At 40.6% G+C, this 140,695-nt stretch overlaps 4 protein-coding genes, 1 long non-coding RNA gene, 47 other non-coding genes and 1 pseudogene across 52 annotated transcripts; 23 read left to right on the plus strand and 30 right to left on the minus strand.

Annotated features, from left to right (window-relative positions):
• The first annotated feature begins 9,944 nt into the window (after positions 1-9,944).
• On the plus strand, positions 9,945-10,962 carry LOC131348888 (uncharacterized). Its single transcript, XM_058384113.1, has one exon. It carries the CDS (start codon positions 9,958-9,960, stop codon positions 10,960-10,962), a length of 1,005 nt encoding a protein of 334 aa, XP_058240096.1. The 5' UTR covers positions 9,945-9,957.
• A 16,796-nt stretch (positions 10,963-27,758) lies between these two features.
• On the plus strand, positions 27,759-28,651 carry LOC131349042 (uncharacterized). The gene is made up of 3 exons (XR_009204029.1): positions 27,759-27,889; positions 28,284-28,388; positions 28,472-28,651. It is a non-coding gene; the product is annotated as an uncharacterized LOC131349042 (long non-coding RNA).
• Positions 28,652-37,854: 9,203 nt separating this feature from the next.
• On the minus strand, positions 37,855-37,928 carry trnai-aau (transfer RNA isoleucine (anticodon AAU)). The gene has a single exon. It is a non-coding gene; the product is annotated as a tRNA-Ile (tRNA).
• Positions 37,929-39,105: 1,177 nt separating this feature from the next.
• trnai-aau (transfer RNA isoleucine (anticodon AAU)) lies at positions 39,106-39,179 on the minus strand. The gene has a single exon. It is a non-coding gene; the product is annotated as a tRNA-Ile (tRNA).
• Positions 39,180-39,966: 787 nt separating this feature from the next.
• Positions 39,967-40,038, plus strand: trnam-cau (transfer RNA methionine (anticodon CAU)). Its single transcript has one exon. It is a non-coding gene; the product is annotated as a tRNA-Met (tRNA).
• A 324-nt stretch (positions 40,039-40,362) lies between these two features.
• trnai-aau (transfer RNA isoleucine (anticodon AAU)) lies at positions 40,363-40,436 on the minus strand. Its single transcript has one exon. It is a non-coding gene; the product is annotated as a tRNA-Ile (tRNA).
• Positions 40,437-41,614: 1,178 nt separating this feature from the next.
• Positions 41,615-41,688, minus strand: trnai-aau (transfer RNA isoleucine (anticodon AAU)). Its single transcript has one exon. It is a non-coding gene; the product is annotated as a tRNA-Ile (tRNA).
• Positions 41,689-42,470: 782 nt separating this feature from the next.
• Positions 42,471-42,542, plus strand: trnam-cau (transfer RNA methionine (anticodon CAU)). The gene has a single exon. It is a non-coding gene; the product is annotated as a tRNA-Met (tRNA).
• A 324-nt stretch (positions 42,543-42,866) lies between these two features.
• trnai-aau (transfer RNA isoleucine (anticodon AAU)) lies at positions 42,867-42,940 on the minus strand. The gene has a single exon. It is a non-coding gene; the product is annotated as a tRNA-Ile (tRNA).
• Positions 42,941-43,723: 783 nt separating this feature from the next.
• Positions 43,724-43,795, plus strand: trnam-cau (transfer RNA methionine (anticodon CAU)). The gene has a single exon. It is a non-coding gene; the product is annotated as a tRNA-Met (tRNA).
• Positions 43,796-44,119: 324 nt separating this feature from the next.
• On the minus strand, positions 44,120-44,193 carry trnai-aau (transfer RNA isoleucine (anticodon AAU)). Its single transcript has one exon. It is a non-coding gene; the product is annotated as a tRNA-Ile (tRNA).
• A 787-nt stretch (positions 44,194-44,980) lies between these two features.
• On the plus strand, positions 44,981-45,052 carry trnam-cau (transfer RNA methionine (anticodon CAU)). Its single transcript has one exon. It is a non-coding gene; the product is annotated as a tRNA-Met (tRNA).
• A 324-nt stretch (positions 45,053-45,376) lies between these two features.
• On the minus strand, positions 45,377-45,450 carry trnai-aau (transfer RNA isoleucine (anticodon AAU)). Its single transcript has one exon. It is a non-coding gene; the product is annotated as a tRNA-Ile (tRNA).
• Positions 45,451-46,232: 782 nt separating this feature from the next.
• trnam-cau (transfer RNA methionine (anticodon CAU)) lies at positions 46,233-46,304 on the plus strand. Its single transcript has one exon. It is a non-coding gene; the product is annotated as a tRNA-Met (tRNA).
• Positions 46,305-46,628: 324 nt separating this feature from the next.
• trnai-aau (transfer RNA isoleucine (anticodon AAU)) lies at positions 46,629-46,702 on the minus strand. The gene has a single exon. It is a non-coding gene; the product is annotated as a tRNA-Ile (tRNA).
• Positions 46,703-47,484: 782 nt separating this feature from the next.
• Positions 47,485-47,556, plus strand: trnam-cau (transfer RNA methionine (anticodon CAU)). The gene has a single exon. It is a non-coding gene; the product is annotated as a tRNA-Met (tRNA).
• A 324-nt stretch (positions 47,557-47,880) lies between these two features.
• Positions 47,881-47,954, minus strand: trnai-aau (transfer RNA isoleucine (anticodon AAU)). The gene has a single exon. It is a non-coding gene; the product is annotated as a tRNA-Ile (tRNA).
• Positions 47,955-48,736: 782 nt separating this feature from the next.
• trnam-cau (transfer RNA methionine (anticodon CAU)) lies at positions 48,737-48,808 on the plus strand. Its single transcript has one exon. It is a non-coding gene; the product is annotated as a tRNA-Met (tRNA).
• Positions 48,809-49,132: 324 nt separating this feature from the next.
• trnai-aau (transfer RNA isoleucine (anticodon AAU)) lies at positions 49,133-49,206 on the minus strand. The gene has a single exon. It is a non-coding gene; the product is annotated as a tRNA-Ile (tRNA).
• A 786-nt stretch (positions 49,207-49,992) lies between these two features.
• Positions 49,993-50,064, plus strand: trnam-cau (transfer RNA methionine (anticodon CAU)). The gene has a single exon. It is a non-coding gene; the product is annotated as a tRNA-Met (tRNA).
• A 324-nt stretch (positions 50,065-50,388) lies between these two features.
• trnai-aau (transfer RNA isoleucine (anticodon AAU)) lies at positions 50,389-50,462 on the minus strand. The gene has a single exon. It is a non-coding gene; the product is annotated as a tRNA-Ile (tRNA).
• A 761-nt stretch (positions 50,463-51,223) lies between these two features.
• Positions 51,224-51,295, plus strand: trnam-cau (transfer RNA methionine (anticodon CAU)). The gene has a single exon. It is a non-coding gene; the product is annotated as a tRNA-Met (tRNA).
• A 324-nt stretch (positions 51,296-51,619) lies between these two features.
• Positions 51,620-51,693, minus strand: trnai-aau (transfer RNA isoleucine (anticodon AAU)). The gene has a single exon. It is a non-coding gene; the product is annotated as a tRNA-Ile (tRNA).
• A 782-nt stretch (positions 51,694-52,475) lies between these two features.
• trnam-cau (transfer RNA methionine (anticodon CAU)) lies at positions 52,476-52,547 on the plus strand. Its single transcript has one exon. It is a non-coding gene; the product is annotated as a tRNA-Met (tRNA).
• A 324-nt stretch (positions 52,548-52,871) lies between these two features.
• trnai-aau (transfer RNA isoleucine (anticodon AAU)) lies at positions 52,872-52,945 on the minus strand. The gene has a single exon. It is a non-coding gene; the product is annotated as a tRNA-Ile (tRNA).
• A 782-nt stretch (positions 52,946-53,727) lies between these two features.
• trnam-cau (transfer RNA methionine (anticodon CAU)) lies at positions 53,728-53,799 on the plus strand. Its single transcript has one exon. It is a non-coding gene; the product is annotated as a tRNA-Met (tRNA).
• A 324-nt stretch (positions 53,800-54,123) lies between these two features.
• On the minus strand, positions 54,124-54,197 carry trnai-aau (transfer RNA isoleucine (anticodon AAU)). Its single transcript has one exon. It is a non-coding gene; the product is annotated as a tRNA-Ile (tRNA).
• Positions 54,198-54,983: 786 nt separating this feature from the next.
• Positions 54,984-55,055, plus strand: trnam-cau (transfer RNA methionine (anticodon CAU)). Its single transcript has one exon. It is a non-coding gene; the product is annotated as a tRNA-Met (tRNA).
• Positions 55,056-55,379: 324 nt separating this feature from the next.
• trnai-aau (transfer RNA isoleucine (anticodon AAU)) lies at positions 55,380-55,453 on the minus strand. Its single transcript has one exon. It is a non-coding gene; the product is annotated as a tRNA-Ile (tRNA).
• Positions 55,454-56,215: 762 nt separating this feature from the next.
• On the plus strand, positions 56,216-56,287 carry trnam-cau (transfer RNA methionine (anticodon CAU)). Its single transcript has one exon. It is a non-coding gene; the product is annotated as a tRNA-Met (tRNA).
• Positions 56,288-56,611: 324 nt separating this feature from the next.
• On the minus strand, positions 56,612-56,685 carry trnai-aau (transfer RNA isoleucine (anticodon AAU)). Its single transcript has one exon. It is a non-coding gene; the product is annotated as a tRNA-Ile (tRNA).
• Positions 56,686-57,471: 786 nt separating this feature from the next.
• trnam-cau (transfer RNA methionine (anticodon CAU)) lies at positions 57,472-57,543 on the plus strand. Its single transcript has one exon. It is a non-coding gene; the product is annotated as a tRNA-Met (tRNA).
• A 324-nt stretch (positions 57,544-57,867) lies between these two features.
• On the minus strand, positions 57,868-57,941 carry trnai-aau (transfer RNA isoleucine (anticodon AAU)). Its single transcript has one exon. It is a non-coding gene; the product is annotated as a tRNA-Ile (tRNA).
• A 762-nt stretch (positions 57,942-58,703) lies between these two features.
• Positions 58,704-58,775, plus strand: trnam-cau (transfer RNA methionine (anticodon CAU)). Its single transcript has one exon. It is a non-coding gene; the product is annotated as a tRNA-Met (tRNA).
• A 324-nt stretch (positions 58,776-59,099) lies between these two features.
• Positions 59,100-59,173, minus strand: trnai-aau (transfer RNA isoleucine (anticodon AAU)). The gene has a single exon. It is a non-coding gene; the product is annotated as a tRNA-Ile (tRNA).
• A 782-nt stretch (positions 59,174-59,955) lies between these two features.
• On the plus strand, positions 59,956-60,027 carry trnam-cau (transfer RNA methionine (anticodon CAU)). The gene has a single exon. It is a non-coding gene; the product is annotated as a tRNA-Met (tRNA).
• A 324-nt stretch (positions 60,028-60,351) lies between these two features.
• Positions 60,352-60,425, minus strand: trnai-aau (transfer RNA isoleucine (anticodon AAU)). Its single transcript has one exon. It is a non-coding gene; the product is annotated as a tRNA-Ile (tRNA).
• Positions 60,426-61,211: 786 nt separating this feature from the next.
• trnam-cau (transfer RNA methionine (anticodon CAU)) lies at positions 61,212-61,283 on the plus strand. The gene has a single exon. It is a non-coding gene; the product is annotated as a tRNA-Met (tRNA).
• Positions 61,284-61,607: 324 nt separating this feature from the next.
• Positions 61,608-61,681, minus strand: trnai-aau (transfer RNA isoleucine (anticodon AAU)). The gene has a single exon. It is a non-coding gene; the product is annotated as a tRNA-Ile (tRNA).
• A 786-nt stretch (positions 61,682-62,467) lies between these two features.
• Positions 62,468-62,539, plus strand: trnam-cau (transfer RNA methionine (anticodon CAU)). Its single transcript has one exon. It is a non-coding gene; the product is annotated as a tRNA-Met (tRNA).
• Positions 62,540-62,863: 324 nt separating this feature from the next.
• trnai-aau (transfer RNA isoleucine (anticodon AAU)) lies at positions 62,864-62,937 on the minus strand. The gene has a single exon. It is a non-coding gene; the product is annotated as a tRNA-Ile (tRNA).
• A 1,178-nt stretch (positions 62,938-64,115) lies between these two features.
• trnai-aau (transfer RNA isoleucine (anticodon AAU)) lies at positions 64,116-64,189 on the minus strand. The gene has a single exon. It is a non-coding gene; the product is annotated as a tRNA-Ile (tRNA).
• A 1,178-nt stretch (positions 64,190-65,367) lies between these two features.
• trnai-aau (transfer RNA isoleucine (anticodon AAU)) lies at positions 65,368-65,441 on the minus strand. The gene has a single exon. It is a non-coding gene; the product is annotated as a tRNA-Ile (tRNA).
• Positions 65,442-66,227: 786 nt separating this feature from the next.
• Positions 66,228-66,299, plus strand: trnam-cau (transfer RNA methionine (anticodon CAU)). Its single transcript has one exon. It is a non-coding gene; the product is annotated as a tRNA-Met (tRNA).
• Positions 66,300-66,623: 324 nt separating this feature from the next.
• trnai-aau (transfer RNA isoleucine (anticodon AAU)) lies at positions 66,624-66,697 on the minus strand. The gene has a single exon. It is a non-coding gene; the product is annotated as a tRNA-Ile (tRNA).
• Positions 66,698-67,483: 786 nt separating this feature from the next.
• trnam-cau (transfer RNA methionine (anticodon CAU)) lies at positions 67,484-67,555 on the plus strand. Its single transcript has one exon. It is a non-coding gene; the product is annotated as a tRNA-Met (tRNA).
• Positions 67,556-67,879: 324 nt separating this feature from the next.
• trnai-aau (transfer RNA isoleucine (anticodon AAU)) lies at positions 67,880-67,953 on the minus strand. Its single transcript has one exon. It is a non-coding gene; the product is annotated as a tRNA-Ile (tRNA).
• A 786-nt stretch (positions 67,954-68,739) lies between these two features.
• trnam-cau (transfer RNA methionine (anticodon CAU)) lies at positions 68,740-68,811 on the plus strand. The gene has a single exon. It is a non-coding gene; the product is annotated as a tRNA-Met (tRNA).
• Positions 68,812-69,135: 324 nt separating this feature from the next.
• Positions 69,136-69,209, minus strand: trnai-aau (transfer RNA isoleucine (anticodon AAU)). The gene has a single exon. It is a non-coding gene; the product is annotated as a tRNA-Ile (tRNA).
• Positions 69,210-70,241: 1,032 nt separating this feature from the next.
• Positions 70,242-70,360, minus strand: LOC131349531 (5S ribosomal RNA; annotated as a pseudogene).
• A 19,423-nt stretch (positions 70,361-89,783) lies between these two features.
• Positions 89,784-94,214, minus strand: LOC131349386 (CD209 antigen-like protein C). Its single transcript, XM_058385020.1, has 5 exons — positions 94,011-94,214; positions 91,918-92,130; positions 91,520-91,644; positions 91,266-91,372; positions 89,784-91,062 (listed from the first exon to the last, which is right to left on the minus strand). Exons 1-5 carry the CDS (start codon positions 94,156-94,158, stop codon positions 90,915-90,917), a joined length of 741 nt encoding a protein of 246 aa, XP_058241003.1. The 5' UTR covers positions 94,159-94,214; the 3' UTR covers positions 89,784-90,914.
• Positions 94,215-100,848: 6,634 nt separating this feature from the next.
• On the minus strand, positions 100,849-104,796 carry LOC131349390 (CD209 antigen-like protein C). The gene is made up of 5 exons (XM_058385029.1): positions 104,597-104,796; positions 102,875-103,093; positions 102,471-102,595; positions 102,227-102,333; positions 100,849-101,946 (listed from the first exon to the last, which is right to left on the minus strand). Exons 1-5 carry the CDS (start codon positions 104,742-104,744, stop codon positions 101,799-101,801), a joined length of 747 nt encoding a protein of 248 aa, XP_058241012.1. The 5' UTR covers positions 104,745-104,796; the 3' UTR covers positions 100,849-101,798.
• A 14,458-nt stretch (positions 104,797-119,254) lies between these two features.
• On the minus strand, positions 119,255-123,334 carry LOC131349396 (CD209 antigen-like protein C). The gene is made up of 5 exons (XM_058385032.1): positions 123,135-123,334; positions 121,413-121,631; positions 121,009-121,133; positions 120,765-120,871; positions 119,255-120,484 (listed from the first exon to the last, which is right to left on the minus strand). The coding sequence occupies exons 1-5, from the start codon at positions 123,280-123,282 to the stop codon at positions 120,337-120,339; spliced, it is 747 nt and encodes a 248-aa protein (XP_058241015.1). The 5' UTR covers positions 123,283-123,334; the 3' UTR covers positions 119,255-120,336.
• Positions 123,335-140,695: the final 17,361 nt, after the last annotated feature.

Raw genomic sequence — 140,695 nt, forward strand, 5'->3', positions numbered from 1 at the left:
TAGTAGAAGATGGAATTTTAATCAATGGAACGCATTGTGAAACCAGACTGCTTGAAAATAATGACATTGTCGTGTCATTTCTGTATCTGCCTGTTTATTTATCAGACAGCGTTATAACAGGAAAAACTCAGACTGTGGGGTGTCACACCCCTACATTCAATTAGAAGGAGATATTACCCAGGAACAGATATAACGGATGGGACAAGATGTGTAAAGGTGCGATTTCCAAAAGAAATTGTGTCCTTGCCATACAGCACTAAATTCATCACAGCAGAGGATCCACAATATGTCAGAATCATACATGATCGGCAGGTGAAGACTTGCTGATTATGTATGAACACTGGACATATAATGATGGACTGCCCAAAGTTTGTATGCAGAGAGTGCTGTGAACAGGGGCACTACGCGAGGGACTGCACTGTGGCTAAGTGTCCAGACTGCAGGAGAGCACTCATCAGCTGTGAATGCCAGGATGAGGGGGAATCAGCCAAACCTGTGGAGGAAACACCGGCAGAATTAGAAGATACTGAGTCGGAACATCAGCAAAGCCGGGTGACGGACACAGGGAAAGGCAATGACCGAGTGGAAAAGCAACAGATCAGAGCAGCGAGAAAGACAGTATCTACAGAAACGAAAGATGACGACATAGAAAAGGAATCGACAATGGATGAGGACACAGATCTGGAATTAAAAATGGTAAAAGTAAGAGGGACACTGGATAACAATGGACGGACGATGAGTACAGAACAACTTGAAGTGAACGACGTGGAACAAATTGGGGAAGAAGACTTGGAGATGGACGTGCAACAAGTAAGACTGGAGAGTAGAAGGAGAAAAAGAATAACGACACTCAATATATAAAAAGTTATAGAAAAACAGAGAGATAGAAGGGAACTAATGAAAGGACTAAAAAAGAATCTAAGTACTGGCACATTTGATGGGCCAAAGAAAGAAATGTTGGAATAATGACTACTGCAAGGTAAGTTAAAGACTACTGATGGAATGCCTTTTTTTTGTATACCATAATACAAATAATGACATTGTAGCGTGCTGAGCGGGGACAGAGAACAACACACAGATCCAGGTAGCACGTCAATGCCAGCTTTGACCAACAACAAAAAAGGCAAGGAAGGAAGAAATGGAGGATTGCTGGGCTTGAAGAGAAGGGGAAAAAAGGAGCACAAAAGAGGAGAGTCAGTTAAGGCAATTCCTTCCCTGAAATGAGTGAAGAAGCAGGGGGCAGCAGCGGGGTCCTGACCAGGCAAGAGGACGTCAGGAGGTGGCTGGTGCAGATTCAGGAGGGAGGCTGGGTGTCAGCTTCTCTCAGTCTGAACTGCCTGGAAACAACACATAGGGTACCTGTTAGTCCAGTAGGGGGCTCCCCTCACCTTGTGTGGCCGGCAGAGCCAACCTCTCTGCTGTGTTGCTCTGCTGGAGGGTGAAGGTTTTAAGGGCGCTTCTGTTTGGCCCAGAGCATTTTGGCACACTTTCTCCCACTCTGCCCTGCACTCTAATTTAGCTGCGCTGGCCGTGGTGCTGATCTGCTTCTGTGCGGCAGTGGGCACAGCGCTGTCACAGGCCCCCCCCCTTAGCTCCGAGCCCCTTTTCCGTGGCAATCTTTGGGCCCAAAGGGAGTGGGCTTGAGACAGGTCATCTCCGTTTCCATGTTGGCTCCTGGCTCTGTGCTTGACCTGGAACAAGAAGTCCTGCAATGAGAGGAACCACCTAGTCACCAGCACATTGGCGTTTTTGGCTTTGGCCATCCACTGCAGGGGCGCGTGGTTGGTGACCAGGGTGAAGTGGCGGCCTGCCAGATAGTAGCGCAGTTCCTCAACGGTCCATTTGATTGCCAGGGCTTCTTGTTCGACTGTGGCGTAGTTTTTCTCAGCCGGGGTCAGCTTCCTTGAGGGGTAGAGGACCAGGTGCTCCTCCCCTTCAAATACCTGGGACAGAACCGCGCCGAGCCCTGTCTCAGAGGTGTCGGTGTGGAGGGTGAAGGGGAGCTGGAAATCAGGGTTTCGGAGCACCGGGCTTTGTGAGATCTGAAAGGGGGGAAGCTACAGAGGAAAAGTTAGGGATGAACCGCTGATAGTATCCCACCAGCCCCAAGAATGCTTGTACCTGTTTCTTGGTGGTGGGTTGGGGATACTCCCTGATGGCCTCTACCTTCTTTTCCTGGGGTCGTAGCAACCCCTGCCCAATGCAGTAGCCCAAGTACTGTGCCTCAGTCAGCCCCAGGTGGCACTTACAGGGGTTGGTTATTAGCCCTGCCTTCCAGAGGCCACCCAGCACCTCCCTCAGCTGGAAGAGGTGGTCTGACCAAGTGGAGGAGTGGATGAGGATGTCGTTCAGGTAGGCAGCAGCGAAGGCTTTGTAGGGCCGCAGGACGATGTCCATAAGGTGCTGGAACATCGCCGGGGCCCCATGAAGACCAAAGGGTAGGACCTGATACTGCCAGTGGCTGCCGGAGGTGGTGAAGACGGTCTTGGGCCGAGCATCTGGGGCCAGGGTTACCTGCCAGTAACCCTTGGTGAGGTCCAGGGTGGATACAAACTGGGCTCTTCCCAGTCTCTCCACGAGGTTGTCCACCCAGGGCAGGGGGTAGGAGTCAAACTCTGAGATCCGGTTGAGCCTCCGGAAGTCATTGCACAGATGAAGGGACCCATCAGGCTTGGGCACCACCACAATGGGGCTGGACCAGAGGCTGGTGGATTCTTCGATGACCCTGCCTCTCAGCATCCGCTCCACTTCCTCCTCTATAGCCTGGCGGTGGGCCTCGGGGACCCGGTAAGGCTGCTGATGGACCACTACCCCGGGAGGGGTCTTCACATCGTGCTGTACCCCAGCTGTGTGAGCCCCGGGGTGGTTGAAAACACGTCAGTGAACTGGTTGACAAGCTCCGTGAGGTCTTGCTGTTGGGCTGGCGAAAGCTGCTCTCCCCTCCCGACTAGGGGGCTCTCCTGGGGGTCTGTGGTGGCAGAAGCAAACGCAGACACAACCGGCTGGGCCGGCAACCATCTTTTTAGGATGTTGATGTGGTACAGCTGTGTGTCTGCGTGCTTACCTGGTTGTTGGAGGTGGTAATTCACAGGCCCAACCCGCTTGAGGACTGTGTAGGGGCCTTGCCACTTGGCCAGGAACTTGCAGGCAGTGTTGGGGACTAGGAGCATCACCTGATCCCCGGGGTGGAACTCCCGGGGCTGGGCCGGTCGGTTGTAGACCCGCTGCTGGTCTCTTTGGGCTGTCTCAAGCATATGCAGTACAAGGAAGGGACATAGCTGACACACTTTGCAGTATAATAGCTACAACATATATGAAAGAAAAAAAAAAGGGAGTGGGGGATACCTAATAAGCCTTGATCTGGAAAAGGCCTTTGATAGGGTTGAACATACATATGCGCATAACATACTGAGAGAATTTGGTTTTGGAAATAATTTTAGAAGATGGATAAAAATCTTTTATTTTGATGTTTTAACATGTGTGAAATGTAATGGATTTTTAACAGAGTATTTTAAACCCACAAGATCAGTTAGACAAGGATGTCCACTGTCAGCTCTATTGTACACTTTGGTAGCAGAAACACTTGGTCTAGCAATGAAAGCTGATGAGGAGATTAAAGGTATATCAATAGAACAAAGTGAAAGAACTGAATCAATATACCAGTATGCTGATGATACCACGATTATGGTCGAAGACCTAAAAAGCATTGAAAGGGCAATGGTATTATTAAATATGTACTGTAGAGGATCAGGAGCAAAAATAAATTTTGAAAAAAGCATATGCTTGACAATTGGAATAGCAGATTCCCTACCAGAACAAATCGATTTTAAGCAGGAAGAAGAGATAAAAATCCTAGGGATAGTAATTGGACCAGATGCAAACAGGGCAAATGAAATAACCTGGGAGAGCAGTGTAGGAGGAATAGAAAAATGACAAAAATTCTGGGAGAGTCGAAATTTAACAATAAATGGTAAAGTTCTAGTAACAAATGTTTTAATGTCATCCAAAATCTGGTATGTATTGAATGTGACACCATTGCCCTTGAAAGTTTACACAAGAATTAAACAGATTGTTTTAAATTTTTTATGGGGCAAAGGAAGAGTCAAAATAGTGTATGACACGCTTATTGGAAGGAGAGAAGAGGGGGGGATTAGGGCTTTTAGATCCTTTTATCAGAAAAGTTTGAGAGTGAAAACGGTGAAGAGGTTTTTAGACAAGGAAAACACAGCAATGTGGATGGAAGTGATGAGGTTTTATCTAAGAAAGAGTGAGGATTTTAATATGGGAGAAAGCCAAAAGCCACATGGTAAACGTTACCCTGTTTTTATAGGGAGGTATTAAATGCTTGGGGAGAGTTCCAGAGTAACATTAAAATAGAGCCCATAGGTGTCACGAAACACCAGAGATGAGCAGATAAGGGCAGGTTTAAACCCCGGAAGGGGTACGTTTTTTGATGTTTGAATACGGGTGGAGAAAGGAGAGAGAGGAATACTCAGCTGAGTGAGATGGAACCTGGAAGCTGGAGCAGGATGGGGATGGAAACACTGTACACGGAGATGAGTGGAGTTAGAGAGAGCAGCAACCGAGGTGAGAAGGGGAAGATAGCAGTTGGGGCTCAATCATAGAAATAAGGGTAGCTCGGAGGCTAAAGCTAACGTATGGAAATGAAGCATATAGTCGGTTTCTCAAACAAGACCAGATGGGGAGGAAGTGGAGAGAGTGCTCTTAAATAGAGGAGTGGAGGTAAGAAATTAATGAGGTGCAGGTGAACTCAATCAGTATTCGGGTGAGTGAGTGCGCTGGTGAGGGGTTGGGTCCGGCGTGCCTGTGACAATAGGGAGGAAACAATTGTTAAACCAACCACTATTTTTAAATCAGAATATACAGAATGAAAACAGCACGATATATTACAAGAAATGGTGGGATGGAGGATTAAGGCAAGTGAAAGATGTTCTACACGAAATAGAGGGGTTTTTACCGGTACAGATGGTAGGGGATGCCATGGTAGAAATCGGTGAAATTTTTAAAAAAGACACAATAAAAAAGCAATATGTACAATTGTTGAATGCTATACCGAAAGACTGGATTAAAAGAATAAATGAACAAGGGCAGATAGAAGGGAAAATAGAATATCCAAAGGTTTTCTTAAAGAAAGAAAAGGGAGAAATGGTGTGCTTTAATGAAGGGAAACTTATTGAATTTTATGGATATTTTAGAGAAATTGCTTTTGTAAAGCCAATTGCTAATAGCTACTGGAAACAAAGATACCAAGCTTTGAATGAGAAGAATATATGGAGAAATGTAAGACTAAAATATATGGAACTTGTTTTAGAGAATTTTAATTACATGCAAAGACATAACTGCTTACTAACAGAAATGAGATTGTGTAAAATTGGATTAGAGGTTGATGCAATATGCAGTGTGTGCACTGTAAAAAATGTCTGTAGTTTTAACGGTGAAATACTGTAAATTAGCAACGGTAAAAAACTGTAAATTATAAAACATGAAATTACCATGTAATTAACAGTTAAATACTGTTAATGTAAATACAAGAAAGTTTGATACTTTTGCATGACTGCTTTTTAAAAACTTTAACTTTTTTACCCTTCTGTTTTTGTTTTTTACAGTAAATCACAATGATATGGTCAACAAGAATGTGTGTGTACCTCTATGAAAAACCATTTTAGGCCTGCCCTCGTCTCTCCCATTAATTATATTACATGATCATTTAGATTTTAATGACTCCTTTACATTCAGAGAGGACTATATATATCATTTAAAAATATAATTTAATATAGGCCTATATTATGACCTATATGTTGAAAAACATTTTGTTTGGAAGTTCAGACTTAATATTTTTCGGCTTTTCAGTTGTCCAGTATGTACCATTACGCTGCATAATATGAAGAAACAGTATTTTTAACAATCATTTTGTGTTTCTAAATTATTGCCTATTGACATGTCCAATCAGCGCCCAAGACGTTACCTCACATGCGCCGGCGCCTTGGTGCCTTTTGCCCTTTCAACTGGCGGTTTTTCTCAGGAACAGCAAACAACGGACCAGCCTCAGCGAGCTGCTAATTTTTTCCTCACAAAGTCTGTCTGGTGAGTACAAATAAACTCATACTGTAAAATTAAAGTTGAATAATTGTTTTAGTTATTTGAATACAGCTTTTGTGAGGTAAAACGTTTATTTAATTTTCTTATCTTTAACACCATTATAACTCACATGACATGGAACTGTTGGCTGTCTAGATGGTAATGTTTTACCATTTTTTAAGATATATCCTAACACATTGGAAATTAAAGAATTTGCACCGTTTTCTTTGAACTGAAATGTTTGTAATGCAGTTTAGTAATCTGGCGAGCCAAACTTCATGTTTAAACGATATCTCACATTGTTTATTAGTTGAGTTCATTATGAGGAAGTTTTAAATATGCATTAAAATGTACACTTGCTGCTTTTATAGTTTAACAGTGCAAAGTCTGAGGGAATATGTTCTGCACTGCAGACTGCATTGTAACGAACCTCGTGCCATTTTCAATTGTGTCGCAGTTGATTGCAAACAGTTGTTTTCCAAATACGGAGTATTTAAGAGTCATTTTCATCGGCGCCATAACAGCTCTACGAGTGCTGTGACTGCATATGCAATGGTTAATATGGCCTTAACATGCAGTATGTCACTATGTAGTCATCAGTGCCAGGATGTGCCCAGTATTGTTGCTCACTTAAAGAACCATATAAAGGAAGGTCGTGCAGTTTACTGTCCAGTGAGAGGGTGCAAAAGTGCTTTTCAAATCAAGTCCTCTTTTACCTCTCATATGTCTAGGAAGCACAGGAACTGTTCAGTTAACAGCATTAGTGATTCGCATCGGCCTTCTGCATCAGAGATACCGGCTGTTTCAACTGAGCAATTTCCTGCTGTCCTGGATCCAAATACAGGCGAGTCAGAAGTAAGTGAAATGAGCTCAATTCCAAATTTTGACGATTTGTATTTGAGAAATGTTAGCCTTTTTTATCTGAAATTACAAAGACAGTTTCTTCTTCCAGCTTCTACAATACAAAATATTGTAGATGAGATGCAAAATATTCATGAATTGGGACAGACATTTACTATTAGTAAGCTACATTCACTTTTGCAGAATTTGTCGTTACCCAATGAGACAATTTCTCAAATCTTTGCTACTGTGAGGGAATCAGACTTGTTTTCTGTGCGTCATAAAGGACCTATGCGAACAGAGTATTCAAGAAGTCAGACCTTTAAAAAAGTATTCAAATATGTTGAACCAAAAAGAATACTTTTAGGTAGAAATGAGAATCGGACAGAGCAATTTGCATACTATGTACCTATGAAAGACACATTGAAGTGTCTGTTAAATTCAGATTTTGGGAGGAATTGCATTTCAATGCACTTGCCTGAAAAAAACTCTAGTGATGTCCTTTCTGATTGCACAGATGGCCAAATACAGAAGTGCAGGGATTTCTCTCAAGACAATCCAAACCTCCAGCTACTGCTCTATCAGGATGCTTTTGAGGTGGTTAACCCTTTAGGGTCTGCATGAAAAAAAACACAAAATTTTGGCTGTATACCTCTCTCTTGTTAATTTGCCAACTCATCTCAGCTCAAACACAGAACATATGCAGCTGGTTATGTTGTGCAGAGAGAAAGACTTTAAAGACTTCGGCCATGAAGGTGTTTTCTCTTAACACTTTCGTAGTTAGTAGCAGACCTGAAAAACCTTGAGGAAAATGGAATTACTTTGTCAGATCAGTCTGTTATAAAAGGCATTCTTTACTGCATTGCTGGAGACAATTTAGGATCGCACTGCATTGGTGGATTCACCGAAAATTTTAGTCAGTCTAGCTATTTTTGCAGGTACTGTTTAATTACTAAAGAAGAATTCCAGAGTGTTGACCCAAATTTATGTGGTCTGCTACACACTGTTGAGGGCTACAGTGCTGTTGTTAACCAATTACAGACCGAAAATGAAACAGTTCAAGGCATAAAGTTTGATTCAGTTTTCAACTCTTTGAAGAACTTTAAAGTGTGCCAACCTGGCTTGCCACCTTGCCTAGGTCATGACATTTTCGAAGGTGTGTTTTCTTATGATGTTGCTCTTTACGTCAAGTACTTTGTTAAGAAGTAGTTTACTTACCCAATTCTTAACCGTCGAATCAGGCAATTTAAATATAATGGCTCTGATGCTTTCACAAAACCTTGTGAAGTCACTTCACTAAGCTGGCAGGTCAGGCCATTCAAAATTGGAATTTTTTACGCCTTCTTCCTGTTATACTTGGTGATAGAGTGTTGGATCCTTCAGATGAGGTTTGGCAATTAACTCTACAGCTAAAGGACATTGTTGAATTGATTTGTGCTCAGAAAAGTTCAGTGTCACAGGTAGCTTATTTGGAGGTTCTTATCCAAGAATACTTGGAGTCTAGAAAAGCAGCCTTTCTGGAAGTAAATTTTAAACCAAAACATCATTACCTGCGACACTATCCAGGTCTGATACTCAAATTTGGCCCATTGATCAGATTATGGACAATGAGATTCGAAAGTAAGCATTGTTACTTCAAAAGATGTACCAGACATTTGAAGAATTTTAAAAATTTGTGTCGCACCCTTTCTGAAAGGCACCAGTTGTTTTAGGCCTATTTGACAGCTGGGTCTTGTCCCCCATTCTTGCATATGAAAGATAGTTCTCCTTTTTATTCTGAGCTTTACAGTGAAACTGTCAAAGATGCAGTCAGTCAGTTCAGCTTTAGTGAAACAGAAACAAGGGTTTCTGTGGAAATACAGTATAAAGGAACTGTATACAAAAAGGGCCAACTGTTTGTCATTACAAATGAGGAGACAGTGGAGTTTGGTGAACTTTTGCTCATGTTTATCACAGAGCAGCGTGTGGATTTGCTGACCAGGGTGTTTATAGCAGATTTTCTTCCTGAGTATCATTTGTACTCGCTGAGAAACACCAGCAAAAGGTTTCAGTGTCTGAACATTGACAGCTTGCCTGACTATTACCCATTGACATCTTACATGTTGCAAGGATGTAGGTTAGTTCTACTAAAGCACAGCATAGTGTCTGATTAGGTCAGTACAAGCCTTTCATTGTTATCACATTGGATTATATTGGTAATTGATGCTAAAAATAAAATACAAACCAAACTGATATTTTTTGCATCATAATATTTCACTGCCTGTTTGCACAGCTGAATAGACCTGAAAAAGACTGAATCACCCCACATGTTGAAGGTATAGTTGACCAAATAATGACATTTTTGTCATCATTTACACACCTGCATGAGTTTCTTTCTTCTATTGAACATAAAAGAAGATATTTTGAAGAATGTGTATAATCAAATGTGCTAAGAAAACAATACTTTGAAAGTCACTGGGCACCAGTAACATTCTGCTTTTTTGGAAAATACCTTTTATGTTCAAAATAAGAAAGAACTGTTTCTGTAACCGTTTCATGGTGTGTAAATGATAACAGAAATTTCATTTTTGGGCCAACTATATCTAATAAATTTTAGAGACACCAAATTGATTATTTTCTCTGTTTCAGTCATGGATGAATCAGAGCAAAGCAATGTAATCAGAGCAATTGCTGAGTTACTCAAAGATATTTCATCCTCAGTGCTGCAATCAGTTGTGGAGACACTGAACTCACTTGGAGTAACCTCACCTGAAGATTTTCAATATGTTCAGGAAGCAGATCTCTTGCCAGTACTACGACCCATTCAGGCCAGAAACCTTGTATCTGCCTGGAGCCAGATCAGCAAGTACATTTCATCTTATGATTTCATAATGTATAAAAATGTAAAAGTGTTCTTAAAACCTGGTTTCATAAGTGATCAAATAAATGTCATTTTACCTTTGTCTTTTTAGAACAAAGTGCTGATAACTTGTCAAGTTCTAGAGAGAGCAGCAGTGGCACTCGTTCATCTTCATCTTCATGTTCATCATCCCATCATGTGGCAAGTCTTCCACAGTTGCTTCAGACTGGGCTGACAATTTTAAAATACCATGGCAGAAGTTTCCAGAAGCATTGATTCAATGTTTAGAAAGGAAGAAAAGACCAAGCCCAAGATTACGACGAGATATGGTAAGAATTGTCGTGTCTGAAATGATGAAGGTATGTGACTGTCCCAGTAAACAAAGCTCTACGGCTGTTGCCAAAAAGATGGTGGCCAAATACCCTGCATCCTTGCAGGATGTTATCGAAGGTGATATAGCTGGATCAGGGTATCATTCGCTGGTCAAGCAGATTCAGAATCGCATAGAAAATGTGAAGAGACCCAATGTACTGAAAATCAGAAAACGCAGCAGAACAGAAGACTCTGACACAGAGGAGATTCCTGCTGAAAGAAAGGCAGCGGTTCAAGACACTTACGGCTGTGTGAATTGGGATTTAAAATTCATGCCACTCAATGAGACTAAAGAGAGCCAGCTGGATGAACAAGAAAGGATGAAGACCAAGTCTAAACCACTAAATGTTGACCCAGAAGAAGTTAGCAACCTTCTGAAAGCAACATACTTCTCTCAACGCAAAGACATAAACAATGGAGCAAGCATACAACAGCTTTGTGAGAACTGGCCTTTTCTATTTCAAGAGATTGGTATGTGTGTACACTTCAAGCAGCTAACGGGAATTGATCTGAAGGAGATGTTCCTTAAAAGCTTGGATAAAAAGGGACAGCGGCTTCTGAACTTTCTTAAAACAGTTGGTGCAAAGAAGATAAAAGTACTGCAAACTGCTGCAAAACTAGATGTTATGAGGTGTCAAACTGAGGGATGCAGTGAAGATTTGAAAGATGTGATGCTGCTTCTGCTTGCCTACTTTGATGAAAAGGAAGAGGTGATGTTTCATTATGTGGAAGACTCTTGCCTTGTTAAAGATGTGGAGGTAGACAAGTTACCAGCAACACCCTGCATCATTGTCTGTGGTAAGTTTGAATGAATAAAATTTAATGTCATATTTTAACATTTAAAGAATAGTTCACTCAAACATGAAAATTCTATTATTTACTCACACTTAATTTGTTCCAAACCTGTGTAAATTTCTTTCTTCTGCTGTACACAAAGATATTTTGAAGAATAATAGCAACCAAACAGTTGTGGGGCAACATTGACAAGTAAGGAAAAAAAAATCTGGAAATCAATGGTGTCCCCAAACTGTTTGGTTACAAACATTCTTCAAAATATCTTCCTTTGTGTTCAGCAGAACAAAGAAATTTATACAGATTTGAAATTACGTGAGGGTGAGTAAATGATGACAGAATTGATGAGGGAAACTATACCTTAGACACTAACTTAGCAAGATAAGAGAAAATGAAAATTCTGTCATGAATCACTCACCCTCGTGTCGTTCCAAACCTGTAAGACCTTTGTTCATCTTCTGAACACAATTTATGAAATTTTTAATAAAATCCGAGTGCTTTCTGAACCTCTATTCATCCATCCATCCATCGACAGCAAGGGTCCTACAGGCCCAGAAAGCTAGTTAGAACATCGACAAAATACTCCATGTGACATCAGTGGTCCAACTGTAATTTATGAGAAAACAAAAATAACGACTATTTATTCAACAATTCTTCTCCTCCGCATCACCTTAGTGTAATTTTGGAGAGTGCCACAAAACGCGTGCATGTTCTCCTCTGCAAGTAAACAAGGCGCAGGCAAGACATCGGCCGCACCACATGTATGTGTGATACTCTCTCAGTAATGGTGCTAGGGTGACGTGGAGGAGAAGAATTGTTGAATAAAGTCGTTATTTTTGCTTTCTTTGCTCACAAACAGTAGTCTCTTAGCTTCGTAAAATTACAGTTGAACCACTGAAGTGTCTTGGACTGTTTCACCTCTGCCTTGACCATGATAGTACCCTTTCTGCCTATGCAGGGTCAGAGAGCTCTCAGATTTCATCATAAGCATCTTTATTTTAAGGTCTTGCGGGATTGAAATGACATGAGGGTGAGTAATTGAAGACAATTTTCATCTTTGGGTAAATAAAGTTATTCATTTTGAGGTGAATTATCTCTTTAATTAAGTTATTTAGGAAGGTTACTGTTACAGTTCATTCACAGTTACATTGTCAGAATGGCTTGTTGCAAAAGTCAGCAGAGAGATTAAAGATCCAAAATATATTAAGACTAAAGGCATTTAATTGTTTTTGTCTGTAGGCTCATCCTGCTACACATCAAAACTATTCATGCTGAGCATCGACCAAAAGATTACAACTCAGCACATTTCTACATTCATCGCAGCAATGTGGATGATGTTTGGCAGTTACTACTGTTTTAACATCCATTACCCTTTGGAACTGGGTTCTACTCTTGTTCATGCAAAGGTAGGCATTAAACCAGTTCTTTTACACAAAATTGTCATAGCACTTAACAGTAAAGTCTCATTTGTTAACATTAGGTAATGTATTTACTAAACTGAACTAACAATGGGAATTATATTTGTAACAGTTTAATCTTTGTTTTTGTTAGAAAAATACAGTTGTTCATTGTTTATTCATGTTAGATCACAGTACATTAACTGATATTGAAAGTAAGTAAGATTAATAAGTTCTGTAGAAGTATTGTTCAATCTTAGTTCATGTTAAAGGGTTAGTTCACCCAAAAATTGTAATTAAAGGATTAGTTCACCTCCAGAATAAAAATTTACTTATAATTTACTCATCCCCATGCAATAAGGTGTTCATGTCTTTCTTTCTTCAGTTGCAAAAACATTAAGATTATTGAGGAAAACATTCCAGGATTTGTCCAAATTGCCATTTTGTTGCAGCTTCAAAGATCCCAGCTGAGGAATAAGGGTCTTATCTAGCGAAACAATTGGTTGTTTTCTAAAAAAAAAATAAAATTTATATATTTTTTAATCACAAATACTTGTCTTGCATTATGACATGAGTGTCACACGTTACATAATCCCAATGAAATTCACTATATGGAGAAAATCCTGGAATGTTTTCCTCAAAATCCTTAATTTTTTTGCAACTGAAGAAATAAAGACTTGAACATCTTTGATGACATGGGGGTGAGTACATTTTCAGTAAATTATTATTTAGTAAAATACTCATTTAATTACTCACCCTTATGTCATTCCAAACCTGTAAGACTTTTGCTCATCTTCGGAACACAAGTAAAGATATTTTTAATGAAATTTGAGAGATTTCTGTACCTCTATTGACAGTCTCTGCAACTAGCACTTTCAAAGTCCGGAAAGGTAGTAAAGACATCATTAAAGTAAACCATGTGACTCCAGTGGATTCACCTCAAATTATGAAGTGTCGTGGTAGCTTTGTTTGTGCAAAAGAGCATAATTTACTACTTTTCATCTTTGGGTGTACTAACCCTTTCACTGAAGTTGCTAACTTAAGTTAACAAATGATACCTTATTGTAAAGTGTTACAGAAATGTTCACCCCAACATTACATGGTGAAAAAATGACATTCTAAATCCATTCTGACTTCTGCTGGTCACAAAGGATATATATACAAGAATGTTGCAATGCAGATTTCCATAAGATTTAATTAATAAATGACTTTGTTTACAGTAATACTCTCTACAAATGTTGTGGTTAAAGGTATATTTCACCCAAAAATTAAAATTCTGTCATTTACTCACCCTCAAGTGGTCCCAAAATGATGAATTTCTTCTGCTAAACACAAAATATAATTTGAAAAACCAGGCAGTTTCAAGTCCCCATTGAATTCCATAGTATTTTTTGCTCATACTATGGAAGTCAATGGGCTCTAGTAACTGTTTGGTTACCCACATTCTTTGAAATGTCTTTTATGTTCAACTGAAGAAGGAAACTGTTACAGGTTTCGAACAACTTGAGGGGGAGTAAATGATGACAGAATTTATTTTTTGGTGAACTAACCCTTTAGTCTATATTTGAGGGCAACATTCAGTTATTACCTTCTCTTTTTCAGGTGCTTTTTCGGCATAAACCCAGAGAAGGGCACCAAATTTGAATCAAGGAAAAACAAAAAACAACTCCCAGTGAACCCCCGAGTCCTTACACTTAGAGCAGACCTTGCTGATCACGAATGGAGAGCAGATTAAGGTTGGACAGAACCTTTTTTGACAGATGTCTGAAGATTCCATTGACAGTGATATTGCTTTTCAAATTTGAGTTATCTGGATTTACACTGGAAGATGCTTGAACTTTTAAGGTTGAAAATGACTTAAATGTGAGTGCTTTACTCTAAAAAACCTTTTTATTTTTGCCAAAATACTGTTTTGTACTATACCAGTAATGATTGGAGCAGCTAACAAAACACTGTGAGTACCTAAAATAAAGTGTCACCTGTTCATTAATATTTAGTAAGAGTATCTATACATATATTTTTTTTTCTTAGATTTCCTTATTTGACCTGTTTGAAAAAGGAATTTCTAGAGTGTGTTAAGAGTAGTTCAATTATATTTACATTACTAATGATTTACTTACCCATAGGCCATCCAGGATGTACATCAGAACAAAAAATATTTTTTTAGGAAAGTTAAGATTGATGATTAAGGTTGATTAAGATTCATTTTAATTTCTCTTCTGATGAAGACAGTAAGTTTAATACAATTTGAATGGATTAAAACAATTTCTACAAGTTTTCCTACAGGATGTATTGTTTTGTACATCTTAGATTGTACAAAAGCTGTATGTTTATGCTTTCGAAGCATTTGGTTCATGATTAATATAATCTGTTAATAGAATGGTGTGTGGTCTTGTTTAGGTCATTGAATGTGTTTCTTTCTGGTAAAGATTGTAATCATTTTAAATGTTGAAATACATTGTTTTACTGCTGTTTTAAGGAGATGATGGTTGTTCGAAGTATGTATTTATTTCAAATGTTTACTTTTTATGTTTGTGGCATTAAAATAAAAAGTATATTTGCTTTTTATACCAGTTCTATATGTTCTTGTTAAAATTTACAAAATTTCTTTTACTAAGGTACTTTTTTCTGGCAACCACTGCTGCCAGTTTTTTACCGTAAATTTTACGGTTCACTTCTAAATATACCATAAACAGAAGAACATTGTGACCGTATTTTTTACGGTAGATTTCTCGCAACCACAGCTGCCAGTTTTTTACCGTAAATTTTACGGGATTTTTTTTACAGTGTGTAACATAACAGATGAAGGGTTGTTGCATTTATTTTTTACTGTGAAAAATTTTATGAGTAAAATACAATGGTAAAGGATATTTTAAAAGAGAAATGGAATGAACAAATGACAAATGACACTGAAAGATTGGGAAATGTTGTTTCTATTTGGATCATGCACCAGAAGCTGTACCACATACTTTTTAAACCTTATAATAGCTGTGGCTAAGTATTCAATGTGGATTAGAAGAAATGTTGTAAAACACAAAAGGGTAGAAGTAAATGTCTGGACAATTTTTATGGCAAAGATGCAACAAACAATTGATGCAATGTATCAATATTTTAAATTGAATGACAAATTGTTTTTAAGAAAATGGTTGTGAAAGACAATCCTTTTATAAAATGTACATCAAAAGGTTATTCAATATTTATGTAAGTTGTAATCAAGCTATGTACTGTAAATGTATAATATGAAAAGTTTTTAATTAATAAATAAAAGAACGCCCGATCTCGGAAAAAAACAAACAAAAAAACGCCCGCTCTCGTCTGATCTCGGAAGCTTAGCAGAGTCGGGCCTGGTTAGTACTTGGATGAGAGACCACCTGGGAATACCAGGTGCTGTAAGCTTTTGATATTAGTCCTTTTACTTTTGTCTTTGAATTCTCTTAGGACAACATCCTGTGATGGCAAACCTCTAGCTAAAGTTTTGAAAAACAAACTAACAAAGAAGAACATGCAAACAAATAAAAACAGAAATAAATGGGATTTTTTAACCCTTGTATGGTGTTCATATTTTTGTTACTCAGCCAGTGTTCGTGGGTCTGGTTGACCCTCTGAATTTTTTGGGTCTTTAATTCAACACAATCAAACTACTTTATGTTAAAATACTCAACAGATGTTCATTTTATCCCAATTATAAGCAATATAAACAAGATATATGGTTAATATTTGCCCTTTCCCTTTGTTACACCACATTAATGAAATACATTGCTGCTTGTTATTATTTTCATTTTTTAATAAAATGTAATAAATAAAGGAATATCAATTATAATTAAGATATGACAAAACAATTCAACAAATCTACAAATGATGCAAGGTTTTTCATAACTATTGATTCTTTTTAAGTTCATTAGAAATTTAACCCATTCAGGCCAGTTAACACTACATTAGCTGAACATATACAGTAACCATGTCAGTCTAGACAACACATCAGCCCCACTGAACACATTGCCTTTTCATACCAGCCTATACAACACATGAGGGGCAGAATTTTACTGTGTGTGTTGCATATACACTTTTTGCACTTGATGCATGCATATTGTTTTTCTGTCCATCTTGGGTCCACACACTTTAACAATGATTAATGTTAAAAGTGCTATATAAATAAATAAATATAAATGAAAAAAATGAAATTAAAAATAAATGAAAATATGTCTCCTTTGATTTTTATTTAATTTTTTACTTTAAAAATTCACAATATATTCCAGGTCATGTGACCATGTGCTCCGATGCCTTTGTTCCTGTCTTCACCCATCAGAGGACATCACATCCCCATCTACACTTTCAAACACATCTGCACCCCAGCCATTGTCTTCAAATATCAGAGATTAGGTCAAACACCCATTCACAAAATAGCTGGGTAAAATCAGTTGAAGGAAGGCTGCTGGTCCTGATGGTAGGGTTCTAAAACGAATGTGCTGAGCAGATGTGTGGTGTATTAAAGCGGATCTTTAATCTGAGCCTGAAGCTGGAAAGGGTCCATGTTATATCCAAAACATCATGCCTAGTTCCAGTTACTAAGAAAGGACAACCAAAAGTCTTGAATGACTTTAGACCAGTAGCTCAGACATCACTGGCCTACCTCCATCCCCTGGTTAAAACAGTTCTGTACCCTTTTCAGTTTCCATATCAGGACCATATAGGGGTGTATGATGCAGGTGATTTACCTGTTACAAAGTACTCTAGTGAGACGCCACACCATTTACCCAAGACTGCTGGGGATAAGCTCCGTGGTTTGCAAATTGAGCCATCTATCATATCCAGTTTGTGCAGTTAAAGGATTGTGTATCAAGCATGCTCATGATCAGCACGCAAGGGACTGTATTAGCTCCTTTTTTTTCACTCTATACACTTCTGACTGTAAATACAACAGTGAACTGTGCCATCTGCAAATATAGAGACCTGGTCAGGTCCTTTGTTGAACGGTGTAAGTTGAATCATCTGCAACTGAACATTATCAAAAAAAGGAGATGGTTATCAACTTCAGAACAATCAACTCCTGGTCTCCTGTTGCCAATAAGGGTAGGTGTGTGTAGGTAGTCAACAACTACAAATACTTGTGTGTGTATTTGGATGACAAACTGGACTGGAGCACAGACATGGATGGAGGCTCTTTACAAGAAGGGACAGAGTCACATCTATTTCCTGAGAAGACTCAGGTTCATTGGTGCTTGCAGGGCACTTTTGAATGTGTTTTATCAGTTTGTTGTGGCCAGTGTGATCTTTTATGCTGTGGTGTGCTGGGGCAATGGTGAGAGTGTGGGTGATGCCAATAGGCTTAATAACCTGCTCAGGAAAGCAGTCTCAGTCACAGGAACCAGACAGGAATCACTACAGACTGTGGTCAAACAAAGGACACTTAAAAAATAGAGACAATGTTGAACAATGAATTTCACCTAGTCTGTCCTTTCTTAACAAAACAAAAGATCCCTTTCAGTAATATACTTAGCCAGGTTCCCTGCTATAAAGAACATTATGGGAGGTCATTTTTTACCTGTAGCCATTAGGCTCTTTAATGAGCTCCTGCAGGGCCAGGCTATTGTCAACCTCCTTGTTGCTGATGAGGAGAATTGCCACTGTATATACATGTTTATTCTCACAGCTGCTGGACAATCTTACACACAGTATGCCCAATAATTGCACAAAAGACATACTACCTCCCTGTACATGTGTATATATAAATAGTACTTGTGTGCACTTGGCTTATTTTATTTTATTGTATCCTTTAGCTGTCTGTGGCTGTTGCAGAACTGCAATTTCCCTCAGGATCAATAAACCTTCCAGGTTTGTCTCTGATTGCAAGATGTTGAGGTGGATAGTGAGAACAGCTGAGTAGATTGTTGGAGTCTTTATTCCCTTCATCACAGACATTTATACCACAGAATGCATACATAAAGCATACACACACCCTCTTTACCTTCCTGCCATTTAAAAAAAGGTATCAAAGCATTCAGGCCCATACAACCAGACTGTGTAACACTTTATTTCCACAAGCCATTAGATTTCTCAATATCCAGGTACTAGACTGACAAACACAATTAAGCACCATTCCATTCTAAATTATGTTCAATTTGCATATTCTTCCTGTCTTCAGTTGGGTATACTATATACAGTTTACTGTATTGTATTGTCTGTAATATGGCTATAAAGCAGCATGTGATGTTTACAGTTATATTATATTGCAATGTCACTCTTTCAACACTATTTACTACAGAACTTTGCAATGGTCGGTGCAATTTTTAAAAAAAAGTTAAAAAAAAGTTTAAATAAAAAAAAGTTTAAAATAAAACCCAACCCTTATGTTAGGGAATGAAAACATCCACTAAAATAAACTGCTGTAAAAATATATCAGATAAATATTTTCAATATTCAACTTTTTTTTTTTTGCATCTGTTAATCAACCTCAGTTCTGATCGAAACTACTAAATGTTAGAAAAAAAAAATCCAGTGTTTAAAAAACACACAAACAAAACAAAATGACTCATTTTCAATATAAAAAGTGATTGTGAGCTGGATATTTTTTTTTTTTACCTTTTATCAGAGTCTTGGACATGTCAAAGATTAGTAACAACATTTTTGCAGCATCAGATTTAAAGTTTGTTCTCCCTCATTTACTGGTCGTGGCTGTTTTTGCCCCATAGACTTCCATTATAACCACATTTTTTGACTGCACAGCCATGACACTATATAATCACTATATAATAAGCTGATCTTACATCTTATGTTTAAATGTGTTTTTACTTATTTTAAATATATGCATTATGTTATTTTATATTATACTAGGCCCATTAATAACAATATATAATGGTATGTTTCCTAAATTTATTCAGTCTGACAGCATATGGCACTATATTTATGAAGACAACTGAACTTTATTATTACTTTTTAACATTAATCTTATTTCTGATATCAATGCATTTAGAAAGAACAAACATTGTACAGGGGAATACAGCAAATGAAATCCCATGTGAACATGGAAAAAATGGAGAAAGTAGTGTCAGACGTACACAATGAGTCAATGTCTATTGATGATGATTACAGTACCACACAGCTTTATCAAGCTAAGTCAGAGATGCAACAAAAAAATATTCTGACTGTACTGTTGCACCCAATGTGACTGGTGTCCTATATTGAGATTCACAGCCAGCTAAACTCTTTCCTGCATAATTTCCTCCAAGGAACAGGCACGTGTTGTATTTGGACAGGATTTATTGCAAAAAAGTGTGAAACTGAAATGATATACAAACACTGAAATATTCAGTAACTAAAAATAAATACAGTTTGCACCAAAACCAAGAAGATGGTTACTATCACTCAAAGTGCACTAAAGGGTTAACATCTCAAGCTCAGCCATAATGTCCGCTTATGCATCTCAAATTAAATTGCTTAATATGTCCAGAGCATCACACTACTCACAAATTTAAAGTCTAAAAATGATACAAAACAAATAAACTTACTCATATTGCCACTCAAAGGGCTATTAACAAGCTGATGGCATTGGATAGAGAAGGAATCACACCATACACCATTCTCTTTGCTGACAAGAGGACAAGACTTCCTCTTTTCCTCTGAAAAGAGGAAGTTCCTGATACATCACTTCCTTTAGACAATTACAGGTAAAAACTGTGAAACACATAGAACTGACTAACCCTAGGGGCCTGAAGGATCAACATCATATAAACAGCTTCAATACGCTGACAATGGGGAAACACACACAGCTGAGGGAAAAAGACACCAGCAAACATTATCAAGCACAGGAGAAGAAATTTACAAGAACATTGGAAAAGGCTATATTCCTGGTAAAATGATGCATGTAGATGCCAAAGATGGTGATGACAAATGTGATGAAGCACAGATCATGCTATGTGTTGATCTGGAAATGCAAGAACTGCAAAGTGACAAATACAGTGAATTAAAGAATGAAGACAAACATAAAAATTGTGAATAACAGACAAATGCTACACTAACATACCGAAAAGATGAAGATGACACTGAAACTGAAAATGACTTAGCAAATGTTCTTTCTGAAATCACGGATGTTGATGAAGATGTTGATGGACAGATCAGCTCATGTGTAGATCTTAAAAAAACAGAACAACTAAAAGACTCAGGCAGAGTTTAAAGGAAAAAAAGGAAACAGTGGTGTGCAACCCAGAGCCAAAGGTTTTTTCCATTTCCATCTCAGCAAAAAAGTGGAAAAAAATCAAACCTAAATATGGAAGTAACTGCCTGTGTGTACCATAGACATTTTTTATAAAGAATTTGTTAAAAAAAAAATCCATGTTGTACACTGGCCTTTAAATATCAACGTGTAAAGATGCCCAATAGCTGCAAAAGAAGTTGTCATTATTTCCATACCCAAGCGCATTGTACATTCTCAGGTTGCAAGGCAGTGTATAGTTCTATAAACAAGACCAGCCAAATTCTGATGACAAAAAAGTATTCTTTAAAGTCTTTCCAATTGGTGAAGTCCAACACCTTAAACAGGAAAGTACCAACTACCACAGAAGAGGAAAAATTGCAAAAGCTATATCCACTGGTGTGAGTAATTATTATTACTCTATGTTGCAAAGCACACCACCACAACAAATGTTGGCTGGCAATATTACAAGGAGCTTGACCAAGGACATCCTGAAAACAATCTCTTATGAATTAAGGAAAAGCTCAAGAATACACAATGAGATCATGCTAGAGCTGATGCTCATACAACAAATTGATTGAAAAGATTGCCAGCCATCCTTCATCAAAAGGATATGTCCAGCATCTTCAAATTGATCCATTTGCTGTGCATTTCTACACATACACAGGGATAAGGATTGTAGCTGAACATATAAAAAAGTCTCCACACATCACTCTTCACCTTGATGCAACAGGTGGAGTGGTTAAAAAAATAACATAAAAAAAAGGGTGCTGTACTCTTGTCTTACCTGGAATGGGTAAGGATAAACCCCCTTTACCTATGACAGAACTTGTGTGTAATACGCACTCAGTTCCAACAATAAGCTTTTGGCTGATGGAATTCACAAGAAAACTTTCATTTACAGCTAAGAGGAGAATAGCATTTGTTGAAACAGACTACAGCTGGGCGCTCATCAACAGTGTTCTCTTAGCCTTCAACAAAGAGCATATCACAGCATACCTGAACAGAGCACATGACCTTATCACTTCAAGTGATACACCCAAAAAATCACTCAAGTTCACAGTGCTGCACCTCTGCTCAGCCCATATTATTAAGGCTGTGTCCCAAGTTTTCAGCAGAAGAGTGACAGACACAAATGTACAAGAATATGCTACTTTCATTTTTGCACAACTTCTCAATTCAACAAACATGCAGGATGCTTTGCCTGTGTTTTACCATATGTGTGTCCTCTTCAGTGTGGAGGAGAAGACAGACTTTAAGAATGAAGGATGTGGCACTGGGGGACAGTGTACAAGGAACATAGAATGTACATGAGAACGGAGATGGCAGTGCGAGGAAAATAGTTGCCAAAGTCACCATTTACACACATATTTAACATAAGGCGTGAGCAAGCAGTGTGATGTCCTATCAGAGGGTAAAGTAGGAAAAGAAAATCCATACCACTGGCCTGGAATCATTCAAGCCTTAACAGAGAATTACGAGCTATGGTTTCGGCTGGTGAAGGACTACATCCTGTCAAGAAAAAGGTACCTCAGACCCGCAGATTTTATTTCGAAAATGTTTGCCTCAATTCAAGGAAGATACAAAGAACACATTACAGAACATAACATGAAAAAGGACTCAGTATTAAACACAACCTGGTCAAGTTCCAAGACATGAAGATGAAGAACAGTGGGTGAAAAGGGAGAGCTCTGCTGGTCAAGAAAAGTGTAAATCCAAGTATTTTAGACCACCCAAAAAACTGCCAACCCCCATACAAACTGATGACACAACAGTTTAAGATCCTGTTGTACAAAGTAAGGACAAAGATGCACAGGTAAATATTTTTAATCTCTTTATTATTATCTGAAAACAACTTTCTTAATGACTCAACTTCCAATGAACATTGATTTGTTTGGTAAAAAACTATCGAGTATCAGTTGAACACACTGCTCTGAAGAGCTCTAACAGATACTGTATATACAGTGGATGTATATAGTGAATGAATCCTCTGTCTAACAGCGCTCCCGTTACAGGTGAAAGTAAGAAACATGGTTATCCACCACAGTGAGCTCTGTTCACTTCGACCTCATGAGTGGTTGACAGGCGAGGTAAGGCATTTTCACACAACATTTCTATATTGTATGTATAAAAACGTCAGCATATGTAGATTTTTCTGTTCTTTTCAATTTTTCCATGATTTATTTACACTTTTCTATTATGCTGTTATCAGTACAGTAATCCAGGTAAAATCTTGTGTAATGCAAATTGCCAACTGATTATCACTGATAGCTGTATCAACATACTGTGTACAGCATTCAACCATGGAACTTTCTGTTGCAGTCTACTGATTAATTCCCTCTGTGAATAGAAAACATTACACTGCCTGGCCAAAAAAAGTTGCCATTTCAGAAACGTCAAATAATTGGGTTGCATCAAACAAAGAAAACAATTAGGGAGCTTTGAAATTGCTGGAACTGCATTAAGAACCCTTCAACACAAAATCAAAACCTGAAAGAATAGTGCTGAACCATAAACTTTGTGTAAAAAATGTGGTTGGAAAAAATGAATGGACATCACCTCAACACTTGGTGAAGTTGCATGTTAAAAAAATCAACAGTAAAAACCATTGCTATGTTTAATAATTATGGTAAGAACATTTCCATATACACACAATGTGACGAGAACTCACAGGATTGGGACTATTTTATTAGGATTCTTTTCATAAGAAAAGAACTTGTTAGTGAGACTCATCAGAAAAAAAGGCTTCAGTTTGCTAGGGAGCATAAAGATTGCACTTTGGTGCAATGGAAAAAGGTCATGTGGTGCGATGAGTCCAGACTAACCCTATTCCGGAGTGATGGACATCAAATGAAATCTCAAGAGTGTGTGACTTTTTTTGGCCAGGCAGGGTAATTTTTGTACTGGCATCTCACCATTCCAGAAAACATATGAAGGGTTCATTTTTGAAAAACAGATAAATGCCATTATGCTAAAAATACACTGCCTGCCATTGTTATAAGGGGCATACTTAGTAGTCGCTGCATAAGATGTTGTGGTTCATGTAAGAGCCTTCTTTTTCTTTCTCTTTTCACTTCAGTTTTCTTTTCTTGGTCTTTGTCTCTGTTACTGGAGCTACTCACTCTCATACCTGGTGCTACCTAATGTTTGCACTCCATGTGCCGATTCTTGGGTGTTAAAATATATGTGCAGCCAGGTGTCGTGCGTTTCTCTTGAATGCTATGATAGACCGCTGATTTACCTGTCTGGAAATCTGTGGCGTAGTTGTACATGGATTTGCCTGTCACGCCAGGCCACCGTGTTACACATACAATTCTTTATACGTGCTACATTCTGAATCCTAAAGGAATTATTTTTACTTAATTAAAACAACCCCACACAAATTTGATTGATTTTCCTGGGGTCCATGAAAAAATTATGATTTGTGATAATTTATAAAAATGGAGATATCTGTTTTTGCAAATGAATCCTTTATATTTACAGGAGTTCCCAAAGTCCCTATTACCCAAATATTTGTGTTTTTTTGTCTCAAAACACATTCAGACATTTACATTCCATGCTGAATATTCATATTCATATGATGATGATAAATAAAGAGGAGTCTGCAGACCAGTCTGCAACCTACATACACCTGTTTCATGTGTCACGAATGGTAATGTATGGAACAATTGTGTTCTAGGTAATTGAGGGTTTACTGCATGTTGGTGTCCAGAAAAATAACATGGAGAACACTATTTACATATTAAACCATTACACAATGGGCATGATTTTGTTTGGAGAACAGAACCAGTTATGTCACCACAGTTTGCCAAAGGTAGGTCAAATGTTTGTGTGTATTCAAAAAAAGTATTAGTGTTAAAAGAAGGTGGTAGCAGGCATATGCTAAATAGACCCAACAAGTCAAGTCAAATCAAGTCAAGTGGCTTTTATTATAATTTCAGCCATGTACAGTGAATACAGTATATAGTGAAACAAAACAACTAGGCCAATGGTGCTACATAAAAACAAAAAATTACCTACTTAAATTCTTGAATTATATTGAAGAGCCCTAAACTACATAAATTGCATGAGACTTTGTTACCACAGCAGTTGATGAAGAAAAAGCAAGTTATCAGGAAAAAAATAGAAACGCTTTCAGGTAAATCAAAAACATCGGTAAGAGATGGTTCATTTATATACACTAAAAGTGATGGGGATAGTTACAGGAACAGTAGTGACAGGCATGACTGAGACTGTTGACCTGTGACTACATTTCAAAACCTACAAAAGGGTGAGGGTCAATACTGAAGGGATGAACTTATAGATAGAACATAATAAACAAAATAGTTGTTTGCCTATTCATTGCATAGAAGTTTATACATGGTACAACAAATAGTTGAAGAAAATCTATTTTCAAAAAATTACAATTTCAGAAAAGTATGAAATCTGTCAAATGATGTTATAGGATATCAAATATATTATTTCGATAATAGTTATAGGATATCAAATATATGATTTCTCTATTCTGTATTCCATGTGGTATTTCAATGTGGTATTTGTGCCCATTAGTAGTTTTTGCAGTATTTCCACATATTTTGTAGGTTAAATTGAACAAATACCAGGCACTTTGGTAATTTTTCCTTGTAAACAACAATCACTGGAAGTTTATGTTTACCACTTTATGGTAAGTGATAATTATTTAAATAAATAATTATTTAAATAAATAATTATCCCTAAAATCCTTACCTTTAACTAGTTTATTATTTGTGAATTTAACAATTCTTTACAGTATGCAAATGCAGTCAACAGCACTGTGTTTGTCTTGGACCCAGCATGCACTTCATCAGAATTGAAAGACTCAGAATATGTGGCTAAAAATCTGCAGTATGATACGAAAACTACATTTTATCATATTTAAAAAAGGATTACTTTATCTTGCTTTACTTTATTTTCTTTACTGTGTAGACTTAATTACAAATTTTTAAGGTGTAGTAACTACTGTACATCTACAAATATAAGCATTCCAACAGTAAATTTAGTCAGGGTAGCACTTATTAATAATTGAATAATAAATGTATAGATGCACATCTGAATTATTTGATTGTAAGATGACAACAACTGATTTTTTCATGTATTTATTTGTGAATTGGTTAAATATTTAATAATAAAATGTAATTTCAGAGAGTATTTAAAGATGCAGAGATTATTTTGGTACTAGTTGGGTCAGAGGGTCACATGACCTAGAAGCTATTGAAGAAATAGTGTTTTTTTTTTTTTTAAATAAAAATTAAAAGAAAAATAAAAGAGATTTTTTGGGATACAAAGAGGTGTACCTTGTGGAGTTGTCCAAGTAGATTTTCATACTAGTTTGGCATCATAGGGTCACATGACCTAGAAGCTATTGAAGGAATAGTTATTTTTTTTATTAAAAAATAAATAAACAACAAATTAATTCACACGATACATAATTAATACTATCTATTAATTACATTTTTATTCATAAATAAACAAAAGCTGTTTGCAATGATGCATGCCATATGTATATTTAAGAAGAAATTAGAATAACTGGGGAACGTGGTCAGTTAAGTAACAAGTACCACATTTAAGTCGTACAGAAATTTGTCGACAGTCCCTAAACTACCGCTTCTGAATGTCTGTGTAATGTCTGAATATCAAGCTAACTTCACCGCGGTCTCCAACACTGTGTTGATAACATCCATTTCTTTCACCTCACTCAATTTATCCACCTCCACAATCACCATCGCCTCCTTCAGATCAGTTCTGCAAACTCTGCCTCATTTCACCATCCGTTCTGTTTCCAGCTTATTGTCGGTAGTCTAATCCATTGTCGTTGTCAATTCGTGTCTCTCCAACCATTTGCAAGTCCATAACCACAGGTCCATCCATCTCAAAAATACGCCCAGACAAAAGGCACAAAAACAAAAAAAAGACAAGCAAAACCACCTTCCAGACAGCGTTAAGCTAGTGAGGTGGTTTAAACATGAAATCAAACAAAAAACAAAGAAAATACTCCAAATACAAAAACACAAAACTCCAAAACAAAGTCAAACAAACGAGTCGTGGGAGAGCCTTCCTCTCCCTACTGCAGTCAACACTTCCTGTGAACACTAGAGAGCGTTCTCAGAGTGGTATGGCCGTAAGCAATAGCTGTTTTGAAAAGAATTCTTTTCATTTATGAATGTATTTTTGTTTCTTGGTTTGTGTTTCTTCCATTAGTTTGTTTGTTAGCCATAAGCAAGAGTTTTTATTTAAAGAATCCAATTTATTTCTGTTTTTATTTGTTTGCATGTTCTTCTTTGTTAGTTCATTTTTTAAAACTTTACCTAGAGTTTTTTTGATAATGGGATGTTATCCTAAGAGAATTCAAAGGGAAGAAGAAGTAAAATGTGGAAAAAGCTAAAAGAGGAAAAAGCTAAAAGACTTTTCTTCAGACACCCATCAACAGCAAACCTTATCAGACTTAAGATGAAGAGAGCACAAGCAAGAAGAACCATAAACAAAGTTAAAAAGGAAAGCTGGAGAAGATTCGTCTCCAACATGTCAGCAAATACCCCATCAAGCAAAATATGGAATCTAATACAAAAATGAAAGGGGAAAACAATGGTCCACAAATACATCACATCAAAAAGAATGATTCTGTTACAGGGGGAACTTCGGTAACGCTAAGAGGGGGAAGGTACTGGGTCGGCCCTGTCCTCTACGAGGATGCTGAGGGGAGAGCGGACTGGTGTCCGGGGCAGATAGAAGGAGTGTACAACTGAACAGGGGGTGATGAAGCAATGTATGGTGGAATTGTTGGGTGTACAAGTTATGAAGGATGGGAAAATAATAAAATGGGATAATGGGGGAGAAAAAGGGTTTAATGGAGTGCAGATGAAAAGTAGAGTAGAGTGCTTGGTGTGTGGAAGGCACGTCCGGAGCGGGGTTCGAACCACGAAGCTTGAGATCTCTGGACACGTGACCTGGACACCTGAAGAACGATAGTCTGGGTCAGCCGGCCAATCACAGCTCACCCGGGAAATCTTTCTCGGCCAATCACATCGGCCGTTACATCTTTCTACATCTTTCTTCCCCAATCCCTGCGCTGAAAAGATGAACCAATCGAATCTCTCACAATTTTATCGTTCTCCGCTAATCGCGTTTGTTCGCGGCGATGGGCCCGCCCACGGAAACGGATGAATTCGCCAATCAAATCGCGCGCGCCCAGTGTCGTATCATTCAAGTTAAGTGTGTTCGCTTGCAGTGTGTGTTTTCGTATATCGCGTATTTACCTGTTTATTTTAATAACCTTTGGACTGTTATAATCATGTGCTGTGATTAACCTTTATCTTTAGGAGGTTTTGGAACATTATACCGCCCCAGGTAAGAGCTGTTTTTTGTTTAAATCCATGCCTCAATGTTTAACATTGATATGATAGTATTGATATGCGTTATAAATACATTATAGTGTACTGTTATTATACATTAGTGTACTGTTATTATTCATTATAGTGTACTGTTAGTATACATCATAGTGTACTGTTATTATAAATTATAGTGTACTGTTCTTATTCATCATAGTGTACTGTTCTTATTTATCATAGTGTACTGTTCTTATTCATTATAGTGTGTTATTAATATAGTGTGCATTATTATATTTACAATATAATATGGCTGGAAATTGTATGGAATTGCATGTTTGTTTTTATTCATTTAATTATTGTATATTATGATTTAATTATTATTCAATTCAACATGCTGAATTTAACTTTCACAGATTTTCGACTACTAAAGCCTCAAAAATCTCGTAAGGCCATGGCAGTTTTCCAGCACAGGTGTGTGTCCCTCTGCAGCTGGGGACAGACCTGCTCCTCACCAGAGGGTATGTATAGAAAAGACATAAAGTCATACCATGTTATCTATAGGTTGCGTGCCAACTGACAGTGTTTTTTTTTAATGTTACAGACCAGTAAATGTCCAGTGCAGGCCTGTGGACACATCACTTTTTTTTCAGATTCTCCCACTCAAGTTATTGAGGAGAATTTGAAATGTAAATATCCCAGTATATTATATCTGAAATCTCACCTAAACTCTTTACCCACTGCTTAAATTTTACTGCCATATACACTATATTGCCAAAAGTATTCGCTCACCCATCCAAATAATCAGAATCAGGTGTTCCAATCACTTCCATGGCCACAGGTGTATAAAATCAAGCACCTAGGCATGCAGACTGTTTTTACAAACATTTGTGAAAGAATGGGTCGCTCTGTGATAGGATGCCACTGTGATAGGATGCCACCTGTGCAACAAATCCAGTCGTGAAATTTCCTCGCTCCTAAATATTCCACAGTCAACTGTCAGCTGTATTATAAGAACGTGGAAATGTTTGGGAACAACAGCAACTCAGCCACGAAGTGGTAGGCCACGTAAACTGACGGAGCGGGGTCAGCGGATGCTGAGGCGCATAGTGCGAAGAGGTCGCCAACTTTCTGCAGAGTCAATCGCTACAGACCTCCAAACTTCATGTGGCCTTCAGATTAGCTCAAGAACAGTGCGCAGAGAGCTTCATGGAATGGGTTTCCATGGCCGAGCAGCTGCATCCAAGCCATACATCACCAAGTGTAATGCAAAGCGTCGGATGCAGTGGAGTAAAGCATGCTGCCACTGGACTCTAGAGCAGTGGAGACGCATTCTCTGGAGTGAAGAAACGTGCTTCTCCATCTGGCAATCTGATGGACGAGTCTGGGTTTGGCGGTTGCCAGGAGAACGGTACTTGTCTGACTGCATTGTGCCAAGTGTAAAGTTTGGTGGAGGGGGGATTATGGTGTGGGGTTGTTTTTCAGGAGCTGGGCTTGGCCCCTTAGTTCAAGTGAAAGGAATTCTGAATGCTTCAGCATACCAAGACATTTTGGACAATTCCATGCTCCCAACTTTGTGGGAACAGTTTGGAGCTGGCCCCTTCCTCTTCCAACATGACTGTGCACCAGTGCACAAAGCAAAGTCCATAAAGACATGGATGACAGAGTCTAGTGTGGAGGAACTTGACTGGCCTGCACAGAGTCCTGACCTCAACCCGATAGAACACCTTTGGGATGAATTAGAGCGGAGACTGAGAGCCAGGCCTTCTCGTCCAACATCCGTGTGTGACCTCACAAATGCGCTTCTGGAAGAATGGTCAAAAATTCCCATAAACACACTCCTAAACCTTGTGGACAGCCTTCCCAGAAGAGTTGAAGCTGTTATAGCTGCAAAGGGTGGACCGACGTCATATTGAACCCTATGGATTAGGAATGGGATGTCACTTAAGTTCATATGCGAGACAAGGCAGGTGAGCGAATACTTTTGGCAATATAGTGTAAGTGATAAATTATTATAAAATACTAACAAAGTACATAAATCTATAAACAAAAAACTACCAATATTTATATTATTAAATATATATGTTGAAGCACACACCTAAGTAAACTTATAAATAATGATAAAACAAAGAAAACATTCAAGTCAAGTCAAGAAGCATTTATTGTCCTTTTGACCACATATAGCTGACGCAGTACACAGTGAGATGGAGAAGCGCGATTCGTCACTCCAGAGAACGCGTCTCCACTGCTCTAGAGTCCAGTGGCGGCGTGCTTTACACCACTGCATCCGACGCTTTGCATTGCACTTGGTGATGTATGGCTTGGATGCAGCTGCTCGGCCATGGAAACCCATTCCATGAAGCTCTCTGTGCACTGTTCTTGAGCTAATCTGAAGGCCACATGAAGTTTGGAGGTCTGTAGCGATTGACTCTGCAGAAAGTTGGCGACCTCTTCGCACTATGCGCCTCAGCATCCGCTGACCCCGCTCCGTCAGTTTACGTGGCCTACCACTTTGTGGCTGAGTTGCTGTCATTCCCAAACACTTCCATGTTCTTATAATACAGCTGACAGTTGACTGTGGAATATAGGAGTGAGGAAATTTCACGACTGGATTTGTTGCACAGGTGGCATCCTATCACAGTTCCACGCTGGAATTCACTGAGCTCCTGAGAGCGACCCATTCTTTCACAACTGTTTGTAAAAACAGTCTGCATGCCTAAGTGCTTGATTTTATACACCTGTGGCCATGGAAGTGATTGGAACACCTGATTCTGATTATTTGGATGGGTGAGCGAATACTTTTGGCAATATAGTGTATGTATATTGTTATGGTGTGTGTCTTGTGCTGTATTATTCTTATCTATGTAAAAAAAGACAAAATTTCTAACAATAGGTTGTACTGAGAAGCCTTATTCTGCAGATAATTAAATAATCAAAGTCAACTCACTACACAGGAGTTAGAACTTGACTCATATTGACAGCAGGAAGGTTTCTGTAGACTAACAGTGGCCATTTCTAAAGTGAATTAAATTATATTAATTAATTTAGCAGAATGCGCAGAAGAGGATCAGGAAGCTTTCACTGTCGCGCTGCTGAAACTCTCGTGCACAGCACAATTTCGCTGTGTGCTCCGATACGAATTACCGTGCTGTGAGTTTAGTGAAAGCTTTCTTAAATTGCTTTCGAGAAATTACCTCTCAGAGCGCCTAGCGCTCTGATGCAAATACTGAGAAGAGAATTCAAGGGATGCCTTTAGTAATCCTAGAGTGGATGGTTAATGACTGCCTGGTTTGGATACTGGAATCTGAACATCACATAAATAATGCCAAGTGTGGATTCAGGAAAGGTCGAAGCACTACAGACCACCTTGTGTGTCTTGAAAGCAATATTCGTGATGCTTTTATTAAGAAGGAGCATGCTGTGGCAGTATTTTTTGATCTAGAGAAGGCCTATGATACAACATGGAAACAAGGAATCTTAAACGATTTGTATCAGTTGAATTTTAGAGGACGTCTGTCTATTTTTATTTCAACTTTCTTATCTAATAATTTTTTAGTCAAAATTGCAAACACATTATCAGAACGGCATAAACAAGAACTTGGAGTACCTCAAGGAAGTATTTTATCTGTAACTCTTTTTAGTATTAAAATAAATAACATCATAAAACCATTGGATCTGACGTTCTTTGCAGTTTATATGTAGATGATATCTGCATTTGCTACAGAGCAAGAATATGATGACCATTGAGCGGACAATCCAACAGAAGATAAACAAGATGGAATCTCACAAAAAGTTTGTTTGTTTCTTCCATTGGTTTGTTTGGTGGCCATAAGCAAGAGTTTTTATTTAAAGAATCCTATATATTTGTTTTTATTTGTTTGCATGTTCTTTTTGTTAGCTTGTTTTTCAAAACTTCAGCTAGAGTTTTTTCGATAATGGGATGTTGTCCTAAGAGAATTCAAAGACAAAAGTAAATGAAGGACTAATATCAAAAGCATACAGCACCTGGTATTCCCAGGCAGTCTCCCATCCAAGTACTCACCAGGCCTGACTCTGCTACGCTTCCAAGATCAGACGAGAGCTTGCGTTCTTAGAGTGGTATGGCAGTAAGCATGAGCTGGTTTGTAAAGAATTATTTTATTCATGTCTTGTATCTATTTTTTTGTTGGTTTGTATGTTTCTTCCATTGGTTTGTTTGGTGGCCATAAGCAAGAGTTTTTATTTAAAGAAACCAATTTATTTCTGTTTTTATTTGTTTGCATGTTCTTCTTTGTTAGTTTGTTTTTCAAAACTTTAGCTAGAGTTTTTTTGATAATGGGATGTTGTAACCACCTAGAACTTGGTTACTGAGCCTTTTTAAATGCTGTGTCACTACCACGCTCTAGGGGGCTCTGTATTCCCCCTCTTGTATATAGCCAGGTAAAGGGAGTGAAAAAGATGAATATGGTTTGGGTGAAGAGGGAAATATTGTCTTCTCGAGTGCTTAACCAGATGCTGGGAGTCCTGACTGGAAAACTTTTCAGGTTTCAAATCTAGTCAAATGGACTCTATGCACTTTCTTCCTTCAGTGGCTGTTTATTTTTACTTTGAGAAGGTCCAGTTATGTTTGCTCTAAAGACTTAAAGGTTTTTCAGTCTACCGAAAAGGAGCAGGCCAGGGTGGCAGTGGATAGGCCTCTGCTTCAGCCCATGCTAGCTGCAACGCACATTGATCTGCTGGACATTCGGATTACTGGATGAACAATATAACAATGGACAGATAAGGCTTTCTTTATTTCCACTCATTTTCAACAGCAGTGACTGAAATGCATGGGTATGCCTTTGGGTTTTTGTGTTGCAATGGTTATGTTTTGGGGAATTTGTTTATGATAATGTTTTGTGTATGCCCTCATATAAAATTTTGCTGCTTTTGCTGTATGTGGTTTTCTGTCAGTTTTTTTTTTTGAGTAACACAATCATCATCTGCAATGGATGGCGATGAGGTCTTTCACTACTAGAAGGGATCCAGTAAGAGAGATGATAAACACCTTCAGTGATCTGTATAATGATTTGGATGAAGAGAATGGAAGGGCCGTGGATAATGTTTCTGAGAATGATTCTTCTTTTCCTCCTCCACCTCCACCACTGGAGATGAATGAGGGGTTAAACCATAATCCTTGCTCACTAGTTCCATCCCTGAATGACTGAATCACAGCATTAGAAAATCAAATTGTAGCCATCAATCAGATGATGAGTGAGTCAGTTTTCTGTGATGAATTTATCAAGCAATGTAAAAAGATAGATGATAGGATGTCATACCATGTTCAGCGTGAGTGTGAGAGGGTGAAACAACAGTTGGAAATGTTAGTCAAGGACTTGGGTCAATCAATGGTAGATTGTCTGAAAAGAAGAGATGAGCAACTGAAGCAACAATTTCAAGAGCTACCACCATCTTCATCAACCCCAATAGTTTCAAAACCTAACCCTCTAGTTAATGTTCCACCAAGCAATATGACATATAGCCTGCAGTTTATCCCTGTTTAAAACCTGAGCAGTCAGTCTTCAGTGCAGTATAACCCTCCTGTAAAACTTGATTTCCCTAGTTTCAGCACCACTCTTGATGATGACCCAGTTGTGTTCATTGAGCACTGTGAGGAATATTTTGCTGTTCGACCTCAGTGAAGGAGAAATCCTTGCCTCACTCACAGCTGTACTTAATGTAAAGGAAGCGTCAAAGATTGGTGGATGGCAGAGAGAGAAAGCGTGGTCAACTGGGAGCAGTTCAAGGAGAGATTCCTGCACTCGTTCTTAAGTTAGGACTATTAGGATGTAGTGGCCAGGAAGCTGCTCGAGAGGAAACAAGGTGCCAAGGAAAGTTTCAGAGACTTTGCATTTCAGTATCGGGCTTTGTGTCTGTGATGGAAAAAAGATATGTCTGAAAAGGAAGTGGTTCAGGAAATCTTGAGGAACTGCAATCCGTGACTTGCTAGTTTGCTACATGGAACTGTTAAAGATGTGAGAGAGTTAGTCAGGATTGGAACCCAAATTGAAAGAGACTTTGAGTCCAAAAGATATTGGAATCAGGTTAATGGGGAAGAGCAGAAGAAGAAAACATTTGCTGTTGAAGAACCTCAGCGCAAATTACCCCAGGGTGGGAACCGAGTTGTGCTCGGTTTAAGAACATTGCCCTTGCCATTATTCTTGGAGACAGCTATGTCACTGCCATTGTTGACACTGCACCTTCTCACTAATCCAAAAATCTTTATGGAAACGACATAGTCATCATGAAGGATGTCAACCTAGTGGAGGCCAGTCCTTCTTGTTGGCCAATGGACAGAGACAAAACTCTCTAGGCAAGGTGAATTGGATATGTGAAGTCCAAGGACAGATGTTTAGCGTAACTTTCTTCATCATGCAAGATACTGATCTAACTGTGCCAATCATTCTGGGAATCGACTTTCTATTAGTCCAAAATGGTTTTGGATTTTCAAAGAGCTCAGTACTGTATGCCTGCAACACCAGAACCAAAGACTATTCCCTTTTTACATCATGATGTTTATCCGTCTACATATTTTTACTTTGCTATACCTGAATCCATTTGTAATGAGGAAACTCGCCTGCAAATACAGTCATTAACACAAGCATCAGATGTGGATCCTTCCATACAAAAGGAGTTAGAGGGCCTGATGTTAAGTTGGCCTACTGTGTGCTCTCAGCAGGTTGGTCAAACCAACTGTGTGAAACATTGCATCATAACTGTAGATGAGATTCCAGTAAGGAAGTGTGCTTACAAGGTCTCACTAGAAAAACAGCAATTCATTGAATCTCAGGTGCAAGAACTCTTGGACAAAGGAATCATCCGGCTGTCTACTTCACTTTGAGCATCCCCCGTTGTTGTAGTACAAAAGAAGGACAGAGGCTCCAGATTCTGCGTCGATTATCAAGGGCTTAATGCCAAGACTCATCTAGATCCTTATCCTATGCCTCAAATTCAGGATATTCTAGAGTCCCTCCATGGAGCAACTGTTTTCAGTACCTTAGACCTGAAAAGTGGTTACTGGTAGTTGGAAATGGATGAAAATAGCATTCAAAAAACAGCATTTGTAACATCTACAGGGCTTTATGAATTTCTTTGTTTACCATTTGGCCTGAAGAATGCTGCAGCATCCTTCCAAAGACTGATGGAACTGGTATTATGTGAGGTGAAAGGAAAGTGCTGTATGGTATACATTGATGACATTGTTGTTTACTCCAGGACCATTTTGGAACATCTCCAGCATCTTCAACAAGTTTTCACCTGTCTCCATCGAGCTGGTCTCACCCTCAATCTAAAAAAATGTAACTTCATCAAAAAATCGCTTTTGTTCCTTGAAGAAGTAAAAACTGATCCAGCCAAAGTTTCAGCAGTGGAATTATTTCCCATACCACAGTCCATCAAAGATGTTCAAAGGTTTCTAGGTTCATCAGGTTACTACCATCATTTCATACCCCAGTTCTCTGAAAAAGGAGCTCCACTGCATGCCTTCAGGCAAAAGAAAGCCACATGGGAATGGACTGAACAATATCAGCAAGCATTTGACTCCATTAAGCAAGACCTTGTGCAAGCTCCAGTTTTGAGTACTCCTAACTTCTGTAGACCGTTTAGAGTTCAGACCAATGCAAGCGAAATTGGATTGGGAGCTGTTCTCACCCAAGAATCAGATGGTGAAGAGCATGTTATTGCCTATATATCCCGGTTGTTGAGAGGAGCAGAGAAAGCCTATTCTGTGTCGGGAAAAGAATGTTTGGCGGCAGTTTGGGCCGTAGAAAAATGGAGGCATTATCTTGAAGGACAGGCCTTTGAAGTAGTAACAGATCATGCTGTTTTAACATGGGCATTCCAACATCCAAAACCTTCTTCACGTCTCATGCGTTGGACTATAAGATTGTAAGGTTTTCATTTTACAGTGAGATATCGGAAAGGTCAGTGTAATGTGGCTCCTGATGTGTTATGAAGGAGTCATAGAGCTCCTCAGGACACATTGCTCATTACTACTGTTACCAAAGTCATTCCTCCACCATGCAATCTACCAGTTGAGTTTTCACAAGTTGCTACAGCACAAAATAAGGATGCTGAAATTCAAGAACTAGCAACCAAGGCAGAAAAACAAACGACACCAGACTCCACTAGAGTTTATTATGTTGTTGAGAATGGTTGTCTATTTCGTAGTGTGCCTGATGGGCAAAAAGGGTGTTGGAAACTTTTTCCATGTCGAAGCAGAGACCAGGAGACGTTGGGATATCTTTCAAGCATAAGTTAATCTTTATTGAGAACTCGCTGTGCGTCGCTGTAGTCATCCAAGTCTTACTATAGTTTCAGCACTGTAGAATTTATACTTTTCCAGGGGGAGGGATACATAGAGGTGGAGACAATCTAAACAAAGCATGCAACTGCAGTACAGGAATCAGCCCGGTAATGGAATTTCCCCAGCCCTGATCTCATCAGCATAACAGTGTCATTCAAATGCATAGGTGCTAATCCAATCAGCCTGATAGTATCACCCAAACCTTCAGATTATCATAGAGACAAAGGCACAGCCTGGCCTTGAGATTAGCTTTCACATTTAACCTGGGACCCTGCGCGGTGGTCAGGAAGTACATACAGACAAAAGGTTAATGTCTCAGACACCTGGGCTGCCAGACTTGATCTTCTTAGAATGTCATCATCTTTACCTCAAAATGTAAAACCCAATGTACATAACTTTTTAGTTTATATACTATTACGTTGGAACCTAGATTTAACATTTTATAAATTTGTAATCCAACAAGGGCAAAAACTTCACAGAGCGACAAAGCGAGTTAACAGAAATTTAAAGTCAATGATTGCGTCCTATGTTGAAGAACAGCACCGACAGTGGGACAAGTGGTTGGCCGAGTTCAGGTTTTCCATTAATTCAGATTGGCATGAAAGCACTGGGTTCACTCCAGCAGAGGTAGCCCTTGGATGGAAATTGAAAGGTCTAATGGAAAGAGCCCTACAACCACTACCTAACCCTAACAGTCCTGTCTACTGTGCATTATAGAGGCAGGAAAAGCTAGCAATCTTGGTAAAGGAGAATGTGAAACGAGCTCAAAATAAGCAGAAAAAATACTATGACCAGCATCATAAGCCTATTCAGTTTCAGTTTGGAGATATAGTTTGGGTGCAAACTCATCCTTTGTCCAAAGCAGATGACGGTGTTTTGGTGAAATTATTGCCCTAATGGAAAGGTCCTGCCAAAATTGTAAAAAAAAAAAAACTGGGTCCAGTAAATTACCAAGTCTCTCATGTGTCTGATTCACATATTACTGATACCTACCATGTCCGGAACCTTAAGCTTTGTCATGGATGGAACAAACCTTCCAATGATGGGAGGGGTATGTAACCACCTAGAACTTGGTTACTGAGTCTTTTTAATTGCTGTGTCACTACCATGCTCTAGGGGGCTCTATGCTGTATTCCCCCTCTTGTATATAGCCAGGTAAAGGGAGAGAAGATGATCAGTATGGTTTGGGGGAAGAGGGAAATATTGTCTTCTTGAGGGCTTAACCAGAGGTTGGGAGTCCTGACTGGAAAACTTTTCAGGTTTCAAGTCTAGTCAAATGGACTCTATGCAGTTTCTTCCTTCAGTGGCTGTTTTTTTTACTTTGAGAGGGTCCGGTTATGTTTGCGGTTTCTTTAAAAGCATTTCGCTACATGCTGTACTGTGTATGATACTGTATGTGACAAATAAAATTTGAATTTGGCTCCTTTTACACAGTCTGTACTGGCATGCAGCATAGTAATTGCACTGACAAGAAAGTGTCACATGGCAGCGAAATTGAGAGAGAAACAGCAAGGTTAATACCTGTACTATTGGTTTCCAGCACATAGGCGCCTTAATCTTTTTGTCTTTTTACTTCTCATTATCCCGTGCAGAAATCTCTATTCTTTTGATATTAGCACGAGATTACAGAGGTGGACAACATGTTAGGATGAAAAACCCCTCGATGGCCCGTACGGGAATCGAACCCGCGACCTTGGCATTATTAGCACCACAGTCTAACCAACTGAGCTAACCAGCCAGCAAGAAATGAGTCCTGCGTGCGTGTGCGTGCATGCGTTCGCGTATCTTTTTATGATCTAGAATGCCCTTGCCTGCCGCAAATGAGCAGACATTGTTCCTACTCTCCATGAACTTCTATCTCATAAACAACTATTGAATAATCTTAAACAACATTCGTATGTAATGCCATCAACAAATTGGTAAATATAGGCTAATTATTTCTGGCATAGTTGCCAAAAGAATTAACGTAATTAGTCCACCAATGCTACATGACAACCATAGCCCAAATGCTGCAAAAGATTGGAAAATTGGATTTTGGAAGAAGCCATGCAAAAGTAGTCTCTCAGCAAACAAGTGGACCTAAGTTCTAAGGGTGAGTGGAAAAGAAAAACCCTACTCTTTTTCCCCCTTGTGCACAGCACTACATTTGGTGGAAATCGTCTAGAATGCTCACCATCTTGAGAACAGCATCCAAACATTGAAGCATGTTGGTAGGGGCATCATGTTGTGAGAATGCTTTTCATCAGCAGAGACTGGTAAAGAGGTCAGGTCTGAGGGCAAATTTAAGAAGAATATATTGTATAATGTTGTTTTTGCTGTTGTTTCCTTACCTGTGGTCAGGGTCATCATTGCACAGAGATAGTGGAACAGAGAAGACAGGGCTCATGAAGAGCTGTAGAGAGACTAAAGCTCTTTATGGGCCTTCGGCCGCTTGATGGAGCACCAGTGGCCTAATGGATAAGGCACTGGCCTCCTAAACTAGGGGTCGTGGTTTCCAGCCAAAAGTAGGGCTCGCTTCGAGCCGAGTGGCGCAGCGGAAGCGTGCTGGGCCCATAACCCAGAGGTCGATGGATCGAAGCCATCCTCTGCTAAGCGCGGTTTCTTTAAAGGCATTTCGCTACATGCCGTACTGTGTATGATATTGTATGTGACAAATAAAATTTGAATTGGGCTCCTTTTACACAGTCTGTACTGGCATGCAGCATAGTAATTGCACTGACAAGAAAGTGTCAGATGGCAGCGAAATTGAGAGAGAAACAGCAAGGTTAATACCTGTACTATTGGTTTCCAGCACATAGGCGCCTTAATTGTTTTTTCTTTTTACTTCTCATTATCCCGTGCAGAAATCTCTATTCTTTTGCTATTAGTACAAGACTACAGAGGTGGACAACACGTTCGGATGAAAAACCTCTCGATGGCCCGTACGGGGATCGAACCCGCGACCTTGGCGTTATTAGCACCACGCTCTAACCAACTGAGCTAACCGGCCAGCAAGAAAGGAGTCGTGCGTGCGTGTGTGCGCGCGCGCATGCGTTCGCGTATCTTTTTATGATCTAGAATGCCCTTGCCAGCCGCAAATGAGCAGACGTTGTTCCTACTCTCCATGAACTTCTATCTCATAAACAACTATTGAATAATCTTAAACAACATTCGTATGTAATGCCATCAACAAATTGGTAAATATAGGCTAATTATTTCTGGCATAGTTGCCAAAAGAATTAACGTAATTAGTCCACCAATGCTACATGACAACCATAGCCCAAATGCTGCAAAAGATTGGAAAATTGGATTTTGGAAGAAGCCATGCAAAAGTAGTCTCTCAGCAAACAAGTGGACCTAAGTTCTAAGGGTGAGTGGAAAAGAAAAACCCTACTCTTTTTCCCCCTTGTGCACAGCACTACATTTGGTGGAAATCGTCTAGAATGCTCACCATCTTGAGAACAGCATCCAAACATTGAAGCATGTTGGTAGGGGCATCATGTTGTGAGAATGCTTTTCATCAGCAGAGACTGGTAAGGAGGTCAGGTTTGAGGGCAAATTTAAGAAGAATATATTGTATAATGTTGTTTTTGCTGTTGTTTCCTTACCTGTGGTCAGGGTCATCATTGCACAGAGATAGTGGAACAGAGAAGACAGGGCTCATGAAGAGCTGTAGAGAGACTAAAGCTCTTTATGGGCCTTCGGCCGCTTGATGGAGCACCAGTGGCCTAATGGATAAGGCACTGGCCTCCTAAACTAGGGGTCGTGGTTTCCAGCCAAAAGTAGGGTGCGCTTTGAGCAGAGTGGCGCAGCGGAAGCGTGCTGGGCCCATAACCCAGAGGTCGATGGATCGAAGCCATCCTCTGCTAAGCGCGGTTTCTTTAAAGGCATTTCGCTACATGCCGTACTGTGTATGATATTGTATGTGACAAATAAAATTTGAATTGGGCTCCTTTTACACAGTCTGTACTGGCATGCAGCATAGTAATTGCACTGACAAGAAAGTGTCAGATGGCAGTGAAATTGAGAGAGAAACAGCAAGGTTAATACCTGTACTATTGGTTTCCAGCACATAGGCGCCTTAATTGTTTTTTCTTTTTACTTCTCATTATCCCGTGCAGAAATCTCTATTCTTTTGCTATTAGTACAAGACTACAGAGGTGGACAACACGTTCGGATGAAAAACCTCTCGATGGCCCGTACGGGGATCGAACCCGCGACCTTGGCGTTATTAGCACCACGCTCTAACCAACTGAGCTAACCGGCCAGCAAGAAAGGAGTCGTGCGTGCGTGTGTGCGCGCATGCGTTCGCGTATCTTTTTATGCTCTAGAATGCCCTTGCCAGCCGCAAATGAGCAGACATTGTTCCTACTCTCCATGAACTTCTATCTCATAAACAACTATTGAATAATCTTAAACAACATTCGTATGTAATGCCATCAACAAATTGGTAAATATAGGCTAATTATTTCTGGCATAGTTGCCAAAAGAATTAACGTAATTAGTCCACCAATGCTACATGACAACCATAGCCCAAATGCTGCAAAAGATTGGAAAATTGGATTTTGGAAGAAGCCATGCAAAAGTAGTCTCTCAGCAAACAAGTGGACCTAAGTTCTAAGGGTGAGTGGAAAAAAAAACCCTACTCTTTTTCCCCCTTGTGCACAGCACTACATTTGGTGGAAATCGTCTAGAATGCTCACCATCTTGAGAACAGCATCCAAACATTGAAGCATGTTGGTAGGGGCATCATGTTGTGAGAATGCTTTTCATCAGCAGAGACTGGTAAGGAGGTCAGGTTTGAGGGCAAATTTAAGAAGAATATATTGTATAATGTTGTTTTTGCTGTTGTTTCCTTACCTGTGGTCAGGGTCATCATTGCACAGAGATAGTGGAACAGAGAAGACAGGGCTCATGAAGAGCTGTAGAGAGACTAAAGCTCTTTATGGGCCTTCGGCCGCTTGATGGAGCACCAGTGGCCTAATGGATAAGGCACTGGCCTCCTAAACTAGGGGTCGTGGTTTCCAGCCAAAAGTAGGGCGCGCTTCGAGCCGAGTGGCGCAGCGGAAGCGTGCTGGGCCCATAACCCAGAGGTCGATGGATCGAAGCCATCCTCTGCTAAGCGCGGTTTCTTTAAAGGCATTTCGCTACATGCCGTACTGTGTATGATATTGTATGTGACAAATAAAATTTGATTTGGGCTCCTTTTACACAGTCTGTACTGGCATGCAGCATAGTAATTGCACTGACAAGAAAGTGTCAGATGGCAGCGAAATTGAGAGAGAAACAGCAAGGTTAATACCTGTACTATTGGTTTCCAGCACATAGGCGCCTTAATTGTTTTTTCTTTTTACTTCTCATTATCCCGTGCAGAAATCTCTATTCTTTTGCTATTAGTACAAGACTACAGAGGTGGACAACACGTTCGGATGAAAAACCTCTCGATGGCCCGTACGGGGATCGAACCCGCGACCTTGGCGTTATTAGCACCACGCTCTAACCAACTGAGCTAACCGGCCAGCAAGAAAGGAGTCGTGCGTGCGTGTGTGCGCGCATGCGTTCGCGTATCTTTTTATGCTCTAGAATGCCCTTGCCAGCCGCAAATGAGCAGACGTTGTTCCTACTCTCCATGAACTTCTATCTCATAAACAACTATTGAATAATCTTAAACAACATTCGTATGTAATGCCATCAACAAATTGGTAAATATAGGCTAATTATTTCTGGCATAGTTGCCAAAAGAATTAACGTAATTAGTCCACCAATGCTACATGACAACCATAGCCCAAATGCTGCAAAAGATTGGAAAATTGGATTTTGGAAGAAGCCATGCAAAAGTAGTCTCTCAGCAAACAAGTGGACCTAAGTTCTAAGGGTGAGTGGAAAAAAAAACCCTACTCTTTTTCCCCCTTGTGCACAGCACTACATTTGGTGGAAATCGTCTAGAATGCTCACCATCTTGAGAACAGCATCCAAACATTGAAGCATGTTGGTAGGGGCATCATGTTGTGAGAATGCTTTTCATCAGCAGAGACTGGTAAGGAGGTCAGGTTTGAGGGCAAATTTAAGAAGAATATATTGTATAATGTTGTTTTTGCTGTTGTTTCCTTACCTGTGGTCAGGGTCATCATTGCACAGAGATAGTGGAACAGAGAAGACAGGGCTCATGAAGAGCTGTAGAGAGACTAAAGCTCTTTATGGGCCTTCGGCCGCTTGATGGAGCACCAGTGGCCTAATGGATAAGGCACTGGCCTCCTAAACTAGGGGTCGTGGTTTCCAGCCAAAAGTAGGGCTCGCTTCGAGCAGAGTGGCGCAGCGGAAGCGTGCTGGGCCCATAACCCAGAGGTCGATGGATCGAAGCCATCCTCTGCTAAGCGCGGTTTCTTTAAAGGCATTTCGCTACATGCCGTACTGTGTATGATATTGTATGTGACAAATAAAATTTGAATTGGGCTCCTTTTACACAGTCTGTACTGGCATGCAGCATAGTAATTGCACTGACAAGAAAGTGTCAGATGGCAGCGAAATTGAGAGAGAAACAGCAAGGTTAATACCTGTACTATTGGTTTCCAGCACATAGGCGCCTTAATTGTTTTTTCTTTTTACTTCTCATTATCCCGTGCAGAAATCTCTATTCTTTTGCTATTAGTACAAGACTACAGAGGTGGACAACACGTTCGGATGAAAAACCTCTCGATGGCCCGTACGGGGATCGAACCCGCGACCTTGGCGTTATTAGCACCACGCTCTAACCAACTGAGCTAACCGGCCAGCAAGAAAGGAGTCGTGCGTGCGTGTGTGCGCGCATGCGTTCGCGTATCTTTTTATGCTCTAGAATGCCCTTGCCAGCCGCAAATGAGCAGACATTGTTCCTACTCTCCATGAACTTCTATCTCATAAACAACTATTGAATAATCTTAAACAACATTCGTATGTAATGCCATCAACAAATTGGTAAATATAGGCTAATTATTTCTGGCATAGTTGCCAAAAGAATTAACGTAATTAGTCCACCAATGCTACATGACAACCATAGCCCAAATGCTGCAAAAGATTGGAAAATTGGATTTTGGAAGAAGCCATGCAAAAGTAGTCTCTCAGCAAACAAGTGGACCTAAGTTCTAAGGGTGAGTGGAAAAAAAAAACCCTACTCTTTTTCCCCCTTGTGCACAGCACTACATTTGGTGGAAATCGTCTAGAATGCTCACCATCTTGAGAACAGCATCCAAACATTGAAGCATGTTGGTAGGGGCATCATGTTGTGAGAATGCTTTTCATCAGCAGAGACTGGTAAGGAGGTCAGGTTTGAGGGCAAATTTAAGAAGAATATATTGTATAATGTTGTTTTTGCTGTTGTTTCCTTACCTGTGGTCAGGGTCATCATTGCACAGAGATAGTGGAACAGAGAAGACAGGGCTCATGAAGAGCTGTAGAGAGACTAAAGCTCTTTATGGGCCTTCGGCCGCTTGATGGAGCACCAGTGGCCTAATGGATAAGGCACTGGCCTCCTAAACTAGGGGTCGTGGTTTCCAGCCAAAAGTAGGGCTCGCTTCGAGCAGAGTGGCGCAGCGGAAGCGTGCTGGGCCCATAACCCAGAGGTCGATGGATCGAAGCCATCCTCTGCTAAGCGCGGTTTCTTTAAAGGCATTTCGCTACATGCCGTACTGTGTATGATATTGTATGTGACAAATAAAATTTGAATTGGGCTCCTTTTACACAGTCTGTACTGGCATGCAGCATAGTAATTGCACTGACAAGAAAGTGTCAGATGGCAGCGAAATTGAGAGAGAAACAGCAAGGTTAATACCTGTACTATTGGTTTCCAGCACATAGGCGCCTTAATTGTTTTTTCTTTTTACTTCTCATTATCCCGTGCAGAAATCTCTATTCTTTTGCTATTAGTACAAGACTACAGAGGTGGACAACACGTTAGGATGAAAAACCTCTCGATGGCCCGTACGGGGATCGAACCCGCGACCTTGGCGTTATTAGCACCACGCTCTAACCAACTGAGCTAACCGGCCAGCAAGAAAGGAGTCGTGCGTGCGTGTGTGCGCGCGCGCATGCGTTCGCGTATCTTTTTATGATCTAGAATGCCCTTGCCAGCCGCAAATGAGCAGACGTTGTTCCTACTCTCCATGAACTTCTATCTCATAAACAACTATTGAATAATCTTAAACAACATTCGTATGTAATGCCATCAACAAATTGGTAAATATAGGCTAATTATTTCTGGCATAGTTGCCAAAAGAATTAACGTAATTAGTCCACCAATGCTACATGACAACCATAGCCCAAATGCTGCAAAAGATTGGAAAATTGGATTTTGGAAGAAGCCATGCAAAAGTAGTCTCTCAGCAAACAAGTGGACCTAAGTTCTAAGGGTGAGTGGAAAAGAAAAACCCTACTCTTTTTCCCCCTTGTGCACAGCACTACATTTGGTGGAAATCGTCTAGAATGCTCACCATCTTGAGAACAGCATCCAAACATTGAAGCATGTTGGTAGGGGCATCATGTTGTGAGAATGCTTTTCATCAGCAGAGACTGGTAAGGAGGTCAGGTTTGAGGGCAAATTTAAGAAGAATATATTGTATAATGTTGTTTTTGCTGTTGTTTCCTTACCTGTGGTCAGGGTCATCATTGCACAGAGATAGTGGAACAGAGAAGACAGGGCTCATGAAGAGCTGTAGAGAGACTAAAGCTCTTTATGGGCCTTCGGCCGCTTGATGGAGCACCAGTGGCCTAATGGATAAGGCACTGGCCTCCTAAACTAGGGGTCGTGGTTTCCAGCCAAAAGTAGGGCTCGCTTCGAGCAGAGTGGCGCAGCGGAAGCGTGCTGGGCCCATAACCCAGAGGTCGATGGATCGAAGCCATCCTCTGCTAAGCGCGGTTTCTTTAAAGGCATTTCGCTACATGCCGTACTGTGTATGATATTGTATGTGACAAATAAAATTTGAATTGGGCTCCTTTTACACAGTCTGTACTGGCATGCAGCATAGTAATTGCACTGACAAGAAAGTGTCAGATGGCAGTGAAATTGAGAGAGAAACAGCAAGGTTAATACCTGTACTATTGGTTTCCAGCACATAGGCGCCTTAATTGTTTTTTCTTTTTACTTCTCATTATCCCGTGCAGAAATCTCTATTCTTTTGCTATTAGTACAAGACTACAGAGGTGGACAACACGTTCGGATGAAAAACCTCTCGATGGCCCGTACGGGGATCGAACCCGCGACCTTGGCGTTATTAGCACCACGCTCTAACCAACTGAGCTAACCGGCCAGCAAGAAAGGAGTCGTGCGTGCGTGTGTGCGCGCATGCGTTCGCGTATCTTTTTATGCTCTAGAATGCCCTTGCCAGCCGCAAATGAGCAGACATTGTTCCTACTCTCCATGAACTTCTATCTCATAAACAACTATTGAATAATCTTAAACAACATTCGTATGTAATGCCATCAACAAATTGGTAAATATAGGCTAATTATTTCTGGCATAGTTGCCAAAAGAATTAACGTAATTAGTCCACCAATGCTACATGACAACCATAGCCCAAATGCTGCAAAAGATTGGAAAATTGGATTTTGGAAGAAGCCATGCAAAAGTAGTCTCTCAGCAAACAAGTGGACCTAAGTTCTAAGGGTGAGTGGAAAAAAAAACCCTACTCTTTTTCCCCCTTGTGCACAGCACTACATTTGGTGGAAATCGTCTAGAATGCTCACCATCTTGAGAACAGCATCCAAACATTGAAGCATGTTGGTAGGGGCATCATGTTGTGAGAATGCTTTTCATCAGCAGAGACTGGTAAGGAGGTCAGGTTTGAGGGCAAATTTAAGAAGAATATATTGTATAATGTTGTTTTTGCTGTTGTTTCCTTACCTGTGGTCAGGGTCATCATTGCACAGAGATAGTGGAACAGAGAAGACAGGGCTCATGAAGAGCTGTAGAGAGACTAAAGCTCTTTATGGGCCTTCGGCCGCTTGATGGAGCACCAGTGGCCTAATGGATAAGGCACTGGCCTCCTAAACTAGGGGTCGTGGTTTCCAGCCAAAAGTAGGGCGCGCTTCGAGCAGAGTGGCGCAGCGGAAGCGTGCTGGGCCCATAACCCAGAGGTCGATGGATCGAAGCCATCCTCTGCTAAGCGCGGTTTCTTTAAAGGCATTTCGCTACATGCCGTACTGTGTATGATATTGTATGTGACAAATAAAATTTGATTTGGGCTCCTTTTACACAGTCTGTACTGGCATGCAGCATAGTAATTGCACTGACAAGAAAGTGTCAGATGGCAGCGAAATTGAGAGAGAAACAGCAAGGTTAATACCTGTACTATTGGTTTCCAGCACATAGGCGCCTTAATTGTTTTTTCTTTTTACTTCTCATTATCCCGTGCAGAAATCTCTATTCTTTTGCTATTAGTACAAGACTACAGAGGTGGACAACACGTTCGGATGAAAAACCTCTCGATGGCCCGTACGGGGATCGAACCCGCGACCTTGGCGTTATTAGCACCACGCTCTAACCAACTGAGCTAACCGGCCAGCAAGAAAGGAGTCGTGCGTGCGTGTGTGCGCGCATGCGTTCGCGTATCTTTTTATGCTCTAGAATGCCCTTGCCAGCCGCAAATGAGCAGACGTTGTTCCTACTCTCCATGAACTTCTATCTCATAAACAACTATTGAATAATCTTAAACAACATTCGTATGTAATGCCATCAACAAATTGGTAAATATAGGCTAATTATTTCTGGCATAGTTGCCAAAAGAATTAACGTAATTAGTCCACCAATGCTACATGACAACCATAGCCCAAATGCTGCAAAAGATTGGAAAATTGGATTTTGGAAGAAGCCATGCAAAAGTAGTCTCTCAGCAAACAAGTGGACCTAAGTTCTAAGGGTGAGTGGAAAAAAAAACCCTACTCTTTTTCCCCCTTGTGCACAGCACTACATTTGGTGGAAATCGTCTAGAATGCTCACCATCTTGAGAACAGCATCCAAACATTGAAGCATGTTGGTAGGGGCATCATGTTGTGAGAATGCTTTTCATCAGCAGAGACTGGTAAGGAGGTCAGGTTTGAGGGCAAATTTAAGAAGAATATATTGTATAATGTTGTTTTTGCTGTTGTTTCCTTACCTGTGGTCAGGGTCATCATTGCACAGAGATAGTGGAACAGAGAAGACAGGGCTCATGAAGAGCTGTAGAGAGACTAAAGCTCTTTATGGGCCTTCGGCCGCTTGATGGAGCACCAGTGGCCTAATGGATAAGGCACTGGCCTCCTAAACTAGGGGTCGTGGTTTCCAGCCGAAAGTAGGGCGCGCTTCGAGCAGAGTGGCGCAGCGGAAGCGTGCTGGGCCCATAACCCAGAGGTCGATGGATCGAAGCCATCCTCTGCTAAGCGCGGTTTCTTTAAAGGCATTTCGCTACATGCCGTACTGTGTATGATATTGTATGTGACAAATAAAATTTGATTTGGGCTCCTTTTACACAGTCTGTACTGGCATGCAGCATAGTAATTGCACTGACAAGAAAGTGTCAAATGGCAGCGAAATTGAGAGAGAAACAGCAAGGTTAATACCTGTACTATTGGTTTCCAGCACATAGGCGCCTTAATTGTTTTTTCTTTTTACTTCTCATTATCCCGTGCAGAAATCTCTATTCTTTTGCTATTAGTACAAGACTACAGAGGTGGACAACACGTTCGGATGAAAAACCTCTCGATGGCCCGTACGGGGATCGAACCCGCGACCTTGGCGTTATTAGCACCACGCTCTAACCAACTGAGCTAACCGGCCAGCAAGAAAGGAGTCGTGCGTGCGTGTGTGCGCGCATGCGTTCGCGTATCTTTTTATGCTCTAGAATGCCCTTGCCAGCCGCAAATGAGCAGACGTTGTTCCTACTCTCCATGAACTTCTATCTCATAAACAACTATTGAATAATCTTAAACAACATTCGTATGTAATGCCATCAACAAATTGGTAAATATAGGCTAATTATTTCTGGCATAGTTGCCAAAAGAATTAACGTAATTAGTCCACCAATGCTACATGACAACCATAGCCCAAATGCTGCAAAAGATTGGAAAATTGGATTTTGGAAGAAGCCATGCAAAAGTAGTCTCTCAGCAAACAAGTGGACCTAAGTTCTAAGGGTGAGTGGAAAAAAAAACCCTACTCTTTTTCCCCCTTGTGCACAGCACTACATTTGGTGGAAATCGTCTAGAATGCTCACCATCTTGAGAACAGCATCCAAACATTGAAGCATGTTGGTAGGGGCATCATGTTGTGAGAATGCTTTTCATCAGCAGAGACTGGTAAGGAGGTCAGGTTTGAGGGCAAATTTAAGAAGAATATATTGTATAATGTTGTTTTTGCTGTTGTTTCCTTACCTGTGGTCAGGGTCATCATTGCACAGAGATAGTGGAACAGAGAAGACAGGGCTCATGAAGAGCTGTAGAGAGACTAAAGCTCTTTATGGGCCTTCGGCCGCTTGATGGAGCACCAGTGGCCTAATGGATAAGGCACTGGCCTCCTAAACTAGGGGTCGTGGTTTCCAGCCAAAAGTAGGGCGCGCTTCGAGCAGAGTGGCGCAGCGGAAGCGTGCTGGGCCCATAACCCAGAGGTCGATGGATCGAAGCCATCCTCTGCTAAGCGCGGTTTCTTTAAAGGCATTTCGCTACATGCCGTACTGTGTATGATATTGTATGTGATAAATAAAATTTGAATTGGGCTCCTTTTACACAGTCTGTACTGGCATGCAGCATAGTAATTGCACTGACAAGAAAGTGTCAGATGGCAGCGAAATTGAGAGAGAAACAGCAAGGTTAATACCTGTACTATTGGTTTCCAGCACATAGGCGCCTTAATTGTTTTTTCTTTTTACTTCTCATTATCCCGTGCAGAAATCTCTATTCTTTTGCTATTAGTACAAGACTACAGAGGTGGACAACACGTTAGGATGAAAAACCTCTCGATGGCCCGTACGGGGATCGAACCCGCGACCTTGGCGTTATTAGCACCACGCTCTAACCAACTGAGCTAACCGGCCAGCAAGAAAGGAGTCGTGCGTGCGTGTGTGCGCGCGCGCATGCGTTCGCGTATCTTTTTATGATCTAGAATGCCCTTGCCAGCCGCAAATGAGCAGACGTTGTTCCTACTCTCCATGAACTTCTATCTCATAAACAACTATTGAATAATCTTAAACAACATTCGTATGTAATGCCATCAACAAATTGGTAAATATAGGCTAATTATTTCTGGCATAGTTGCCAAAAGAATTAACGTAATTAGTCCACCAATGCTACATGACAACCATAGCCCAAATGCTGCAAATGATTGGAAAATTGGATTTTGGAAGAAGCCATGCAAAAGTAGTCTCTCAGCAAACAAGTGGACCTAAGTTCTAAGGGTGAGTGGAAAAAAAAACCCTACTCTTTTTCCCCCTTGTGCACAGCACTACATTTGGTGGAAATCGTCTAGAATGCTCACCATCTTGAGAACAGCATCCAAACATTGAAGCATGTTGGTAGGGGCATCATGTTGTGAGAATGCTTTTCATCAGCAGAGACTGGTAAGGAGGTCAGGTTTGAGGGCAAATTTAAGAAGAATATATTGTATAATGTTGTTTTTGCTGTTGTTTCCTTACCTGTGGTCAGGGTCATCATTGCACAGAGATAGTGGAACAGAGAAGACAGGGCTCATGAAGAGCTGTAGAGAGACTAAAGCTCTTTATGGGCCTTCGGCCGCTTGATGGAGCACCAGTGGCCTAATGGATAAGGCACTGGCCTCCTAAACTAGGGGTCGTGGTTTCCAGCCAAAAGTAGGGCGCGCTTCGAGCAGAGTGGCGCAGCGGAAGCGTGCTGGGCCCATAACCCAGAGGTCGATGGATCGAAGCCATCCTCTGCTAAGTGCGGTTTCTTTAAAGGCATTTCGCTACATGCCGTACTGTGTATGATATTGTATGTGACAAATAAAATTTGAATTGGGCTCCTTTTACACAGTCTGTACTGGCATGCAGCATAGTAATTGCACTGACAAGAAAGTGTCAGATGGCAGCGAAATTGAGAGAGAAACAGCAAGGTTAATACCTGTACTATTGGTTTCCAGCACATAGGCGCCTTAATTGTTTTTTCTTTTTACTTCTCATTATCCCGTGCAGAAATCTCTATTCTTTTGCTATTAGTACAAGACTACAGAGGTGGACAACACGTTCGGATGAAAAACCTCTCGATGGCCCGTACGGGGCTCGAACCCGCGACCTTGGCGTTATTAGCACCACGCTCTAACCAACTGAGCTAACCGGCCAGCAAGAAAGGAGTCGTGCGTTCGCGTATCTTTTTATGCTCTAGAATGCCCTTGCCAGCCGCAAATGAGCAGACATTGTTCCTACTCTCCATGAACTTCTATCTCATAAACAACTATTGAATAATCTTAAACAACATTCGTATGTAATGCCATCAACAAATTGGTAAATATAGGCTAATTATTTCTGGCATAGTTGCCAAAATAATTAACGTAATTAGTCCACCAATGCTACATGACAACCATAGCCCAAATGCTGCAAAAGATTGGAAAATTGGATTTTGGAAGAAGCCATGCAAAAGTAGTCTCTCAGCAAACAAGTGGACCTAAGTTCTAAGGGTGAGTGGAAAAAAAACCCTTCTCTTTTTCCCCCTTGTGCACAGCACTACATTTGGTGGAAATCGTCTAGAATGCTCACCATCTTGAGAACAGCATCCAAACATTGAAGCATGTTGGTAGGGGCATCATGTTGTGAGAATGCTTTTCATCAGCAGAGACTGGTAAGGAGGTCAGGTTTGAGGGCAAATTTAAGAAGAATATATTGTATAATGTTGTTTTTGCTGTTGTTTCCTTACCTGTGGTCAGGGTCATCATTGCACAGAGATAGTGGAACAGAGAAGACAGGGCTCATGAAGAGCTGTAGAGAGACTAAAGCTCTTTATGGGCCTTCGGCCGCTTGATGGAGCACCAGTGGCCTAATGGATAAGGCACTGGCCTCCTAAACTAGGGGTCGTGGTTTCCAGCCAAAAGTAGGGCGCGCTTCGAGCAGAGTGGCGCAGCGGAAGCGTGCTGGGCCCATAACCCAGAGGTCGATGGATCGAAGCCATCCTCTGCTAAGCGCGGTTTCTTTAAAGGCATTTCGCTACATGCCGTACTGTGTATGATATTGTATGTGACAAATAAAATTTGAATTGGGCTCCTTTTACACAGTCTGTACTGGCATGCAGCATAGTAATTGCACTGACAAGAAAGTGTCAGATGGCAGTGAAATTGAGAGAGAAACAGCAAGGTTAATACCTGTACTATTGGTTTCCAGCACATAGGCGCCTTAATTGTTTTTTCTTTTTACTTCTCATTATCCCGTGCAGAAATCTCTATTCTTTTGCTATTAGTACAAGACTACAGAGGTGGACAACACGTTCGGATGAAAAACCTCTCGATGGCCCGTACGGGGATCGAACCCGCGACCTTGGCGTTATTAGCACCACGCTCTAACCAACTGAGCTAACCGGCCAGCAAGAAAGGAGTCGTGCGTGCGTGTGTGCGCGCATGCGTTCGCGTATCTTTTTATGCTCTAGAATGCCCTTGCCAGCCGCAAATGAGCAGACATTGTTCCTACTCTCCATGAACTTCTATCTCATAAACAACTATTGAATAATCTTAAACAACATTCGTATGTAATGCCATCAACAAATTGGTAAATATAGGCTAATTATTTCTGGCATAGTTGCCAAAAGAATTAACGTAATTAGTCCACCAATGCTACATGACAACCATAGCCCAAATGCTGCAAAAAATTGGAAAATTGGATTTTGGAAGAAGCCATGCAAAAGTAGTCTCTCAGCAAACAAGTGGACCTAAGTTCTAAGGGTGAGTGGAAAAAAAAACCCTACTCTTTTTCCCCCTTGTGCACAGCACTACATTTGGTGGAAATCGTCTAGAATGCTCACCATCTTGAGAACAGCATCCAAACATTGAAGCATGTTGGTAGGGGCATCATGTTGTGAGAATGCTTTTCATCAGCAGAGACTGGTAAGGAGGTCAGGTTTGAGGGCAAATTTAAGAAGAATATATTGTATAATGTTGTTTTTGCTGTTGTTTCCTTACCTGTGGTCAGGGTCATCATTGCACAGAGATAGTGGAACAGAGAAGACAGGGCTCATGAAGAGCTGTAGAGAGACTAAAGCTCTTTATGGGCCTTCGGCCGCTTGATGGAGCACCAGTGGCCTAATGGATAAGGCACTGGCCTCCTAAACTAGGGGTCGTGGTTTCCAGCCAAAAGTAGGGCGCGCTTCGAGCAGAGTGGCGCAGCGGAAGCGTGCTGGGCCCATAACCCAGAGGTCGATGGATCGAAGCCATCCTCTGCTAAGTGCGGTTTCTTTAAAGGCATTTCGCTACATGCCGTACTGTGTATGATATTGTATGTGACAAATAAAATTTGATTTGGGCTCCTTTTACACAGTCTGTACTGGCATGCAGCATAGTAATTGCACTGACAAGAAAGTGTCAGATGGCAGCGAAATTGAGAGAGAAACAGCAAGGTTAATACCTGTACTATTGGTTTCCAGCACATAGGCGCCTTAATTGTTTTTTCTTTTTACTTCTCATTATCCCGTGCAGAAATCTCTATTCTTTTGCTATTAGTACAAGACTACAGAGGTGGACAACACGTTCGGATGAAAAACCTCTCGATGGCCCGTACGGGGATCGAACCCGCGACCTTGGCGTTATTAGCACCACGCTCTAACCAACTGAGCTAACCGGCCAGCAAGAAAGGAGTCGTGCGTGCGTGTGTGCGCACATGCGTTCGCGTATCTTTTTATGCTCTAGAATGCCCTTGCCAGCCGCAAATGAGCAGACATTGTTCCTACTCTCCATGAACTTCTATCTCATAAACAACTATTGAATAATCTTAAACAACATTCGTATGTAATGCCATCAACAAATTGGTAAATATAGGCTAATTATTTCTGGCATAGTTGCCAAAAGAATTAACGTAATTAGTCCACCAATGCTACATGACAACCATAGCCCAAATGCTGCAAAAGATTGGAAAATTGGATTTTGGAAGAAGCCATGCAAAAGTAGTCTCTCAGCAAACAAGTGGACCTAAGTTCTAAGGGTGAGTGGAAAAAAAAACCCTACTCTTTTTCCCCCTTGTGCACAGCACTACATTTGGTGGAAATCGTCTAGAATGCTCACCATCTTGAGAACAGCATCCAAACATTGAAGCATGTTGGTAGGGGCATCATGTTGTGAGAATGCTTTTCATCAGCAGAGACTGGTAAGGAGGTCAGGTTTGAGGGCAAATTTAAGAAGAATATATTGTATAATGTTGTTTTTGCTGTTGTTTCCTTACCTGTGGTCAGGGTCATCATTGCACAGAGATAGTGGAACAGAGAAGACAGGGCTCATGAAGAGCTGTAGAGAGACTAAAGCTCTTTATGGGCCTTCGGCCGCTTGATGGAGCACCAGTGGCCTAATGGATAAGGCACTGGCCTCCTAAACTAGGGGTCGTGGTTTCCAGCCAAAAGTAGGGCGCGCTTCGAGCAGAGTGGCGCAGCGGAAGCGTGCTGGGCCCATAACCCAGAGGTCGATGGATCGAAGCCATCCTCTGCTAAGCGCGGTTTCTTTAAAGGCATTTCGCTACATGCCGTACTGTGTATGATATTGTATGTGACAAATAAAATTTGAATTGGGCTCCTTTTACACAGTCTGTACTGGCATGCAGCATAGTAATTGCACTGACAAGAAAGTGTCAGATGGCAGCGAAATTGAGAGAGAAACAGCAAGGTTAATACCTGTACTATTGGTTTCCAGCACATAGGCGCCTTAATTGTTTTTTCTTTTTACTTCTCATTATCCCGTGCAGAAATCTCTATTCTTTTGCTATTAGTACAAGACTACAGAGGTGGACAACACGTTCGGATGAAAAACCTCTCGATGGCCCGTACGGGGATCGAACCCGCGACCTTGGCGTTATTAGCACCACGCTCTAACCAACTGAGCTAACCGGCCAGCAAGAAAGGAGTCGTGCGTGCGTGTGTGCGCGCGCGCATGCGTTCGCGTATCTTTTTATGATCTAGAATGCCCTTGCCAGCCGCAAATGAGCAGACATTGTTCCTACTCTCCATGAACTTCTATCTCATAAACAACTATTGAATAATCTTAAACAACATTCGTATGTAATGCCATCAACAAATTGGTAAATATAGGCTAATTATTTCTGGCATAGTTGCCAAAAGAATTAACGTAATTAGTCCACCAATGCTACATGACAACCATAGCCCAAATGCTGCAAAAGATTGGAAAATTGGATTTTGGAAGAAGCCATGCAAAAGTAGTCTCTCAGCAAACAAGTGGACCTAAGTTCTAAGGGTGAGTGGAAAAAAAAACCCTACTCTTTTTCCCCCTTGTGCACAGCACTACATTTGGTGGAAATCGTCTAGAATGCTCACCATCTTGAGAACAGCATCCAAACATTGAAGCATGTTGGTAGGGGCATCATGTTGTGAGAATGCTTTTCATCAGCAGAGACTGGTAAGGAGGTCAGGTTTGAGGGCAAATTTAAGAAGAATATATTGTATAATGTTGTTTTTGCTGTTGTTTCCTTACCTGTGGTCAGGGTCATCATTGCACAGAGATAGTGGAACAGAGAAGACAGGGCTCATGAAGAGCTGTAGAGAGACTAAAGCTCTTTATGGGCCTTCGGCCGCTTGATGGAGCACCAGTGGCCTAATGGATAAGGCACTGGCCTCCTAAACTAGGGGTCGTGGTTTCCAGCCAAAAGTAGGGCGCGCTTCGAGCAGAGTGGCGCAGCGGAAGCGTGCTGGGCCCATAACCCAGAGGTCGATGGATCGAAGCCATCCTCTGCTAAGCGCGGTTTCTTTAAAGGCATTTCGCTACATGCCGTACTGTGTATGATATTGTATGTGACAAATAAAATTTGAATTGGGCTCCTTTTACACAGTCTGTACTGGCATGCAGCATAGTAATTGCACTGACAAGAAAGTGTCAGATGGCAGCGAAATTGAGAGAGAAACAGCAAGGTTAATACCTGTACTATTGGTTTCCAGCACATAGGCGCCTTAATTGTTTTTTCTTTTTACTTCTCATTATCCCGTGCAGAAATCTCTATTCTTTTGCTATTAGTACAAGACTACAGAGGTGGACAACACGTTCGGATGAAAAACCTCTCGATGGCCCGTACGGGGCTCGAACCCGCGACCTTGGCGTTATTAGCACCACGCTCTAACCAACTGAGCTAACCGGCCAGCAAGAAAGGAGTCGTGCGTTCGCGTATCTTTTTATGCTCTAGAATGCCCTTGCCAGCCGCAAATGAGCAGACATTGTTCCTACTCTCCATGAACTTCTATCTCATAAACAACTATTGAATAATCTTAAACAACATTCGTATGTAATGCCATCAACAAATTGGTAAATATAGGCTAATTATTTCTGGCATAGTTGCCAAAATAATTAACGTAATTAGTCCACCAATGCTACATGACAACCATAGCCCAAATGCTGCAAAAGATTGGAAAATTGGATTTTGGAAGAAGCCATGCAAAAGTAGTCTCTCAGCAAACAAGTGGACCTAAGTTCTAAGGGTGAGTGGAAAAAAAAACCCTACTCTTTTTCCCCCTTGTGCACAGCACTACATTTGGTGGAAATCGTCTAGAATGCTCACCATCTTGAGAACAGCATCCAAACATTGAAGCATGTTGGTAGGGGCATCATGTTGTGAGAATGCTTTTCATCAGCAGAGACTGGTAAGGAGGTCAGGTTTGAGGGCAAATTTAAGAAGAATATATTGTATAATGTTGTTTTTGCTGTTGTTTCCTTACCTGTGGTCAGGGTCATCATTGCACAGAGATAGTGGAACAGAGAAGACAGGGCTCATGAAGAGCTGTAGAGAGACTAAAGCTCTTTATGGGCCTTCGGCCGCTTGATGGAGCACCAGTGGCCTAATGGATAAGGCACTGGCCTCCTAAACTAGGGGTCGTGGTTTCCAGCCAAAAGTAGGGCGCGCTTCGAGCAGAGTGGCGCAGCGGAAGCGTGCTGGGCCCATAACCCAGAGGTCGATGGATCGAAGCCATCCTCTGCTAAGCGCGGTTTCTTTAAAGGCATTTCGCTACATGCCGTACTGTGTATGATATTGTATGTGACAAATAAAATTTGAATTGGGCTCCTTTTACACAGTCTGTACTGGCATGCAGCATAGTAATTGCACTGACAAGAAAGTGTCAGATGGCAGCGAAATTGAGAGAGAAACAGCAAGGTTAATACCTGTACTATTGGTTTCCAGCACATAGGCGCCTTAATTGTTTTTTCTTTTTACTTCTCATTATCCCGTGCAGAAATCTCTATTCTTTTGCTATTAGTACAAGACTACAGAGGTGGACAACACGTTCGGATGAAAAACCTCTCGATGGCCCGTACGGGGATCGAACCCGCGACCTTGGCGTTATTAGCACCACGCTCTAACCAACTGAGCTAACCGGCCAGCAAGAAAGGAGTCGTGCGTGCGTGTGTGCGCGCGCGCATGCGTTCGCGTATCTTTTTATGATCTAGAATGCCCTTGCCAGCCGCAAATGAGCAGACATTGTTCCTACTCTCCATGAACTTCTATCTCATAAACAACTATTGAATAATCTTAAACAACATTCGTATGTAATGCCATCAACAAATTGGTAAATATAGGCTAATTATTTCTGGCATAGTTGCCAAAAGAATTAACGTAATTAGTCCACCAATGCTACATGACAACCATAGCCCAAATGCTGCAAAAGATTGGAAAATTGGATTTTGGAAGAAGCCATGCAAAAGTAGTCTCTCAGCAAACAAGTGGACCTAAGTTCTAAGGGTGAGTGGAAAAAAAAACCCTACTCTTTTTCCCCCTTGTGCACAGCACTACATTTGGTGGAAATCGTCTAGAATGCTCACCATCTTGAGAACAGCATCCAAACATTGAAGCATGTTGGTAGGGGCATCATGTTGTGAGAATGCTTTTCATCAGCAGAGACTGGTAAGGAGGTCAGGTTTGAGGGCAAATTTAAGAAGAATATATTGTATAATGTTGTTTTTGCTGTTGTTTCCTTACCTGTGGTCAGGGTCATCATTGCACAGAGATAGTGGAACAGAGAAGACAGGGCTCATGAAGAGCTGTAGAGAGACTAAAGCTCTTTATGGGCCTTCGGCCGCTTGATGGAGCACCAGTGGCCTAATGGATAAGGCACTGGCCTCCTAAACTAGGGGTCGTGGTTTCCAGCCAAAAGTAGGGCGCGCTTCGAGCAGAGTGGCGCAGCGGAAGCGTGCTGGGCCCATAACCCAGAGGTCGATGGATCGAAGCCATCCTCTGCTAAGCGCGGTTTCTTTAAAGGCATTTCGCTACATGCCGTACTGTGTATGATATTGTATGTGACAAATAAAATTTGAATTGGGCTCCTTTTACACAGTCTGTACTGGCATGCAGCATAGTAATTGCACTGACAAGAAAGTGTCAGATGGCAGCGAAATTGAGAGAGAAACAGCAAGGTTAATACCTGTACTATTGGTTTCCAGCACATAGGCGCCTTAATTGTTTTTTCTTTTTACTTCTCATTATCCCGTGCAGAAATCTCTATTCTTTTGCTATTAGTACAAGACTACAGAGGTGGACAACACGTTCGGATGAAAAACCTCTCGATGGCCCGTACGGGGATCGAACCCGCGACCTTGGCGTTATTAGCACCACGCTCTAACCAACTGAGCTAACCGGCCAGCAAGAAAGGAGTCGTGCGTTCGCGTATCTTTTTATGCTCTAGAATGCCCTTGCCAGCCGCAAATGAGCAGACATTGTTCCTACTCTCCATGAACTTCTATCTCATAAACAACTATTGAATAATCTTAAACAACATTCGTATGTAATGCCATCAACAAATTGGTAAATATAGGCTAATTATTTCTGGCATAGTTGCCAAAAGAATTAACGTAATTAGTCCACCAATGCTACATGACAACCATAGCCCAAATGCTGCAAAAGATTGGAAAATTGGATTTTGGAAGAAGCCATGCAAAAGTAGTCTCTCAGCAAACAAGTGGACCTAAGTTCTAAGGGTGAGTGGAAAAAAAAACCCTACTCTTTTTCCCCCTTGTGCACAGCACTACATTTGGTGGAAATCGTCTAGAATGCTCACCATCTTGAGAACAGCATCCAAACATTGAAGCATGTTGGTAGGGGCATCATGTTGTGAGAATGCTTTTCATCAGCAGAGACTGGTAAGGAGGTCAGGTTTGAGGGCAAATTTAAGAAGAATATATTGTATAATGTTGTTTTTGCTGTTGTTTCCTTACCTGTGGTCAGGGTCATCATTGCACAGAGATAGTGGAACAGAGAAGACAGGGCTCATGAAGAGCTGTAGAGAGACTAAAGCTCTTTATGGGCCTTCGGCCGCTTGATGGAGCACCAGTGGCCTAATGGATAAGGCACTGGCCTCCTAAACTAGGGGTCGTGGTTTCCAGCCAAAAGTAGGGCGCGCTTCGAGCAGAGTGGCGCAGCGGAAGCGTGCTGGGCCCATAACCCAGAGGTCGATGGATCGAAGCCATCCTCTGCTAAGCGCGGTTTCTTTAAAGGCATTTCGCTACATGCCGTACTGTGTATGATATTGTATGTGACAAATAAAATTTGAATTGGGCTCCTTTTACACAGTCTGTACTGGCATGCAGCATAGTAATTGCACTGACAAGAAAGTGTCAGATGGCAGCGAAATTGAGAGAGAAACAGCAAGGTTAATACCTGTACTATTGGTTTCCAGCACATAGGCGCCTTAATTGTTTTTTCTTTTTACTTCTCATTATCCCGTGCAGAAATCTCTATTCTTTTGCTATTAGTACAAGACTACAGAGGTGGACAACACGTTCGGATGAAAAACCTCTCGATGGCCCGTACGGGGATCGAACCCGCGACCTTGGCGTTATTAGCACCACGCTCTAACCAACTGAGCTAACCGGCCAGCAAGAAAGGAGTCGTGCGTGCGTGTGTGCGCGCATGCGTTCGCGTATCTTTTTATGCTCTAGAATGCCCTTGCCAGCCGCAAATGAGCAGACATTGTTCCTACTCTCCATGAACTTCTATCTCATAAACAACTATTGAATAATCTTAAACAACATTCGTATGTAATGCCATCAACAAATTGGTAAATATAGGCTAATTATTTCTGGCATAGTTGCCAAAAGAATTAACGTAATTAGTCCACCAATGCTACATGACAACCATAGCCCAAATGCTGCAAAAGATTGGAAAATTGGATTTTGGAAGAAGCCATGCAAAAGTAGTCTCTCAGCAAACAAGTGGACCTAAGTTCTAAGGGTGAGTGGAAAAAAAAACCCTACTCTTTTTCCCCCTTGTGCACAGCACTACATTTGGTGGAAATCGTCTAGAATGCTCACCATCTTGAGAACAGCATCCAAACATTGAAGCATGTTGGTAGGGGCATCATGTTGTGAGAATGCTTTTCATCAGCAGAGACTGGTAAGGAGGTCAGGTTTGAGGGCAAATTTAAGAAGAATATATTGTATAATGTTGTTTTTGCTGTTGTTTCCTTACCTGTGGTCAGGGTCATCATTGCACAGAGATAGTGGAACAGAGAAGACAGGGCTCATGAAGAGCTGTAGAGAGACTAAAGCTCTTTATGGGCCTTCGGCCGCTTGATGGAGCACCAGTGGCCTAATGGATAAGGCACTGGCCTCCTAAACTAGGGGTCGTGGTTTCCAGCCAAAAGTAGGGCTCGCTTCGAGCAGAGTGGCGCAGCGGAAGCGTGCTGGGCCCATAACCCAGAGGTCGATGGATCGAAGCCATCCTCTGCTAAGCGCGGTTTCTTTAAAGGCATTTCGCTACATGCCGTACTGTGTATGATATTGTATGTGACAAATAAAATTTGAATTGGGCTCCTTTTACACAGTCTGTACTGGCATGCAGCATAGTAATTGCACTGACAAGAAAGTGTCAGATGGCAGCGAAATTGAGAGAGAAACAGCAAGGTTAATACCTGTACTATTGGTTTCCAGCACATAGGCGCCTTAATTGTTTTTTCTTTTTACTTCTCATTATCCCGTGCAGAAATCTCTATTCTTTTGCTATTAGTACAAGACTACAGAGGTGGACAACACGTTCGGATGAAAAACCTCTCGATGGCCCGTACGGGGATCGAACCCGCGACCTTGGCGTTATTAGCACCACGCTCTAACCAACTGAGCTAACCGGCCAGCAAGAAAGGAGTCGTGCGTGCGTGTGTGCGCGCGCGCATGCGTTCGCGTATCTTTTTATGATCTAGAATGCCCTTGCCAGCCGCAAATGAGCAGACATTGTTCCTACTCTCCATGAACTTCTATCTCATAAACAACTATTGAATAATCTTAAACAACATTCGTATGTAATGCCATCAACAAATTGGTAAATATAGGCTAATTATTTCTGGCATAGTTGCCAAAAGAATTAACGTAATTAGTCCACCAATGCTACATGACAACCATAGCCCAAATGCTGCAAAAGATTGGAAAATTGGATTTTGGAAGAAGCCATGCAAAAGTAGTCTCTCAGCAAACAAGTGGACCTAAGTTCTAAGGGTGAGTGGAAAAAAAAACCCTACTCTTTTTCCCCCTTGTGCACAGCACTACATTTGGTGGAAATCGTCTAGAATGCTCACCATCTTGAGAACAGCATCCAAACATTGAAGCATGTTGGTAGGGGCATCATGTTGTGAGAATGCTTTTCATCAGCAGAGACTGGTAAGGAGGTCAGGTTTGAGGGCAAATTTAAGAAGAATATATTGTATAATGTTGTTTTTGCTGTTGTTTCCTTACCTGTGGTCAGGGTCATCATTGCACAGAGATAGTGGAACAGAGAAGACAGGGCTCATGAAGAGCTGTAGAGAGACTAAAGCTCTTTATGGGCCTTCGGCCGCTTGATGGAGCACCAGTGGCCTAATGGATAAGGCACTGGCCTCCTAAACTAGGGGTCGTGGTTTCCAGCCAAAAGTAGGGCTCGCTTCGAGCAGAGTGGCGCAGCGGAAGCGTGCTGGGCCCATAACCCAGAGGTCGATGGATCGAAGCCATCCTCTGCTAAGCGCGGTTTCTTTAAAGGCATTTCGCTACATGCCGTACTGTGTATGATATTGTATGTGACAAATAAAATTTGAATTGGGCTCCTTTTACACAGTCTGTACTGGCATGCAGCATAGTAATTGCACTGACAAGAAAGTGTCAGATGGCAGCGAAATTGAGAGAGAAACAGCAAGGTTAATACCTGTACTATTGGTTTCCAGCACATAGGCGCCTTAATTGTTTTTTCTTTTTACTTCTCATTATCCCGTGCAGAAATCTCTATTCTTTTGCTATTAGTACAAGACTACAGAGGTGGACAACACGTTCGGATGAAAAACCTCTCGATGGCCCGTACGGGGATCGAACCCGCGACCTTGGCGTTATTAGCACCACGCTCTAACCAACTGAGCTAACCGGCCAGCAAGAAAGGAGTCGTGCGTGCGTGTGTGCGCGCGCGCATGCGTTCGCGTATCTTTTTATGATCTAGAATGCCCTTGCCAGCCGCAAATGAGCAGACATTGTTCCTACTCTCCATGAACTTCTATCTCATAAACAACTATTGAATAATCTTAAACAACATTCGTATGTAATGCCATCAACAAATTGGTAAATATAGGCTAATTATTTCTGGCATAGTTGCCAAAAGAATTAACGTAATTAGTCCACCAATGCTACATGACAACCATAGCCCAAATGCTGCAAAAGATTGGAAAATTGGATTTTGGAAGAAGCCATGCAAAAGTAGTCTCTCAGCAAACAAGTGGACCTAAGTTCTAAGGGTGAGTGGAAAAAAAAACCCTACTCTTTTTCCCCCTTGTGCACAGCACTACATTTGGTGGAAATCGTCTAGAATGCTCACCATCTTGAGAACAGCATCCAAACATTGAAGCATGTTGGTAGGGGCATCATGTTGTGAGAATGCTTTTCATCAGCAGAGACTGGTAAGGAGGTCAGGTTTGAGGGCAAATTTAAGAAGAATATATTGTATAATGTTGTTTTTGCTGTTGTTTCCTTACCTGTGGTCAGGGTCATCATTGCACAGAGATAGTGGAACAGAGAAGACAGGGCTCATGAAGAGCTGTAGAGAGACTAAAGCTCTTTATGGGCCTTCGGCCGCTTGATGGAGCACCAGTGGCCTAATGGATAAGGCACTGGCCTCCTAAACTAGGGGTCGTGGTTTCCAGCCAAAAGTAGGGCTCGCTTCGAGCAGAGTGGCGCAGCGGAAGCGTGCTGGGCCCATAACCCAGAGGTCGATGGATCGAAGCCATCCTCTGCTAAGCGCGGTTTCTTTAAAGGCATTTCGCTACATGCCGTACTGTGTATGATATTGTATGTGACAAATAAAATTTGAATTGGGCTCCTTTTACACAGTCTGTACTGGCATGCAGCATAGTAATTGCACTGACAAGAAAGTGTCAGATGGCAGCGAAATTGAGAGAGAAACAGCAAGGTTAATACCTGTACTATTGGTTTCCAGCACATAGGCGCCTTAATTGTTTTTTCTTTTTACTTCTCATTATCCCGTGCAGAAATCTCTATTCTTTTGCTATTAGTACAAGACTACAGAGGTGGACAACACGTTCGGATGAAAAACCTCTCGATGGCCCGTACGGGGATCGAACCCGCGACCTTGGCGTTATTAGCACCACGCTCTAACCAACTGAGCTAACCGGCCAGCAAGAAAGGAGTCGTGCGTGCGTGTGTGCGCGCATGCGTTCGCGTATCTTTTTATGATCTAGAATGCCCTTGCCAGCCGCAAATGAGCAGACATTGTTCCTACTCTCCATGAACTTCTATCTCATAAACAACTATTGAATAATCTTAAACAACATTCGTATGTAATGCCATCAACAAATTGGTAAATATAGGCTAATTATTTCTGGCATAGTTGCCAAAAGAATTAACGTAATTAGTCCACCAATGCTACATGACAACCATAGCCCAAATGCTGCAAAAGATTGGAAAATTGGATTTTGGAAGAAGCCATGCAAAAGTAGTCTCTCAGCAAACAAGTGGACCTAAGTTCTAAGGGTGAGTGGAAAAAAAAACCCTACTCTTTTTCCCCCTTGTGCACAGCACTACATTTGGTGGAAATCGTCTAGAATGCTCACCATCTTGAGAACAGCATCCAAACATTGAAGCATGTTGGTAGGGGCATCATGTTGTGAGAATGCTTTTCATCAGCAGAGACTGGTAAGGAGGTCAGGTTTGAGGGCAAATTTAAGAAGAATATATTGTATAATGTTGTTTTTGCTGTTGTTTCCTTACCTGTGGTCAGGGTCATCATTGCACAGAGATAGTGGAACAGAGAAGACAGGGCTCATGAAGAGCTGTAGAGAGACTAAAGCTCTTTATGGGCCTTCGGCCGCTTGATGGAGCACCAGTGGCCTAATGGATAAGGCACTGGCCTCCTAAACTAGGGGTCGTGGTTTCCAGCCAAAAGTAGGGCTCGCTTCGAGCAGAGTGGCGCAGCGGAAGCGTGCTGGGCCCATAACCCAGAGGTCGATGGATCGAAGCCATCCTCTGCTAAGCGCGGTTTCTTTAAAGGCATTTCGCTACATGCCGTACTGTGTATGATATTGTATGTGACAAATAAAATTTGAATTGGGCTCCTTTTACACAGTCTGTACTGGCATGCAGCATAGTAATTGCACTGACAAGAAAGTGTCAGATGGCAGCGAAATTGAGAGAGAAACAGCAAGGTTAATACCTGTACTATTGGTTTCCAGCACATAGGCGCCTTAATTGTTTTTTCTTTTTACTTCTCATTATCCCGTGCAGAAATCTCTATTCTTTTGCTATTAGTACAAGACTACAGAGGTGGACAACACGTTCGGATGAAAAACCTCTCGATGGCCCGTACGGGGATCGAACCCGCGACCTTGGCGTTATTAGCACCACGCTCTAACCAACTGAGCTAACCGGCCAGCAAGAAAGGAGTCGTGCGTGCGTGTGTGCGCGCATGCGTTCGCGTATCTTTTTATGCTCTAGAATGCCCTTGCCAGCCGCAAATGAGCAGACATTGTTCCTACTCTCCATGAACTTCTATCTCATAAACAACTATTGAATAATCTTAAACAACATTCGTATGTAATGCCATCAACAAATTGGTAAATATAGGCTAATTATTTCTGGCATAGTTGCCAAAAGAATTAACGTAATTAGTCCACCAATGCTACATGACAACCATAGCCCAAATGCTGCAAAAGATTGGAAAATTGGATTTTGGAAGAAGCCATGCAAAAGTAGTCTCTCAGCAAACAAGTGGACCTAAGTTCTAAGGGTGAGTGGAAAAAAAAACCCTACTCTTTTTCCCCCTTGTGCACAGCACTACATTTGGTGGAAATCGTCTAGAATGCTCACCATCTTGAGAACAGCATCCAAACATTGAAGCATGTTGGTAGGGGCATCATGTTGTGAGAATGCTTTTCATCAGCAGAGACTGGTAAGGAGGTCAGGTTTGAGGGCAAATTTAAGAAGAATATATTGTATAATGTTGTTTTTGCTGTTGTTTCCTTACCTGTGGTCAGGGTCATCATTGCACAGAGATAGTGGAACAGAGAAGACAGGGCTCATGAAGAGCTGTAGAGAGACTAAAGCTCTTTATGGGCCTTCGGCCGCTTGATGGAGCACCAGTGGCCTAATGGATAAGGCACTGGCCTCCTAAACTAGGGGTCGTGGTTTCCAGCCAAAAGTAGGGCGCGCTTCGAGCAGAGTGGCGCAGCGGAAGCGTGCTGGGCCCATAACCCAGAGGTCGATGGATCGAAGCCATCCTCTGCTAAGCGCGGTTTCTTTAAAGGCATTTCGCTACATGCCGTACTGTGTATGATATTGTATGTGACAAATAAAATTTGAATTGGGCTCCTTTTACACAGTCTGTACTGGCATGCAGCATAGTAATTGCACTGACAAGAAAGTGTCAGATGGCAGCGAAATTGAGAGAGAAACAGCAAGGTTAATACCTGTACTATTGGTTTCCAGCACATAGGCGCCTTAATTGTTTTTTCTTTTTACTTCTCATTATCCCGTGCAGAAATCTCTATTCTTTTGCTATTAGTACAAGACTACAGAGGTGGACAACACGTTCGGATGAAAAACCTCTCGATGGCCCGTACGGGGATCGAACCCGCGACCTTGGCGTTATTAGCACCACGCTCTAACCAACTGAGCTAACCGGCCAGCAAGAAAGGAGTCGTGCGTGCGTGTGTGCGCGCGCGCATGCGTTCGCGTATCTTTTTATGATCTAGAATGCCCTTGCCAGCCGCAAATGAGCAGACATTGTTCCTACTCTCCATGAACTTCTATCTCATAAACAACTATTGAATAATCTTAAACAACATTCGTATGTAATGCCATCAACAAATTGGTAAATATAGGCTAATTATTTCTGGCATAGTTGCCAAAAGAATTAACGTAATTAGTCCACCAATGCTACATGACAACCATAGCCCAAATGCTGCAAAAGATTGGAAAATTGGATTTTGGAAGAAGCCATGCAAAAGTAGTCTCTCAGCAAACAAGTGGACCTAAGTTCTAAGGGTGAGTGGAAAAAAAAACCCTACTCTTTTTCCCCCTTGTGCACAGCACTACATTTGGTGGAAATCGTCTAGAATGCTCACCATCTTGAGAACAGCATCCAAACATTGAAGCATGTTGGTAGGGGCATCATGTTGTGAGAATGCTTTTCATCAGCAGAGACTGGTAAGGAGGTCAGGTTTGAGGGCAAATTTAAGAAGAATATATTGTATAATGTTGTTTTTGCTGTTGTTTCCTTACCTGTGGTCAGGGTCATCATTGCACAGAGATAGTGGAACAGAGAAGACAGGGCTCATGAAGAGCTGTAGAGAGACTAAAGCTCTTTATGGGCCTTCGGCCGCTTGATGGAGCACCAGTGGCCTAATGGATAAGGCACTGGCCTCCTAAACTAGGGGTCGTGGTTTCCAGCCAAAAGTAGGGCTCGCTTCGAGCAGAGTGGCGCAGCGGAAGCGTGCTGGGCCCATAACCCAGAGGTCGATGGATCGAAGCCATCCTCTGCTAAGCGCGGTTTCTTTAAAGGCATTTCGCTACATGCCGTACTGTGTATGATATTGTATGTGACAAATAAAATTTGAATTGGGCTCCTTTTACACAGTCTGTACTGGCATGCAGCATAGTAATTGCACTGACAAGAAAGTGTCAGATGGCAGCGAAATTGAGAGAGAAACAGCAAGGTTAATACCTGTACTATTGGTTTCCAGCACATAGGCGCCTTAATTGTTTTTTCTTTTTACTTCTCATTATCCCGTGCAGAAATCTCTATTCTTTTGCTATTAGTACAAGACTACAGAGGTGGACAACACGTTCGGATGAAAAACCTCTCGATGGCCCGTACGGGGATCGAACCCGCGACCTTGGCGTTATTAGCACCACGCTCTAACCAACTGAGCTAACCGGCCAGCAAGAAAGGAGTCGTGCGTGCGTGTGTGCGCGCGCGCATGCGTTCGCGTATCTTTTTATGATCTAGAATGCCCTTGCCAGCCGCAAATGAGCAGACATTGTTCCTACTCTCCATGAACTTCTATCTCATAAACAACTATTGAATAATCTTAAACAACATTCGTATGTAATGCCATCAACAAATTGGTAAATATAGGCTAATTATTTCTGGCATAGTTGCCAAAAGAATTAACGTAATTAGTCCACCAATGCTACATGACAACCATAGCCCAAATGCTGCAAAAGATTGGAAAATTGGATTTTGGAAGAAGCCATGCAAAAGTAGTCTCTCAGCAAACAAGTGGACCTAAGTTCTAAGGGTGAGTGGAAAAAAAAACCCTACTCTTTTTCCCCCTTGTGCACAGCACTACATTTGGTGGAAATCGTCTAGAATGCTCACCATCTTGAGAACAGCATCCAAACATTGAAGCATGTTGGTAGGGGCATCATGTTGTGAGAATGCTTTTCATCAGCAGAGACTGGTAAGGAGGTCAGGTTTGAGGGCAAATTTAAGAAGAATATATTGTATAATGTTGTTTTTGCTGTTGTTTCCTTACCTGTGGTCAGGGTCATCATTGCACAGAGATAGTGGAACAGAGAAGACAGGGCTCATGAAGAGCTGTAGAGAGACTAAAGCTCTTTATGGGCCTTCGGCCGCTTGATGGAGCACCAGTGGCCTAATGGATAAGGCACTGGCCTCCTAAACTAGGGGTCGTGGTTTCCAGCCAAAAGTAGGGCTCGCTTCGAGCAGAGTGGCGCAGCGGAAGCGTGCTGGGCCCATAACCCAGAGGTCGATGGATCGAAGCCATCCTCTGCTAAGCGCGGTTTCTTTAAAGGCATTTCGCTACATGCCGTACTGTGTATGATATTGTATGTGACAAATAAAATTTGAATTGGGCTCCTTTTACACAGTCTGTACTGGCATGCAGCATAGTAATTGCACTGACAAGAAAGTGTCAGATGGCAGCGAAATTGAGAGAGAAACAGCAAGGTTAATACCTGTACTATTGGTTTCCAGCACATAGGCGCCTTAATTGTTTTTTCTTTTTACTTCTCATTATCCCGTGCAGAAATCTCTATTCTTTTGCTATTAGTACAAGACTACAGAGGTGGACAACACGTTCGGATGAAAAACCTCTCGATGGCCCGTACGGGGATCGAACCCGCGACCTTGGCGTTATTAGCACCACGCTCTAACCAACTGAGCTAACCGGCCAGCAAGAAAGGAGTCGTGCGTGCGTGTGTGCGCGCGCGCATGCGTTCGCGTATCTTTTTATGATCTAGAATGCCCTTGCCAGCCGCAAATGAGCAGACATTGTTCCTACTCTCCATGAACTTCTATCTCATAAACAACTATTGAATAATCTTAAACAACATTCGTATGTAATGCCATCAACAAATTGGTAAATATAGGCTAATTATTTCTGGCATAGTTGCCAAAAGAATTAACGTAATTAGTCCACCAATGCTACATGACAACCATAGCCCAAATGCTGCAAAAGATTGGAAAATTGGATTTTGGAAGAAGCCATGCAAAAGTAGTCTCTCAGCAAACAAGTGGACCTAAGTTCTAAGGGTGAGTGGAAAAAAAAACCCTACTCTTTTTCCCCCTTGTGCACAGCACTACATTTGGTGGAAATCGTCTAGAATGCTCACCATCTTGAGAACAGCATCCAAACATTGAAGCATGTTGGTAGGGGCATCATGTTGTGAGAATGCTTTTCATCAGCAGAGACTGGTAAGGAGGTCAGGTTTGAGGGCAAATTTAAGAAGAATATATTGTATAATGTTGTTTTTGCTGTTGTTTCCTTACCTGTGGTCAGGGTCATCATTGCACAGAGATAGTGGAACAGAGAAGACAGGGCTCATGAAGAGCTGTAGAGAGACTAAAGCTCTTTATGGGCCTTCGGCCGCTTGATGGAGCACCAGTGGCCTAATGGATAAGGCACTGGCCTCCTAAACTAGGGGTCGTGGTTTCCAGCCAAAAGTAGGGCTCGCTTCGAGCAGAGTGGCGCAGCGGAAGCGTGCTGGGCCCATAACCCAGAGGTCGATGGATCGAAGCCATCCTCTGCTAAGCGCGGTTTCTTTAAAGGCATTTCGCTACATGCCGTACTGTGTATGATATTGTATGTGACAAATAAAATTTGAATTGGGCTCCTTTTACACAGTCTGTACTGGCATGCAGCATAGTAATTGCACTGACAAGAAAGTGTCAGATGGCAGCGAAATTGAGAGAGAAACAGCAAGGTTAATACCTGTACTATTGGTTTCCAGCACATAGGCGCCTTAATTGTTTTTTCTTTTTACTTCTCATTATCCCGTGCAGAAATCTCTATTCTTTTGCTATTAGTACAAGACTACAGAGGTGGACAACACGTTAGGATGAAAGACCCCTCGATGGCCCGTACGGGGATCGAACCCGGGACCTTGGCGTTATTAGCACCACGCTCTAACCAACGGAGCTAACCGGCCAGCAAGAAAGGAGTCGTGCGTGCGTGTGCGCGCGCGCTTGCGTCCGCGTATCTTTTTATGATCTAGAATGCCCTTGCCTGCCGCAAATGAGCAGACATTGTTCCTACTCTCCATGAACTTCTATCTCATAAACAACTATTGAATAATCTTAAACAACATTCGTATGTAATGCCATCAACAAATTGGTAAATATAGGCTAATTATTTCTGGCATAGTTGCCAAACGAATTAATGTAATTAGTCCACCAATGCTACATGACAACCATAGCCCAAATGCTGCAAAAGATTGGAAAATTGGATTTTGGAAGAAGCCATGCAAAAGTAGTCTCTCAGCAAACAAGTGGACCTAAGTTCTAAGGGTGAGTGGGAAAAAAAACCCTACTCTTTTTCCCCCTTGTGCACAGCACTACATTTGGTGGAAATCGTCTAGAATGCTCACCATCTTGAGAACAGCATCCAAACATTGAAGCATGTTGGTAGGGGCATCATGTTGTGAGAATGCTTTTCATCCATGTCCATTCTGTTGTCTTTTACCATTTTCTTTGTCCATTAACGCTCGTCTTTCTCCCGCCATGTCCACTTCATTGCATTGTAATCCATCCATTTTCAAAAACACACACAAAAAAATAAAATAAAAATAAATAAATAAATAAATAAATAAATAAATAAATAAATAAATTTAAAAAAATTCCTCCCCAAACAGCAAAAACTGCTGCTGGGAAGCATTTTAACTCTAACAAAATAAAGCTAATACAAAACACACAATTTTCCTTTTTTCGAAAAATAAACAAAAGCAAAAGATTTTGGTGAGCCTCTCTCACGAACTGCCTACTACAAACTACCAAAAAACTTAAAAATAAAATAAATATAAAAATAATTATTTTTATTCATGAATGTGTTTGTTGGTTTCTTTGGTGGCCATGAGCAAAAATTTTCATTTAAAGAATCCTATTTATTTATGTTTTTATTTGTTTGCATGTTCTTTTTTGTTAGCTTGTTTTTCAAAAAAGAGTTTTTCGATAATGAGATGTTTTCCTTACAACACCTGGTATTCCCAGGCAGCGCCCCATCCAATTACTAACCAGGCCCGACTCTGCTAAGCTTCTGAGATCAGACGAGATCAGGCATTCTCAGAGTGGTATGGCCGTAAGCATGAGCTCTTTTGAAAAGACTTATTTTTATTTATTAATGTATTTCTTTGTTGACCTTGGCGTTATTAGCATTAAGGCTAAAAGAATAATAACTCTTCGAGTTGTAGAGACATGATAGAATATAAATTAATTACTATTATCAGAATTTTAAGAAATAAATATAATAATAAATAAATAAACAAAACAAAATAGACGGCAAACAAAAACTCTGTCTGTCTGTCTGCCCTTCTGTCTCTCTCTTTCTCAAAGCGCATTGCACATGCAAACATGCACACACACACTAACTACACAAACTGATCAATTCTTAAAAAAACATTTTTAATTACTGAATAAACTGCATAATCACTGCTTTGTGCTGTATTTCCCCTGCATAAAGTCACTATTTTTGAGCCTGGTGCTCAAATTTCAGTGGCCACTTTTTGATTCGTTATGGACCTTGGAACAATGTAGGTTGTGGTCCAACCCTGAGCTGCTAATCAGTCAAAATGCTTTCTCATATCTGCCTCAGACTCAAACAGAAGACACAAAAATGCTGAGTTTCAGTGAAATGTGTTGCGTGTCCAGTCACCGATGCAGACATGATATCTGATTCAGAGGAGTGAATCACTGAGCTCTGCAGTAAACTGAGTCAGCGTGGTATGTTAGGTAAGCACAGACGACTGAAAATAAGCTTTTATTTTTTACATTGTACACACAAAGGTAATATATGAATACAGCTTAATGGTTGAACAGGATAAATGCAATGAATAAAATGCACTTTTGTGCAATTTTGGCATTCATAAGCTTGCTTGCTTATGAATTTCTCATAAAGACAGTAGTACAAAAAAAATTCTGACTCTTATCTAATTCTGATCATTTATACGTGTTACCCAACTTTTTTTAAATGTTACCCAACACCATTGAGTCTTCTCTTTTTAATTCTACCCAATTAATTTTTTCCCTTAAAAGCAGATCAGCAAACAGTTTCTGCTCTTCTCTTCCCACAGTATTCAGCTCTCAGCATATCTATGCTTGTGTAATAAGTAGCTGAGATTCAACAAAAGAAAAAAGCCCATATAATTTCCCCTTCATTACCCAGTATATGTTGTTATAATCCAAATGAATCAGCATCTGGAATGTAACGAAATTAGCTTAAAATTTAAATATTTAAGTGTAATTATAACTATTAAGTTCGAAGTCCTCGGAGCAAGCACAAGATTCTGCTGGAGACGAAAAAGGTTTCAGTGGTGCAAGCAAAAGTTCTTCGATTGAAGCTGCTGGCAAAATCTCAGAAAAAAGTGAAAGAATTGTCCCGGAGAAAAATCGGAGCCGAGCCGGGCGACAATAGATGGGTGCTTGGGGTTTTTATTGATCCCTTGGTCACACCCAGTTTTTCAGAGTGACCAATCCAATACCTGAAACTTTTGGAGGGAAAAAGTTTCTTTGTCTCTGCTCGGGCACTCATTTGCATACTTTATGGTGAAGTCAGGGAATAGATAAAGTTTATATTAACGTATAGTAGGCTCATATTACGTACTTGAATGACCACATGGCATACACTATTACTTATAAAAGTAAAAGCGGATAATTTTGATAGTAGACTGGAAAGAGACAGTATGAGAAGAGAGGAAACTGGGTATAGGCAATTACACATACAATCTTATAAAACATTTTCTGTATCATGAAAAACACAGAACAGACAGATCATGAGTGGCAATACAATAATAAAAATATAAAGGCAAAAGGGGAATGCATATACACAGGTGTGTTAGGCATGGGTTAGGTAGGGTTTCACTATTGTTTTATTGAAACGTGAATAAAGGAACTCTCCTTATGTGTGTGTGTGGGGGGGGGTCAGGATGAGTGTTTCCAGCCGCTTTGGGTGTGTGTGTGTGGGTGTGTGTGTGTGTCTTCAGTCAGAACTTTGGGGGGGGGGGTGAGGCTGGGCTATCAGTACTTGATAGTCTGCAGAACTCCAACATTCATGGAGGCAGGATTCCTCCTTTGTCTCCAGTCTCGTTGGGGGGTCAGGGGTTTTCCAGAGCCATCAGACTTAATGGCTAACAGTTCCCGATTACAAATGTTGTAGTTTTGCTCCACCGGGGACAGCTTCTTGCAAAAAAAAGGTGCATGGACGGAGGACAGAGAGTTCACCCCCTCTTTGAGATAACACTGCTTCTACTCTGAGGGCTGAGGCATCTACCTCTACCACGAAGGGCCGGCTCAGATTGTGATATTGGCAAAACCCAGGAAGCGTTGAAGGTCTTTGAGTGTTTGGGGTTGAGGCCAGTTCTTCACTGCTTCTACTTTCAATTGGTCCATCTGGATGCCCTCGGAGGAGATGATGTAGCCCAGGAAGTGAATGACGGGTTGGTGGAACTCACATTTTTCTAGCTTGAGGTAGAGGTGGTGACAACGGAGATGGGCGAGTACCTGCCGGACATGGTTGATGTGGTCAGAGAGGTTGGTGGAATAGATGAGGATATCATCAATATATACTATCATGCACCAGTGGAGCATGTCTTGGAAGATCTCATTCATGAAGTTTTGAAATACTGATGGGGCATTGGACAGCCCATATGGCATGACTCAGTACTCATAATGGCCTGAGGGTGTGATATAGGCCGTCTTCCATTCATTACCTCGTCGAATGCAGATTAGGTTGTAGGCACTCCACAAATCAAGCTTGGTAAAGACGTGAGCTCCACGTAGTTCCTCGAGGGCCGCAGGAACCAGAGGTAGAGGGTAAGTGAACTATACTGTCTGTGAGTTGAGGTTCCGGTAATCAATACACAGCCGAAGCCCTCCATCCTTTTTGGCCACGAAGAAGAAGCTGGAAGCTGCCGGGGAGGTAGATGGGTGCATGAAACCCTGGCATAGTGCCTCCTGAATATACTCCTCCATGGCCATCTTCTCTGGGATGGACAGTGGGTAGATATGCCCCTTGGGCATTTTGGCATCGGGCAGGAGGTCAATAGCGCAGTCCCATGGCCAGTGTGGTGGGAGCCTTGTTGCAGCGGCTTTGCTGAAGACATCCCGGAAATCCAAATATTCCTCAGGAAAGGTCCACCTGGGCGAGGCTTTGAGGGCTCTCAATGGTGGTTGACCCCAGGATCGCTGTTTTGGGAACTGGGACCGGAAGTGCACATAGGCAGGATTGGAAGCAGCAGTCACTCCACTGATTGATGCTCCCTGTGCTCCACCAGATATGGGGTTGGTGTAGGGCCAGACAGGGGCATCCCAGGATGATATCCACTCTAGATTCTTCTAGTACCAAGAGGGATAGCGTCTCCTAGTGCAGGCAGCCTATACAGAGAGTCACATTGGGGCTGAGCCACTGCACCAGTCCGTGACCCAGCAGTTTTCCTTGGATGGTGGCTATTTGGTAGCATGGCTCAGCTGGTGTGGGATACGACAGGTGGATAGGACACAGGAGATGAAGTTCACAGACACACCCGAGTCAAAGAGCACACTGACTGTGTAGGATCAAGAGTCATGAATCAGAATGGCATCATGGTATCGTGGGTTGGAAATGACTACATTTAATTGGATTGTACTCACCGCCTGGCATGGAAGACGGACTGGGCAGCTTTGGAGCAGGTGATCCGGTTCCCCACAGTTTGTGTCCTAGGTGGGTTGGGACCTTAATGATGTTGCTAGCTCTCTTGTGTAGACGGCTAGCATAGACAATGTCTAGATTGGGAAGCTTGGTTCCTACAATCCTCTGTGCAGTTTTGACTATCCAAGCCAGGTCTTTCGAGTACAGTCATGTGTGAATAGGGTGAAAAGTGCTGGGCTGAGGACACAGCCCTGTGGTACTCCTGTGTTCAGTGTTTATTATGTGGTCTGTTTGTAAGAAAGTCCAGAATCCATGTGCAGAGTGTGGTGGTTAATCCCAGATTGTTAAGTTTGCCCACCAGTTTGTGGGGCACTATTGTTATTGTGCTGAACTGAAGTCAACAAATAACATCCTTACATATGAGTTGGGATGCTCCAGATTTGTGTTGTGCGTATGCATATGGCAACTTTCAATTAAGATATAAATAAATTAAGATATTTTGACAAGAGAATAAAGCTGTGTGATCCCTTTATTTACAGGCAGATACATATCAATGAAACTTTCTATATGCAAGGCCAGGAAAATATTATCATGAGCGACAATGAGTTTGGTTTCTTTATTTGCAGGCACATAATGTATAAATCAGTGAAAGACCTGTTCACATCATATACACATAAATGAAATTTTTTGAACCTTGTGGACCCAAATTCTTTTAGTAAGCTCAGAAACTTCCCAAATATGTCACTGCATAACAAATAAAAAGAAATGTCCACTTAGTGTTGCCTATTGTGACAGTGCCATGCACACCGCCACACGCATGCAGAAAAGAGTCGCTCCTTGCCCACTCCCTCTCCCTGAAAAACACAAGCAGCAGCGGTTCAGCACCCTGGATAACGGTGCCGGCATAGAGCGGAAGCGGATCAGCACCATGGCTAGCACCGCTAAATTAGAATCCAGGGCGGAGTGGGAGAAAGTGTGCCAAAACGCTTTGGGCCAATCAGAAGCGCCGCTAAGCTCTTCACCCTCCAGCACACAACACAATGCAGAGCCTGGCCCCGCCGACCACACGAGTTAAGGCCTGCCCCCTGCTGAACTAACAGGAACTCTATGCTTTGTTTACATGCAGCTCAGACTAAAGCTAGGCATTTGTGGAACTGCTGAAGCTCTGCCTCCCTCCTGGATCTGCACCAGTCATCTCCTGCTGTCTTCAGCCTTTGCCAGGACCCCGCTACTGCCTCGGCCCATTCTACAATCCTTCAGGGAAGAATCGTCTTAGTTGGCTCTTTTTGCTATTTTTCTTTCCTCCTTTTTGCTCTCCAGCTGTCTTGAGTTCCTTTTCTTCCCTACTTTTCTGTTTAGTAATTAAAATTAATGTGCTCCCTGGCTCTGTGTGTTGTTCTCTGTCACCACTCAGCATGCTACACTATGTAGACTCACAGACCACTCTACCAGATACGCCCATATATACAGTAGGTGTAGAAAACAACCACCCCCTTAAAATAATCACATTTTTTGCTTTACAACCTAAAATGGATGACACAAGATGACACAAATTTTGTTTTATCCAACTGTATTTACTCATTGCAACTTATAACATCCAAATGAAAGAACAGGAACAGGGCAGAAAAAATCAAGAATTAAAAAACAGAATCACTTAGTTGGATAAAGGATCACCCCTAAAAATGACTAGTAAACTAGTCAGTAAAATCAGGTATAGCTAATCATCATCTCAATGGCACACCAAGCCATTTGACTTCCACCTGTGATCAAGTGTGGTCATTTTGAGTAGCTCAGCACATTGTGGTTCATATATCACGGCCCCGGCATATCAAGGATTTTTATTTGGAACATAACTATTTTTTTTATTACATGAAATAAGGTAATTCAGTAATAAAATATAATTATTAATTACAAAATATGAACATTAGTTAAAACAAAGTAAAATGTTAATAATATATACAAAACTGTACAGTGTATTTACTCAAGAGACAAAGAACACGTAGCGTTGTTTAGGAAAGCGTGGTACAGGGATACTGGAAATCAAAATACAGTACGCTGGAGGAACGAGTCTGGCAAGTCGGAATGTCCCATTCATTTAATCATGGTTGTGATTGGCTGCTGCTGGCTATGCGTGCAGTTGGGGAAAGGGAAGCAGAATTCTCCAGCATCCCAGTTCTTTGCGTGTCACTGTCCCATATGTTTGGTTTTGTTTTGTGAACGCTGTATTTTTATGTTTTTTCTGCAAGCCCTATTATGCCCCCAAACACTCTGCACCTTCTAAGGCTTCTGGCAAGGAACATACATACATACAGTACTCACTGTAAATGTGATATTTCTACGAATCTAACCAAAATTCATTTTGCTATATGCTTGCAAATGTTGTCTGTGAGTGTTTAAAGAGTGTGGGAGGGAAATTTATGGCTTAAACAATAAAAAGAAGCATTTGTTGGGTGGGGTCTGTGTATCATGGATTTTCATTTATCGCGGGTGGTTTTGGACTGTATCCCCCATGATAAACAGGGGATTACTGTACTATTCCTGGAGCATATTAGTCCATGGTAGTGCAACTGAAGCAAGCAATAAACTATGGGTGGCAGGACACTGTCAAAAGATCTCAAGGATAAAGTTGTTGACCGGCATTGGTCAGGAGATTGATGCAAAAAAAAAATCAAAAGCTTTATCAATCCCTAGAAGCACACTGAAATCTAGTGGAAGAAGTGAAATATGTTTGTTACAACTAAGACCCTTCCTGGATCAGGATGGCCCACCAAACTGGATGGAATAGCGATGAAGAAACTGGTCAGAGAGGCTACCAAGTGACCTACAGCAACTTTGAAGCAGTGCAGGAATTTATAACAAAGAGTTGTCATTGTGTCCATGTGAAAACAATGTCATAAATTCTTTACAAATGTGGCATGTGTGGATTAAAATTCTACTGTACTCACTACTAAAATCTGACTCCAGCTCCACACTGACCCGACAGCTCAGTCTGAGTGAGACTCACAGTTAGTAAGGCCTCCAAACAAAATAAGCCAATCAAGCAGACTAGATGAATGCAGATAAGAGATTTTATTTTGTAATCAGCACTGACACAAGAATTGAGATGCTCACGCATGAACGTCCCAACAACCTCTGCCCGGGGAACTCCAATTACAACCTTTATATACATTTCCCTTATCTTTCCAATGCAACACGTCACTGGTTCTTGGCCGAGACAATCCCACCCATTTTTCTTTTTTTTGGACCTTTTAGGTTCTTTTTACACCATTATCTTTGAATTTACAACTTTTCGAATACTTTTCGAATAATTATAATTAAACTTTCCTAAATCATTATATTAAAAAAATTGGGCGTTTCCGCCCCCACCAGTGGGATTGTCTTCGGCCTCACTCTCGCCAACACCTCATTCTTCTTCAGGAGACAGCATGGGTAAGTTCCCAGTCCTTCAGGGGCCAACACCCTTTCTTTTATTTTTCTACATTACACTCTACACTTCACAGCTTTTCTGATTTATCCGCTGTCTTCTACGTATGTACTCTAGATATTTCGCCTGGTAACACCATTGCCATCCAGCACGCGCTGCGTTTACTTCATGATGAGATCACTGCCGCTCAAGGTACCAGTGGAGCGAAGATTGACCATGATAATCTAAGGTGCGTCTCTGCCATTGATTGGTCCAAGTTTGGAAAGCCTGGTACCGCAGAGAAAGCCTGCCAGACTGACATCATCGATACAACTATTTGTTCTCCAAAGCCCTTGCAGCCTGTGTGCAAGGCCCGTGACAGAGCAACATGCCGTGTTAAACCCTATATTGTTCTCAAGCTCAAACGTCCTAACGAAAAAAACCTTACCTGAGAACTCACTCCTGCTGTCCCCTGATTATTTCACACTACATCAAACACACACCTCATACATATATCTTCATTTACAAAATTATCTCCCACACATGCCTCAAGAAAGGCCACATGTCGTCACATCCAGACTTTGCCAAAATGCACCTTGAAGATTCTAAGGTCAAGTGGAAGAGGGTGTTATGGTCAGATGACAATAAAATCAAACTATTTGGCCTGAACACCAACTGGTATGTCTGGAAGAAACCAATACAGCTCATCATCCAAATAACACCACTCCTTCATTAAAGCATGGAGATGGTAATATCCTGTTGTGGGGGTGCAACTGGGACTGGAGCACGATAGAAAGAAAAAATGGATGGGGCAAAATACCATCATATTCTAAAACTATGTATTTGTCACAGTCAGCTGGGGAAGGAACCAGACGGGTCAGGTATGCTCTCAAAGGGTGATTTATTCTTGGCCAGAACTCAAAAACGTCCTTGAAGGGAAAAGGAAATAAACTCAGGAAATCACGTCAAATTACAAAACTTAGATAAGCAGGGGAAAAGGCAGGCATCAAGCATAACGTGAAACTCGAAAACAGATGCTAATACTCGCCGCTGATTCTGGCGAGTTTGGCCTTTAAATACTAACTTTGGCTAATTGCCAGCAGGTGCGCCGGCGGCACTCAGGTGACTAGGGCGTGGTGACGTCACAGAGTCCCGCAGATCCGTGACAGTACCCCCCTCCCCACGGGCATTTCCAGACGTCCGGATTCGACGACGGGGCCGCCCCTGTCCTCTGGGAGCGGGCCAGTCCGGTCGACATTGATGGAATTCGGAGAGGAGCGCGGGATCGAGGATATCTTCATGATTCACCCACGACCTCTCCTCCGGACCATATCCTTCCCAGTCGACTAGGTATTGGAGTCGGCTGCCCTGTCGTTGTGAGTTGAGGATTTCCCAGACCTGGTAGACTGTGTCGTCTGCGACCACCTCTGGTTGCTGCAATTCGGCCATCTCTGTGGAAGAAGGGAGAATGGGGTCAATATAGGGTTTTAGAAGTGATGCATGAAAAGAGGATGTCCGATGTATCGGGGGCTCAGCTTTCTACAGGGAAGTTTGAGCCGCAGATCGCGCGTAGAAAGCCAGACCTTGTCTCCCGCCTGGTATAACGGTGCCTCCCGCCAGTGGATATTGGCTTGAGGTTTGTGCCGGCTTACGGCGTGGTGCAGATGAGTGTGTGCCGATTCCCAGACCCTCTCACTCTCTCTGAACCAGTAGTCTACGGCGGGGAGTTCTGAAGGTTCTCCAGACCACGGGAACAGAGGTGGCTGGTAACCAAGCACGCACTGGAACGGACCGAGTCCTGTAGTGTCCTGGCGAAGTGAATTCTGTGCGTACTCGGCCCAGGGCAGGTATTGGCTCCAGGTATTCTGGTGAGCTCGGCAGTAGGCACGCAGGTAGCATCTGATCTCCTGGACCTTGTGCTTGGTCTGGCCGTTAGTCTGGGGATGATAACCAGAAGATAGACTGATTGATACATTTAACTTCTTAAAGAAACTTCGCCATACCTTGGATGTAAATTGGGGTCCCCTGTCAGATACGATGTCCTCTGGAATGCCAAAATTTCGGAAGATGTGATGGAATAGAGCTTCAGCCGTCTCTAAGGCGGTAAGTAAACCTCGGAGCGGGATAAGTTTACACGCCTTAGAGAACTGGTCTACCACGACGAGAATAGTCGTGTAATTTTCGGACGAGGGCAAGTCGGTGACGAAATCAACTCCCAGATGTGACCAGGGCCGATGAGGAATCGGGAGTGGAACGAGCTTGCCCTCTGGTAGCCGGCATGGTGTGCAAATGATGGCACAGACTGAGCATCCCTTCACAAAACGTGCAACTTCTCGTGCCATGTTCGGCCACCAATACCTGTTCCTCAGGAGTGAGAGGGTTCTCTGTCTGCCCGGATGCCCAGAGCCTGGAGAGGAGTGCAACAAGTCCAGCAAACGTAAATGACAGGATGTGGGCATGTAAATTTTCCCCTCCGGGCTTCCTGGCGGAGCAGGTTCCTCCGAGGTGGCGGCATGGATCTCGTCATTAAGGGACCATAGAATGGGACTGACGAAGAGCTCAGGCGGTAATATGAGCTCTGATTCTTCTAATTTCTGCTCTGGAGTGTGGACACGTGACAGAGCATCGGCTTTGACATTTTTATGCCCCGGGTGGTAGGTAACCTTAAATTGAAACCTTGTGAAGAATAGAGCCCAACGCGCTTGCCGAGGATTTAATCGCTTGGCTTCTCAGAGGTATTGGAGGTTTTTATGATCAGTGATCACTTCAAACAGATGTCTAGCACCCTCAAGCCAGTGCCGCCGTTCCTCTAGGGCTAATTTGATTGCCAGTAGTTCACGATTTCCAATATCGTAATTTTGCTCCGCCGGGGATAACTTCTTTGAGAAGAAAGCGCATGGACGGAGTACCGTGGGGTCGCCCCCGCACTGAGATAACACTGCTCTGACCCCACGGAGGAGGCGTCTACCTCTACTGTGAACGGGTAAGTGGGATCAGGGTGTATTAAGGTGGGTGTGGAACAGAAAGCGGCTTTCAGATCTTGGAAGGCATCTCCGGCTTCGGTGGTCCAGTGAAGTTTCTTGGGACTGTTTCGAAGAAGAGAAGTAAGCGGGTCAGCGTGCTGGCTGTAACCTGCCACGAAGCGACGGTAAACGTTCGCGAACCCCAGAAAGCGTTGTAATTCCTTGACCGTTTGAAGTTTTGGCCACTCCCTCACGGCTTGTACTTTGGCTTGATCCATCCGAATGCCATTGGCGGATATAACATATCCCAGGAAATGTATTGAGAACTGATGAAACTTGCATTTCTCCAGTTTAAGGAAAAGGTGGTGTTGTCGAAGACGAGCTGTTTTCCATTCATCGCCACAGCGGATCCGGATCAGGTTATATGTGCTCTGGAGATCAAGCTTGGTGAAGATGCGCGATCCTCGAAGTTCTTCAAGTGCCGCAGGGACCAGAGGTAAGGGGTAGGCGAATTTCACCGTTTGGGCGTTTAGTTTCCTGTAATCGATGCAGGGCCATAGTCCCCCATCCTTCTTAGCCACAAAGAAAAAACTGGACGAAAGAAAAAACTATTATTTGTTTCTAAAGTGTCCAGTTCAGAATTATTGCCATCCAGGGTAAAGATAATTCAAAGTCAAAGAAGCTTTATTGTCACTTCAACCATATTGTCACATCTGGGACCCCCAGTGCGCATGTTGCATGCACGTGCCTGCGCACCGTGAAATGAGACCCATACACAGGATCAAGCGAAGTGCTGCTTTAATTACATAAACACAGGACAGGGGACAACTAACTTAACTTTAGACATGACGTGGTATCAAACAAAACAAAAGACTAATCTAAACCATAACCTGGACATAGCAAAACAAAACCTGACACAGAACCACGGCACAGATCATCACTGACAAAGACATGAACACAAGGATCCCTATTTATAGGGATAGACATTAGGGCTAATGGGATACAGGTGACACAACAGGAAAGAGAACAATGGGAAGGGCATAGAACAAAAGACACACAAAGAAGCAGGCTTCCAAGGTTCACCTGCCAGCACCCTCTCTGGGCCTGGCAGGGAACTGTCCAGCTTTTCCTGACATAACCCCCCCTCTAAGGCGCAGCTCCCAAAGCGCCCACATTAAAATTAGAGGACACCCCAGGAGTAGGAGGGAGATGTAGTCCATAATAGAGGGGAAATGCAAGGCCTGATGTACAGTGAGGGAAAAAATTATTTGATCTCCTGCTGATTTTGTACATTTGCCCACTGACAAAGAAATGATCAGTCTGTAATTTTAATGGTAGGTGTATTTTAACAGTGAGAGGCAGAATAACAACAAAAAAATCCAGAAAAACACATTTCAGAAAAGTTATACATTGATCTACATTTTAATGAGTGAAATAAGTATTTGATCCCCTATCAGTCAAAGATTTCTGTCTCCCAGGTGTTTTTTTATACAGGTAATGAGCTGAGATAACAGAAGGAAGCAATCAATCAGATTCCAAACTCTCCATCATGGTCAAGACCAAAGACACCATGTGACAACAGGTGGTGCGATTATTCCCAAATGGAAGAAACACAAAAGGACTGTCAATCTTCCTCAGTCTGGGGCTCCATGCAAGATCTCACCTCATGGAGTTTCAATGATGATGAGAACAGCGAGGAATCAGCCCAGAATTACACTGGAGGATTTTGTCAATGATCTCAAGGCAGCTGGGACCATAGTCACCAAGAAAACAATTGGTAACACACGTGAAAGACTGAAATCCAGTAGTGCCCGCAAGGTCCCCCTGCTAAAGAAAGCACATGTACAGGCTCATCTGAAGTTTGCCAGTGAACATGGGTGAAAGTGTTGTGGTCAAATGAGACCAAAATCCAGCTCTTTGGCATCAACTCAACTCGCCGTGTTTGGAGGAGGAGGAATGCTGCCTATGACTCCAAGAAGACCATCCCCACCATCAAACATGGAGGTCAAAACATTATGCTTTGGGGGTGTTTTTCTGCTAAGGGGACAGGACAACCGTACTGCATCAAAGGGACGATGGATGGAGCCATGTACCATCAAATCTTGAGTGAGAAAATGGGTCGTGGATGCAAAGAGGAGTGGGCCCAAATTCCTTGAGATGTGAGATGTGTGCAAACCTGGTGGCCAACTACAAGAAATGTCTGACGTCTGTGATTGCCAACAAGGGTCTGCCACCAAGTATTAAGTCATGTTTTGCAAAGGGGTCAAATACTTATTTCACTCAATAAAAAGCAAATCAATGTATAACTTTTTTGAAATGTGTTTTTCTGGATTTTTTTTGTTGTTATTCTGTGTCTCACTGTTCAAATACACCTTCCATTAAAATTAAAAACATTAAATTATGTTAAACAATTAAAACAGACTGATCATTTCTTTGTCAGTGGGCAAACATACAAAATCATCAGGGGATCAAATAATTTTTTCCCTCACTGTAGTTCATGAATGCAGTCTATGGTGATGGCCCAGATCCCAGGGGTAAGTTGACATCCGGCCCTGGCAAGAGATGGGAGGGAAGCGTCTTCCACCCATGGTGCCGAGTGGCGTCCTCCACGGAAACTCTGTCGTTGGGCAGTGTCCCCGGCTGGCAAGGTGGTGGAACCAAGCTTCCATGGGGCCCGATAAAAAGGGGGGTGCCCCCCGAGACATGGGATCGAGCGGCGTCCTCCACAGAATTCCATCGCAGAGCGGCGTCCTTGACCTAAACAAGGATGGAGGCACCTCCCTGAGGAAACAGGGAAAGGAATCTGCCAGATGTCATCCAATGGATGTCTAGGGCTCTAGCCAGCAGACTGCAAATCCTTAACGAAGACAGGAACTAGCTGGGAATCCTGCAAAAATGGTCAGTAATTCTGTCACATCTGGGACCCCCACCCAGTGCGGGGCTCAAACCTGGACTGCCGTGGTGTTGTGTGCATGTGCCTGCATGCCGTGAAAGGAGACCCATACGTAGGCTTTTGTTACATAAACACAGGACAGGGGACAACTAACTTAATTTTAGACATGGCGTGGTATCAAACAAAACAAAAGACTAATTCAAACCATAACCTGGACATAGCAAAACATAGCAAAACAAAACCTGACACAGAACCACGGCACAGATAACAATCACTGGCAAAGACATGAACATAAGGATCCCTATTTATAGGGATAGACATTAGGGCTAATGGGATACAATTGACACAATAGGAATGAGAACAATGGGAAGGGTGTAGCACAAAAGACACACAAAGAAGCAGGCTTCCAAGGTTCACCTGCCAGCACCCTCTCTGGGCCTGGCAGGGAACTGTCCAGCTGTTCCTGACACATATATAGCTTATGCAGTACACAGTGAAATAAAACAACATTCCTCCTAGACCAGAGGTGCTACACACAACAAAAACAAAGTACAGGTGATGCAGACAGATGTAGAGCTAAACATAGAGATAAAGCTAAACTATACTTAAGGTGCAATCTTTAGAAACTAGACATACAACAGAAGTGCACGGGATGACAAGACAAGACATACACTATATTGCCAAAAGTATTCGCTCACCTGCCTTGACTCGCATATGAACTTAAGTGACATCCCATTCCTAATCCATAGGGTTCAATATGACGTCGGTCCACCCTTTGCAGCTATAACAGCTTCAACTCTTCTGGGAAGGCCGTCCACAAGGTTTAGGAGTGTGTTTAGAAGCGCATTTGTGAAGTCACACACTGATGTTGGACGAGAAGGCCTGGCTCTCAGTCTCCGCTCTAATTCATCCCAAAGGTGTTCTATTGGGTTGAGGTCAGGACTCTGTGCAGACCAGTCAAGTTCATCCACACCAGACTCTGTCATCCATGTCTTTATGGACCTTGCTTTGTGCACTGGTGCACAGTCATGTTGGAAGAGGAAGGGGCCAGCTCCAAACTGTTCCCACAAAGTTGGGAGCATGGAATTGTCCAGAATGTCTTGGTATGCTGAAGCATTCAGAGTTCCTTTCACTGGAACTAAGGGGCCAAGCCCAGCTCCTGAAAAACAACCCAACACCATAATCCCCCTCCACCAAACTTTACACTTGGCACAATGCAGTCAGACAAGTACCGTTCTCCTGGCAACCGCCAAACCCAGACTCGTCCATCAGATTGCCAGATGGAGAAGCGCGATTCGTCACTCCAGAGAATGCGTCTCCACTGCTCTAGAGTCCAGTGGCGGCGTGCTTTACACCACTGCATCCGACGCTTTGCACTTGGTGATGTATGGCTTGGATGCAGCTGCTCGGCCATGGAAACCCATTCCATGAAGCTCTCTGCGCACTGTTCTTGAGCTAATCTGAAGGCCACCTGAAGTTTGGAGGTCTGTAGCGATTGACTCTGCAGAAAGTTGGCGACCTCTTCGCACTATGTGCCTCAGCATCCGCTGACCCCGCTCCGTCAGTTTACGTGGCCTACCACTTCGTGGCTGAGTTGCTCCCAAACATTTCCACGTTCTTATAATACAGCTGACAGTTGACTGTGGAATATTTAGGAGCGAGGAAATTTCACGACTGGATTTGTTGCACAGGTGGCATCCTATCACAGTGGCATCCTATCACAGAGCGACCCATTCTTTCACAAATGTTTGTAAAAACAGTCTGCATGCCTAGGTGCTTGATTTTATACACCTGTGGCCATGGAAGTGATTGGAACACCTGATTCTGATTATTTGGATGGGTGAGCGAATACTTTTGGCAATATAGTGTATTTGTTTATACACTATATATAATATAGTTAATATTTTGTTTTATTTGAGTTATTAAAGCTCTGCAAATACTGCATGATCTCTGGTTATTTTCATGTTTTGTCATTTCCTTTAAATATACACTCTAAATAACAATAGTTATATTTTGAATAACGGAGAAATATTGTCAGCAGTTCACAAAAAATTAAACAAAATTGTACATGTATCTGTATGAAAAAAAACATAAGAAATTGTTTATTTTGCAGTGGTCTCTTATTTTTTTCCAGAGCTATATATACACACAAATATACAAATGAATGTATATTGTCCTTCAAAATTAGCAAGCAATAGAAAAAAAAATCTGAATAGCTCAGTCATATCAAGAGAGAAAATTCAATCTTATTGAATCGTTATTTGATATTCATTTGTAGATAGTTAATTAGTGGACTTTGTCTGCAATTAATTTAAAACGGGACAAGGATTAAAACACATCGCTAACACACCCTCAGTTTTGTAGTCTCTGCCTCGCTCATGTCCAAAGCTGTTCCAAGCAACACTTACTGATAAAATTCTTTCTTTTTAATGGACAGTGTCACATTTCCCTCATTTCCATCGAAACATCACATTACACTGTTCCATAATAGACACACACACAAACACACACACACACATTCTTTAGCACATGCAATAAGATTCACATAATTCAATTCAATTCAATTTTATTTGTATAGCGCTTTTAACAAAGAGCAATGTCTCAAAGCAGCTTTGCATGAGAAACAACATAAGAAAACAACAAACATATAAACAGACAAACAGTCCTAGATGTTATCCCAAGTGAGCAAGCCTGAGGTGACTGAGGCGACTGTGGCAAGGAAAAACTCCCTTAGATGGTATGAGGAAGAAACCTTGATAGGAACCAGAATCAAAAGGGAACCCATACTCATTTGGGTGACAGCGGAGTGTGAGATTACATTGTGCATTTATGTGTAGTCAATTGTGTGATGCTGATACAGCATGTGTAGAATATTATGTAAATTAATAAGGAGGTTGTTGTCGTCCACAATGCTGCTTTGAATACCCAAATCCTCACAAAGCAGAGCCTGGCTGGAGCTGGTCCATTTCCGGATACCACTGGAACCGGCACAGTCTCTGTATGCCTTGGGATGGGTAGAAGAAGGGAATCAATGGAACAGAATTAGCGTAGCTGCTGTTCATAATATTAGCAGCACTAGATGATAATGTGCATTTAATCAGATATACTGGAGCACAAGGTTATGGGATGTGTTAAATGTATGCCAAGCTAAAGAGATAAGTCTTAAGTCTATGTTTAAACTGGGAGACTGTGTCTGAGCCCCGAACACTGTCGGGAGACTATTCCAAAGTTTAGCAGCTAAATACGACAACCCCCTTTTGTGGACTTTGATATTCTGGGAACTACTAGAAGTCTGGAGTTTTGTGATCTTAAAGAGCATGGTGGATTGTAATGTGTTAGAAGACTGGCTAGATATGTTGGAGCTAAACCATTTAGAGCCTTGGATGTAAGTAGTGCTAATTTTTAGTCAATTCTAAGTTTAACAGGTAGTCAGTGCAGGGATGTTAATATAGTATAATAGGGATGATAATATTGGGACTATATGATCATATTTTCTTGACCTGGTAAGAACTCTGGCGGCTGCATTCTGGACTAACTGTAGCTTGTTTATTGAAGATGCAGGATGCAACCTAGTAAACATAAGTTAAATATAGTAACACGTTACACACACACTTTGAAGAAAATTTCATTTCATTCCAAACTCTATGATCAGTCTAAACATATAACCAGATAGTGGTAATATTGTTGAGAATTCGACATACCTGCAGTGTTATTAAAGACAGGACAAGGATTAATAAACATTTAGTCTGTAGTCTCTGTGAGAAGTATGAAAAGAGAAAAGTGAACCCCTGTCCCTATTTTAATGGTTAACTACAAAATCCACCTCACTCACGTCCAAAGCTGTTCTGGGCGAGGGCAAGAAGCAATTAGACAATTCCACAGGTGGATATGATGTCACTCAAACATAAAACTCGATGTATTATTTAAACTAGACTGGCAACTTATCCAGTCTAGTGTACCCCTATCTTTCACCCAAAGTGTGCTGGGATACACTCTAGCAGATCTCCGTGACCCTAATTAGGAATAAAGCAATTATAGAAAATGGATGGATGGATGGATGAATAACAGTTATTTTAAGGATTTAAATAGCGATATACACAAAAAAAATAAATAAATAAATTGAAAATAAATATAATCTATTCTGGAATTGTCGCCAAGACAGGCTGTTAAGTGCAAAACAATATAACAAATCAGAAAACAAAATAACAAAACCGAAAACACAAGGACAATTCAGACAAACCGGAAAAGGTAGAAAAAATCTTACAACTGATTGGACGAGACATCTGTCATTCAAGATATACATGAAGCAGGAAATTATGGAAAAAAATTATTTATATTTATATGAAAATGGAATTCCTTCAATGCTACTTTGAGGACGGAGATTCATATGCCGTGATTTTCAATATGCTCATAGCATATCATGGCATAAAGATTGGTTTGCAATGTCTAAAACCACCTAAAGATTGCAGGTATGTTTCAAAGACAAAGCTATTTCAGATTAATCGATGCAAGGAATACTATAGGAGCAGAGCTGCATTCATACATATGCTAATCAACTTTCTACTGCTGCTGCCTGATGTACTGCCTGTATATCTTGAGTGACAGATGCCTCTTCCAATCAGCAATAAGAATTCTATTCTCAAACTATACCTACCTTTTCTGGTTTGTCTAAATTGTTGTGTTTTTGGATTTGTTATTTTGGTTTTGGATGTTATTTTGTTTTCAGATTTTGTTTTATGTGTTTTTTGTTATTGTGTTTTCTGATTTATAATTTTGTTTTGCACTTCTCAGCCACTGCATGAAACACTACACTTACTCGAGTGTGCTGTATGTGCACTGAGATTAAAATAATGTGCTGCGTTCAGTAAAGGAAGTGAAGCGATGTAGCATCATGTGATGAGATGTGAAGATAACAGAAGTGCAGATGCCACTGAAAACTCCAAACAACTTTTGTTACTTTAAAAAATAAGTGTTGTACTATGTATCACAATCGAGTGCTGATAATGTACTTGCACAGCCTATATGTAATTTAATTGAGAAGCTGAACCTGCTGGGCCTGAACACCTCCCTCTGCAACTGGATCCTGGATTTCCTGTCTGGGAGACCTCAGTCCGGATCGGGAACAGCATCTCCAGCACCACCACACTGAGCACTGGAGCTCCTCAGGGCTGTGTGCTCAGTCCACTGCTGTTCACTCTGCTGACTCACGACTGTGCGGAAATGCACAGCTCCAACCACATCGTCAAGTTCGCCAATGACACGACCGTGGTGGGTTTCATCAGCAAGAACGAGGAGTCATCATACAGAGAAGAGGTGCAACAACTAACAGCCTGGTGCAGATCCAACAACCTGTCCCTGAACGTTGACAAGACTAAAGAGATGGTTGTTAACTTCAGAAGAGCACAGAGTGACCATTCTCTGCTGTTCATCGACAGGTCCTCTGTGGAGATCGTCAAGAGCACCAAATTCCTTGGTGTTCATCTGGCAGAGAACTTCACCTGGTCACTCAACACCAGCTCCATCACCAAGAAAGCCCAGCAGTGCCTCTACTTCCTGAGGAGGCTGAGGAAAGCCCATCTCCCTTCCCCCGTCCTGACTGTGTTCTACAGAGGGACCATCGAGAGCGTCCTGAGCAGCTGCATCACTGCCTGGTTTTGTAACTGCACCGTCTCGGATCGCAAGACCCTTCAGCGGATAGTGAGGACAGCTGAGAAGATCATCGGAGTCTCTCTTCCCTCTATCACAGACATTTACACCACACGCTCCATCCGTGAAGCTAACAGCATTGTGGATGATCCCACACACCCCTCACACACACTCTTCACCCTCCTGCCATCTGGAAAGAGTTACCAGAGCATTCGGGCCCTCACAACCAGACTGTGTAACAGTTTCTTTCCTCAGGCCATCAGGCTCCTCAACACCCAGGACTGAACTGTACAAAACTCTCTGTCTCTCTCTCACACACATACACACACTCTCTCTCACCTGTGTGGACACACACACACGTAACTTATATTGTTCATTACTTATTGCAGTACCTCAACTGCTGCTATCGTTTTTTGCACAATACATGTTGTCTGGCCACTATATATATGTGACAATCATATATGTTATTAGTTGGATGTTTTTTTTCTACAGTTTCTCAAAATAGTACATCATTTCATTTCATTTCATTTCACTTAAATTTCATTACAAATGTTCTATTCTTTTCTTTTTTCGGTGCTAAGTGTCCTGTGTTTTTGTGTTGTCTTTCTTGTACTTATTGTTTTTGCAATGTCTTGTCTTTGCTCTGTTTGCACCTAGCTGCACACTTTGCACTTTATGTGGCTTGGACAAACTTCTGTCCTAGCTGTGTTGTTTTTTGGTGTTTGAACTATATGTTGTATGTTTATGTAGCACCAGGTCCTGATGCTACATTACTGTGTGTCCTTTGTTTCATTTCAAACAGAGTAACGATAGATATCGATAGATAGATCGATAGATACTTTATTCATCCCAAAGGGAATTTAAAAAAAAAAAAGTTTTTATCATCACTATTATTATTTATTATATTTTTTTTGGTTTAAACTAGCTAGTTGCTGTTTCTGCTAACCTCAGAACAGTTTCTATAGCCACAATCATAAATGTAAAATGATCAAACTCATCTCAGAAATGTATAACTGGCATATTTATATCAAGATCTGCTTCATGTACATTTTCACATCAGTGTACATCTAACACAATCTGCCAGAGCAACCTGCCTCTTATAAGAGAGATAATTATTAGCTAATAATTGTTAGAGATAAAGCCTTTTAAAATAGTTTATATCTAGCAAACTACAGTACTGCAGCAAACCTACAGTTGGGAAACTGCTGTAATGTTAGAGGAATAAAAAAAATTGTGGTTATTAAAAATAATCAACTTCAGACTGAATCACATAATGCTATTAATATAACTATCCACCATCATCTCTACTGACAAACATGGTGAAATATGTCTAATTTATAAAAGACTTACTAAAACAGCAAATTATTCCTGATCTGCTAAAAGGGAAAACACTGTGGGGATGTGGTAGCTTAGTGATTATGGTGCTGTACTAATGATCAGAAGGTTGTGAGTCTGAATCCCAGGTCTACTACACTGCCACCACTTGGCCCTTAAGCAAGGCGATTAACCCTCAATTACAAATTGTACAAATTGAGACAAATTTCAGATTCAGAGTGTCTGAAACTCTATGCTCCCATGTACATTTAAAGTCTTCACTTCACTTGGCAGACACTGTACCAAGTCGCTCTATATTTGCATAAAGAAAAACTCAGATTTTTGCATTGCACTCATTTCATTGGAAGTCAGCTCTTATTGAAAAAAAAAAGAAAAAAAAATCTCCAGTGGCTTTGTAGGCACTGGTCACTGTATGTGTGAACATAGCATAACACCCCACATCACTACAAACTACCATCAATACATAGCAAAGCAGAATACAAATTGTTATGGAAGATACATACGATTACTGTATTCAGTAAAAATCAATCAGTTGGACACGTTTATGAATGTGAAACTAATACTGTATACAGCAGTTGAATGCAAGCATACATGATTAAAAATCATTTGTACATAACAGGAAAAGATAGTATAATTGTTGCATTTTGTGAGTTTAAAGCATTACATAAGATCTTTTAAACATTACGTAGAATAAAATCCAAAATTAACTACTCCATGAATTCAGCTTAATTTGTGAATATTGTACCATTTTACTGTACTGTTCACTGTTAATAATACTTATTCACAACAAAAACATTTCTCACAGACCCATAATTTAGAATCTGAGCAATTCCTGTCGTTCCATGGCTTTGTTTCTGGAAAACCCATAATCTCTGCACAGTCCTCTTGATTATGTTCATTATTCGGTTGCCCCTCATCCCAGTACCTAAAAAGCAGAGATTTAGAAACAGTTCAGTTTTCAGTTACCTTCAAATCCACACATTTCATTTAACCAAGTAGCACATATTCACTGAGATTCTTAACCACCATAGCAATAATATAGTGATTGTTGTGATGTTAATATATAAGTGAACAATTTGGCAAGAGATTTGGAAATAAACACAAATAAATACTGTGCAGGTTCCTTACGCAGTGGTCAGTGGTGTATTATCCACCCATTTCCACACCCCCTCTGTGTCTCTGTCAGTCAGACCAATCCAAGCCCGCCTCCAGTCCAGCTGTTTCGCAATAAACTTCTGTGATAAAATAATAATAATATATAATAATACAGTATTAAATTATTTCTCACTATGAGCTGCTGTAAATATAACAGCACAAAATGAATACAAAAACTCAGTTCTTTTCTCTCTCTCTATCTCTCTATCTCTCTCTCTCTCTCTCACCTGTTCCTCTGTGCTGTTTATGATCACCAGGTCTGCTTCTCTCTGTCTGCAGTCTTGTCTGCTTTCATTCCAGGTCTTTTCTTCATCAGAGATGTAGTAAATATTGGAGTTGAAATATATCCATCCTTCCAGATCATTTGAATGTGGAAAATGGTAGTGAATTATTTAAAAATAATTCTGACTTCCATTGTAAGTATTCTAAAAACTTTATTACTGATCCGAATTGGGAAATCAGACTCATTTACCAAGCGTATTAGAAATAATTTCTTAGAATACTTAATTGTTTGAAACAACAGGGAGTTTTAGACTTGTTTTGAATGAAACTCATGTAACTCAATTATTATGGTATTGAACAGTGATTCTTCAGAGAATATGTGACAGTATTATAAATCACTCACCCAGTTTAGAAAGCCTCCGGAATTCATTTTCTTCAATCTTTAAATTATCTGTCTCTATGAACAGGTTGTATCTGTAATAATCGTTATTGAAGTCCAGGATCTTAAATTTGATCCACAGCACTGTGGTAGAAGTCAGCAGGAGAACACATGGCAGCACCAAACAAACTGCAGTCACTATGCAATATCTTTTCCAGGCAGAGTTGTTTCCGGTAACTGGAAAGTAATGAGTGCATTAACTGCCAGTAAAGGAACCAAACTGAGAAGAAATTGTGACATGGCTATGTGCCGAGTGTAAGGAACCACTGGGAGAGTTCCCTGACAGACCACTGGAGGGGGTGCTGGCAGGTGAATCACTGAAGCCTGCTTTGTTGTGTGTTTTCCCCTTGTACTTTGTGCCACGCCCTTCCCATTGTTCTGATTTCCCACTGTGTCACCTGTTCCCTATTAGACCTACTGTTCTGCCCAATATATAGGAACCTTTTTATACCTGTCAGTCATTGTTGTTTGTTGGTTTGTTTTAAAGTCCAGACTCGGTAATGTCCTGGTGACAATGCTCATGTCATGTTCCTGTAACCATGTTTAGTTTGCCCCATGTCTTGTGTTAAGTTACGTTTGTTATATGTTAATAAAGCAGCCCTTTATTTGAATCCTGCATGTGGGTCTGACTCCATTGCATGCGGGCGAAGGTGGCAACCACGGAGCTCCCGGTTGAGCCCCACTTCGAGTGGAGCACCTGGACGTTACTACGAGCTTGTGGTTGTAGAAGCTTGATGTTTTATTTCAAAGCTAATATCTGAGATTTTGCTTGTTTAAACACGTCTTGATTATACAACTGATTCTTTTCTCATTTCTTATTATATAATGCATTATGTCAAAAATGTGCCCCATATCCTTATTATAATTTTGAAAGCATAAAAACAAGAGTAAAAATTGATTTTAAAAAAAAGATAACCTGTGTAATCAAGCTGCAATAAAACTGAAGAAAGATTATCGCTTAAAGAACATACATTTAAAGTGAGGAAATTTGCAATTGCTAAAAGAAAACTAATTATTAATATTCAAAACAGATGTGCAAACAAAGAAATTAGATTCTGGTTCTGGGTCTGTCAGTACACTTTTATTTGCATTTTCGTGACATCATAAGGCACACGATTAGTCTAACATTTCTCCTCCTAATGCAGGATGAAAAATCTATACTTGCATTTCACATGTCAGAAATTCACTCAAAAATTTAGCTCACTGTTTGCATTATTTCACAATAAAACATACAAATAATTAATGATGTTGTAGTGAGATGTTGTAGTTACTACACCAGTGATGATTATTTTCCAATACAGGGATGTACTCTCGTATCACTTCAGTTATTATGTCACACTTCTTATGCATTTATAGCTAATGTCATTGAACATCCCTGAAACATTTTAGCTCCTATTATACAATATAGCAGCTATAAACAACCATTCCATCTCCAGCATCTCTTTCTTTATTTATTTTATTATAGCATTATTTTTAGTTAAAAAGGTTTAAAAAAAAAAATAGCAGTCATAACGAGAAAACCACAAAGCCCTCTTTCCTGTGTCTGACACTGAGACTTCTTCCATAAATGGTAAATGAATGTCTTCTTACAGAAAACCATATATAGGAAGTTTTGGGCATTTCTTTATGCAAATCAGAGCATACAGAGCAATATATTTACACTTAACAGACTCCCTTATGCAGAGAAATTTACCTTTATCTCATTTACACATCTGAGCAATTGAGGATTAAGGGCCTTGCTCAAGGGCCCAGCAGTGACAGCTTGGTGGTCCTAGGATTCAAATTCACAACCTTCGGAGCAGAAGTTCAAAGCTTTGACCCCCGACCCACTCCTTCCTTTACATTCTTTTCACTGGGCCCTTTCAGTTCATCAAAATATTCAGATTTTAGCCACAGAGCTGTTTTTTCCACACATTATATCTTTTAATAAAGAGTTTATTACTCAATTTGTAGGCTGCTTTTTTGTAAAAAAAAGAAAAAAAAGAGAAAAAAAAATAAGAAAATCACAGAAGCCTTTGCTATACCCATGTGTGTGAAAAAATGTAAATTATCTGTACCTGTGTGTTGAATTTGTTGGTGAGTCTTTGTGATGTTGTCTTTGGCCTCTGGGTCATAGACATCAAAATCATCTGTGGTTGTATAGATGACTACCGTCATGTCCTCATCGCCATCTCTCTTTGCCTCCTCCATGCATAAATGAAACATTTTTAAAATCTAATCTTCACAGAAACACTACTGTCCCGCTGCGCTTCTTAACTCGAATGTGTCGTATGTGCTACAAGATTAATGTGCTGATGCCAGTAAAGGAAGTGAAGTGCTGTGGATCTTTGTGTGATAAGATGTGAAGATAACAGAGGTGCATATATGACATAATATCCACTTACAATATTCATGTTACCTCACTGTACTGCGCATCATGCTCTAGTCCCTAAATGTTGTAAAATGACAAAATGTTTTTAATTACTGAGTGAATATACTGACTGTACATTCTCCACGTCTGTCAGTAATTATGTACAGAAAGTTTGAGAGGAGGCCAGACTTTCTGTGTTCATAAAATGATCACGTGTGGTGTAGGTGTACACATACAACCCTCCAGCCTCTTCACCAAACTTCCACTAAAATCCACCAGCAATCACATACACTGGCATTCTGTGAATACCAGTATTGAAAAGACTTGTATTTATACAGTACAGCTATTTTATCTTTACTGAGTTGTCTGAGTGTTAAAGCATCTTTGTGTGTTTGAAACTAAACAGAAAATTAAAGGCAAACCACAAAGACTATGAGACTAAGGTATATACAACAGCGCAAAAAAACAACAATGAAACAACAAAAACAAATGAAGTGTTGAAAGAAAGAGAACTAAGTTAAATAGCAGTGTTGATGAGGTGTAACATGAAACAGGTTTCAGTGATCGGTGACATGGTCATGTGACTCGCTGGGGCCGGTGGGTAATGTAGTTCAGTGCCGATTTTGCCATAGCCATGACAGATCAGCTAACATACGCATGGAATTGTTCTGTGGGTCTGTGAAGCATAATCATAGTATATTTAGTTACAATCCTGACAATCACAAATCACCAAAATCAAAATTAGGTGATTATATTTATTACAGAGTTCCTGTTGTTATTTTTACTCATTAACTGTCCACCTAAACTGAAGTGAATTAAATTCAAACTCAGTAAAAAAAAAAAAAGTAAGCCTCTGATGGATTTAGGAATAACATCACCTTGAATCTATTGACAATTTCATAGAAATGTGTGCTATCAGAATCCCCCTATAAGTGTAAGTGTGTGTGTGTTTTGTGGAAGGGTTGTGTGTTAATTGGTTGAACAAATAATCTCTCTGTGATTGTTGTTATGCTCTCTGTATGACCCTCCTGTCCCTCCATCTCTTCTCAGATGCTGTACAATTCTGAGGAAGATAATTCCTCTTACCCTCTTCTTACTCCTGCTGGGGTTTGTTGAGTGTGTAAATACAGTCATTATCTTTTTTTCAACAATTATTAAAATCAGTCACACTACACACTAGTTTATCTGATAAATGTGTGTGTGTGTGTGTGTTCATGTGTTTGTCAAAAATCATCTTCTCTTTGGGTGACTTGTGTGTTGATGCCACATGTCTGTGTTGTGTGTGTGGTTCGGCTACATGTATGCTACTAAATACGTGGCTCAGCATGCAGAGCATTCAATGCAGAGCACTGACACACAGGACCATGACACTTTATTTGTAAGTGACATCACTCCCATACAATTTACTGCGACACACAACATTAGCTAATGTTACTGTAGAGTGAAGAGCATAGGGTTTAGGGTGTAGGGTGTAATAAGTAGGGCATAGTTTTTATGGTATAGAGTGTAATGTTTAGCATTTTGTCTGGAGAAAGCTGGCTCTTTAACACATAAATCACATGATGCTAATTTTATTGATTTATTTTATTTATTTCACAAGATACGGTACACAGAGCTCTGAGTCTATACAGAGCTGATGAATGTAAGGGAATGGCTGACTACGCTCTGGAGTCTTTAGGTAACACATGAACTCCACAGTCCTCCATGTTGAAATGAACTGTTTAGGGCAAATCTTTTATTGAACGTGATAAGAATACAACAAACCACAAATCTGTCTAGATACAAAAGCTGAGTGAGAGGGTAAAGAGGGGATTAATCAGAGGAGCAACCAACAGTTCCATTTTGTAACATTCCAAAATGTGCAATGATTTAAGGGGGGTAAATACTTATGAGATGTATGTGTGTGTGTAGGTGCAACTGTGCTAACCATTAAACCAAATACTGCAGTCTGTTTGGAATCAATTTCTGGTGCAAAAACAACGGCCCTGAAACTGTTTTACAGGTAACATACACAGCCACAACTACACAATCAGCTATAACTCCTTAGTATTAGTAGCTGTGTAAATGAATTAATAAGTGTCTGTTTGTTTGTGTGTGTGTGTGTGTGTGTGTGTGTGTGTGTATGTGCACAGACCCTTGTAAATGTTGGGGATTTAGAGGACCTGAAAAGCACTTGGTCATCTCTCTGCTTTACCCTACAAGAATCACCCACGTTACCCCGAGTGCTTTCTCCCACCTACCACATCATTTCTGGACCCAAAGGCTTCGTAGTTTACGTGAGTTGACACAAACAAATAAGCACAAATTAATTATTGGACATAAAATATGAAGCAGAAAAGATAAGGAATCTATATAAATACAGAAGAAAAATAAGAATAACAATAATTTCACAAAAACACACAAACACCACAAATAATTGCATTTGGTTATTGCACATTTTAAATTGTTGTTATTGCACTCTTGTAGTTATTGCATTCTTGTAAAGTCTAATAGCAGTAGGGAGAAAAGACCTTCTGTATCGCTCCTTCAGACATTTAGGGTGTAACAGTCTTTCACTGCAGGAACTGCTCAGAAATGTAACTGTCATACAGGGGGTGAGAGTCATTCTCCAGCAAGGATGATAGCTTAGCTACCATCCTCCTTTCTCCCACCTCCTGTATTGTGTCCAGCGGCATCCCCAGAAATGAGCTGGCCTTCCTGATTAGCTTAATAAAAATAATAATAATAATAATAATAATAATAATAATAATAATAATAACAACAAACATGATATTTTCACCTATGACCAGAGTGGAGAACTGATCCAGACCTTCAACCTTCAGGGTGAGAAAGAATGATATTCACAATTACACAAAAGAAATGACACAATTCTTCACTAACAAAAGTGGTATAATGTGTGAGTGAAGGCAGTAGGGACTCACAGTAACGTGCACATGATAAAGTGGACTCAGACGTTTGGAACTTCCTGTATGTGTTATACTGTGTCTGGTTGTGTTTTTCAGGACTGAGTTTGTTTGTTTTATGCCTTTATTTATTTTTATATTTATTTATTTTTATCAATTTTTACATTTGATCTTATTATTAAAGTCTATTTTAAATAATGTTTTGATTCTTGAATTTATTTTTGACTCCTTTTAAACACAGATATGTTCTTTAATACACAGACATGGTGTACTGTGTATGGTTGTGTAAATGATTGAATAAAATATCCTGCATCTGGGTCTAAAACATTTTATTTCAGTGATCCTGATTCCTATTTCTGTAGACATGTGTTCAATTCCTATAACATCATAATACAGACAGAGGAACTGGCAGGTTACTCTGTGGGTGGTGTTAAATGTACACTGATGTAACAGGAAAATGTACATGACACAGATCTTGATATGAATATGTCTGCTACACAGCTGGATCAGTTGGGTCATTTGAAAGTCATGATTGTGGCTGTAGAAACTGTTCTGAGGTTAGTGGAAAATAGCAATTAGTTTATTGAAAGCCTAATAATAATGATAATTAAAAAATACAAATTTGAATTAAAATAGAGGCTCAATAAATAAGTACATTATCGGGAGTAAAGTATGATACATAATACATGACTGTTAAATTTTAATGTTACATCAATGTTTTTCAGAGTTATCAGTGGCATCTCATCTGCACCTCTAATCTTCACATCTCATCACACGACGCCACAGGGCTTCATTTCCTTCACTAACTGCAGCATGTTCATTTAATCTCATAGCACATACGACACACTCCAGTAAAGACGTGCAGTTTTATTTTAAAGATTAGATTTTAGAAATGGTTCAGTTATGCATCAAGAAACCGAAGTAAGACGACAGCAAGGGCGTGACAGTGATCATTTATACAACCACAGACGATTTTAAAGGCACTGACACTGAAGACTTCAACACACAGTCACCGACAAATTCAACACACAGGTACAGAAGATTTAAATGTGACCTAATAAACGCATGTCATGTCCAGGACCCCCGCCCTGTGCGGGGCTCGAACCCGGACCTCCGTGGTGCCGCGTGCATGTGTCTGCACGCAGTAAAAGGAGACCCATACGCAGGATTCAGCAAAGCACTGCTTTTATTACATAAAGACGAGACAGAGGGCAACTAACGTCACACTAGACATTGCATGGTGTAAAACAAAACAAACAAAACAAGCTGCACTTGACTAAGCTGCAAAAGGTTTGACAACCATCTGCATAGATCATGAAAAACTCTCCATAGGAACTCAGAGTATCATGAAGAAAGTATAGCTTTCAACATTTCGATGAAAATCTTTTCTAAAGAAGGAACTGATGCATATTAGTCTGGTGTTTCTGTGAATATGTGTACATCCCAGTTAATTACAGTTAATTTAATGCTAAATCACAGTAACCACAGATGACAATTCATGAATCTCTCTGTCGCTCTCTCTCTCTCTCTCTCTCTCTCTCTCTCTGTCTTTCTCTCCAGGATCTATAAGGAAAAGGAGGAAGAAGTTTAGAGTGGTTGAGGACTGTCACAACTTGACTGACTAATTTATTGGGTCAAATTTTTTTCACAGCCGGATAAGATAGTCAAAGTGGATGTTTTCACATCTAAGCTTAATCGAACTAAGTCTTGCCACCATTACAATTCATCTCAAGTTAAGTGTTTGCGGGAAGTCATGCCTCATCAGCAGGCTTTTCATTCCATTTTTTTCATGTTGTTTGTCGTCTCAGAAAGAGATCAGGTCACTAAAACAGACCATGACAGATCACAGGCTAGAATATGAGATATGTCATCCCAAGCATGGTGGTGGTAGCATCATGCTGTGGGGATGTTTTTCAGTGGCAGAGACTGGCACACTGGTCAGATTAGAAGAAAAGATGAAAAAAAGCAATATACAGGGATATTCTTTGTTAAAAACCTGTTCCTAAGTGTTCAGAAAGACCCAAAAATGGGTTATTGAATGTTAGTAAAAATTAAAGCATTTTAGCCTAAGGCTGTAATATCGTAACTATATATACAGCTCTGGAAAAAAATAAGAGACCACTGCCCAATCTCCAGATTTGAACCCTACTGAAAACCTCTGGAATGTCATCAAGAGGAAAATGGATGGTCACAAACCATCAAGCAAAGCTGAGCTGTTTGCTTTTTTGCAAAAAGAGTTGTATAAAGTTTCCCAACAGCAATGTGGAAAACTGGTGGAGAGCATGGAGCCAAAACACATGCAAATCGGGGTTATTCCACCAAATACTGATTTCTTAATGTTATTTAGCCAAAGCATTAACACAATTTGTTCACAAATTATTTGCATTTTGTTTTATTTGAGTTAATAAAGCTCTGCAAATACTGCATGATCTTGGGCTATTTTGATGTGTTGTCATTTCCTTTAAATATACACTCTAAATAACAATAGTTATATTTTGAATTACGGAGAAATATTGTCAGCAGTTCACAAAAAATGAAACAAAACTGTTCATCTCACCAGTACATGTACCTGTCAGAAAACAACATAAGAAATTGTTTATTTTGCAGTGGTCTCTTATTTTTTTCCAAAGCTATATATACACAAATATACAATTAAATGTATATTGTCCTTCACAATTAGCAAGCAATAGAAAAAAAATCTGAATAGCTGAGTCATATCAAGAGAGAAAATTCAATCTTACTGAATCTGTCTAATCATTATTTGATATTCATTTGTAGACAGTTAATTAGGGCAAGATTAGTTAAAATGCCAACCTGTAATCAGTTTAAGCTTAAATGGTCTTTAGATAAAACAAATAACATCTTGTGGGTTTGTTCACTTCAGACTCATCAACAAGAAAACCTTCACACACTTAACTCCAGGAAAACTTCAATCCCACCAAGTAATCTTGAGCCAGTAAGACAAAATTTCTTAAAACAGGAAATTTTTTTTTTTTTTTTGATCATTCTGGATTTTTAAGTGGACATTATAATTAAAATTGAAAATAAAAAGAAGTTTGGAATTTATAAATATTGAAAACTCCCTTCCTCTCACTTTGTGTGTTTATTAGACCATATTTAAATATTCTGTACCTGTGTGTTAAATTTGACTGTAACACTTTGTGTTCTCGAGGCCCACAAAATCGTCTCGTTGTATAGATGACTGTGCGTCCTTGTCATTTCTCTTCTGCCACTCCATGCCATTTCTAAACTATCTAAAATTTGAACTCTTCACTAAAACACTGATATCATAACGGTACCGCTGCACTTATGTAGCGTACTTCATCTCACGCCAAAAAGATAGCTTTAGTGGACTTTGTCTGCAATTAATTTAAAACGGGACAAGAATTAAAACACATCGCTAACGCACCCTCAGTTTAGTAGTCTCTGCCTCGCTCATGTCCAAAGCTGTTCCAAGCAACACTTACTGATGAAATTCTTTCTTTTTAACGGACAGTGTCACATTTCCCTCATTTCCATCGAAACATCACATTACACTGTTCCATAATAGACACACACACAAACACACACACACACATTCTTTAGCACATGCAATAAGATTCACATAATTCAATTCAATTCAATTTTATTTGTATAGCGCTTTTAACAAAGAGCAATGTCTCAAAGCAGCTTTGCATGAGAAACAACATAAGAAAACAACAAACATATAAACAGACAAACAGTCCTAGATGTTATCCCAAGTGAGCAAGCCTGAGGTGACTGAGGCAACTGTGGCAAGGAAAAACTCCCTTAGATGGTATGAGGAAGAAACCTTGAGAGGAACCAGACTCAAAAGGGAACCCATACTCATTTGGGTGACAGCGGAGTGTGAGATTACATTGTGCATTTTGTCTAGTCAATTGTGTGATGCTGATACAGCATGTGTAGAATCTTCTTTCTTCTTCTTTCGGCTTTTCCCTTCAGGGGTCGCCACAGCCAATCATCTCTCTCCACCTATCCCTATCTTCTGCATCCTTAACACTTACACCCACTAGCTTCATATCCTCATTTATTACATCCATATACCTCCTCTTTGGCCTTCCTCTTTTCCTCCTGCCTGGCAGCTCCATGTCCAACATTCTCCTACCGATATACTCACTCTCCCTCCTCTGGACATGTCCAAACCATCTTTACCTGGCCTCTCTAACTTTGTCCCCCAAATGTCCAACCTGAGCTGTCCCACTGATGTACTCGTTCCTAATCCTGTCCAACCTTGTCACTCCCAAAGAGAACCTCAACATCTTCAGCTCAGCTACCTCCAGCTCTGACTCCTGTCTCTGTCTCAGTGATACTGTCTCTAAACCATACAGCATGGCTGGTCTCACCACTGTCCTGTACACCTTCCCCTTGATTCTCGCTGACATTTTTCTATCACACAGAACTCCCGACACCTTTCTCCACCCATTCCAACCTGCCTGCACTCGCTTCTTTACCTCTTTCCCACACTCTCCATTACTCATATTATATATTAATTATAATATTAATTATATCATATTACATATTAATTTGTGAATATTGTACCATTTTACTGTACTGTTCACTGTTAATAATACTTATTCACAACAAAAACATTTCTCACAGACCCATAATTTATAATCTGAGCATTTCCTGTCGTTCCATGGCTTTGTTTCTGGAAAACCCATAATCTCTGCACAGTCCTCTTGATTATGTTCATTATTCGGTTGCCCCTCATCCCAGTACCTAAAAAGCAGAGATTTAGAAACAGTTCAGTTTTCAGTTACCTTCAAATCCACACATTTCATTTAACCAAGTAGCACATATTCACTGAGATTCTTAACCACCATAGCAATAATATAGTGATTGTTGTGATGTTAATATATAAATGAACGATCTTATATTAGCATTTAGTGCAAGCTTGTGTAAAATTATCAATAATCAGAAAACCACCTGGTAATTGTGAAACACACTTTTTACAATGGCATTTGGAATTTGGAAATAAACACAAATACAGGTCTCTTACGCAGTGGTCAGTGGTGTATTATCCACCCATTTCCACACCCCTTCTGTTTCTCTGTCAGTCAGACCAATCCAAGCCCGCCTCCAGTCCAGCTGTTTCGCAATAAACTTCTGTGATAAAATAATAATAATATATAATAATACAATATTAAATTATTTCTCTCACTATGAGCTGCTGTAAATATAACAGCACAAAATGAATACAAAAACTCAGTTCTTTTCTCTCTCTCTCTGTCTCTCTCTCTCACCTGTTCCTCTGTGCTGTTTATGATCACCAGGTCTGCTTCTCTCTGTCTGCAGTCTTGTCTGCTTTCATTCCAGGTCTCTTCTTCATCAGAGAAGTAGTAAATACTGGAGTTGAAATATATCCATCCTTCCAGATCATTTGAATGTGAAAAATGGTAGTGAATTATTTTTTAAAAATTCTGACTTCCATTATAAGTATTGTAAAAATTTTATTACTGATCTGAATTGGGAAATCAGACTCATTTACCAAGCGTATTAGAAATAACATCTTAGAATAATTAATTGTTTGAAATAATAGAGCTTTAGACCCTTTTTTGAATTTTGAATGAAACTCGTATAACTCGATTATTATGGTATTGAACAGTGATTCTTCAGAGAATATGTTGCAGTATTATGAATTACTCACCCAGTTTAGAAAGCCTCAGGAATTCATTTCTTTCGATCTTTAAATTTTCCATCTCTTTGAACAGGGTGTAATTGTATTGTAGCTGCTTGTTTTCTGTCTTCAGGATGTCACATTTGATCCACAGCACTGTGGTGGCAGTCAGCAGGAGAACACATGGCAGCACCAAACAAACTGCAGTCACTATGCAATATATTTTCCAGGCAGAGTTGTTTCCGGTAACTGGAAAGTAATGAGTGCATTAACTGCCAGTAAAGGAACCAAACTGAGAAGAAATTGTGACATGGCTATGTGCTGAGTGTAAGGAACCACTAGGAGAGTTCCCTGACAGACCACTGGAGGGGGTGCTGGCAGGTGAATCACTGAAGCCTGCTTTGTTGTGTGTTTTCCCCTTGTACTTTGTGCCACGCCCTTCACATTGTTCTGATTTCCCACTGTGTCACCTGTTCCCTATTACCCCTATTGTTCTGCCCAATATATAGGAACCTTTTTGTACCTGTCAGTCATTGTTGTTTGTTGTCAGGTTTGTTTTAAAGTCCAGGCTCGGTAATGTCCTGGTGACAATGCTCATGTCATGTTCCTGTAACCATGTTTAGTTTGCCCCATGTCTTGTGTTAAGTTACGTTTGTTATATGTTAATAAAGCAGTCCTTTATTTCAATCCTGCATGTGGGTCTGACTCCATTGCATGCGGGTGAAGGTGGCAACCACGGAGCTCCCGGTTGAGCCCCACTTCGAGTGGAGCACCTGGACGTTACTACGAGCTTGTGGTTGTAGAAGCTTGATGTTTTATTTCAAAGCTAATATCTGAGATTTTGCTTGTTTAAACACGTCTTGATTATACAACTGATTCTTTTCTCATTTCTTATTATATAATGCATTATGTCAAAAATGTGCCCCATATCCTTATTATAATTTTGAAAGCATAAAAACAAGAGTAAAAATTGATTTTAAAAAAGATACTCTTTAATTAAGCTGCAATAAAACTGAAGAAAGATTATTGTTTAAAGAACATACATTTAAAGTAAGGAAATTTGCAATTGCTAGAAAAAAACAAATTATTTATTTTCAAAACAGATGTGCAAACAAAGAAATTAGAAGTAGAAATTTCTTTGCATTTTTGTGACATCATAAGGCACACAATTAGTCTAACATTTCTACTCCTAATGCAGGATGAAAAATCTATACTTGCATTTCACATGTCAGAATTTCACTCAAAAATTTAGCTCACTGTTTTTTATATGCATTATTTAACAATTAAACATACAAATAATTAATGATGTTGTAGTGAGATGTTGTAGTTACTACACCAGTGATGATTATTTTCCAATACAGGGATGTATTCTCGTATCACTTCAGTTATGATGAGTCACACTTCTTATGCATTTATAGCTAATGTCATTGAACATCCCTGAAACATTTCAGCTCCTATTATACAATATAGCAGCTATAAACAACCATTCCATCTCCAGCTTCTCTTTCTTTCTTTATTTTATTATAGCATTATTTTTAGTTAAAAAGGTTTTTAAAAAAAACATAGCAGTCATAACGAGAAAACCACAAAGCCCTCTTTCCTGTGTCTGACACTGAGACTTTTAATAAAGAGTTTATTACTCAATTTGTAGGCTGCTTTTTTGTAAAAAAAAAAAAAATAAATAAAAAAATAAGAAAATCACAGAAGCCTTTGCTATACCCATGTGTGTGAAAAAATGTAAATCATCTGTACCTGTGTGTTGAATTTGTTGGTGAGTCTTTGTGATGTTGTCTTTGGCCTCTGGGTCATAGACATCAAAATCATCTGTGGTTGTATAGATGACTACCGTCATGTCCTCATCGCCATCTCTCTTTGCCTCCTCCATGCATAAATGAAACATTTTTAAAATCTAATCTTCACAGAAACACTACTGTCCCGCTGCGCTTCTTAACTCGAATGTGTCGTATGTGCTACAAGATTAATGTGCTGATGCCAGTAAAGGAAGTGAAGTGCTGTGGATCTTTGTGTGATAAGATGTGTAGATAACAGAGGTGCATATATAACATAATAACCACTTACAATATTTGTCACCTCATTGTACTGTGCATCATGCTCTAGTCCCTAAATGTTGAAAAACGACAAAATGTTTTCAATTACTGAGTGAATATACTGACTGTACATTCTCCACATCTGTCAATAGTAATTTACGGAAAGTTTGAGAGGAGGCCAGACTTTCTGTGTTCATAAAATGATCACGTGTGGTGTAGGTGTACACATACAACCCTCCAGCCTCTTCACCAAACTCCCACTAAAATCCACCAGCAATCACATACACTGGCATTCTGTGAATACCAGTATTGAAAAGACTTGTATTTATACAGTACAGCTATTTTATCTCTTTACTGAGTTGTCTGAGTGTTAAAGCATCTTTGTGTGTTTGAAACTAAACAGAAAATCAAAGGCAAACCACAAAGACTATGAGACTATACTATATACAACAGCGCAAAAAAACAACAATGAAACAACAAAAACAAATGAAGTGTTGAAAGAAAGAGAACTAAGTTAAATAGCAGTGCTAATGAGGCGTAACATGAAACAGGTTTCAGTGATCGGTGACATGGTCATGTGACTCGCTGGGGCCGGTGGGTAATGTAGTTCAGTGCCGATTTTGCCATAGCCATGACAGATCAGCTAACATACGCATGGAATTGTTCTGTGGGTCTGTGAAGCATAATCATAGTATATTTAGTTACAATCCTGACAATCACAAATCACCAAAATCAAAATTAGGTGATTATATTTATTACAGAGTTCCTGTTGTTATTTTTACTCATTAACTGTCCACCTAAACTGAAGTGAATTAAATTCAAACTCAGTAAAAAAAAAAAAAAGTAAGCCTCTGATGGATTTAGGAATAACATCACCTTGAATCTATTGACAATTTCATAGAAATGTGTACTATCAGAATCCCCCTATAAGTGTAAGTGTGTGTGTTTTGTGGAAGGGTTGTGTGTTAATTGGTTGAACAAATAATCTCTCTGTGATTGTTGTTATGCTCTCTGTATGACCCTCCTGTCCCTCCATCTCTTCTCAGATGCTGTACAATTCTGAGGAAGATAATTCCTCTTACCCTCTTCTTACTCCTGCTGGGGTTTGTTGAGTGTGTAAATACAGTCATTATCTTTTTTTCAACAATTATTAAAATCAGTCACACTACACACTAGTTTATCTGATAAATGTGTGTGTGTGTTCATGTGTTTGTCAAAAATCATCTTCTCTTTGGGTGTTGATGCCACATGTCTGTGTTGTGTGTGTGTTTCGGCTACATGTATGCTACTAAATACGTGGCTCAGCATGCAGAGCATTCAATGCAGAGCACTGACACACAGGACCATGACACTTTATTTGTAAGTGACATCACTCCCATACAATTTACTGCGACACACAACATTAGCTAATGTTACTGTAGAGTGAAGAGCATAGGGTTTAGGGTGTAGGGTGTAATAAGTAGGGCATAGTTTTTATGGTATAGAGTGTAATGTTTAGCATTTTGTCTGGAGAAAGCTGGCTCTTTAACACATAAATCACATGATGCTAATTTTATTGATTTATTTTATTTATTTCACAAGATACGGTACACAGAGCTCTGAGTCTATACAGAGCTGATGAATGTAAGGGAATGGCTGACTACGCTCTGGAGTCTTTAGGTAACACATGAACTCCACAGTCCTCCATGTTGAAATGAACTGTTTAGGGCAAATCTTTTATTGAACGTGATAAGAATACAACAAACCACAAATCTGTCTAGATACAAAAGCTGAGTGAGAGGGTAAAGAGGGGATTAATCAGAGGAGCAACCAACAGTTCCATTTTGTAACATTCCAAAATGTGCAATGATTTAAGGGGGGTAAATACTTATGAGATGTATGTGTGTGTGTAGGTGCAACTGTGCTAACCATTAAACCAAATACTGCAGTCTGTTTGGAATCAATTTCTGGTGCAAAAACAACGGCCCTGAAACTGTTTTACAGGTAACATACACAGCCACAACTACACAATCAGCTATAACTCCTTAGTATTAGTAGCTGTGTAAATGAATTAATAAGTGTCTGTTTGTTTGTGTGTGTGTGTGTGTGTGTGTGTGTGTGTGTGTGTATGTGCACAGACCCTTGTAAATGTTGGGGATTTAGAGGACCTGAAAAGCACTTGGTCATCTCTCTGCTTTACCCTACAAGAATCACCCACGTTACCCCGAGTGCTTTCTCCCACCTACCACATCATTTCTGGACCCAAAGGCTTCGTAGTTTACGTGAGTTGACACAAACAAATAAGCACAAATTAATTATTGGACATAAAATATGAAGCAGAAAAGATAAGGAATCTATATAAATACAGAAGAAAAATAAGAATAACAATAATTTCACAAAAACACACAAACACCACAAATAATTGCATTTGGTTATTGCACATTTTAAATTGTTGTTATTGCACTCTTGTAGTTATTGCATTCTTGTAAAGTCTAATAGCAGTAGGGAGAAAAGACCTTCTGTATCGCTCCTTCAGACATTTAGGGTGTAACAGTCTTTCACTGCAGGAACTGCTCAGAAATGTAACTGTCATACAGGGGGTGAGAGTCATTCTCCAGCAAGGATGATAGCTTAGCTACCATCCTCCTTTCTCCCACCTCCTGTATTGTGTCCAGCGGCATCCCCAGAAATGAGCTGGCCTTCCTGATTAGCTTAATAAAAATAATAATAATAATAATAATAATAATAATAATAATAATAATAATAACAACAAACATGATATTTTCACCTATGACCAGAGTGGAGAACTGATCCAGACCTTCAACCTTCAGGGTGAGAAAGAATGATATTCACAATTACACAAAAGAAATGACACAATTCTTCACTAACAAAAGTGGTATAATGTGTGAGTGAAGGCAGTAGGGACTCACAGTAACGTGCACATGATAAAGTGGACTCAGACGTTTGGAACTTCCTGTATGTGTTATACTGTGTCTGGTTGTGTTTTTCAGGACTGAGTTTGTTTGTTTTATGCCTTTATTTATTTTTATATTTATTTATTTTTATCAATTTTTACATTTGATCTTATTATTAAAGTCTATTTTAAATAATGTTTTGATTCTTGAATTTATTTTTGACTCCTTTTAAACACAGATATGTTCTTTAATACACAGACATGGTGTACTGTGTATGGTTGTGTAAATGATTGAATAAAATATCCTGCATCTGGGTCTAAAACATTTTATTTCAGTGATCCTGATTCCTATTTCTGTAGACATGTGTTCAATTCCTATAACATCATAATACAGACAGAGGAACTGGCAGGTTACTCTGTGGGTGGTGTTAAATGTACACTGATGTAACAGGAAAATGTACATGACACAGATCTTGATATGAATATGTCTGCTACACAGCTGGATCAGTTGGGTCATTTGAAAGTCATGATTGTGGCTGTAGAAACTGTTCTGAGGTTAGTGGAAAATAGCAATTAGTTTATTGAAAGCCTAATAATAATGATAATTAAAAAATACAAATTTGAATTAAAATAGAGGCTCAATAAATAAGTACATTATCGGGAGTAAAGTATGATACATAATACATGACTGTTAAATTTTAATGTTACATCAATGTTTTTCAGAGTTATCAGTGGCATCTCATCTGCACCTCTAATCTTCACATCTCATCACACGACGCCACAGGGCTTCATTTCCTTCACTAACTGCAGCATGTTCATTTAATCTCATAGCACATACGACACACTCCAGTAAAGACGTGCAGTTTTATTTTAAAGATTAGATTTTAGAAATGGTTCAGTTATGCATCAAGAAACCGAAGTAAGACGACAGCAAGGGCGTGACAGTGATCATTTATACAACCACAGACGATTTTAAAGGCACTGACACTGAAGACTTCAACACACAGTCACCGACAAATTCAACACACAGGTACAGAAGATTTAAATGTGACCTAATAAACGCATGTCATGTCCAGGACCCCCGCCCTGTGCGGGGCTCGAACCCGGACCTCCGTGGTGCCGCGTGCATGTGTCTGCACGCAGTAAAAGGAGACCCATACGCAGGATTCAGCAAAGCACTGCTTTTATTACATAAAGACGAGACAGAGGGCAACTAACGTCACACTAGACATTGCATGGTGTAAAACAAAACAAACAAAACAAGCTGCACTTGACTAAGCTGCAAAAGGTTTGACAACCATCTGCATAGATCATGAAAAACTCTCCATAGGAACTCAGAGTATCATGAAGAAAGTATAGCTTTCAACATTTCGATGAAAATCTTTTCTAAAGAAGGAACTGATGCATATTAGTCTGGTGTTTCTGTGAATATGTGTACATCCCAGTTAATTACAGTTAATTTAATGCTAAATCACAGTAACCACAGATGACAATTCATGAATCTCTCTGTCGCTCTCTCTCTCTCTCTCTCTCTCTCTCTCTCTGTCTTTCTCTCCAGGATCTATAAGGAAAAGGAGGAAGAAGTTTAGAGTGGTTGAGGACTGTCACAACTTGACTGACTAATTTATTGGGTCAAATTTTTTTCACAGCCGGATAAGATAGTCAAAGTGGATGTTTTCACATCTAAGCTTAATCGAACTAAGTCTTGCCACCATTACAATTCATCTCAAGTTAAGTGTTTGCGGGAAGTCATGCCTCATCAGCAGGCTTTTCATTCCATTTTTTTCATGTTGTTTGTCGTCTCAGAAAGAGATCAGGTCACTAAAACAGACCATGACAGATCACAGGCTAGAATATGAGATATGTCATCCCAAGCATGGTGGTGGTAGCATCATGCTGTGGGGATGTTTTTCAGTGGCAGAGACTGGCACACTGGTCAGATTAGAAGAAAAGATGAAAAAAAGCAATATACAGGGATATTCTTTGTTAAAAACCTGTTCCTAAGTGTTCAGAAAGACCCAAAAATGGGTTATTGAATGTTAGTAAAAATTAAAGCATTTTAGCCTAAGGCTGTAATATCGTAACTATATATACAGCTCTGGAAAAAAATAAGAGACCACTGCCCAATCTCCAGATTTGAACCCTACTGAAAACCTCTGGAATGTCATCAAGAGGAAAATGGATGGTCACAAACCATCAAGCAAAGCTGAGCTGTTTGCTTTTTTGCAAAAAGAGTTGTATAAAGTTTCCCAACAGCAATGTGGAAAACTGGTGGAGAGCATGGAGCCAAAACACATGCAAATCGGGGTTATTCCACCAAATACTGATTTCTTAATGTTATTTAGCCAAAGCATTAACACAATTTGTTCACAAATTATTTGCATTTTGTTTTATTTGAGTTAATAAAGCTCTGCAAATACTGCATGATCTTGGGCTATTTTGATGTGTTGTCATTTCCTTTAAATATACACTCTAAATAACAATAGTTATATTTTGAATTACGGAGAAATATTGTCAGCAGTTCACAAAAAATGAAACAAAACTGTTCATCTCACCAGTACATGTACCTGTCAGAAAACAACATAAGAAATTGTTTATTTTGCAGTGGTCTCTTATTTTTTTCCAAAGCTATATATACACAAATATACAATTAAATGTATATTGTCCTTCACAATTAGCAAGCAATAGAAAAAAAATCTGAATAGCTGAGTCATATCAAGAGAGAAAATTCAATCTTACTGAATCTGTCTAATCATTATTTGATATTCATTTGTAGACAGTTAATTAGGGCAAGATTAGTTAAAATGCCAACCTGTAATCAGTTTAAGCTTAAATGGTCTTTAGATAAAACAAATAACATCTTGTGGGTTTGTTCACTTCAGACTCATCAACAAGAAAACCTTCACACACTTAACTCCAGGAAAACTTCAATCCCACCAAGTAATCTTGAGCCAGTAAGACAAAATTTCTTAAAACAGGAAATTTTTTTTTTTTTTTGATCATTCTGGATTTTTAAGTGGACATTATAATTAAAATTGAAAATAAAAAGAAGTTTGGAATTTATAAATATTGAAAACTCCCTTCCTCTCACTTTGTGTGTTTATTAGACCATATTTAAATATTCTGTACCTGTGTGTTAAATTTGACTGTAACACTTTGTGTTCTCGAGGCCCACAAAATCGTCTCGTTGTATAGATGACTGTGCGTCCTTGTCATTTCTCTTCTGCCACTCCATGCCATTTCTAAACTATCTAAAATTTGAACTCTTCACTAAAACACTGATATCATAACGGTACCCGCTGCACTTATGTAGCGTACTTCATCTCACGCCAAAAAGATAGCTTTAGTGGACTTTGTCTGCAATTAATTTAAAACGGGACAAGAATTAAAACACATCGCTAACGCACCCTCAGTTTTGTAGTCTCTGCCTCGCTCATGTCCAAAGCTGTTCCAAGCAACACTTACTGATGAAATTCTTTCTTTTTAACGGACAGTGTCACATTTCCCTCATTTCCATCGAAACATCACATTACACTGTTCCATAATAGACACACACACAAACACACACACACACATTCTTTAGCACATGCAATAAGATTCACATAATTCAATTCAATTCAATTTTATTTGTATAGCGCTTTTAACAAAGAGCAATGTCTCAAAGCAGCTTTGCATGAGAAACAACATAAGAAAACAACAAACATATAAACAGACAAACAGTCCTAGATGTTATCCCAAGTGAGCAAGCCTGAGGTGACTGAGGCAACTGTGGCAAGGAAAAACTCCCTTAGATGGTATGAGGAAGAAACCTTGAGAGGAACCAGACTCAAAAGGGAACCCATACTCATTTGGGTGACAGCGGAGTGTGAGATTACATTGTGCATTTTGTCTAGTCAATTGTGTGATGCTGATACAGCATGTGTAGAATCTTCTTTCTTCTTCTTTCGGCTTTTCCCTTCAGGGGTCGCCACAGCCAATCATCTCTCTCCACCTATCCCTATCTTCTGCATCCTTAACACTTACACCCACTAGCTTCATATCCTCATTTATTACATCCATATACCTCCTCTTCGGCTTCCTCTTTTCCTCCTGCCTGGCAGCTCCATGTCCAACATTCTCCTACCGATATACTCACTCTCCCTCCTCTGGACATGTCCAAACCATCTTTACCTGGCCTCTCTAACTTTGTCCCCCAAATGTCCAACCTGAGCTGTCCCACTGATGTACTCGTTCCTAATCCTGACTTTCATTCCTCTTCTCTCCAGCGCAAACCTCCACCTCTCCAGGTTTTCCTCCACCTGCTCCTTGCTCTCACTACAGATCACAATGTCATCTGCAAACATCATTTTCCAAGGAGACTCCTGTCTGACCTCCTCTGACAACTGGTCCATCAGCATAGCAAACAGAAAGGGGCTCAGAGCCGATCCCTGATGCAGTCCCACCTCCACTTTGAACTCCTCTGTCCGACCTACAGTACACCTCACCACTGTCCTGCTCCTCTCATACATGTCCTGCACCACTCTGACATACTTCTCTGCTACTCCTGACTTCCTCATACAGTACCACAGCTCTTCTCTTGGCACCCTGTCATATGCTTTCTCCAAGTCTACAAACACACAGTGGAACTCTCTCTGACAATCCCTATACTTCTCCATCAACATTCTCAGAGCAAGAATTGCATCTGTTGTGCTCTTTCTGGATATGAAGCCATACTGCTGCTCACAAATTTCGACTACCTTCCTTAACCTAGCTTCCACTACTCTCTCCCATAGCTTCATTGTATGGCTCATCAACTTTATCCCCCTATAGTTGCTGCAACTCTGCACGTCACCCTTATTCTTAAAGATCGGCACTAATACACTTCTTCTCCATTCCTCAGGCATCTTCTCACTCTCTAAAACCCTGTTAAACAGACTAGTTAAAAATTCCACTGCCGCCTCTCCTAGACACTTCCAGACCTCCACTGGGATGTCGTCAGGACCAACTGCCTTTCCACTTTTCATCCTCTTCAAAGCCTTCCTGACTTCATCCTTTCTAATCTTATCTACTTTCTGTTCCACAGAGTTCACCCCTTCTACTCTTTTTTCCCTCTCATTTTCCTCATTCATCAGCTCTTCAAAGTACTCCTTCCATCTCCTCCGTACACTCTCCTCACTTGTGAGCACCTTTCCATCTCTATCCTTAATAACTCTAACTTGCCGCACATCCTTCCCATCTTGATCATTCCTCCAACATTCCTCCTTTTTCAGCTTCCACCACTTGATTTTCTTCTCCATCTCTATCTTTGACCTCTGCTTACAGACCATCAAATTCATCCTACACACCACCATCCTATGCTGTCCGGCTACACTCTCTCCCATTACCACTTTACAGTCACTAATCTCTTTCAGATTGCCTCTTCTACATAGGATGTAGTCTACCTGTGTTTTCCTACCTCCACTCTTGTAAGTCACTCTATGCTCCTCCCTCTTCTGAAAATAAGTGTTAACCACAGCCATATCCATCCTCTTAGCAAAGTCCACTACCATCTGTCCTTCAAGGTTCCTTTCCTTAACTCCAAACTTGCCCATCACCTCCTCATCACCTGTGTTCCCCTCACCAACATGTCCATTAAAATCTGCTCCTATCACCACTCTCTCACCTGTTGGAATACTCTCTATCACCTCATCTAATTCACTCCAGAATCTCTCTTTCTCCTCTAACTCACAACCTACTTGTGGGGCATAACCACTAACAACTGTGGATTAAAATCTACTGTACTCACTACTGAAATCTGACTCCAGCTCCACACTGACCCGACAGCTCAGTCTGAGTGAGACTCATAGTTAGTAAGGCCTCAAAACTAAATAAGCCAATCAAGCAGACTAGATGAATACAGATAAGAGATTTTATTTTGTAATCAGCGCTGATACAAGAATTGAGATGCTCACGCATGAACGTCCCAACAACCTCTACCCGGGGAACTCCAACTACAGCCTTTATATACATTTCCCTTATCTTCCCAATGCAACACGTCACTGGTTCTTTGCCTAGACAATCCCACCCATCTTTCTTTTTTGACCTTTTAGATTCTTTTTTTTTTACACCATTATCTTTGGATTTACAACTTTTCGAATACCATTATAATTAAACTTTCCTGAATCATTATATTAAAAATTGGGCGTTTCCGCCCCCACCAGTGGGATTGTCTTTGGCCTCACTCTCGCCAATACCTCATTCTTCTTCAGGAGACAGCATGGGTAAGTTCTCAGTTCTTCAGGGACCAACACCCCTTTCTTTTATTAACTTTTACACCTCACGGATTTTCTGATTTATCCGCTGTCTTCCACGTATGTTCTCTAGATATTTCGCCTGGTACCACCATTGCCATCCAACACGCGCTGCGTTTACTTCATGATGAGCTCACTACCGCTCAAGGTACCAATGGAGCGAAGATTGACCATAACAATCTAGGGTGCGTCTCTGCCATTGATTGGTCCAAGTTTGGAAAGCCTGGTACCGCAGAGAAAGCCTGCCAGACTGACATCATTGATACAACTATTTGTTCTTCAAAGCCCTTGCAGCCTGTGTGCAAGGCCCGTGACAGGCCAACATGCCGTGTTAAACCTTATATTGTTCTTAAGCTCAAACGACCTAACGAATAAACCTTTACCTGAGAACTCACTCCTGCTGTCCCCCTGATTATTTCACACATACCTTATACATATATTCTCATTTACAAAATTATCTCCCACACAACATTCAGCATCATCCCTTCAATCTCCAACTTCAGACTCATCACCCCATCTGACACTCTCATCACCTCCAGAAGATTCCTCACAAACTCCTCCTTCAGGACTACACCTACTCCATTTCTCTTACTATCCGCGCCATAATAAAACAGCTTGAATCCTGCTCCTATACTACGAGCCTTGCTACCCTTCCACTTGGTCTCCTATACACACAGTATATCCACCTTCCTTCTCTCCATCATATCAGCCAGCTCTCTACCTTTCCCTGTCATAGTACCAACATTCAGAGTTCCTGTTCTCAGTCCTACACTCTTACCTTTCTTCTTCTCTCTCTGTCTACGCACTCTCCTTCCTCCTCTACTTCTTCGACCAACAGTAGCCCAATTTCCACCAGCTCCCTGTAGGTCAAAGGTGCCGATGGCGGTCGTTGTTAACCCAGGCCTCGACCGATCCGGTATGAAATTTAGAGTACTGACGATTCGCATGGTTAAATTTGGCAATGGTTTACGCCGGATGCCCTTCCTGACGCAACCCTCTCTATTTATCCGGGCTTGAGACCGGCACAGAAGTCACTGGACTGTGACCCTATGGCTAGGTTATACAGCATGTGTAGAATATTATGTAAATTAATAAGGAGGTTGTTGTCGTCCACAGCGCTGCTTTGAATATCCCAATCCTCACAAAGCAGAGCCCGGCTGGAGCTGGTCCATCTCCGGATGCCACTGGAACCGGCACAGTCTCTGTATGCCTCAGGATGGGTAGAAAAAGGGAAACAATGGAACAGAATTAGCATAGCTGCTGTTCATAATATTAGCAGCACTAGATGATAATGTGCATTTAATCAGATATACTGGAGCATAAGGTTATGGGATGTGTTAAATGTATGCCAGGCTAAAGAGATATGTCTTAAGTCTACGTTTAAACTGGGAGACTGTGTCTGAGCCCCGAACACTGTCAGGAAGACTATTCCAAAGTTTTGGAGCTAAATACGAAAACCCCCTTTTGTGGACTTTTGTGGAGTTTTGTGATCTTAAAGAGCATGGTGGATTGTAATGTGTTAGAAGACTGGGTAGATATGTTGGAGCTAAACCATTTAGAGCCTTGAATGTAAGTAGTACTAATTTAAGGTCAATTCTAAGTTGATAGGTAGCCAGTGCAGGGATGATAATATTGGGGCTATATGATCATATTTTCTTGACCTGGTAAGAACTCTGGCGGCTGCATTCTAGACTAACTGTAGCTTGTTTATTGAAGATGCAGGATGCAACCTAGTAAACATAAGTTAAATATAGTAACACGTTACACACATACTTTGAAGAAAATTTCATTACATTCCAAACTCTATGATCAGTCTAAACATATAACCAGATAGTGGTAATATTGTTGAGAATTCGACATACCTGCAGTGTATTAAAGACAGGACAAGGATTAATAAACATTTAGTCTGTAGTCTCTGTGAGAAGTATTAAAAGAAAAAAGATTAACATTGCACTTGTATCTGATAACCAAATTTGAATATACACATGGCATTTTAGACATAAAAGGAAAATACACATCAACAGAGTAAAGTGCATGATGTTTTAAGAGCATACTCCACCATTATACGCATTTTTACTAACCGATATCAAACATGCCATTTTAAAATGGCAGGTGCGCCACAACTTGAGCTGAACTCATATAGCTCGTTAACACAACACTCCAAATTTACACACAACTAGCAACAGTTAAAAATACTATATGACTCAATCCAGCATTAAAACATGTCATCCACAGATACTGACCAAAATCTTAATCTGCTACATTTTAATGGTTCACTACGAAACCCATTTCGCTCACATCCAAAGCTGTTCTGGGTGAGGGCAAGAAGCAATTAGACAATTCCACAGGTGGATATGATGTCACTCAAACATAAAATGTCTTATTTAAAACTGGACTGGCAACTTATCCAAGGTGTACACCTTCCTTTCGCCCAAAGTGTGCTGGGATACGCTCCAGCAGATCTCCGTGACCCTAATTAGGAATAAAGCAGGTATAGAAAATTGATGGATGGATGAATAACAGTTATTATAAGGATTTAAATAGTGATATACACAAAAAAAATAAATAAATAAACTGAAAATAAATATAATCTATTCCTGTGGGAAATTACTTAAAGTTTTCTGGAATTGTCACCAAGATGGGCTGTTAAGTGCAAAACAATATAACAAATCAGAAAACAAATTAACAAAACTGAAAACGCAAGGACAATTCAGACAAACCGGAAAAGGTAGAAACCAGAAAAAATCTTACAGCTGATTGGACGAGACATCTGTCATTCAAGATATACATGAAGCAGGAAATTATGGAAAAAATTATTTATATTTATATGAAAATGGAATTCCTTCAATGCTACTTTGAGGACAGAGATTCATATCCCGTGATTTTCAATAAGCTCATAGCATATCATGGCATAAAGATTGGTTTGCAATGTCTAAAAACACCTAAAGATTGCAGGTATGTTTCAAAGACAAAGCTATTTCAGATTAATCGATGCAAGGAATACTATAGGAGCAGAGCTGCGTTTATACATATGCTAATCAACTTTTTACTGCTGCTGCCTGCTGTACTGCCTGTATATCTTGAGTGACAGATGCCTCTTCCAATCAGCAATAAGAATTCTATTCTCAAACTATACCTACCTTTTCTGGTTTGTCTAAATTGTTGTGTTTTTGGATTTGTTATTTTGGTTTTGGATGTTATTTTGTTTTCAGATTTTGTTTTATGTGTTTTCTGTTATAGTGTTTTCTGATTTATAATTTTGTTTTGCACTTCTCAGCCACTGCATGAAACACTACACTTACTCGAGTGTGCTGTATGTGCACTGAGATTAAAATAATGTGCTGCGTTCAGTAAAGGAAGTGAAGCGATGTAGCATCATGTGATGAGATGTGAAGATACCAGAAGTGCAGATGCCACTGATACTGTTGTACTATGTATCACAATTGAGTGCTGATTATGTACTTGCACAGCCTATATGTAATTTAATTGAGAAGCTGAACCTGCTGGGCCTGAACACCTCCCTCTGCAACTGGATCCTGGATTTCCTGTCTGAGAGACCTCAGTCAGTCCGGATCGGGAACAGCATCTCCAGCACCACCACACTGAGCACTGGAGCCCCTCAGGGCTGTGTGCTCAGTCCACTGCTGTTCACTCTGCTGACTCGACTGTGCAGCAATGCACAGCTCCAACCACATTGTCAAGTTCGCCGATGACACGACCGTGGTGGGTCTCATCAGCAAGAACGAGGAGTCATCATACAGAGAAAAGGTGCAACAACTAACAGCCTGGTGCAGAGCCAACAACCTGAATGTTGACAAGACTAAAGAGATGGTTGTTGACTTCAGAAGAGCACAGAGTGACCATTCTCCACTGTTCATCGATGGCTCCTCTGTGGAGATCGTCAAGAGCGCCAAATTCCTTGGTGTTCATCTGGCAGAGAACTTCACCTGGTCACTCAACACCAGCTCTATCACCAAGAAAGCCCAGCAGCGCCTCTACTTCCTGAGGAGGCTGAGGAAAGCCCATCTCCCTTCCCCCGTCCTGACTGTGTTCTACAGAGGGACCATCGAGAGCGTCCTGAGCAGCTGCATCACTGCCTGGTTTGGGAACTGCACCGTCTCGGATCTCAAGACCCTTAAGCGGATAGTGAGGACAGCTGAGATCATCATCGGAGTCTCTCTTCCCTCTATCACAGACATTTACACCACACGCTCCATCCGTGAAGCTAACAGCATTGTGGCTGACCCCACACACCCCTCACACACACTCTTCACCCTCCTGCCATCTGGAAAGAGGTACCGGAGAATTCAGGCACTCACAACCAGACTGTGTAACAGTTTCTTTCCTCAGGCCATCAGGATCCTCAACACGCAGGACTGAACTGTACAAAACTCTCTCTCTCTCACACACACACACACTCAGAACTGAACTGTACAAAACTCTGTCTCTCTCACACACATACACACACACACTCTCTCACCTGTGTGGACACACACACACACAATTTATATTGTTCATTACTTATTGCACTACCTCAACCGCTGCTATTGTATTTTGCACAATACATGTTGTCAGGCCGCTATATGTTATTAGTTGGATGGTTTTTTCTACAGTTTCTCGAAGTAGTACATCATTTCTTTTTATTTGTCCTGTAAATCCTGTGTTTTTGTGTTGTCTTTCTTGTACTTATTGTTTTTGCAATGTCTTGTCTTTGCTCCGTTTACACCTAGTTGCACACTTTGCACTTTATGTGGCTTGGACAAACTATTGTCCTAGCGCTGTGTTGTTTATTTGTGTTTGTACTATATGTTGTATGTCTATGTAGCACCAGGTCCTGGAGAAACGTTGTTTCATTTCACTATGTACTGCGTCAGCGATATGTGCTTGAAATGATAATAAAGCTTCTTGAACATGAACTTATTTAAATAGATAGATAGATAGATAGATAGATAGATAGATAGATAGATAGATAGATAGATAGATAGATAGATAGATAGATACTTTATTCATCCCAAAGGGAATTTAAAAAAGGTTTTATCATCACTATTATTATTTATTATTATTTTTATGGTTTAAACTAGCTAGTTGCTGTTTCTGCTAACCTCAGAACAGTTTCTATAGCCACAATCATAAATGTAAAATGACCAAACTCATCTCAGAAATGTATAACAGGCATATTTATATCAAGATCTGCTTCATGTACATTTTCACATCAGTGTACATCTAACACAATCTGCCAGAGCAACCTGCCTCTTATAAGAGAGATAATTGTTAGCTAATAATTGTTAGAGACAAAGCCTTTTAAAATAGTTTATATCTAGCAAACTACAGTACTGCAGCAAACCTATAGTTGGCAAACTGCTATAATGTTAGATGAATAAAAAAGATTGTGGTTATTAAAAATAATCAACTTCAGACTGAATCACATAATGCTAACGTATAACTATCCACCATCATCTCTACTGACAAACATGGTGAAACATGTCTAATTTATAAAAGACTCACTAAAACAGCAAATTATTCCTGATCTGCTAAAAGGGAAAACACTGTGGGGATGTGGTAGCTTAGTGATTATGGTGCTGTACTAATGATCAGAAGGTTGTGAGTCTGAATCCCAGGTCTACTACACTGCCACCACTTGGCCCTTAAGCAAGGCGATTAACCCTCAATTACAAATTGTACAAATTGAGACAAATTTCAGATTCAGAGTGTCTGAAACTCTATGCTCCCATGTACATTTAAAGTCTTCACTTCACTTGGCAGACACTGTACCAAGTCGCTCTATATTTGCATAAAGAAAAATTTCTCTCAGATTTTTGCATTGCACTCATTTCATTGGAAGTCAGCTCTTATTGAAAAAAAAAAGAAAGAAAAAATCTCCAGTGGCTTTGTAGGCACTGGTCACTGTATGTGTGAACATAGCATAACACCCCACATCACTACAAACTACCATCAATACATAGCAAAGCAGAATACAAATTGTTATGGAAGATACCTACGATTACTGTATTCAGTAAAAATCAATCAGTTGGACACATTTATGAATGTGAAACTAATACTGTATACAGCAACTGAATGCAAGCATACATGATTAAAAATCATTTGTACATAACAGGAAAAGATAGTATAATTGTTCCATTTTGTGAGTTTAAAGCATTACATATAAGATAGAAGAACTTTTAAACATTACGTAGAATAAAATCCAAAATTAACTACTCCATGAATTCAGCTTAATTTGTGAATATTGTACCATTTTACTGTACTGTTCACTGTTAATAATACTTATTCACAACAAAAACATTTCTCACAGACCCATAATTTATAATCTGAGCATTTCCTGTCGTTCCATGGCTTTGTTTCTGGAAAACCCATAATCTCTGCACAGTCCTCTTGATTATGTTCATTATTCGGTTGCCCCTCATCCCAGTACCTAAAAAGCAGAGATTTAGAAACAGTTCAGTTTTCAGTTACCTTCAAATCCACACATTTCATTTAACCAAGTAGCACATATTCACTGAGATTCTTAACCACCATAGCAATAATATAGTGATTGTTGTGATGTTAATATATAAATGAACGATCTTATATTAGCATTTAGTGCAAGCTTGTGTAAAATTATCAATAATCAGAAAACCACCTGGTAATTGTGAAACACACTTTTTACAATGGCATTTGGAATTTGGAAATAAACACAAATACAGGTCTCTTACGCAGTGGTCAGTGGTGTATTATCCACCCATTTCCACACCCCTTCTGTTTCTCTGTCAGTCAGACCAATCCAAGCCCGCCTCCAGTCCAGCTGTTTCGCAATAAACTTCTGTGATAAAATAATAATAATATATAATAATACAATATTAAATTATTTCTCTCACTATGAGCTGCTGTAAATATAACAGCACAAAATGAATACAAAAACTCAGTTCTTTTCTCTCTCTCTCTGTCTCTCTCTCTCACCTGTTCCTCTGTGCTGTTTATGATCACCAGGTCTGCTTCTCTCTGTCTGCAGTCTTGTCTGCTTTCATTCCAGGTCTCTTCTTCATCAGAGAAGTAGTAAATACTGGAGTTGAAATATATCCATCCTTCCAGATCATTTGAATGTGAAAAATGGTAGTGAATTATTTTTTAAAAATTCTGACTTCCATTATAAGTATTGTAAAAATTTTATTACTGATCTGAATTGGGAAATCAGACTCATTTACCAAGCGTATTAGAAATAACATCTTAGAATAATTAATTGTTTGAAATAATAGAGCTTTAGACCCTTTTTTGAATTTTGAATGAAACTCGTATAACTCGATTATTATGGTATTGAACAGTGATTCTTCAGAGAATATGTTGCAGTATTATGAATTACTCACCCAGTTTAGAAAGCCTCAGGAATTCATTTCTTTCGATCTTTAAATTTTCCATCTCTTTGAACAGGGTGTAATTGTATTGTAGCTGCTTGTTTTCTGTCTTCAGGATGTCACATTTGATCCACAGCACTGTGGTGGCAGTCAGCAGGAGAACACATGGCAGCACCAAACAAACTGCAGTCACTATGCAATATATTTTCCAGGCAGAGTTGTTTCCGGTAACTGGAAAGTAATGAGTGCATTAACTGCCAGTAAAGGAACCAAACTGAGAAGAAATTGTGACATGGCTATGTGCTGAGTGTAAGGAACCACTAGGAGAGTTCCCTGACAGACCACTGGAGGGGGTGCTGGCAGGTGAATCACTGAAGCCTGCTTTGTTGTGTGTTTTCCCCTTGTACTTTGTGCCACGCCCTTCACATTGTTCTGATTTCCCACTGTGTCACCTGTTCCCTATTACCCCTATTGTTCTGCCCAATATATAGGAACCTTTTTGTACCTGTCAGTCATTGTTGTTTGTTGTCAGGTTTGTTTTAAAGTCCAGGCTCGGTAATGTCCTGGTGACAATGCTCATGTCATGTTCCTGTAACCATGTTTAGTTTGCCCCATGTCTTGTGTTAAGTTACGTTTGTTATATGTTAATAAAGCAGTCCTTTATTTCAATCCTGCATGTGGGTCTGACTCCATTGCATGCGGGTGAAGGTGGCAACCACGGAGCTCCCGGTTGAGCCCCACTTCGAGTGGAGCACCTGGACGTTACTACGAGCTTGTGGTTGTAGAAGCTTGATGTTTTATTTCAAAGCTAATATCTGAGATTTTGCTTGTTTAAACACGTCTTGATTATACAACTGATTCTTTTCTCATTTCTTATTATATAATGCATTATGTCAAAAATGTGCCCCATATCCTTATTATAATTTTGAAAGCATAAAAACAAGAGTAAAAATTGATTTTAAAAAAGATACTCTTTAATTAAGCTGCAATAAAACTGAAGAAAGATTATTGTTTAAAGAACATACATTTAAAGTAAGGAAATTTGCAATTGCTAGAAAAAAACAAATTATTTATTTTCAAAACAGATGTGCAAACAAAGAAATTAGAAGTAGAAATTTCTTTGCATTTTTGTGACATCATAAGGCACACAATTAGTCTAACATTTCTACTCCTAATGCAGGATGAAAAATCTATACTTGCATTTCACATGTCAGAATTTCACTCAAAAATTTAGCTCACTGTTTTTTATATGCATTATTTAACAATTAAACATACAAATAATTAATGATGTTGTAGTGAGATGTTGTAGTTACTACACCAGTGATGATTATTTTCCAATACAGGGATGTATTCTCGTATCACTTCAGTTATGATGAGTCACACTTCTTATGCATTTATAGCTAATGTCATTGAACATCCCTGAAACATTTCAGCTCCTATTATACAATATAGCAGCTATAAACAACCATTCCATCTCCAGCTTCTCTTTCTTTCTTTATTTTATTATAGCATTATTTTTAGTTAAAAAGGTTTTTAAAAAAAACATAGCAGTCATAACGAGAAAACCACAAAGCCCTCTTTCCTGTGTCTGACACTGAGACTTTTAATAAAGAGTTTATTACTCAATTTGTAGGCTGCTTTTTTGTAAAAAATAAATAAATAAATAAAAAAATAAGAAAATCACAGAAGCCTTTGCTATACCCATGTGTGTGAAAAAATGTAAATCATCTGTACCTGTGTGTTGAATTTGTTGGTGAGTCTTTGTGATGTTGTCTTTGGCCTCTGGGTCATAGACATCAAAATCATCTGTGGTTGTATAGATGACTACCGTCATGTCCTCATCGCCATCTCTCTTTGCCTCCTCCATGCATAAATGAAACATTTTTAAAATCTAATCTTCACAGAAACACTACTGTCCCGCTGCGCTTCTTAACTCGAATGTGTCGTATGTGCTACAAGATTAATGTGCTGATGCCAGTAAAGGAAGTGAAGTGCTGTGGATCTTTGTGTGATAAGATGTGTAGATAACAGAGGTGCATATATAACATAATAACCACTTACAATATTTGTCACCTCATTGTACTGTGCATCATGCTCTAGTCCCTAAATGTTGAAAAACGACAAAATGTTTTCAATTACTGAGTGAATATACTGACTGTACATTCTCCACATCTGTCAATAGTAATTTACGGAAAGTTTGAGAGGAGGCCAGACTTTCTGTGTTCATAAAATGATCACGTGTGGTGTAGGTGTACACATACAACCCTCCAGCCTCTTCACCAAACTCCCACTAAAATCCACCAGCAATCACATACACTGGCATTCTGTGAATACCAGTATTGAAAAGACTTGTATTTATACAGTACAGCTATTTTATCTCTTTACTGAGTTGTCTGAGTGTTAAAGCATCTTTGTGTGTTTGAAACTAAACAGAAAATCAAAGGCAAACCACAAAGACTATGAGACTATACTATATACAACAGCGCAAAAAAACAACAATGAAACAACAAAAACAAATGAAGTGTTGAAAGAAAGAGAACTAAGTTAAATAGCAGTGTTGATGAGGTGTAACATGAAACAGGTTTCAGTGATCAGTGACATGGTGACATGGTCATGTGACTCGCTGGGGCCGGTGGGTAATGTAGTTCAGTGCCGATTTTGCCATAGCCATGACAGATCAGCTAACATACGCATGGAATTGTTCTGTGGGTCTGTGAAGCATAATCATAGTATATTTAGTTACAATCCTGACAATCACAAATCACCAAAATCAAAATTAGGTGATTATATTTATTACAGAGTTCCTGTTGTTACTGTAACGGTCTAGTAACTGTCCACCTAAACTGAAGTGAATTAAATTCAAACTCAGTAAAAAAAAAAAAAGTAAGCCTCTGATGGATTTAGGAATAACATCACCTTGAATCTATTGACAATTTCATAGAAATGTGTACTATCAGAATCCCCCTATAAGTGTAAGTGTGTGTGTTTTGTGGAAGGGTTGTGTGTTAATTGGTTGAACAAATCATCTCTCTGTGATTGTTGTTATGCTCTCTGTATGACCCTCCTGTCCCTCCATCTCTTCTCAGATGCTGTACAATTCTGAGGAAGATAATTCCTCTTACCCTCTTCTTACTCCTGCTGGGGTTTGTTGAGTGTGTAAATACAGTCATTATCTTTTTTTCAACAATTATTAAAATCAGTCACACTACACACTAGTTTATCTGATAAATGTGTGTGTGTGTTCATGTGTTTGTCAAAAATCATCTTCTCTTTGGGTGTTGATGCCACATGTCTGTGTTGTGTGTGTGTTTCGGCTACATGTATGCTACTAAATACGTGGCTCAGCATGCAGAGCATTCAATGCAGAGCACTGACACACAGGACCATGACACTTTATTTGTAAGTGACATCACTCCCATACAATTTACTGCGACACACAACATTAGCTAATGTTACTGTAGAGTGAAGAGCATAGTGTTTAGGGTGTAGGGTGTAATAAGTAGGGCATAGTTTTTATAGTATAGGGTGTAATGTTTAGTGTTTAATATTTAGGGTTTATTCTTTAGTCACTCACTTTTTTTGTTCGTTTATTCTATCAGAAAGAGATCAAGTCACTGAAACAGATTGTAATGGGTTACAGGCTTGAATTCAAGGTAAGAAAATGGTCCGTGTCCTTTTTGGTATTTGAAGTTTCTTTTTATAAACAGACACAAAAAAATGAAAATGAAATCGTTTTTTAATTATGTGATGAAAATGTCAGACACCTTTTTTAAAAGTTTTTTAATTTTATTTTCTCATTTATACTTTAAATAAAGAAAGTTCTATAGCAGGGGTGCCCAAACTTTTTCCTATGAAGGGCCAAAAATCAAACTTGACTGAGGGCCAAGGGCCAAAGGTAAATGTTGCATCATATACCAAAATGTATTACATTAAAGTTGCCATGGGTTACCCTCATTTATTTCAGAATATTTAAAAATAAATAGAAAACAACTTTAATCTGATTAACCAAAGCAGTTTTATTTGTAAAGTTCTGTAGTTCAATGAACTTATTACAGTAAAAATAAACAATCCCTGAATTGTTCAGTGTTCAATACAGTTCAATGCTGAATGCACTAGTCAAGCTGTAAACAATAATAAAACCATGTGGTTGCAATGTCAGTGACCTCTAATGAGAGATATGAAGCTGGTCCTTATTTTTCAAAAGTTTTTCCTGATTGGGCTGTAGCTGACTTACAGACAAAGACAAGATATCATGTAGGCGAGAGTCAGTTAGTTTGCTTCTCAGTTTACACTTGTTCAAGTTCATCAGACTGAAAGTCTGCTCACAGAGGTAGGTACTGCCAAACAGAGACAGCATCACTTGTGCCTGTTTGCACATCTTTGGGTACCTGTTTCTTGGAACACATTTGTAGAAGTCTGTCAAGGGAAGGGATCTGAACTTGTGTTTCAGTTCTGAATCACACTGAAGCTCAGTTAGTTCCATCTGAAGATCATCACTGACTGTATCCACATTGATGGTGAAGGGTTGAGCAAAGAACTCAAAGTCAATAGTGTTTTGTTTGAAGTCCCCAAAGCGACTGTCAAACTCCTGGATAAGGTTGTTGAGAACAGCATCATACTCATGGACCTTCTCTCTCACTATGCCTACCTCTTCAAGACAGGGAAAATGGGCTAAATTCCTTGCATGTGGGGTGAGAAACGGAGAAAGTTTGACAAAAGAAGGAAATTATTAATTCATGACCATTTAAGAAACTTTAAAGCAAATTTTATTAGCTTGATGTACAACAAAATACCAATGTTGACATGACTGAATATAAATGCAAACTCATATATGTACACATAATTCTAAATATAATTAATAATAATTATAATTTCATATAAAATATTCCAAATATTATAACTGTGAATGTTACTGTTACCTGTTGAGAGATCTTCTGAGCAGCAGTAGTTTTTGTTTGAAGGCTCTGACATGATCAAAAAGCTGGGTGATAATCTGGTCCTTTCCCTGGAGCTGAACATTCAAAACATTGAGCAGCTCTGGTTAGTTTGATTAGCTTTGATTAGTTTGGGCATCTCTGTTCTATAGCATAGAAATGGAAAACCAGCTGCATTTTCTTTGTCTAAAACCAGAAGTATCTCTTCAGTCATTTGTGGCAACGTGCAGTGTTCTACCGTGGTGAAGTTACTTATACAGACATTTGGAAGCGGTATTTTAGGGGCCGTCGACAAATTTCTGTAAGACTGAAATGTGGTAACAGCTTTTGTTAATTTATTGATAATTTAATTAATAGATAGTATGAATTGTGCATCATGTGAATTAATTTGTAATGTGTCATGTGACCAAAAACTAGTACCAAAATAATCTACTTGGAAACCCCCACAAGGTACACCTGTTGTTATCCCAAAATATGTCTTCACTGATTTTATTTTAATGGTCAGTGATTCTGTCATGTCCGGGACCCCTGCCCTGTGCGGGGCTCAAACCCGGACCTCCGTAGTGTCACATGCACGTGCCTGCAGGTCGTGAAAGGAGACCCATACGCAGGATTCAGCGAAGTGCTGCTATTACATAAAGACGAGACAGAGGGCAACTAACTTCACACTAGACATTGACTGGTGTAAAACAAAACAAGAAACTAATCTGAAACAAAACCTGAACATGGCAAAACAAGACCTGGCACAAGACTACGGCACAGTTAACAATCACTGACAAAGACATGACCACAAGGATCCCTATTTATAGGGATAAACATTAGGGCTAATGGAATACAGGTGACACACCAGGAATGAGAACAATAGGAAGGGTGTAACACAAAAGACACACAAAGAAGCAGGCTTCCAAGATTCACCTGCCAGCGCCCTCTTTGGGCCTGGCAGGGAACTGTCCAGCTGTTCCTGACAACACACATGAAGTAAGAGGATGGGACTGCAACAGGGAGTTACGGTTTAATGATATTTACATTTCCTTTGGCATGTTTGTATTGTAAGGGTGTGTTGCAGTGTTTTTGAATCTTAATATTTAAATAGTTTGATTATATTATGTGTGTACTGTATATTTGATACTGAATGAGTAAAGTGTTGACTAAGCTGCAAAAGGTTTGACACCCATCTGCATAGATCATGAAAAACTCTCCATAGGAGCTCAGAGTATCATGAAGGAAGTATAGCTTTCAACATTTTGATGAAAATCTTTTCTGAAGAAGGAACTGATGCATATTAGTTTGGTGTTTGTGCGAATCTATGTGTACATCCCAGTTAATTACCTTAGGAAACAATGCTAAATCACAGTAACTACAGATGACAATTTATGAATCTCTCTCTCTCTCTCTCTCTCTCTCTGTCTCTCTCTCCAGGATCTTTAAGAAAAAGGAAGAAGAAGTTTAGAGTGGTTGAGGACTGTCACAACTTGATTAACTAATTTATCAGGTCAAATTTTTTCACAGCCAGATAAGATAGTCAAAGTGGACGTTTTCACATCTAAGCTTAATCGAACTAAGTCTTGCCACCATTACAATTCATCTCAAGTTAAGTGTTTGCGGGAAGTCATGCCTCATCAGCAGGGTTTTCATTCCATTTTTTTCATGTTGTTTGTCGTCTCAGAAAGAGGTCTCACTGAAACAGTCCATGACAGATCACAGGCTAGAATATGAGATATGTCACCCCAAGCATGGTGGTGGTAGCATCATGCTGTGGGGATGTTTTTCAGTGGCAGAGACTGGCACACTGGTCAGATTAGAAGAAAAGTTTAATAAAGCAAAATACAGGGATATTCTTTGTTAAAAACCTGTTCCTAAGTGTTCAGAAAGACCCAAAAATGGGGTATTGAATTTTAGTAAAAATTAAAGCATTTTAGCATAAGGCTGTAATATCGTAACTATATATACAGCTCTGGAAAAAAATAAGAGACCACTGCCCAATCTCCAGATTTGAACCCTACTGAAAACCTCTGGAATGTCATCAAGAGGAAGATGGATGGTCACAAACCCTCAAGCAAAGCTGAGCTGTTTGCTTTTTTGCAAAAAGAGTTGTATAAAGTTTCCCAACAGCAATGTGAAAAACTGGTGGAGAGCATGGAGCCAAAACACATGCAAATCGGGGTTATTCCACCAAATACTGATTTCTTAATGTTATTTAGCCAAAGCATTAACACAATTTGTTCCTCGCTGCGGTTTGTGACCACAAAAATCTGCTCCTCTTTCTACATCCCAGCTCTCCTTTTTTTCTGAAGAAGATGAAGAAGCACATTTTGATAACTATTCAATCTGAAAACTCTCAATCCGTATATAGATCAGTTAATTAATAAACAATTTTCCTGAATGAACTGATTTTGATACCATAACAACATAGTGCTTCAGATGAGAGTGTAAATGAGAGTCTATAACATTCTGCATATGTATAATATTCTCTCACCAATTTCAACAGCACACTGTGCATTGCAGACCTCTCCTGCTGTAACTGGTATCTCTCGTTGGTCAGATTGTTATAACTAGTCTGTAACTGGTTCTTTTCTATATTCAGGATGTATTTGATCCACAGCACTGTAATGGAAGACAGCAGCAGACACTGCAGTCAGTCTGTAATATTTGGTCCTTGTAGTGTCTGTTTTGGCAGCTAGAGAGTAACACAGTCTCAAGATTATCTTTATACATTTTCTGATGTTTCAGTTTTTGGTGAAAGCTAAAATAAACGTATCCTACTATGTGTGTCTGTGTGTTTGTACCTAAAGTTCTCTTTTGGTATCCGGTCATATCTTCATATAAATCCTCACTGTCCTTCAAGTCAGCTGATTTGTTTTCTGCTGAAGTTCCTGACTTTGCATAATCTTCTTCACAATCTTCTCTTTTTTTCTGTACAAACACTCAAACACTGGGACTTTAATGTCTTTACGGTCTCTTTTCTCAGCTGCAGTTTTCATCTGTCAGTGTTGAATATATGATCATTTCCCTGTACAGGAAGTGGTGGTGAGAGGTGAGAATCAAACAAACCACACAAAGTTTTAAGAAGCTTGTCACTGAGACCACTCTCTTTTGAGCCTCTGTAGATTTAATCGATGTATGGACACTGAATTATTGATGTCCAATCAAAATGCTCATTTGTACACAAAGAAAACAAGCATAAATTTTCAAATTCCTTTCTCAAAGTGCTGATGTTTCTCATTTTGTTGATGGCTCTGAATTGTGACCTTCACAGACATCGCTTTGAGGACACTTCAGCAGGTTTCAGGGAAGTGTGGGAAAAACCTGAAATACTTTCAGCAACTCCTAACAAGGGTTGTGTGTGCTAGTACAAATCCACATCACAGGTGAATTTCACATCACCCACAAGCAGGAAACAATGCTGTGTTGACTGGAAAAGTCTGTCATACAATGGATATGGATACACACAGAGGACAGAGTGATGGTTTTCAGGATATTGTCGTTGATTATTGTCCTATAACAGAACACCCTGTCATGTTTTTTTTCTTTAATACAGTTAACCAACTGCTCTGAGGCCCCTGCTGGGCCTAGTTTACAAGGTTTTACTGGTGTGTGTGTGTGTGTATGTGTTGGTTGAGTGGCCTCTTAAAAAGGAGACCACACTATATCAGTTTCAGGTTCTGCTTCATTGCTGTTTAACTACAAATAAGCCCAATGTTGAACAATCAGCACAGAAAAAAACAAATTACAATATATCAAACAAACTAAAAGAGATGGGCTTCTGAAAGTGATGAATGGTTTTTGTGTTTCTCAATTTCCTGTCTTGAGAACAGAGCACAGACATATATATTCAGCAACACCACATACATGACAGTCACTGAGAGCTGCAGTGCACCTGTGCAGAACCTCCACAGACTGAAGGCCCTTCAGGTATCACAGCAACAGAGATGACTTCGAAATGTTTATGCAAACTCAGTAATTTCAGCAGACCACATAGCTGGCTCAAAGCACTTACATGACCAGAAGCCATGAGAGAAATAAGACTTCAGGTACACATACACAATTTATTTATACTGCTGCTGGCAGTTAAAGCCACTTCAATAGCTTTTATAAAAAAATTATTTTTTTAAAAAATGTATCTTGACACCAGAATCTAAGTCGCAAGTTGATATCTGGGTTTTCTCAAGTTTTATAGTATTACTTTTGCATATCTTTCAGTAGCTTAACAATGAAAATGTTAGTGAGGACCAACGAACTATATGCTCAGAACTGCTAGCTTGCAGTTGCATTCTTTCTGATCTCGCTTGAATAATTCCAAAGATCATTTTTGCGCGCTCGGATTTGCTAGATGGTTTGCACTAGGTACACCCATTTGCTGTTAAGTATTATTATGATTTTTTCCTTTGGGCCAAAGCAACTGTGCTAACAATTGTACCCTGTATAATTATCTAACATGACCAGCACTGGAAGACAAGAGCGAAGTCAAGTGTTAACTAAAGAAATGGTAGACAAGTAATAAATGTATGATAACAGAATAGTTTGCTGGTGTTGTAAATCAATTCAGAGATTTGTCTTATTTAAATACGGAACGGCATTTGCTTCTAACACTTTTGGTTTTCCATAGATTCTTTTCAACACAGTATACACTGATCAGGCATAACATTATGACCACCTGCCTAATATTGTGCGGGTCCACCTTTGCTGCCAAAACAGCCCTGACCCATCAAGGCATGGACTCCACTAGATCCCTGAAGGTGTGCTGTGGTATCTGGCACCAAGATGTTAGAAGCAAATCCTTTAACTTCCAGGACTTAAAGGATACTTACAGGAATTAAAGGGCACTTTTGATAGATACTGACCACTGCAGACCGGGAACACCCCACAAAATCTGTAGTTTTGGAGATGCTCTGATCCAGTCCTCTAGCCATCACAGTTTGGCCCTTTGTCAAACTCGCTCAAATCCTAACACTTGTCCATTTTTCCTGCTTCTAACACAACTTTGAGGACAAAATGTTCACTTGCTGCCTAATATATCCCACCCACTAACAGGTGCCATGATGAGGAGATCATCAGTCTTATTCACTTCGCCGCTCAGTGGTCATAATGTTATGCCTGATTGGTGTGTATGTTTTTTGAAAAGAACATATGGAAAGCCAAAAAGGGTTAGAATCAAATGCAGTTTTTTGTTAAATTTAATAATTTTATTAATTACTGCCCAAATAATGTTGCTTGAAAGTCACATACAGACAAACAACATTTATTTTGTTGTTATTCTTTTGGCTGCTCCCTGTTCAGGGTCACCACAGTGGCTCATTTGGTCTGAATGTTTTGATTTGGCACAGGTTTTTTATGCCAGATGCCCTTCCTGACTCAACCCTCCCATTTAATCCAGGCTTGGGAATCATTTAATCCAGCACTGAGAGTCAACTCTTTAGTGGCTGGGTTAGCTCCCTGCCCCGGAATCGAACCTGGGCTACGGAAATGAGAGCATGGGATTCCTTCGCTGGACCACCAGGAGGCTCACAAACAACATTTATATTACTGTGCAGAATTTTTCCTTTGGGTGTAACTCAGCCATCTCAGACCAGAACATTTTTCTTGAATGCATGGTATATCATCCTTTGGGAAAATGTGAGCATAAAAACTATTTTCACACTTCACCTCTTGAGTCAGTAAAATAATGCGCGTGAAAAGCGCATTTTTTTTCTGCAATTCAATACTGGCTCCATGTCATAATTTTTTTAATATACCTAACACGATACAAAGGAAAGTAATACTGATTTGATCAATTCAATAAACACTAAACCTATGATTTAGCTGATTAGATAATGTTTTCTTAGCTGATTCTTCCTTTTGAGAAAAAGGATGATACTGTATATAATCCACCATGGTCACATTCATATCACTCTTTGTAATTATCTGACACGACTGTCAAAGGTGGAAGTAATCTTCTTTTTTTTTATTACTACAATGATAATTCATTCACTTTCAATGGAATTGGTCTTGATAAAATAATAATGGAATAATGTATTAAAGTAAGACTGACGCACAATGATATGAAAAGACACATACCGTTACCACTAGGTGGGAATACACCATGAATGGGTGTCACAGGGCACAATGAACACACTTTAGTACTGTACTTTTTTTAAGTACAAATATAATCATGGATGATAGTTTTTGAATGTTTACACTGACATGCATGGATTATATATAGCAGAATACTGGTGCGTCAATAAATTGACCATATTATTTGCATAAATCAGGCACTGAGAATGAAATACTGTTGAGAATGAAAAGCTGTTGACTTCTGAACTACCTGTCTTTCTATAGATAGATAGATAGATAGATAGATAGATAGATAGATAGATAGATAGATAGATAGATAGATAGATAGATAGATAGATAGATAGATAGATAGATAGATAGATAGATAGATAGATAGATACTTTATTCATCTCATAGGGAAATTCACAGCTTCCAGCAGTATCCACAAACACAGGTAATAGATAAAATAGGAAGGAATATAACAAAAATACTAAAATACCCAAATTAGGGTACAAAAATATAACAAAAATATATATATATCAAATAACAAAATATAAAATATTACAAAATATAGCAGAATATAACAATATAAGAAAATATATCAGAAAAATACTAAATACAGAGATTTAGGAATAAATATGAAGAATTAGATGAAAAACAAGTAATGTGCAAGACAAGTGTACAGACCTATTCGATGTGCAAAAACTGTCATGTGCAAAAACTGCGTGTTTATGAGTCCTGTGCAAATCTCAGTTTATTGAGAGTTCTGTATAAACCGGAGTGTATTGTGTGTAGTGTGTAGTGTGTGTTTTATTGTACAGTCCAGTACAGAGAGAAGAGTAGTGTCAGCACTGACTCCTCCCACCCCGTGTGGAATTAAAGAGTCGCATGGCATGGGGGAGGAACGACCTCCTCAGTCTGTCAGTGGAGCAGGGCAGTGACAGCAACCTGTCACTGAAGCTGCTTCTCTGTCTGGAGATGATGTTGTACAGTGGATGCAGTGGATTGTCCATGATGGACAGGAGCCTGCTCAGTGCCCTCCTCTCTGCCACTGATGTCAGGCTTTCCAGTTCTGAGCCTACAATCGAGCCCGCCTTCCTCACCAGCTTGTCCAGACGTGAGGTGTCCTTCTTCTTTATACTGCCTCCCCAGCACACTGCCACATAGAAGAGGGCACTCGCCACAACAGTCTGATAGAACATCTGCAGTAGCTTTTTGCAGATGTTAAAGGAAGCCAGCCTTCTTAGGAAGTACAGCCGGCCCTGTCCTTTCCTACACAGAGCGTCTGTGTTGGCAGTCCAGTCCAGTACAAGTACCTTGGAGTACAGCTGGATGAATGAATATTCATCCAGCTGTACTCCAAGGTACTTGTAGGTCTTGACAAACTCCACACAGTCCCCGTTGATAGTAACAGGCTCAGGTTGAGGCCTCCTGAAGTCCACCACCATCTCCCTGGTCTTTGTAGTGTTGAGGTGCAGATGGTTAACGTCACACCATGCAACGAAGTCCTGTATCAGTTGTCTGTACTCTTCCTCCTGTCCCTTCCTGATACAGCCAACGATAGCAGTACCGTCCGCAAACTTTTGCACGTGGCAGAGCTCTGAGCTATACTGAAAGTCTGAGGTGTAGATGGTGAACAGGACCAGAGAGAGAACAGTCCCTTGTGGTACCCCAGTACTGCTGACCACAGTGTCAGACCTGCAATCCCCCAGTCTCACGTACTGAGGTCTATCTGTCAGGTAGTCTGTGATCCACGCAATCAGGTGTGAGCTTACTCCCATCTCTGTTAGTTTGTCTCTGAGGAGCAGCGGCTGGATGGTGTCGAATGCACTGGAGAAGTCCAAAAACGTTATTCTCACAGCCCCGCTGCCGCTGTCCAGGTGAGAGAGGGATCTGCATAACATGTAAGTAATGGCATCCTCCACTCCCACCTTCTCCTGGTATGCAAACTGCAGAGGGTCGAGGCCGTGGTGGACCTGTGGCCTAATGTGGTGTAGCATCACCCGCTCCATGGTCTTCATTATGTGGGACGTCAGGGCGACTGGCCTGAAGTCATTCAGCTCTCCAGGGCGTGGTTTCTTTGGGACTGGGATGAGGCAGGATATTTTCCACTGCTGAGGTACCCTCTCCTTCTCCAGGCTCAGGTTAAAGATGCGCTGTAAAGGGTCTCCCAGCTCCATTGCAGGATGGAGAGATTACAAGATTACAGTAGCACGCAGCGGCCTCTCCAGAACCAAAATGGTGCTTTCTTTTTGTTTTAGCGCGAATTTCAAGGTGCATGGACACCAAAGACAGTGGTGTTCATGTATACGACCGCCAGACGATACTACAGTACAGAAATCATGCAGTCACTAACCTGCATGATGATGTACTCTGCAAACTTTGCGACCTTGGCTTGCTGTGAAGACCAGGCCTTCAGTCCTTGGCATCGCCTGATGCCGGTGGCCGGGAGAGAGGACGTCGCAAGTGGTGTTCGAGGAAGCGGAAGCACGGAAAACAGGTGGGTGTCCGTGCTAGGCTAACAACAAAGCGGCCGGCACTCCCGTCCATCATCTTGTCCAACGTCTGCTCACTGGACAATAAATTGGACTACATCCGACTCCAGCAAACTGCACTGCATGAATACAGAGACTGCTGCGTCTTTGTTTTCACGGAGACGTGGCTCAGCGACAGAGTTCTGGATGCCGCCATTCAGCTAGCCGGGCTAACCATGTTTCGTGCCGACAGGAATGCAGCTCTGTGCAGTAAGACTCACGGTGGCAGTGTGTGTGTTTACATCAACACGGAATGGTGAAAGGACTCTGTGCTTGTGTCTAATTACTGCTCATCGCTAGTGGAGTTTGTGACTGTTAGATGCAGACCTTTTTATTTACCCCGGGAATTCACAACCACTTTCATTATCAGAGTGTACATTCCACCCAGCGCTAATGCTAAGGAGGCTCTGTGTGAGCTGTACGGAGCTATTAGCGAGCTGCAGAATGCTCACCCCGACGGACTGTTTATCATTGCCAGAGATTTCAATCATGCAAATCTCAGAACAGTGCTCTTTGCCTCAAGAGGGACGAACACGCTGGATGTTGTTTACACAAACATTCCCGGCGTGTATCGTGCGGAGCCCCACCCCCACCTCGGCTACTCAGACCACATCTCTGTTATGTTGATTCCAGCATACAGACCACTCGTCAGACGCTCTAAACCAGTTCTGAAACAGGTTAAAACCTGGCCAGCAGGAGCCATCTCTGCTCTTCAGGACTGTTTCGAGTGCACTGACTGGGACATCTTCAGACATGCAGACTGGGACATTGCCCTCACACACCTGGACTGTAAAGACTCCTACATTCAAATGCTATTCATAGATTTCAGTTCAGCATTCAACACAATCATCCCTCAGCAGCTGATTGAGAAGCTGAGCCTGCTGGGCCTGAACACCTCTCTCTGCAACTGGATCCTGGATTTCCTGACTGGGAGACCTCAGTCAGTCTGGATCGGGAACAGCATCTCCAGCACCACCACACTGAGCACTGGAGCTCCTCAGGGCTGTGTGCTCAGTCCACTGCTGTTCACTCTGCTGATTCACGACTGTGCAGCAATGCACAGCTCCAACCACATCGTCAAGTTTGCCGATGACACGACCGTGGTGGGTCTCATCAGTAAGAACGATGAGTCAGCTTACAGAGAGGAGGTGCAACATCTAACAGCCTGGTGCAGAGCCAACAACCTCTCCCTGAACGTCGACAAGACCAAAGAGATGGTGGTTGACTTCAGGAGAGCACAGAGTGACCATTCTCTGCTGTTCATCAATGGATCCTCAGTGGAGATCGTCAAGAGCACCAAATTCCTTGGTGTTCATCTGGCAGAGAACTTCACCTGGTCACTCAACACCAGCTCCATAACCAAGAAAGCCCAGCAGCGCCTCTACTTCCTGAGGAGGCTGGATCGCAAGACCCCTTCAGCGGATAGTGAGGACAGCTGAGAAGATCATTGGAGTCTCTCTCCCCTCTATCATGGACATTTACACCACACGCTGCATCCGCAAAGCTAACAGCATTGTGGATGATCCCACACACCCCTCACACACACTCTTCACCCTCCTGCCATCTGGAAAGAAGGAGCATTCGGGCCCTCACAACCAGACTGTGTAACAGTTTCTTTTCTCAAGCCATCAGGCTCCTCAACACCCAGGACTGAACTGTAGAAAAACTTTCTCTCTCACACACACACATACACACACACACACACACACACACACACTCTCTCACCTGGATGGATACACTCATACACACACACACACAATTTAAATTGTTCATTACTTATTGCACTACCTCAACCTGTCATCTGCTGCTATAGTTATGTTTATGTTTATTTCTATTTGCACTACCTCAACTGCTGCTGTTGTATTTTTTTGTACAATATTTTTTACATCATTTCATTTTATCTTATTTTATTTCACTTATATTCCATTACACATGTTCTTTTTCTTTCTTTTCAGCACTAAGTGTCCTGTGTTTTTGTGTTGCCTTTTGTTTGTATTTATTTTATTTTTGCATTGTCTTGTCTTCACTCTGTTTGCACCTAGCTGCACACTGTGCACTTTATGTGGCTAAGACAAACTTCTGTCCTAGCTCTGTGTTGTTGTTTTTTTGTGTTTGATCTTTATGTTGTATGTTTCTGTAGCACCAGGTCCTGGAGAAACGTTGTTTCATTTCACTATGTACTGCGTCAGCTATATGTGGTTGAAATGACAGTAAAGCTTGTTGAATCTTGAATTGCACAGGCCTTCAGTAGTCATGGAGATCTGGGCCTGCAGCTTTACTGGGACGGAGCCTCCTCAGCTCTCCGCACACCTGGGCTGCTGTGATCATGGGTGGAGGATTATTCTCCTCCTCTGTCCCATAGTTGTTCTCAGTGGGTAGATTGAGAGCAGAAGTGGGGGTGGGGGGTGGAGTGTACTGAGGTGTGAATGAGTTGGGGTCATCAAACCTGTTGAAGAAGTTTAGCTGGTTCGCCATTCCCACACCTCCTTCAATGGTGTTACCCTGCTTCAAGCTGCATCCGGTTATTGTCTTCATCCCGCTCCACACTTCCTTCATGCTGTTGTTTTGCAACCTCTGCTCCAGCTTTCTTCTGTACTGCTCCTTCGCCTCCCTGAGCTGGACTTTTAGTTCCTTCTGCACACGCTTAAGCTCCTGCTGATCACCATCCTTAAAGGCCCTCTTCTTCTGGTTCAGAAGTCCCTTCATATCACTTGTGATCCAGGGCTTGTTGTTTGCATAGCATCATACAGTTCTTACTGGAACAACAACGTCCATACAGAAGTTGATGTAGTCAGTAGTGCAGTCAACAACATCCTCAATGTTTTCACTGAGCGGCCTCTGCAATACATCCCACTCTGTGTCCCTGAAGCAGTCTCTCAGGATCTGCTCAGCCTCAGGAGACCACTTTCTGAATGAGCATGTGGTTGTTGGATATCTCCTCACCCTTGGTTTATAGTGAGGCTGAAGCAGAATAAGGTTGTGGTCTGCTTTCCCCAGTGCAGGCAGCGGGGTGGCTCTGTATGCATCCTTTATGTTAGCATACAGTAAATCTATGGTCTTATTTCCCCTGGTGTTACAGTCCACATACTGGGAGAAAGCAGGTAGAGTTGTGTCCAGAGTAACATGATTAAAGTCCCCAGAGATTAACACCATTGCCTCGGGGTGTTGCGTTTGTATCCTAGCAACAGCAGAGTGGATGACATCACATGCTACTTCTGCGTTGGCGCGTGGGGGGATGTAAACAATGAGAACAATGGCGTGTCCAAACTCTCTGGGCAAGTAATAGTGACGCAAACTTACAGCCAGAAGTTCGATGTCCCTGCAGCAGTTGGAGATTTTTATGCTCACATGCCCAGGATTACACCACCTCGTAATGGTGAGTCCTCCTCCTTTCCGCTTCCCGCAGGCTTTAGTGTCTCTGTCCACCCTGACCATGCTGAAGCTGGGTAGCTCCACGTTAGCATCCGCAATGCTAGACGTTAGCCACGTTTCACAGTGGACATTGTGTTTCACAGTGGACAAGTGGACACTGAAATGTCCACTTACCCCTTCCAGTGTTTTTTCTTGTTTATTTTCTGTGACAGATCCTTGACAGAATTGTTAAATCACAGAGCCTTTGTTTCAGTTCCAGTTTGAATGACAAAAGTTGGGAGGGTGAGTGGAAAAAACTACTTTTCCCTTGTGCACAGCACTACATTTGGTGGGAATCATCTGGAATCCTCACCATCTTGAGAACAGCATCCATACATTGAAGCATGTTGTTAGTGGCATCATGTTGTGAGAATATTTTTCATCAGCAGAGACTAGTAAACTGGTCAGATTTGAGGGCAAAATTAAGAAGAATATTTTGTGTAATGTTTTTGCTGTTGTTTTTTTTTTACCCGCGGTCAGGGACATCAGTGCACAGAGATAGTGGAACAGACAACACAAACCTGCAACAATGGCATCATTAACACCACCATGGACTCTACTAGATCCCTGAAGGTGTGCTGTGGTATCTGGCACCAAGATGTTAGCAGCAGATTCTTTAAGTCCTGTAAGTTGCAAGGTGGGGCCTTCATGAATCGGATGTCCAGCCAACCCCACATATGCTCAGTTGGATTGAAATCTGGGGAATTTGATGAACAAGTCAACACCTCAAACTTGTTATTGTGCTCATCAAACCATTTCTGAACCCTGTTTGATTTGTGGCGTTGCGCATTATCCTGCCGCATGAAGCAACATCCATCAGGGAATACTGTTTCCATAAAAGGGTGTACATGGTCTGCAACATAGCTTAGGTAGCTGGTAACATCCACATGGATGGCAGGACCCAAGGTTTCCCAGCAGGACATTGCCCAAAGTATGACACTGCCTTCGCCAGCTTGCCTTCTTCCCATAGTGCATCCTGGTGCCATGCATTCCCCAGGTAAGTGACGTACATACACTTGGCCATTCACATGATGAAAAAAAAACATGATTCATCAGACTAGGCCACCTTCTTCCATTGATCTGTGGTTCAGTTCTAATGCTCACATTCCCATTGTTGGTGCTTTCGGCAGTGCACAGGGATCAGCATGAAAACAAAAAACTCAGATGCACTGTGTATTCTGACACCTTTCTGTCAGAACCAGCATTAACTTTTTTAGCAATTTGAGCAATAGTAGCTCGTCTGTTGGATCGGATCACACGGGCCAGCCTTCACTCCCCACGTGCATTAATGAGCTTTGGCTGCCCATGACCACTGCAGACCAGGAACACCCCACAAGAGCTGCAGTTTTTATGTTCTGATCCAGTCATCTAGCCATAACAATTTGGCCCTTCATCAAACTCACTCAAATCCTTACACTTTCCCATTTTCCCTGCTTTTAACACATCAACTGTAAGGACAAAATGCTCATGTGCTGCCTAATATATCCTACCCACTAACCCACTAACAGGTGCCATGATGAGGAGATAATCAGTGTTATTCACTTCACCTGTTAATGTTATGTCATAATGTTATGGCTGATCGGTGTAAATCTATCTGTTCCTGAAAGGCTCCAGAGTTTGTTAGACAGCATACTAAAACAGCATAATGTATGTAAATTCATGATTAATAACTTTACCCACACAAGGCCATCCACCAAAATCAGGTTAAGGAGAATCGGGTCATCAAAAAGAATTACTTCATGATATTTTTATGAAATATACATAGATTAAAATGAATGTGTCTTTTCTCAAGGATTGAAATTCTTACTTGTGAAATCATTTCACAGTGAAATATTGTGCTCAAGTATCCATTTAGAAAAGCCAAGGAAAGGGCTGGAGAGAGCAGTCATGCATTTGTTCCAGTCTCAGCGTGTCCTTATTATTTTAATTTCCCACTGAGCATCTTTTTTTATTTGCCTTGACAAAATAGGATGAGGGAAGATGAGATATTCAAGACTGTACATTCAAATGTAAATAAATTATTGTTCCATCTTACTGTATATCAGTACCATTACAGCATTTCTTTGTTGATTAAAAAACAAATTGAACAGATGCACACAAAGATACAAACAGAGAGTCCAACATTGTGACTATATCTGAAAACGTTACTCTTTCTGAAAGCATTCTGAAATTTTCCACAGAATATAAGCTGGAAAAATTGGCATCAACATATAGCTTGAAGGTTGTTATTTTTTACTCTTTCTTTATGGTTACAAGACCGTAAATTTAGGCACAGTGCACTAATATAGTATTTATATACTGCACTGATTGAATTATTTTAACATTTTATATCAAAGTGTTACATTGGGTTTTTGGAGCTGGTATAAATAAAATAATCTAGGAGATA

The sequence above is a fragment of the Hemibagrus wyckioides genome, linkage group LG29 (genome assembly GCF_019097595.1).
Source record: "Hemibagrus wyckioides isolate EC202008001 linkage group LG29, SWU_Hwy_1.0, whole genome shotgun sequence".
Taxonomy (NCBI): domain Eukaryota; kingdom Metazoa; phylum Chordata; class Actinopteri; order Siluriformes; family Bagridae; genus Hemibagrus; species Hemibagrus wyckioides.

Coding starts and splice junctions, on each gene's coding strand:
- LOC131349390 (XM_058385029.1), bottom strand. CDS start 104,744: ATGTTTCATTTATGCATGGAGGAGGCAAAGAGAGATGGCGATGAGGAC. Junction 102,596..102,874: donor CCTGAGGCTTTCTAAACTGG/GTGAGTAATTCA, acceptor ATGATCTGGAAG/GATGGATATATTTCAACTCC. Junction 101,947..102,226: donor AATACACCACTGACCACTGC/GTAAGAGACCTG, acceptor TCTGCTTTTTAG/GTACTGGGATGAGGGGCAAC.
- LOC131349386 (XM_058385020.1), bottom strand. CDS start 94,158: ATGTTTCATTTATGCATGGAGGAGGCAAAGAGAGATGGCGATGAGGAC. Junction 92,131..94,010: donor CCAACAAATTCAACACACAG/GTACAGATAATT, acceptor ATTACTTTCCAG/TTACCGGAAACAACTCTGCC. Junction 91,645..91,917: donor CCGGAGGCTTTCTAAACTGG/GTGAGTGATTTA, acceptor ATGATCTGGAAG/GATGGATATATTTCAACTCC.
- LOC131348888 (XM_058384113.1), top strand. CDS start 9,958: ATGTTCATCATCCCATCATGTGGCAAGTCTTCCACAGTTGCTTCAGAC.
- LOC131349396 (XM_058385032.1), bottom strand. CDS start 123,282: ATGTTTCATTTATGCATGGAGGAGGCAAAGAGAGATGGCGATGAGGAC. Junction 121,632..123,134: donor CCAACAAATTCAACACACAG/GTACAGATGATT, acceptor ATTACTTTCCAG/TTACCGGAAACAACTCTGCC. Junction 120,485..120,764: donor AATACACCACTGACCACTGC/GTAAGAGACCTG, acceptor TCTGCTTTTTAG/GTACTGGGATGAGGGGCAAC.